At 46.8% G+C, this 144179-nt stretch overlaps 3 protein-coding genes across 3 annotated transcripts; all 3 read right to left on the reverse strand.

Annotated features, from left to right (window-relative positions):
- Positions 1-1259: 1259 nt before the first annotated feature.
- LOC128717828 (apolipoprotein D-like) lies at positions 1260-3964 on the reverse strand. The gene is made up of 4 exons (XM_053811500.1): positions 3895-3964; positions 1658-2116; positions 1480-1581; positions 1260-1408 (listed from the first exon to the last, which is right to left on the reverse strand). Exons 1-4 carry the CDS (start codon positions 3962-3964, stop codon positions 1260-1262), a joined length of 780 nt encoding a protein of 259 aa, XP_053667475.1.
- A 567-nt stretch (positions 3965-4531) lies between these two features.
- Positions 4532-5288, reverse strand: LOC128709105 (apolipoprotein D-like). Its single transcript, XM_053804089.1, has 3 exons — positions 4937-5288; positions 4639-4864; positions 4532-4577 (listed from the first exon to the last, which is right to left on the reverse strand). The coding sequence occupies exons 1-3, from the start codon at positions 5286-5288 to the stop codon at positions 4532-4534; spliced, it is 624 nt and encodes a 207-aa protein (XP_053660064.1).
- A 7509-nt stretch (positions 5289-12797) lies between these two features.
- Positions 12798-102270, reverse strand: LOC128707823 (uncharacterized transmembrane protein DDB_G0289901). Its single transcript, XM_053802781.1, has 4 exons — positions 102063-102270; positions 96182-96294; positions 22855-23038; positions 12798-14627 (listed from the first exon to the last, which is right to left on the reverse strand). Exons 1-4 carry the CDS (start codon positions 102267-102269, stop codon positions 12798-12800), a joined length of 2334 nt encoding a protein of 777 aa, XP_053658756.1. The 5' UTR covers position 102270.
- Between the last annotated feature and the right edge of the window lie 41909 nt (positions 102271-144179).

Genomic DNA, 144179 nt, shown 5'->3' on the forward strand with positions numbered 1-144179 from the left:
TCTCTATGAAGATTCTCTCCTCCGACAATCCAAAAGAAAGAAGGCTGAGCATGGTCGTAAATAGTAACAAACAGAGAGGCAATCAGTATTTAAATGTTTTTGTGTGTAATCAATACGATCACTTCATACACCGTATGTGCGAAAGCAGTCGATCGCTCTTATCGCACCCGCGTTCTTACGGCATGATAGCCACATTTAGCTGTATTTTGTATTGCATACGATTGTTGTGCCCAACGGTCAGTCTAATCGTACTTCCTAGCGCGTTGTTGTTTTAGTTAACTAAGCAAATGCTTTAATTGAGCAAATGAAACCATCATCGTCGCGTCTTAACCGCCTGATGCGGGTTAAAAGAACCGATCCTCTCAGTTTTGCAGGATTGCAACTCTGTTAGAGATAGAAAACTGGGAGATGTGCGCTACACACTGAACGAGGACGAATCGGTGGAGGTGTCCAACTCGGCCTACAACCTGTTCAATGGATCGTCGATAAACGCGCTCGGGCGGGCTGTGCTCTCCTTCCCCGATGAGGAGATCATTCAGGGCAAGCTGAACGTGTCGTTCTTCGGCGCTCGTAAGTAAACGGGGAACTCATTCGATGCCATGCGAGACATGTTAACCTGTGAAATTGTACTACCTTGTATCGTCACAGCTAACGATCTCTCGAACTACTGGGTACTGGACACGGATTACCAGACGTTCTCAGTCGTCTGGAACTGTCAGCCGCTTGGTGACGATCAGTCGGAGGAAAGCTTCTGGGTGCTGTCCCGCACACCGACCCTACCCGCCAACACGGACATAATGTTCCGCATCCAGTACATCATGCGGCGTTACATCGATCGGAGCCAGGTGCGGTTCACCCGGCAACAAGATGATCGGTAAGTAATGAAGAAGTAATGGGTAGGTGCGTACGCTTCACGATCACTAATCGGAAACGCTCTCTTTTTTTTTAGGTGTCCCGTGTTTTAGTATGATCAACGATCTGCCATTAGTGGACAGGAGCTAACGCAACTGAGCCACTGTACTGTAATTGATGTTGCTGTGTTCTATATTTACGTATCAGTATGTTACAATAAAAATAAAAATTAACGTTAACGCGTAATCCAAATGCGTTTAATCGGATGACCTGGAAGCTTATCGTCTCACCAAGGGCGTTATCTTATCGTTTCAATTTAGCGTTTATTACCAATTGCGAATAACTCTGCCTGGTTCAATGTTTACTGCATTTTCCATCATTTATGTGACGCTTCTGGCGTTGCGCATTTAGTAAGATCGTGGACAACGTTCGTCGGATTGGTTCGGTACCTCGAACTTGGACGCGTCGCCGTACTTCTTGACCAGCTCATCGACACGCTTCACCACAGCCTCATCGGTTGGGAAGGTAGGATTGCGCGAGAAAATCCAGAAGCCCACTGGTATTGAGGAGGAAGAGTTGCTACAATATCTCATCTCACTTCGCGTCATCCATTCCCGCGATACTTACGGACATTCTTGGAAGCGTCCTTGAAGAACGGTTCACAGGACCACACGACGGCGAAGGAGGTGTAGTCCGTGTCCAGCACCCAGTAGTTGCTTCGTTTCGGCTCTGTTTGGACAATGGAGGGAATCGGTTCGTTAATAGCCCTTCAGGAGACACTACCCCTCCCCAACCAAACACTCACTTGCTCCGAAGTAGGCCACACTAAGCTTAGCCGGATGAGTCACATCATCCGGATACGATACCACCCCCGTACCTTCGCTAACCACCCGCGTATTGTTGCTCAGACTGAATGCACCATTCTTCATGGAGATGCTATCGTCGCCCGTCTTCTGGTATTCGGCCACGACACAATCCAGATCCCGCTCGTAGAACTGCTCGTAACGCTTGATTTCGAACCAGCGGCCGGTGTAATCGTTCAGCGAGAAGTCTTTCATCGCCGTCACATCCGACGGACAGGCCTCATCGGTCAGCAGCCCGGCAACACAGGCCACAAACCCAACCATCACAATCGCGAACACACGGGCAAACATTGTGGCGGGCACGCTCGAACCGTGCTCGATGGAATCAACGGCAACACTAAGCAACGATCGTGTGCTGGCTGCGAAAGAAATTACCCTCAACGCATCGCTGATCGCGATGGCTATTTATCCCGGCACGGGATGAGGTGTGTATGTGTTGACCAGGGGGAGTCAATCAGCAAACAAAAACATTGGCCAGCAAAGACTCGGGAAAATGATCCGAGGCGAGGTGATAACCTCATCACACCTCACCTTGACTTTGGCCGGTAAGACAAAGGTGTTGGGCGAAGAGGATCGCTCTTGGCGGTTATTGCTGCTGCTTGAGGTTATCGCTAGAAACGACTAGAATGACTTGAAATTAATGAATCGGAATAATAGCCACATTTTAATGTGTTTTGTATTGCTTACGATTGTTGTGCCCAACGGTCAGTCTAATCGTACTTCCTAGCGCGTTGTTGTTTTAGTTAACTAAGCAAATGCTTTAACACGTTGTCTGCCACGGGGTTTTTCCGTTGTTGACGGGGTTTTTCCGATCGGGCCACGTCAGCCACATGGTGGCTGACACACTACACATTGTAAAAGACGAGTTACAAGAGATAAATTTGCACGTCTTTGATCGGTTCTTTCACAGTGCTTTTCTTTAAGGGTTATGATTTCTTAAAAAATGATTAAAATATCAAAATGAGTTTCTAATATGTTTTCATAAATCAATGAAAATGAGAATGAACAATAATTATAAGATCTCGGAGTTCATTTATTCATCCTTTACTTTTGATGCACAATCTTAAAACACTCATCACAAAGTTGAGGTTGATCGGGACAGCTTGGACACCTCGTAGGGAAGTACACAGTAGAACAATCGATTATAGGTAAAAAGGAGGAATTCATAGAAGTGATTTTGTCAGAATCTGATACATCCGATTCCCTTGCAAGCAGTAGTTGGAGTCGGAATGTCAGCAACTTTTGCGAGAGGCGAAGAAAGGGAAGGGAAGGGAGGGGAGGGGGGTTTCAAGAATGAAATTTCATGGAATTAGCCAAACAAACAACATTGTGGAGCGACTGAGACAACAAAGAGAATTTGTGAATTTGATTTAAAAGAGAAAAAATGCAAAAGCAAACGCAATCGTTTCAAAGAGTGATTCCGTGGCCTGACGGGGCAGTTTAGTGGGCATGTATGGTGGCAGACAACGTGTTAATTGAGCAAGTGAAACCATCATCGTCGCGTCTTAACCGCCTAATGCGGGTTAAAAGAACCGATCCTCTCAGTTATGCAGGATTGCAACTCTGTTAGAGATAGAAAACTGGGAGATGTACAACTTTATTATTATTATTACTATTATTAGTTATTGTTATAGATTGTTCTAAACTAAGCGCTACAATAAAATAAAGTTGCAATAAATAAATGAAATAAACGAAGAAAACTGCTGGAGCAAGCGAGTACAACCAAACCGGGAAAACATAAAGAAAAGGAAACAAATAGAAATGGAAATGAACAAATAACAAAACGGAGTAGATAGGGATAGAAGACACAAAAGAGAAAGAGAAAAGAATACAGGTAAACAGCTAGATAGTAACAGAGGATAACAGACGAGAGCGACGAATAGAGAGAACATTGAACTGCCGAAAACACACTAAAAGCGGGTTTAGAGCGTTAGAACCAAATAACGTGGAGGACGAGAACGAAGTAAGCCGGCAATAAAAACTCCTTGAGCATGGCAACGTCTAGATTCCAGCAAAGGAAGGTCTAGAAGCTCACACCGAGTTGGAGAGGATGGTAGATCGGCTTTGGAGCGCGTGAAGAGTTTGTGCACCCTTTCAACTCTAGCAGTAGCCAGAACTCCAGAGAGGGCTCCACACAACACTGGCGTACTCCAGTATCGGACGGACCAAGCCACAATACAATGATCGGAAACAATTTTGGCGACTAAGTTGGTAAAGTTCTTTGAATGCTCTAACTGGGTAGAAGACATCTGTCACAAAGAGACTTTATTAGACATTGTGCTAGTTATTTCATTTGAAGTTGTAGGTCTCGGATATAATTATTGCAATATATCCCAAATATTAACAAACGCTGGATAAATATATTGAATTCGTGCACAGCGATGATCGCCCTTTGGAAATTTTCCATCTATCTGTTCTTCTAGACCCTGTGCTTTACCCCATGCTTTATCCCTGCTGATGATCACCAGTGATTTGTAACAGAGGATCGTGTGAAATACTAGAGGATCTTCCATCAGTATAACGCTTTTTAAGTAATATGGTCTGACCTTGCTATGAGAATGATGCCACGCTACCGAATTTCTGAAGGTAGCAGCCTACTAAGACTGCAAAGTTAAGCTTGATCGACCAAGGAGAAGTTTATTTTCTGACAAAGAGGAATCTCTTCAACCTAAACCCTCTTGGTGCAGCACCCAATTTAAGAACAGTGCAATGTTCAATTAGAAATGTCTTTATTTTTCATTCTTATAACTAAGCCTTAGCGTATGTTGGGATTCTTATTCATGGAATAAACTACACCGGAACATGTGCCAGCACTACTAGCACGGTGGGTATGCGGTGTTTTCCGGATCAACCGAGCAGCAGCTGTACCGAAACACGGAGAATTAGATAAACGGAATCTGTGATGCAGCGCAGAAATACTTACAACGTGTCATCCTGTCTGGTGGTACGAAGATCGGCTTCGATCAGGAACTCATCGACGTACCGCTGTACTTCGGCCTCAGCCTGGGCGGACAGCTGGGGCGTACGGGACAGCACCCAGGCACTTTCGGCACGCAGTGTAGTGCCCACTCCGAAGCAACCCCAAACGACGGCATAGCTGTCATAGTCTGTGCCAAGAACCCAGTAGTTGGCCGAAACATCGACGGCAGCTGTAGGCCCAACAGTTGGTAGAGTGTTAGAAGATCTGTGCGAGTGCACCTTAGCCGACGGCCGTCACTTACCGGCATCGAACGTAACGTTCAGCTTAGCCTCCAGCGGGGACTCATCGGGGAAGGCAATCACGGCCCGGCCAGTGTCGGCCGATCGGACCTGCGCCGGTGGCACCACCATCGAGTTGAACACACGCACACTGCCATCGTCGTTCAGCGAGTACTCGGCCGTAACACATTCACCACCAAGCTGGAACACCTGCTCGTAGCGGCGGATCTCGTACCACAAGCCCAGGTACCGGGCCACGTCAAAGTTCACGTGCACCGGAAAGTCCTGGCATTGTCCGGGCGAGACAATCTGTCCGCTGGCCAGCTGCACAAGCCCAAGCACGAAGACTGCTGCGAGCAATTGAATGGAGTTCATTTTGCAAGGTTGTTTTGCGCTCTACCACTGTTGTTGTGAGTGTGAAGACACTAGTTAGTTTGATGGTGGACACTGCCCGGTCGAAGACTTTTATACGAACCTTCACCGCGTTATCTAACCGCGTATCATAAACATAACCGTACCAGCAAACTCGTTACTCGATCTTGATAAAAGGCGTATCTATCTGTAGTAAATCTGCACTCAACAATCGATAAGGAACTCGGACCGGAACAGCAGCAGCACCGACGGCAGTTCGGACTGGTGCAATCGGTTTCGGATTGCTTTCGGTAGCTGGCGGAGAGCATCCTTCTGGAAAGTTCCCGTGTCACGTAACCGTAATCTCACCCACCACTCACCTATCAGCTGTAAATCAGATTTTCCGGTATCAATGAGAAAAGTGGTCGTGCCGTCCTGTTATCGGGCACCGGTGTGTTTTATTGAACGTAAACATTGAAAGCTTCTAGAACGAATGGTTTGTAACGCTCGATCGTATCTGTCGTGATCGACGAAGGGTAGCTGCATTATCGGGCCATTTCATTGATTTGTGCAATTGATTTCAAAGCAGAGCACGTGGGTAGCCCAGTTTTTTGGGCGTGGGAATCTTCAAGCTTTGCTTGTTTTGTTTCGGGAAGTCCGAAAGGTGGTCTCTGGTCCCTGGTCAATTACCTGTGTTTAAGCGTCGGGACCGGGGGGTATTTTTATCGAGCAATTAGCTCCTATCGGCGTTCCGTTCGGAAGAAGTGTGTCAATGTTGTGAAATACTGGCCCCTTGCTAATTCTGCACTGTTACGCAATGGGTGTGATGCATTTTGTGAGGGAAACAATTTATGTTACACGTATTGAATATCTAAATAGCATCCAAAAGGGGGAAATTCAGACTAATTGGCTAATTGATATTATTAGCCATGGAAGCTGCGAATTTTAATAAAAGAAATAAATATATTTAAAAACAAACTCTCGAAAGTATTCCTTTGAAAAGCTTTATATGCTTGGGCATTCTTCTTTGACGGCACAAGAGCCTCCAGATGCCTAGTTCTGCACCATTTCTGTCTTTCTTTGACTTTAGTTTTAGCCGTAACTGAATAGTCTGTACTGCGTCCGGATGGGATTTTAGACCAGTCCTGCCATGTAAAGACCGGCGCCACTACCAATAAACCACAGGGCCGTCCTATGCATACACATTATCAAAAGCAAATTGACTTACTCTTTTCGTATTAAATAGTGAGCGTTTCATTTGGCCGGACTTCTTTTTATAGCAACGAATATACTTATCTAAGACGAATTCTTCCATTCCAATCCAATCAAACTTACGTTCGGCTGATCCGTTTTAAAAAGGTGCCTAAACTTTACCGAACGAAATAGGGACTGTATAAAACTTATATAGTTCCAGTACTCACACACTTCTCTGACACATGGCCTTTGTCTAAAACTGACGAAACTTTCTTAGCCGCGTTGGAGAGGAAGATGCTGACAAGGATTTTTGGCCCCGTATGTGTTGAAGGACAATGGAGGAGCCGCCCGACTGACGAGTTCTATCAACTGTAGGCGAACTCACTGTCTTACAGTGGATTAGACTCACCAGGCTTTGGTGAGCTGGTCACGTCATGAGAATGACACCGAACGATCCAACCCGTAAAGTCCTTTTAGGTCGTCCACATGAACAGAAGAGGCGTGACAGTCCAAATTAGGATGGAGTAATGGCGTTGATGCGTCCGCCAGAAAGGCCGGGATAAACGATTGGCAGACGACGGCTCGACCGTGAGCGGTTTAGAACACTCCTGCAGCAGACCAAGACCTTGGTTGTAGTTTCAGTTAGTAAGTAACTAAGTACATTACTGCTGTTCCACTTTGCCGGACTGTGCTAGTTGTCCTCTCACTTTTTCTCATCTAAATTAATAACTTTCGCCTGTTTATCGAGCAAAACGTGAAAGCTAAGAAGACATTGTTATGAATTAATTTAGTTGACAAAGTTTTGCCCATCGGTTCCCAGTATTTCTCGGCAACTTGTGAACCGATTGATTTTAAAACTTTCGACAGACATTCTTGTCGGATTTTACAGGCACGTGCTCTGCGCTTCTGATTTTAAGAAATTTTCCATTTGGATTATGTAACAAAGTAATGAAACATTTTCTGCTACAAATTGCCCACCCAAATTAGTGAGTTTTTTTTAAATATTTAATTTCAACTTCTGCATTCCGTATATTTTTAAATGGAAAACAATATTCTTTTAAAGGATTTATCAATCTCATATAAATGGCTTGTTCCCCGAGCTTCTAAACGCATGTCGTCTCTTTAACCAACCGATTGAAATTTTAAATTATCGTTAATTTTTCTTATGAAGTACAAAATCAATTTGCAATACTTCCATCCGTAATAAGTATATCAAATAACAGGAAACAGTTGATAATATGAAGTTAACTTATCCTTTAAAATGTAATATTATAGTTATATATCATCAAGGAATACATTTGGAAACGAACAAAACACTCCTGTTGTACCCACTAGTGTAAAATGGAAGAATGCACGAATGAGCCTAAAAGTATGCAAATCAATGTACATGCCTTTCAAAATTTCAACTCCACCGACATTTGGTAAATCGCCTTTACAACATTCTGATTTTCTATTCTCGGTGTACAACAAGCACATAACACAACCTCATGTAAAATGCAAATTTCAATCGTACAAGTTCAAATAGTTACCCAGCAAAAGTGGAAATATGATTAATTGCAATAAAAAAACATAAATCTTAACGAAAAATAGTCAGTGTACTGCGTACTCTACGTTTGCAACACATTCAGCAACAATGGTTCGGCGACATCAAAAGTAGCTTCCTTAATAATTACAACCCGATCCCCGATTTTCGTGTTCATGCACCGTACCCAGTTGATCAAACAAATGGCGGCTTATATTATTGAATTGATAATAATATTCTTAACGGTTCGATAAAGCGCCCACATCCCACGCTTTGGTGTCCTTTCTCGCGTTTAATTTCTCCCCGGCTTATTTGATTATTTTCCATTTGGCTCGTTACAACGAGCACCGACAGTGATGTTGGCGGCACCAAAATCCGGTTCGCTGATGAATCCCTGACGTTTTTTTGCATTCGTTTGTCGATGTTATTAATGAGGACCAAATGATGCTGCAAAGGAAAGGGCTCTCATTGTGCTTGATGCACCCGTTGATGCATGGTAACCGCCACCGACACACTGCTTCCGAAAAGTTAATGGGTACGAAAATCAATTAAATTATTTACTGTATTCATTCGATCATTTTTCCACTCTCTTCCCGTCGTGCTCTAACGCTTCTGTCAATGCTTTTCCGGCGATCGCATCGGCTTTACGCAGACCACAATAACAAATGGAGTGTAACGAGCGTGTCTTGTTTATTTCTGGAAATAAAAAATTATTTATTAATTTTGAGACAAAAAGGCTACAAATGGAAGCTTCTGTACGAAATTGCTGCATTATACCCGTAGCAAGTGATTTCACCAAGGGTTTCCTATGCGTATACTTGTGATATTCGTGTTTACGAGTGTAGCAATAAGCTGTACTTCACGGTATTAAAATAAAAACTGTTTAAAAGTGTGCAACCAATTGCATAATGATCGCAAAATCCTTCTCACACTGGCCGTAAATATTGTGCGCGTTCGATGTTGGCGGTTTTTGTGGGAATTGTTTTTCCCTTCCATGCAGAAGCGAATACGAAAAAAGAAAAACATGCACAGTGTGTGCTGATTAAACACACTGAAAGAATCGGAAAATCCTTCTTTTTTTTCAGCCAGTTTACATGACACACAATTTTAAATCCGATAATGAGAGTATAAAATTACCGCTGGAATTTCCGCCCGTTTTCTTTCCTTCTCCTTGCCGCACACGTTTGGCACCCATAACACAAGCATTTGTTTTTTTTTTCTTATTTGATTTGCATTTTATCAATTTTATTAATTCTTTTCCACTAGTTTTTCTCTACACGATAGGTTTTTGTTTTTTTTGTTTTGTTTTGTTGTTTCTTCTTTTACTTGCTTACACCCACTGCGGTGCGTCTCATATTTCCATTTCCTTCTCTTTTGCATGATTTTTCCATCTTTTTGCTTTCGATTGTATTTGTATTTTGGGGAGGGAAAAAAGGGTAGGTAGTAAGAAGGAAGTACGGGAAATTTTTTTTTGACTGGTTTGACGCGGTGCGCGGCAGTTTGGTTGATTACCTCCAGTAGTTTGTAGTTTGAAAATGCTGTTTTTCACTCTTTCTTTTATCTTTCTTGAAGTCTGGAGTCATTTGTCATTTTAGGTATGTACAAAATCGAATCGAATTTACACATTTTTTCGCCACATCTTGCAATATCTTGAAATAGTAAAGTAACCACCATTTTCACGTAAACGCTTTGCAGCAGCAAAGAGCTACGGGTTTTGCTAGTGTGTGATCCTCTATCAGTTCGCTCGACCCCCCATATCACTCGGTTTGGTTGATATAATTTTACGGCTTCACACACAAACCGCCGGCTTCTGCGGGTTTAGTGCTACACCCCTGTAGTATCCTTTCCCATTTTCATTTGGTTTAAAATTTGCTTTCGAACGATACAAAACACATTGTGCTGCGCGTTTTCGTGAGAATCGCCTTTCACTTCCCTTTGCAACTCGTTTCGTTCCTTACTTTCTCGTTTCAATATGCACTACAGTCTAAAATGATATGGTAATCTTGTTTGCTCTTTCTGTATTTCTTTGTGTTTTCGTTTTTCCTTTTGCTCATCGATTGAATTATTACTTTGCATTTCTTAGTTTTCGTTTATATATCCCTGTGTTTCGCTTCTATTGCTTGCCTATCTCTCTGCTGGTGAGTAGAAGATTTTCTTTAGTACTCCGAATGGGGTTCTTGTTGTACAGTTCTATTTTTTTCTTTCTTTGCTCTATCCTTGTTTTCGAAACACGACGCTACAACGGTTGATAATGCTACCAAACACAGAGAAAGGAATGAAGGGTTCTTAGTTGTTTTCGCTCACTTTGCTTTGTCTACTTTCATTCCAGCTTTCACTAGCGGTAAGGAAGTGACGAATACAGGTACAGAGAGTTGTTAGTGGAGAGTACATTAGAAACGTACTAGCAAAAGAGAAAGCAAAGTAGAAACACTATTTATTGCCTCCATGCAAACTGCTCATTGGAGAGAGCAGTCAATCATAAAAAAAAACAAGATAAGAAAACAGTTCAAAGATTACTGCAGTTTCAATGCGAACTGTAAGATAATCCGTGGAAGAAAACACAATCGAAACAGATATATCAAATCGAAAAGTAAAAGTGAACCTGTCAATGTGTACAAGAGTTTTGCTCTTTTCATCTTTTCTGCAGCTTCTTGTTTTACCTTGGCATCCAGTGACTTTTGTTGAATTTCGTAAAGTTCTATGTCTGTACAGAGTATTTACAGGGTTTTTAATCTATCATTTTTTTTAATGTCGGCGCCATTTTACAAATACACAATCGTTCGGTGGCATTTTCTCTACTCTCACTGCTTTACTGCTGCTGTTATAAACCATTTGAACAAAACTAAATGCATTTCTAGGTAGAATTTGTGGTACATTAACATTAAATTTACTAGCAGCATTCAAAACAGAGTACAAAATTGTTACCAGTTATTAGGCTTCACAAACACACTGTTTCAATCATCAAACAGTAGTATGTATTACAATTGAATAACACATATGAATACAAAGGATGTGTAGGAGTGAATGAGAATGTTATAGAAGAAAATCATGTTGACGAGATGAACATTATATCGACCATCCAGTATATAACGGTTTATATTTTAAAAAAATTGGAACTGAATTGATCGCATGTACAACAAAACAAGAGAAAAAATAATGTAAAACATCCTGCTGTTTGCCCAGGAAGCGGAAATGATTATCAGAAAATTTAAACAACACAAAAATAACCAGATTAAGATCTTATAACAAAAGCTAATCCAACTGTTAACAAAGTCAATAAAACAAGATTCATCATGAAGATTAGCAAGACATTAGGCGCTTCCATCATGATATGAAGCCTATGTTTATGCAATCCGCACAACAAAGTAAGCCTGTGTTCATCTCGTATACACGGCATACTAAAAGTGAATGGTGCAATTCTATCGTGATATCAGCATTAAAAGCTTTTTTAGCACCTTGTTTGTCAACAGTAACAAGACTTACATTGGCGAAATAAAAGTCTCTGCATCGTATAAAACAGTAAACCCAAACCTGTCCTGTTGAGAAGAAGTAAAACAGTCAGAGAGAGAGTAAACGCTTTCCGACCGATCGTGGAAGGATATCGCCTACGCGGCGTCACGCTGCCTTAGAAATTACGCACAAATTACAACCACAAGAGTAAACTCACCGAACAACCTTGCTTCCTGTTCACTATCTTACTAGAAGATGTCGGACAGGACCGGCTTAACGGGTCGTTATGTTGATCGTGCTTGATCAAAAACTGGTTCAAACAGAAGGGAAAACCGAAAACCTAAAGAGGATTTCAAGGATAGTTACTTTTTCCCTGTTTGACAAAGGGGAAGGAACGATGGGGCGGTGGCCGAGCAAAGGAAGCTCGAAGAGATCTATATACAAATGTCCCACCCTGTTCACTAATGTGCTCCTTATTAGAAACGGAACCCCCAAACCTCTCACCCATTAGGATACGTGGACTGTGCTCATGGTTTTGCGTAGTATGTTTGTGTGTGGTTTTGTTCTCTTCTATACGATACGATTATGTGTAAGGAAAGCTCTCGAACCGACTGCCTCTGTTAAGTACCTACCACAAACACACACACGCACACTCGGAAACACACTATCGACCATTCCCTTCTATACCTAACCCTACTACACTGTACACGGTGTGTGTGTTTTCCTACTACTACCGCTAATACTACTATGCGAAACTGCCATTGTGGAAACTGGACAGGCGGACACGCAGCCATATTTTACAACCGTTTTACTTCCTCTCTACACGCCAAGATGAGGCGCGAATGGTGAGTTCTAGACTTGGTTATTTAGAAATGATTGTTTCCTTACAGGGATACTACTATTATTTGCTTGGGGACAGTCTCTCTCTCTTTTATGGTGGTGCGCTATCCACCCATCCAGTTCCGGGGGGAGAGGGGGCATTGGTATCTTGGCAAAACAAACAACTGTACACTCAAATTAAGCTTTAAAGAAAAACGGACGACTGCTACTATCAACACACACCCGACGACCGTAGATGCCGGGGGCGGGGATACGATTGACACTAAAATTAAAATCACATTCTTGGTTTTCTTGTTTTTTTTCTTCTTCTTCTTTTCCTTTATCAGCTAACCCTCCTCTAGCTCATCTCGCAACGTTCCTTCCTATTACCTTCCTAATATCAGTGACCCTTCCTGATTTGCGTGGGACTCTTTTTGACGACCTGTTTGACAAGTTTGACTTGTGCGCCCAGATCACAGTAGAAGCTTGCCGTATACAATACTGGATATGAAGGGTCCGGCAGTTCTGGTGCAGACCGTTGCTTTCTCTCAAGAGTCCACCATCGTCGGTGGCACTGTTGAAGGCTGCTGTTCGGCTGTGTTGGCTGCTTTCGGGGGTACTGCTGCAACGCCACTAACACTATTGCAACCACCACCAGGACCATTACTGGACGTGGTAGATTGTCCGGTTGGTCGACGTTGACTCCAACCGGCCACGCTTCGGTTCGACGTTTGCGTATGCTGACTGTAACCCGAATCGGACCCGAAGCTCGAATCGCGCGAGTATATCGAATGGCCGGCAGGATGCGATGACGGTGGTACTCCTCCATTGCCGCCACCACCTACAATACCCGGTACGCTACCGTTCCGGAAGGTGGTGAACTGTGGCAGAATGTAGGGATGGTAGGCGACACCGCCCGTACTGCCCGTACCGGTACTACCGCTGCCACCGCTCCGATCGCTGTACGTGTGCGATAGGCACCCATCGTAGATGAGGCCCTCGTGGAAGACGGGCTCGTGGTAGATATACTGCGAGGGATCTTGCGGTGCCGATATTACGGCCAGCTGGTTACCCCCATTCCCATTCCGTCCACCGGTTCGCCGGTCGGACGCACGGGGGTTCGTTCGCGAGCGTCCACCACCGGGTGGCACACCGTACCCGGGCGCCACCGGTCCACGGTGCCCGTTGCGGAAGATGGTCGACACGGTACCGATGGGTCCGGAGGCCGAGGCGGACAGTTGCGCGTTGATGCGATTCCGCCGCTCCACCGGATCCAACAGCTCGCCCGCATCGTCGATCGTGCTGTAGTAGTTGGACCGACTGCCGGTGGTGGAATTATTATTAACGCTGTTCAGGTGATGACTATGGTGCCCATGGTGCGGATGGTGATGGTGATGACTCGTCGCGAGGGTGTGATTGTAGGCTGGCGGTGGTAACGTCATCATGCCCCGCTCGTCGTACATCGGCGGCAGTACGACCGGATCTCCACCCCCAAGCGGTCCACCGTCCAACGGGCTCGGGCACGTGTTCACTACGCCGGCAGCAAACGGATGTCCACCACCGGTCCTTCGACCGGATCCGCCCAACGTGGCAGGATGATGCTTGCGCGTACGGAACAATCCTAACGATGACGACACTACACCATTACCATTACAGCTAGCACCGTTCGCACCGTTGGCCACGCTGCCAGGGTGGTGGTGGTTGTTATTGTTGTTGTTCCCACAGTCCGTGCTGGAGTTGGAGTTGCGGTTGCTGTTGCTGGCACTGCTACTACCACTGCTATTACTACCATTATTGTTGTTACCCTGGCTATTGCCACCGCAGGCAGCACCTCCACCGCCGTTGTTGTTCGCACCGGAAGGTGTCGAAGTGCCATTACCGCCGGCCGCTGCGACCCGATGTCCGGTGTGGTGCAGGGGATGGTTATTGTCATTGCCGGACGAGGACGACGACGATAGGAGCGAGTTGCGTTCGGTGCGGTTTCGCTCGAGGTAGGGGGCAGCACCGGGCTGACCACCGGGAGTCACCATCAGCCCATCCGTGACCGGCACGGTAGAGCCGGATGCTGTCGTGGCCGCACTGTTGCTACTGCCGCCATTGCTGCGATCGTGGTAGATCGTGGCCACCGTAGTGCCACCATCCGATGGCGATTTGTGGAAGGAGCGGTCGCCCGGCAAGCTTAGCTCATCCTCGGCAAAGTCATCGTCCGACTGGATCGGTGGTTCCGAGTCCGTGTCCCGCCCCGGACCGTGCTCTAGCTCCTCGTACACGTTGTCATGCGATCGGTACGGATCCGGACCGGGCGACGAGCAGATAAACAATGGCGGCGACCGTGGCATCGGGTATCCGCTAGGATAATGGATCTGTTTCGCGTGCAGCTGTGGAGAGTGAAGAGTGAACGAAAAAATACGCACATTAGTTACTGGCCGGTGCATGACAACGGTGCTGAAAAGGTTCTCAAGAGCGGTTCTCTTCTACTAAAGCAGCACTTATTCACACTTCTCCGTACGAGCGATAAAATCACAGCAGAATCCTTACAACCTATTTCCCCGTGCCTGCGCGTCAATGACAATGGTTGGCCCTGAAGAGAACCCTCCGTGGCATTGAACGCATTCAACGCTTTACGCTACGAAACACGCAGGACGCATTTTCACACACGAACACCGAGGGAGTTGCACCGCATTCTTTACACAATGCCCCACCGCTCGCGGGAACCGTTGCTGCTATGTGCGAGGTTTGTGCCCGAAACTCAACGAAACATCTCGCCATTTCCCGTGCCATCCATTTTGAGGTGTGAATTGTTTTTTTTTATTACATGAATAAAACCATACAATGGCACTTCACGTTCCCCGCTGGTAGACATTGTTTTTTTGGTTCCGGCACTTGCGCGGTTCACCTGGGCGCTACCGAATCGGAATCTATTAAAGTACGAGTAGTGGTGAAGAAGTGTTTTTGCAAACCTACTCCATAAAGCTTTCCTTTTATAACTCTCTTTCTACTCGCTGTCCGACGCAGTAAGCAGTGCATTAGCAGGTGTTCTAGCGTCTAAGCTCCAAAGGAACTTCCCTGGAAAGAAAAACACAAACATCGCTTGACGAGTTCCCCGCGAAATGGGAAGAAATCGATCGAGAGTGTGAAATTCGAACCACTTGAGTAAGTTTTATGTTAACAGCTCCCAATCTCGCAGGGAAGTCATCGTAGAAGCGCTCGGTAAATACAGCAGCAATCCGTGATACGATACCGATGGTTGCATGTGACAACACGGTGGATGTCGCATTGTCGATCGGGTTGCAACCAAAAATGTACCCAGCTCCCCGCAAGGTAGACAACTGTACTGATGAAGACACACAGGACAGGACGAAGAAACGCAAAATGGGTGTGGGAAAGGGGGAGAGGGGTTGTTTGCATGATGTGTGTTGCCAGTTTCCAGCTTCATTGTGCTCCACACATTCAACGGCCAAGCACAAACGGATAGTAGTAGTTAAGGGAATTCTTGGCCAGTCGGAAAAAAAAAATCCCGGAAGCTCCCCGGCGCTGAGGGGGTTGTTGGGTTTGTAACTGAATTCCCCCTCCTTCCTCCACCCCCTCCTTCCTCCACCCCCTCCGCCCCCTCCGCCCTCTTTTTCAACTACTCGAGTGGCTTTCCAAACACACATACGCGAAAGCGCATTCTGCAGAGTTCAGCTTCCAGTCCCCATGCTCCCTCATAAGTGCCCCCCCCCCCCCCCCCCACACACACACTCACACACACAGCCCCAATGTGTGTGTGTGGTTGAGGAAGTAGCGCATTTTGTCTGTCGTCCTCGTATGGCTTTCCATTGTGTTCGTCGGAATGGCAAGTCCGCGAGTGTATCCTTTGGGTTCGGTTAATGCAGCGTTTCGACCCTTGCGCTGCTGTGTTACTACCCAACATCTTCTCCCCAAGGGGGAGGGGGTTTTGTGGCTGACGTTTGCAAGCGCCTTACAAACACACTTACCCATTTGAAGCGGCTATGGGAAAACTCGGTCGTGGTGTTTGATTTTTGGCCACACAACGCGGTACGCGGTACTAGCGTCGTGTGCACACACACAACGGTTTGCTAGCAGCCACTTGTGCGAAGGGAAAATAGCACTTGTTAGTTTCGAAAGGAAGGTAGACAACAATTGTAAACTTATCACCCGAGTTCCCGCATTGGCACGAGATGGTGGTGTGCTCCACTCGCTATCGGTGGCTGTTTGCTTATGCATGCACTTTTTTTTTTTTGCCTTCCCGTTCCCGGGTCGGGATGATCGGAAAACTATCTAAATCCTGGTTTGCATTTCCTTCTCTCCACAAAAAAAAAATCCTCCCGGTGATGTATGTATATCCATTTTTTATCCATGTCTCCACACTCACGACTTCATTTTATTATTTGAATTTCCCACAGTCCCAACAGAAAGTGCCTTTCAATCGCCAGCTATATTTTTTTTGTGCTACTACCCTTACACCCTTTACGGAGAGGTAACAGAGGGGCACAGATATGCATATAGTTTTATGCAGGTTCTACGTGCGACAATAGTTCTCGTTTTCCGTCGCGTCTTCGCAATCATGCAAAAATGGCATTCGTGTGCAGTTTTCCAATCTGTGCACCAACATAAGTGTATGTACATATTAAGATATGCAAGTTGAATTGAGCTGTGCGCGCGCGTGTGTGTGTGCGACTCTATGTTGGTTTGAGATGTCAGAAACGTGCCAGAGCTTATCGTACACCATTACAATAATGTAGTGGTAGGGGAAGGTGGGGGAGGGGGCAAGATCGGGACAAGTGTTCCAAGTAATATGCGCAAATAGTGTGTTTCCAGCATGGGAAAAAGGTGTTGAAAATCCACGATCAACGGGAAGCGTGAAGCGTGAAGTGTGTGTGTGTGTGTGCTGGTCATGACACACGTACCTTGCGATGAATGGGGGTCCCATGTTGATTGTTCGCACCATTTCCGGATATCATTATGCCGTAAACGAAAACAGGACAAGATAAGAGGTGCGAGTGCTGCCGCTGATTTTCCCTGATGCCACAAATACCTATTGTTGGGTGAGCACTTCACCCCTGCAAGGGCACTACACTTGACGGCCGAAATTGCTTACGGAAATGAGACCGAGTTTTTGGGCATCTGAATTTTAGCAGCATTCTGACAAGTGTGTGGTACCGTGCAATACACGCACGGGTCGGACACGAGAGTGGACACTTGAGAGTGGAGCACGAGAGCATGAGGAATAAAGCTGAACATGATTACAATAAAAAGGTGAGTTTGGATGGATGGAAAGCATGATACAGAGGAGGTAGCGCACACAGGAAACATGATCAGCTACGATCACTCAAAACATCGCGCAAAGATCCACGTGACGGTGGCAAAGGGCGGGCAGCACGACGGACACCCGTAAAGACATTGTTTGGATAACAAACAGCGTATCAGACATTACACCACTGTACAAACAATATGGCGAAGTTGTGTATTTAATGTTTTATATATCTTGTGTGTTTTGTGTTTGGCCACCTCCCCCCCTTCTTTCTCCACACGGGTAGGGGATTTGAGGGGTTTGATTTAGCATTGGATATGAGAGAGTTGTGTTTTCATTCCGTTTATCCCGTTTTTTCGCTAGCAGCTGGTTAAGGGAAGCAACCCCCCCTACCACCCCGAATGGCATTAGGTGGACGAGAGTGGTTAGGCAGTTGTACTACTACTAGATTACCACTCGACATCGCGATCTTCACGCGCGCACGCACGGGATCCACCATTTTCCAGTGTGGTGCTGATGGTTGATGATGAACAACTTCCACCCTCCCCCTCGTTCCGGGTCCGTGTGAGCGTCACCGTGTGTGGTCTCATCGGTTGCCCGGCTTGTTCTACTCGGCTCGTACTCGAAAGTGAAGAAGAAAGAGGCATGGGGCACACAACAACAACGTAAATACCACCCAAATAGCGAGAGAGCGCGCGCGCGCGATCGTTCGTCCCTTCGGACATGTGTGGCAGGACAGGGGCAGCGCACTGAGGTGAGGGGATATTCCGGCTGGATGCTGAAGAGTAGTCGTTCGTCATAAGAGACGCGCAACCTCACAGCAACAACAGCACGGGAGAAACGTGGCACAAACAGGCAACAATATCTTGCGGTGTTGTGTGATGGCGTTGCTGCGCTCTTTTGTTGATATAAATGTGCCTTTGAGGTGGAGTAGTTTGGTGGTTTAGCTCCCTGACAAGAATCTTTTCTGCTTTTTTCACAATGCGCGAAGCGCACCCCGGGTACATCTTGTCCACTTCGCTGGGTCTTTACGGTCTAACGCGCCCGAAAGGCGCACCGTCGATCAACTCCGTCGATCCTTTTTCTTGTTATTTCACCCCTCCCGGGCTGTCGTTCCCACTTTCTGCTGACCACAGCCAGCCGGGTGGGAGGATAGTGAACTCCCCCTCCCCAAGCCCTCTGGTTGAGGTTTCGGATGAAACTAAATATTATTTGTTTGGAGTCGTGTCTCAGCCATCGGGAGGAGAGATGTTGAAGGGGGTGATATGCTGCTTGGTTAGGCGTGTGAACGTGTGTACCAAAGTGACCACAGTCGGATGGAGCAGATAGGGGGAAGATTCGATGAAAATATGCAACCTGATGTGCGAAGACGTTGAAAGGTTTCACACCGGGCAGGAATGTATTGGGGGTTTATTTTTTTTTATTTGTTTTGAATTGCATACTTTAAGGCTTTAAGTTAAGTGGCATCCATGCATGGAAATATCATTGGAGCATAGCCCACATGATATGGGGGCAGCTTTAGCAAAACCCAGCCGATGAAATGATTTTAAATCTCATTTCTATAAATCCCAATTAGACATTCCTAGCGCGTTTCGCTATGGGTATCAATTTTAACTAATTTTTATCGCCTGTCCGCTCAAGGAACTCAGCTGCTCGAGAGCGCTGATCTATGTTATGTCCGCTTGTAGTTCCTTTGCTAACCTTTCCTGGTGGCTCAAGGTGCTCGCATCGCGCTTCGCTATCGAATAATTAGAAGTGATAAGCGTTTGAGACCGATCCTTAAAATGGATCCCCCCGCAGCTTCGGTCCGTTGCTCACCTTTATTCGTATAAATTCCAGCAAATGCCGGCATATTTCGAGGCGTATACAGTTGTTAATTAGCGGCAACGCCGCGGCATCTGCCGAAGACCTACGATTTCACACACACGCGGGCACACGGTGTACCGCGCAGCATGACAGCGAACATGGCAGACGGACGAGACATACGTACAAAGCGGCGGCCACAGCGCACGCTTTCGTGGTTGGGCACCGTAAAGACGTAAAGGGCAAGTCGGCCGAGATGGACGGTACCGAAACCGGGACACACCGGGAATAAACATGTTTGACAGCATTATTACACAGACACGAAATTTGATCATCACACGCCAATCATAATTCGCTTCGCACTCACCCCTAACACGATGCGACACGGGGCCCAAGGTTTTTTTTTTTTGGTGTTGCGCTTGCGATGCTTGAGCTTGACCTGACCGTGGCAGCGTGGGGTGTGGATCACCAAGGGGCAGGGAAAAAGAATCACTGCCCTCTCTCGCTCTGCTTGAAGCGAAGAGTTATTAGCGTTGGCATTTTCAGCCGGCAAATCCCTGCTCACCACATCAGCCGGTCCTGGGAAACACTGTTTGCAGCGCAGAAATAAAAAAAACGACCGTCGACAATATGGGTGTTGCGCGATGGAGGAAAAGGATTATATTATTGAAGGTTGCCTGCCCGGTTCCGTACAAAACGGTACACCTTCGCGCTCTCACGAACCTACGAAAGCTCTCGAATGGTCAAACATCTATTCACGCACGAAGCGACCTTCTCTGCACCGAAGATTGGCCATTTGCTGGCAAGCAACAAACCATTGCCCGTACGCGGTGCGGACACCCGGGTCAGCCTAATGAAATGTAAATGGAAACATATAAATTAACCTCGGCGAGTAGAGCGTCTCCCGTCGGGGTCCGGCCGAAACCAGAAAACAAAATTATTGGGAAACAAAACGTCCGCTGCTATGCGAAAGGGTGTTGTGTGTAGCCGGCGAATAGATATCTTACTCACCGCTAGCCCACCGTTTTGGGGGTAAGGGAATTATGTTCTGGGGACGCGTGACACACCTGTACACCACCATATCACCGGAGCAGTTCTGCTTTCAACGGTGCGGGATTTCGTGGAATACATAAAAAAGAAAAGTCCCAAAAAAACATTTCTCTATATGCTATTTCTTCGCCTACCAGCGACGTACACCCTTCCTTGGGTCTGATCAACAAGAAAGGAAGCATCTTGAACGTGGCATCGGTGGTAAGGAAATATGATATGATGTTTAAATTTTCACTCGAGACACTCGGCGACACAAAAGACACGTACTCGAGCGAGGCAGGGGTTTTTGACACGGGTTTGGTTTCCATCATTTTCCGGCTCGATTGTTATTGCGGTTGTTGTGTAATATGATTGAGCAATGGAAATAAATACCTTGCGTTCACAATCCAACAAACGGAGCGGACAGACTGTCATACGAATGTTTTATTATAATTCTGCCACGGAATCACTCTCAAGACGGACAGAAGAAAAGACGCGGAAGGAAAGAAACGAACCCTACCGCCGTTCGAGGGTTTCCAGATCTGTCCGAATTCGTTCACAAGCTTTATCATCTACCCCGTTTTTCTCATCATTTTTTGTTTGTTGTGTTCGGTTCTGTGCATTAATTTTGAAATCTTGCGCTCGGCAGAGGTGCAACCGAGAGCTGCACACAGCAGACACACCCGGCCGAGGCGGCCCTTCATCAAGTTTCAACCCGATATGTGTGTGGTTCGCGCACAAAAACCTGCTTACTGCTTGCTGGTTGTCGTTTGTCATTGATCCTTGGTCCACACAGCAAGGAAAAAAACCCACCGGAGGCCTCCTCTCCGGAATACAGGAGACCACAAAAAAAAAACCCAAAAAGGCTCTTGAGAACATCACGCAGTGGGGGGAAGGAGTGGCCTTTTCTGTCGACTGCAAAATTCCACTCGCGCAACAAGCCGGAATTAGAAGCAAACGAGCGACACTATTGTCGTTGTGGATGAAGTGCTTTGACATGGTTTGTCGTAATATTATGACAGTTTATCCCGACGTGAGATATCTATATGTGCACAGGATGCTGGGCGGAAGGCACAGGAACGAGACATCGACAGCGCGAGTGTACCATCAACCACCGCGCTTTTGTTCGGTTGTCTCGGCTGGTTTTTGGGGTAAGGGATGTACGTGCGCGCGTCTGATCCTTGCGACCGAGACGGACGTACCGTTCGAGGCAGTTCGTACCGGAGGATCGCGTGCTTATATGGGGATTTAGTTTTGTTTGATTGTGGCATCAAACTCAAGCGAGCAAAAAAAAAACGGGCTAAAAAATTATTGCCGTTTTGGAGATTTATTTCCCAGTCGTACATATCCGGTTTCTATTGTGACAGTTGTTGTGACAGCTGAAGAGTTCCTCCGCTCTGCATACAACATGGCAGAACTGCATTAGAATCTATTGGATGTAGCAGTAGGCACAACAGGATGTTACACTCAATGAAAAAAGTACGCTATCCATTCATGCTAGATTCATTCATTTTACCTTCATTCTTGTTCGTGATGAGTCTCAAGTAAAAAAAAACACACACACACATCTTCAGAGGTACTGCTGTTTCCATCGCCAGTTTCCTTCTTCCCTATTAGGCAGACACAAAACGGTACACCCTTCATTGTACCGTAAAGCGAACACGTTCTCGCTTAATTTTGCATCAACATTAAGACGTGCCGAGACTTCGCAACAAAACAATGATCGATAATAAACACACACACACGGTTGGACAATTTGATTTTCCAATTCATCAAAATTGGACATATTTTTTTCGCCAACACCCCTTAAAAGAACCAACATTCCCGTCGATCGGTAGTAGGCTGATGGGAGATGGCGATGTGACAGAAGCGCGCAGCATAACATTAATAATTAAAACTGAAAACCGAAAAAAGAATACATGACACGTTTGGACATTGTGTATCGGCAGCAAAAAAAAGCAAAAAAACAAAACCGTCCCCAAGTTCTGGAGATGAAGCAATCGTGGAGGAGAGAGAAAGCGAAAACCCACAGCCGTCCGTCTGTGGACAAGTGATTGTAAAAGGTAGAAATTAAAAATTGATTACTGTAACAAGTCTGAAGTCGCCGTTTAAAAAAAAACTCACCCTCCCCAAAAAAAGGGCCAAAAGTGACACGGGTGATGGCGTAAGAGTGTGTGTGTGTGACGAGAATTTTTAATTTTGACCGGTTTTTGGGGAGTGAAGGGCCTCCCCAGAAAAATATGTCACTCGGAATTATCCAATTTAAAATGATTTAATGTAATCTGACAGAGCAAATTAATTTTGACAACGTACCCCCGACGAGACTCTTCCATTCGGCCAGTCGGTGAGGCGCTGGAGGGGGTAAAAACAGGGGGTTGAGATTTGGTAGGCTTTCTGCAGCTTTGTTTCCTATCTTAGGGCTTCGCGTTTGAGAATGGGAGTTCTGTGTTTAGACGTGCTTATGCGAGAACCTCGAAGAATCCTTTTGCTTAACCGAAGGACCTCAATGTCACACTTACCTCCATATTGTGGTGATGATGGTGATGGTGATGATGCCGCATTACCAGCGGATGATGGCCTAAGTGTACGTCCGGATCCTCGTACGTCACGGAGTGTGCCGCGGATACACCTGTCGCGTCCAGATGCGGTGGCCCACGGGTAGGCGTCTTGCATGGCAGGAAGTTTTGAACTTTTCGTTTGTGTCTGGGTAAAAATGGTGGAAGAGAAAATTGAACACGAATCGAATTAATAACACTGCACGGTGCGATGTCAGCTCGGCGTAAAGTTTCGGGTAGTGCAGTATTTTTGTGCGCTACAGTTGATAGTTGGTGCCCGCTGTTGCGCCCGGGGTACCGAGAGGCCCCCAGGGGAGCCCACCGGAATATCTCTCCGACTCCGGGGCGACACAGTTAATTAATGTGCACGGGATGGTGCGTTCCCTTACCGAAGACGAGTGTCCCGTGGGACTGTGGGAAACCCAAGACCGGAGTGATGCAAACACACATACACACACATGACTGCGGTTGGCATCTTTACCGTTGCCGCATTAAAATGGATCACAAGAGTGTGTGCACACCCGACCACCGCATTGTTGCATTTAATTTCAAAAAAAAAAAACCTCTCAACCGTCCCCTTATAGCCTAGGCACTTCAACAACCACTCGATGGTTCCTTCTACATACAGCAAATGTCAACCGCACACTGCCACGTAAACACCACATTAATTTCCAAACGCATTGGTTGCTCCTAATGACACGCCTGAACGGAGCGGAGCAGCTCGTCCCGGGTCTTTTTTCCACGTCGCGCCTTATCTTGCCGCGTTTCAGCAGCACAACGCGAACCGCGATTGGAAGCAATTAGAGCTGTAAATTAATTCCACTCACAAATTCCACTCTCCGGTGGCTGTATTTCCCGCAGGGATCGGTTCGCTCCCGTGCGCTGCGCAGGGAGTGTGAACAAAGTTCGGTAAGGATCTTTCTGCCCGCTCGAAATCGAATTCCGTCGATGGTGAAGCGGTGCACGCGAGAGCTAGCTTTTCTTTACAATAATATTTTGTTCACTTTAGACAGGCTAATTAACATTCTAATTATCATAAGCATGCAGCAGCAGTACGCAAAAATGCGGTTCTTACCTCCTCGAACACAACCTCCTCGGGTGTGACAACACACACACACACAGTGGTGTAGAAATTTTAACGCTTTTCTGCCCCATTTGGCAATGAATTTGCTTCATAATGTGCATGTTGGTGTGGGCTGGTGTTGCACAAACCAACCACCCCCCGGTGGCGCGAGGTTATGTTTGCTTACTTCAAAGGCACTCTGGCGTGCATAAGGCTACACCCGGCCAGAAGTGTCTTCCAAATGTCGTTTTGCGCCTCGCTATCACCGAAACTTTGCACACCAATTTCGGCAACGACGCCTACGGGATATTCGACATCAGCAGTATGAATGACAACAACAAAAAATAATATCGATTTTGAGAGGTAACGCCGTCACCCACCGCCGTCACCCACCGTCGTCACCCACAGTGTCACCCGCACGGATATGCACGGATCGGGCAGGAAAACGTTAATCCTTCAAAATCCCCACATAAGCCAAATGGGCGGATTGCCTCTCCCCCTACACTGCAGCTGCAAAACCTCGCCACCGTGTGTTGACGTACGTTTCGGGGGCAGGGTTGACACAACCACCGACGGCACGCATCACTGTCGCTCAATCTCAACGCTCAAACTCAACGATCGAAGGTTCAAGTTAACGAACCAGCCTTCATCTTATTTAACGCTTCACAGAGCATCCTTTTCGGGTGTGCTCGATTACATGGGTGTGTGTGTGTTTGTGTCCGTTACCATATTTGCCTTGCGAGTGGGCATGAAAATAACCCAAGCAGCAAGCAAAAAAAAACACTCACACACATCAATGGAACTTAGGTTTGCTACATCATTTTCCAGAACCTGCCCTTGTGCCGACATGCCAAACACTGCTGTGCGTGGATGTCCTTTAGCTATGGAACATACTGCGAGCAGGAGGTGCGCCAAAGGACACATGCTGCTGCGAACAACAACAGAAAAAATGACAAGTCAGTAACAACGAAAAAACCTCACATCAAATCAAATTCATATCACTCGGGCTGTTATGAGGTCATGCGGAGGTTAGACAGACCGAGAGGGAAGCGATGGAGATAGTGTGGGATGGAACCAGCTACGGGCGATTTCGATTGAGGACAGATATGAGGACAGCACATCACAATATGGGGCTGGCATGGCTCTGCTGTAAGTGAACTGCAGAGCGAGAGATTGATGGATGATTGTGAGTAGCAGCAGGGAAATAAAGTCACCATCAATCCATTCACGTCGGATCGGGTCCGAGCAACGATACACTTGCGTACATCCGTGCTAGAAGGAGAAGGCCACAAGGCCAGTTCGCTTCAAAAACGGACAGTAAACCTATTGATTAGCACAGTACTCGAGCTCGATACTGCAATCTCATCGGAGGCACTCTTCGTATGGTGTGCCGTGCAGATATATCCATGCACGCGAGAAGCTGTCATTTACTTTTATTGCCATCACTGTACAAGTGTCTTCGTGTCGAGTGTCTAATGAAATGGTGTTACTTTTCAATGCGCTGCTCCGGCAGGCAGACCACCGGGAAAAAGATATTGAGTTCCTTGGTGTGCGTGTGTGAGGATGCGTGGGTAAATATTTGATTTATCCCATTACTTACACTTGACGCCCTCATTCCGGAAAAGCCAGTACAACCGTTCGGCAACTGGCTTGACGTCGTCCAGGGCAAGATGGATCGATCCAGTGTCAGATGTCAGCAGGTCAAGTAAAACAGTCGAGTGTGTTTGGTGAAGAGCGATTAGGATTGGGATTCGGCTAACATCCCCAACCATTTCCCGTACTCCCGAAGAATCGCTCCTTAAATGGTGACAAGGACACACCGGGGTAGTCCACCGTCTTTTGTTCGACCATTAGCACACCGTTGAGCGATTTTTTTTTTTGGCGGGGAAAGACCATTCCAAAGAAATGACACGAACATATCGCGCTCCAGCTAACGGCTGACGTGAAACAAACAGGGTGGAAGTGTTGAAGGCAGATAAAATCAAGCGTGATAGCTACGTTCTTGCTTCACAGACTCTATATCTCTCTCGCCCAGCAGTAATCTCTACCTAAGGTCACGAAAAAACGAACGAGAAACCTTGACAAGGGATATGTAGTTACCGGCCGTCAAGCTCGTTGATGTTGCACTGGATCCGTGTGAAGGATTTATAGTGCAATTTTCCTGCTGCCCGAGCTGCCCGGAAAATCGCCGGACCTCCAAGGGATGTCCTCTCTTATTGCTACACGGAGTCCCACCCCCTCCCCCTCCTCCCCTCTTCCCTTTCCGCTTTTGAGCTTTCTAGCCGGCCAGTTGACATCTTATCACATGGCTGAAAAACACTTTCCTCGGGCAGGGGTGCGCGACCCCCACATCCCCACCCCCCAAAAGTAGCCCACGCCAAGGCGTCACACACCGGGGCGTTGTCGTGGAGAAATTTAATAAAGTTAATTTATCTACCGTGCGACAGGCCAAGCTTGACGCCGGGAGATGCCTTTTTTCCACGACCTTTCCTCCCTTTTTGTAGTCCCAGGCTATGGCAAACCGGAAACGGAACGTTGAGATGAACCGGAGTAGACAATAAAGGCAACAGCAGCAAAAAAAAATATACAAATGGAAGAAGGTTAGTGCTGAAAGTTTTCCGCACACCGCACTTCCAGCGACCGTCTCACACGCGACAAAGGAGCACACGGCGTTCTAGAACTGCTCGAGAGAGCTTTTCCGTACCGTCTTCCGCAGCGCTGATGGTATCACGTTGGGTTTATGTGTGATGACCCAACGGTGTCTTGACTTTTATTAAACTCGGAACAAACTTTCCCAATTTTACCACCTTCCATTTTGTCGTTTCCACATTTTTTTGTGTGGAGTTTAAGACCCCATATTCCTTCCACACCTTTACAAGGGCTAAGGAGAAAGCAAAAGACCGTCCGTCCAATGGTCTTCCGGTTTTCTGCAGCTAGAGCACGGAGGGGAGAAGCCAGAATGCATCTCGAATCTTTCGCAAAGAAACTTAAAAACTTAGATATATCGTCCCTAACCCACGCAGCGACCCAGTGGCGTTCGTGTGTCCGCAGGTTATCCGTCGGGCAGAGCCCCGGTCGGCGAATCTGTGCTGTCTTCCCGGGGTTTTACACCCCCTCGTCAGGATCGTCTTTCAGCAGGGGTTAAAAGAGATGCAGCCAAAGTGTCGACAAAAAGCGTCCCCGCTCGCCGGTAAAAAGTTAAACTAAAGTCAATTTTCTCCTTTGGCTCAGTTACGTTCGGGGAATGTAAGTACACTAGCAAACCTGTGTGTATGAGTGTATAAGCAGGGTGTGTGTGGCCAGTGCTGTGGAAGCAGCAACCATCCGGTTCAATGTTTGCTGTAAGCATTAAACAGAACCTGGACGACATCCGGCCACCTGGGTGTGTGGGTGTGAACAACGTCCGGTGCAAATCCGGACCTTGGTCGACCATACTAAAAAGGGGTGGTTTGTTGTTGACCGGTCGAAAGGAGGGAGGGGCGGAGGATGGGGGATTGTGTGATGTGTATCATGGAACGGATTTTCTTTTCAAAACCAACAAAACCAAAAAAAAAGCCCGGAAACCCGAAATCAATGACAACTATTTGGGGGTGCAAAGTTTTCCTCTTTGAAAGGTGGGTGGTTAGAGAGACCAGAACGGATGCTTAACCGTACTTTTTTTTTCTTTTGGAAAATTCTTCAGAACAAGCCCGTCGACAGCACTGCTCCGAGAGACCCCCGAAGAATGCTTGCGACAAGGGCTTTCAGAATGTGTGCAACACTGGTTCGTGTTGTGTTTGTGTGATGGAATTTTCGGATAAAATTTTCATCAACCTTGATCCTTTAACTTGCCTCCCTATTTTACTATCCCTAAAACACCACACACACGTCCAGAAGCCGTAGCGGGGGTTGCGGAGAATGCTCACCCCCAGGGTGAAAAGAGAAAAAAAAAACACACACACAAACCCGGAATCGCTTTGCGGGAACCATCACAAAGCACCTCCCGTTTCCGGGAGACGTGCCCAAACCGATATTGGGGTACCATCGGAGAGGTTTTTTTTTTGCCCAGCGAGGTTGGACAAGAAAAATTGGATGAAATTGGTCGGTAAAAAGTAGGATGATCCATTTTATTTTACGTCAAAGCCGGACTTTTCCGGTGAGGGACGACGGCAATGTCGGAAAACCTCCGAAAAATCTCACCGCAAAAAAAAAGAAAAGAAACATGGCCAACTACCGAGAGAAGACAGGGGAGGGAGGGAGGGTTAGATATTCGCGTCAGTGAAACCAGACACCGAAAATAAATAGCCGGTGTTAGGCTCTTGCTAATCCTTTAAAGCCGAACGGATACAGCTTTAATTGCGGATGGGTTTTCGAAAAGTTGGAGCAGCAGAATTTTCCGGTTCTTTCGGTCGCATTAGGGCCAGGGTGGTACAGGGCAGGGTATACACTTCATCACCTTTCCCCGGCGGGGGGTTGCGTTTCTTTTCGTTTCGGTTTTCGGTGAACGAATCGAATCGTTGGGATGTCCGGTCAGTTTCCAGTTGTGCTTAGACTGGCGTGGATTAGTTATTGCTCGACAGGAACGGTGTGGAAAGTGGAAAACTGGACCGAACCGAGAAGAACTGCGAAAAACTCATTCATCCGCGAACGGAGCGGTGCTCAATTGCTGTATCCCTTTCACTTGCAGGTTCCGGGTTCTATTTTCCGGTTTAATTTCATCGCCGAACTCGCCGCCGAAAAATCCCGTCCCCGAAAGGCAAATGGCAAAACGAGAGAGAGAGATAAGGGTTGCGCCACGTTCCGTGCGCCCCAGTAACAGCTTGCACGACGATCACGTTCCAGTTGTCAACCTTTTCGTGCTTGCGCCTGGGTAGAAGGAAGGCGAAAATATGTATAAATTGAATGGGCGAAATTGGTCGAGAAAATGGGCCCACAGACCCTGGCAGTGAAACATTTCTACGCATCCGTGTGAAAAGCGATACGCACGAAGAATTATGGAAAGTTTTGCTGGGCATAGTGTTGCAACTGTGTGCTACCATTTGCTACTGCTTGTGCTACTCTTACTACGAAAAAGGGTTGTTGTTGTTTGTGCGTTCGGGCAACGGAGAAATATTATTCGGATTTTGTAATTATCTAAAGCGCCGCGCCAAGACACGAAACGAGTTTAATTTGCATATTTGCACAAGATGGCGCACGGGACAAAGTTTTAGTGCATTTCGTATTTCTTTTCCACGGCTTCTCCCTTTCGGGGTAATGAACACAAACACTAAACAAAGATTTACTTACAAGCACTCTGACAGAAGCTGTCATCTGCATTACAGCGTGTCGAAAGATCCGACCGAACGGGGGAATGATTTTCCATTACTTTGTCGCCGTGCCTTTTTGTGGCGAGGAAAAGCCTTGGTTAAGATGCAACCCGAATGGTGAGCCGTACCAAATCCGCATCCAAAATCCTTTTAACGCAGTCGATTGCAAAACCCAGAGCACAGCCCACCGCAACCACAGTTCCTTCCTTTCCTGTGTGCGATATAGGCAGGACGCACCTCCAGAGAGTAAGGCAAAAAGGGTGGTGGGGAGGGGTATACAAAACCACATCACACTTTTATCGTCTGCTTCTGTTTTTACGCTCCTTCCACGCCCCAGACGAAGGAATAACACGCACAAACAACACACACACGCGTAGCGAACGGGTTTATCTTCATTAAATGGATTTGAGCCAGTTGGTTTGGGTCGTATGCTTAAAGCCAGGGGAGTTTTCCCCCTTTTTCGGTCTTAATCAACGTTTCTATTTTCCACTCCCTTTGTGGGTGGAGAGGAACCGACTCATTCCACGCGACTTGGGCGCGTGCTTCGGAAACCAAAACATGAGGACGCTGGTAGCTTGACAATACATACCCAACCGTTCGACCTCTCCAGAAAATGTCCACTAATTTCGATGCAAATTTTCATCGAGACTCTCGTTTTGCAGACTCCCTCGCTCGGATGCGCATTGCACATACGATATATTTACCCCCTTTTAAAACCATCTGTTAGCGTGAATAGTAGTAAAGTGGTGATCCTGTTAACATGACAACCGCAATTGGGGCTTTAGCGAGAGTAAAATCACTAAAACCATTACGCTTTGCTATTGCATTGGATGGGAAAATTGGCTCTATAAAAGCGTTGGGTTTAAATCGTCTTTACTACGGGCGACACAGAAAAACATTGCTAGGCGGGAGGGATCATTTTCATGCAGCTGGGAAAAAGGACCTCCAAAGACACCGGGTACCCCACATACCATCCACTGGGCGAATCCAACCAAAAGAGGGATCAAAAACCAAGGTTTATTACATCGATAGATTCATAAATTAATCAAAACGCGCGAGAGATAAGCCGCGAGATATACCTTCGGCCCCATAAATTATGGGCCCTACTCGGTTCGAAAAGAGAGATGGGCCCATCACAAGAACGTGGCCCATCGAAAAGAATAAAAAAACTGGAGTTCCGTGGACGTTGCGTGCCGCAGAAGCGAACCACGAAGAAAACGCACTCACACAACGATCGGACGCGAGAGTGAATATATCATCGCCCGCAGCGCCCTTTTCGAATGGTTTCCCCGTGTGCGATCGGGTGTGCGCGCGGCGACGACGAGAATGGATGATCATTATTTGATGTTTTTCTTGCTTTTTTTTGAGGTTCCTTCTACCGCGCTTCGGAACACAACTCACGGACTCAGATTGGTAACGATGATTACACGCACGGACACGTACGACCTTCCGCGGGACGGTGGAGCGCCCGCCAAGACGAAGAAGGCTAAAAAGGGGGGTTGTTTTTTAAAAATTTATGGAAGAACGTCCGAAAACAACGTCCACAGAGAGCTCTCATTCCGTCTCGAGACCTCAGTTTAAGGAGCGATCGGTTGTCGATGATGGTTTGAAATTATGTAAATGTCTTTTGCGCTTATCGCAACCGCAATTCTTCCCCACTGGACGGCTGGCTGTGTTTTAGCAGCCAACAACTCACTCTTGAAAATCGAGCATTTTAGCGAGATTGTTATTAGCCAAACCGGCTGTGTACGCGTGTATATTTATGAAAATTATCCTGCCCAAAGAGGCCGCCACTTCCCACTGATAGCGATCATTCTAGACAGGAAGAAGTGTTGCAACACTCCCTCCCTTTTTTTTTGCACATTAGGAACTTGTTGCACATGGGAAAATTGGAGATTGGATGTGAGGAAATGCCACACGGGGTGAGAAAAGCTGTACACATTAAACGAAACAACGGGCCCCCGATAAAAGATTAAATCATCCCCATTTCATTGCGATTCTTTCCGGGCCTCAAGACATTGTGTGCTGGTAGATTGTCCATGTGAGTCCACGCATTAACAATGTAAACTTTTCCCCCAAAAAAAAAAATGACAAAACCAAAATGCTAAAATCGACGAACAAAACACCACAAAAACATATTGGTGGTAAAACATGCCAAAAACATGTCAGCGAAGTGGAGAAAAAATGGAAAAGAAAACGCATTGCCCGTTAAAATAAACTAAAAACTACGAAAGGGGCAAGCAGACGCAAAGGGGATGCAACACCCCACGAGTAGAACATGGGAAAAATGGTGCCGAAATCGCGAACTCCTCAAAAGTGCTACCGCCAAAAATGGCTATTATGTTTAATTGACCGAAAAGACGATGGAGAACTCACGAACATGCCAAAGACACACACACAAACACAGCAAGAAACAGCGGCAGCGACGCGCGCGCCAGCTCGTTTCACGTTGGCTCTGGTCCGTAATTTATCTTGTTATCTGCTGCCGGTGTGTGGAGCCTCCAAACATCGGGTAGAACCGCGCAAGGCAACAACAAAACAACCATTTCGTGAACAGCGCGTGAACAAATCACCGGGTCCCGGCGAATTCGTGCGCTTGAGAACAACAACCCGGTCCGGAAACTGGATGGAGAGATGGATAAATCTTCCTTCTGAAACGAACCCACACACAACCTCCGTCGTGGAAGGAATGAATGTCCGCGCATGGACGGTATTGCAGAATGTTGATGAGTTATACCCGGTGTGACGCGGACTTTGCGCCATGTACAGACGAGCGCACACCACATTAGGGGCGAGTGCTAGGAAGAATTTTCTCGCTGCATCCACCAGATACAGGTGTGGATGAAGAACTGCAACAATTTTCCATCACATTTAACTCCACCAATGAGCCGTGGTGGCGGTGCTATTGCACTCCAACAACACTGTGAGACAATGACAATCCAGCCAGCCGCATCTCCATCGCGGATTAATCCTCCCAGCAGCAGGCGCCACACACTGGCCGGGGCTGGCCGTATGCTCCAACAGCACAACGGCAACACCACCAGTCCACAAGTCTGGGGCGCGTCCAAGCGCAACCGTGTGTCATAAATTCTCCTTCCGCTTCATGTGTCACCCGAAACGAGCGACTCGTGACAGCAGGAATGCAGTCTGTTTGGGTGCATTAGGCCCTCCGCAGAGCCGTTTGCTGTTGGAAATAAAAGTGTCACTTTTGGCACACAATAACATTATCATTTAGGGGGCCTGGGGTGCAGCTGCTGCATACGATGCAATATAAACAGTAAAGCTCAACACAAAACATATGTCAGCAATTACGGCCAATGCTGGGTAGTGCACAAGACAAACTGTCACCAAACATGGCCGACAATTGCAGTAACATTGGTGCGGAGGTTTCTTTTGTTTTACTTAAATTGTATCTTTTTTCTACATTATTTGAATTAAATTTTAAGTTTATTGACCCACAAACGTTGAAGATGTTGCTCCTACGATTTTTGGACACGGGATCACCCGGTTACAGCTCTCAAAAAACAAAAAAAAGTCTCTCAAGTCGAACGCCAGAAGACATTCCAACAGTTCCACCGGATGTACGAACATCGACCGGAAGGTTGCTCGGATCGGTAAATAAAAGCACAGCATTAGTTCTCATGAAGCGGAGAGTTTGGGGAGTTTTTTTTCTCTCTCCTCCGCCCGGTGAAGTTTTTCCGAAACCATGAAAAACATTGGATTCAGTTTTAATTACTGATAGCCATTGTGGAAAACTACGGGAAAACCCGGAATGGTGACAACACAGCGAGTGCTTCCTTCGATATCGTTGTCTCCAATTCTTTCCACTCCATCAAACCATCCTTCCCCTTCCCCTCATTTCTGGGCAGGTCATACACCCTCTCACCTCCTGCGCCACCCATCAAACTAGCATGGTGTGCGACAGCCGCACCAAAACTTTCCCATGAGATTTGAACGGAAAAATGATTCTCCATCTCCAGCTTGTAACAGGGAGAAGGATCACAGGGTTAAAAGTGAACGAGTCACAAAGAAGGAAAAGCGAACGAGAGAGAGAAAGCGAGAGTGAGAGAGAAAGAGCTCTAACAGTGCAATTTTCCGCTTGATGTGGTGAAAGTAAAAATCACACAATGAGCAAAGAGTGGGCAAAGTTTTCTACAATGTGTCCCCGGGTTGCTTTCAGGATCATGCTCTGGAACCCGGTACCGGGCGTTTCCACCAACTTTCCCGACTGTCAATAGCCCGAAAGGAAAAAGATGATGAGACTGCGGAGGGGTCTGCTGCGGCGAGGCGGGCCCGCTAGCCGTGCGGTCGAAGCAAGTGCCATTCGCCGGAAATAACGCTGAAATCCTTACAGCATCATAAATTAGGCTACCACACACCACCCACCAGAAGGAAACCCAGAAACAGGACACGGTGGGAGAACGGGAAACTTTTGTTCCTGGCTGCCAAAAGCAAAGAAAAAAACGCCCAACTGCCATGAAGAACCGCTCCGGACCGACCGCATCGAGCAGGGAAAATCGAGGTCCATGAAAAGCAGGAAAATGGATACAAGGTTTGGTTGGTTCCATGTCGTCCGCTCTTTCGGCCTGGCCCGTTTGTCCAAAGCGGGTGGACAAAAACCTCCCCTTTCTTTACAACGCGTCGCCACCGGAATCGCCCACGTGGTTCTTTCCCTACGGCCGTGTGTCTTTGGGTGTGTATTTTGCTGACCATGTCTCCCTTCCTTTGCTATTGTAAATTTCACGTTTTGTGTGCCGAAACCGGCACACAGCGGTACAAGAATAGCGAAAAAAGGATGTAAGAATGGCTATTATTCGCGTATTTGCACTGTGGTACACTGTCTCCACCGGGGCAGTCTGGCAGGGTGTGTTTGGGGGGAGAGGTCGAAAGAAAGGCTAGAATTTAAAAGAATATCGAGTTTTTTTTCCCATTGCGGTTTACGAAGCGAGGCCAATGCTTTAGGGCGGAAGATAACAACGGACGAGGTAAAGTAAATGTTGCTACATCGTAAGGGTTTGATCGGTGGACATACCACCACACAAAGAGACGAGTAAAAAGGACAACATTGCGCTGTCATTTACGTTAAAACAGTGTGCGAGCAGTGGAGTAAAGTGCAGAATTGTCACGTTCTGGCACGATGTCAACTGTTGTTTGAAGGGTGGAACACAGGAACGAAACAAAAGCGAATGGCTGCCCAGTACCGCTGCTGGTACGATAGTACAAGTACCTTACAAGTTGTTCCTCAATTTTATGTCCAATATAGAAAGAATTAATTTTACCAGCATTGTCGTCTCAGGATATTGAATCTGGAGAGAAAGTTCCTAGATGAATGCCAAGACAACCCTTACAACAACGCAATAAAGCACCCGGGGGGAGTTTGCCCAGGATATGCTGCTTCTCGTCAGATGCCACGGTTTATTTGTTTACAATATGTGTCAACTGAGCGAAAAGAGATTACTTCACGAAGGATACTAAGCAATAAGGCAAGTACAACATGACAGTACACAAACAAGGTCACCACTTGTACACACACCGAACCGCGCACGTCAATAAAGTACATCGAAACAGTTTGTTTTTTGGTTTGTGTGTGAAGTAAAAGTTTCAGCAATTGCTTCACAATTGTTTCTTGATGGAATCACCCAATTCAATTTCGTCCGACATGCGTCTCAGACTGATCCGCACGAGCAACTTGTGACAGGCACTGCCGTGCGGTGGGGATTCCACCATAACTCGAGTGACAGTTCGTGTCTTATCTCCTATCGCAGCCCATCCCTTTGCCGCTTGCAAGTGGTATTAGTGTAGCAGCACTAGTGGCGGGAGTGTTCACTGTCTTACAACTCTCTACTCACAACCGACGGCAGCACCAGATGTCATAAAATGAGTGACTGCGGTCACCATGGGGGCCATGACGATGGCCGGATGGTGGATTCGTTATTAAATTGGGTGACAGTCGGTTGTGGAGAATATTAATAAAATTGGACCGGGAAGTATGGGCGAGTTGGTCCGTGGCCACCATTCCACCGTACCGCCCCCCATTCACCCAACACATCTTACGGTGTGTTTTATTTTCGGTTTTTGCTTTTCACTTTCACCATACAGCGCATCATTTCCGATACAACCCGGCGTAGGGATTCATCATCACACGCTTACACCGCACAAGGACGTGACAAAAATTTCCAACCCAACACATAAAGCAGGAAAACATCCACTCACACCAGAGCGAACCTTCGCAGACAACAAACGCGGTCGAAATTAATAAACAGAACGTGAGAGAGTTTTTCCCGGCATGATGATGAGGAACGATCCGTTTTCTGGGCATTGAGAACATGCACTTGAAAATTAGGATCGGCTCTTTTACGGGGTACCGGCCCGGGGATGGCTTCGAATGGGAAAGATGCCTTCACACAGCGCACATATGGTCGAAAGTCGAAACATCGCTTGAAGAGTCCTTCTTAAACTCGCTTTTGGTTCGCTGTCAGCGGATAGTTTTTCAGCACGCCATTGGGAGATTAATTGTCAACGGGTCCCTTTTTACGCTCGGGGGTAAAGCGCCCGAAGCAGGACGGCGGCGGCGGCGGGTGTGATACAGGATACGGGGTTTTCGAGCAGTGTGTTGATGGAAAGTAGGCGCAAACGAGTGTGGTGTTGTGGAAAACTGGAGTGACTTTCGTAGAAAATGATCTACCGAGCCCCGGACGGACGTGAGACCAATTATCGAGAGCGCACCATGATGACGGCAGCCGTTCAAGAAGCTTCTTCTTGAGGAAAATTCATAAATCACCCTCCCAACGACAATGAGCGGCACACTAACGGGGCTAAAAAGGGACGGTTATTGAAAGAGAGAGAGAGAGAGAGAGAGAGAGAGAGAGAAACTTTCCACCGTGTACTGCGTTGTTTATTTGTTTGCAAGTAAATCATCTGCCATTTTGCCGTTTTTCGGTTTGTCCAGACTTCCGGTGTTTGTTTGTGTCTGGACCGAAACGAAGCGGACGAAAGAAAACACAACACACGCCTCCTTGCTTAACGATCATTTGTTTTCCAGCCGAAGAAATCAGGCGCACGGAGGATCATCCAATCGTGTCTCCGGTCTGCCTGTATTGTGTCCTTCCGCAACAACTTTCCACCAAGCAACACCACTCGACAGTCACACATTGATTGATGGCCGTACACAGCACTCGAAATCGGCATGTGAAAGTGCATTCCGGGTGCGTATGAAAAATCAATTAGAAATAATATTTACGCTTTCACATCTTTCATCAACAAAACGAGATGCGGCACACATTTATAGGGCTGCGATCGCCGTTGCGGTGTTGTTGTTCGCGCTGAAATTGGGCATTCGCAGTCGTCTTGTTTGTCCATTTATGCTACCCACGTCAGCAGAATGCAACCAAAACAAGCAGCAGCAAACATTCGCGTGTTTACTTTAAAGCTAAATACGCTACAAAACCGCATGACTTGGCTGCTTTCAAATAAACATCAGTAGCGATTTCATTCACTTTTTTGGTCAAATTGCAATAGTAAGTGAGAAACAGATATATGGAAAACTTTTCGTACAGCTCAGACTCCCTATATTTGGAGTATTTTTGGTTGATCTTGAGCATCATAGTATGCCAAATTCCAAGGAACTGAACAACAAGTGATTTGACAGCTGTCAAAATGACAGTTAATATTTGATGCTTGATATGGGGTACTCCTGCTACTGAGGTCTATGATACCTTAAACGAGATAGCTTAAATTAGTGTTGTTCTTAATGAATCTTTAGGGAAGAGTCATTTATATGAATCATAAATGGGGAATCAGGAAACGACTCCTAAAAGATTTTGGAATTTTCCGAACAGTGGTGAAAGGTGAGGAGACATGACCGACAAGCTCCGTGGAGGTCATAAATCTTGGATGATTCATGAATATTTTTCAAATAGAGATTCAGATTCGTTCAGACAGTTTAAAGATTCATCCCAGCAATAGCTTACATCTTAAGACAGCAAAATATACTGGAAATTTTAATCATGTCGTTAAGATCAGATGTTAACAGGATGAGCCTTTAAAAACATCGCAATGTATTCAGAAAAAAAACTAGTGAAAGTTTTGATTGAATTTCTGACAGCTTATTGTGTACCCAATTTAATTGTAATTTAAGTATCGCTATTATCAGGATCTCAGGATCAGGAACTATTTTATCCGTCACCGACACCTTTCCAACTTTGCAGCATTCTTATCCAAAACCCCCAGATTCACATATGCTTGTCATTCAAACACCAAACAAAACACGAACCATCATCACGCCGTTATAACGTCTGCACAGCCGTCAAATAACTCGCAATGCATCGCTTCACCCCATTGGAATGCAACTGTGCAAGACAAAAGGTAACAGCGGAAAATGTGCACTTTGTTGTTATTATCTGCAACAAAGATTTATGCTTTTGTGGCACCCACACACACACACACGCTCCCTTGGGTAAACTATTGTTCGCGCAACTTTTCAGCTAAGCTGTCAGGGCGTGTAACACCGTCAGGATGGCTAAAAAAACATCAACCAAACTACAGGAAATAAACCACCACATGCCCACAGGAACCACCGGAAGTGGCCTGGAAACACTACCCCTTGCAATCATTCCTCCTCTCACCGCTCCTCTCACCTTTACAACTGTCCGGAAGTAGATCGTTTTCCTCTTTTCACCGCGAGAGAGCGTGCCAAAGTGATGAACGGTAAAAGGCGAACCCCGCTTGCGTTCGAATGGGTGGCAAGTGAACATCAACAACACTGCTGTAAGTAAGGGGGTACACACACACCCTCCCTCTACCCTCACGGGACCATTTTATTGCTCTGCATTATTCAGCGCCACAAAGGGAAAGGAGTAGAGAATGCGCTTTTCCAGTGCGCCAAAGGACTCCCTGGATGCCGTAGGGAGCAGCGACTACAGGAAAACAACTACTGTCAACTTCAATTGTCTCACCAGCGAGTACGGCGCGTTCCCGTATAGCAACCTTCTGGAGGCAAAGCGTCCGACGGGCGCGCGAATAACGACTGACAGCTGATGGAGTGGGCCCTCCATTCTTGATGAAAAGCTTCCCCCGGAGCGGAGGAGGGTGGGAGGGGAGGTGGCAAAATTAGGTTCCGCGATGCAGTGAACAGTTTTGCGAGCGGTGATTTAATGAGCAGTGGAATGAATTGATGTTTGCCCTTTTTGCCCGGAACTCCGTACGTACATGGTGCAGAATTGGTCTCAGGGGCGTTTGCACGGCACAAAAAAAAAATTCTTCACTCACTCACTCTTTTTCACGCTATGTGAAGATTGGTTTCTAGCGAGTGCTACTGCAACTGCCCGTCCAAAGTGCAGTATGTCCAATGGTTAGGGGGTGGTGCACACACACACAACACCGTCACACGTCATGAATATTCATAGCGATCTGTTCCCATGCTTCCTCTTCCCGAAAACGCCCATTCTCTGGCCAAGGGCGCGCGAGCACGGGTGTAACACACCACCGCGTGGGGTTCTTTTATCGTTTGGCTCGGAAGTTAGAGCAGTTCCACGGACCTCAGACCAATCTGGGGGCGCGATCTTGGGCAAGGGGGAAAAACCCCCACCATAGACTAAGAGGAAGCGGTTCTAATTGAAATATCTCAAATATCTTAATTCATTTAATAAACATGTAAAAAGATTTAATTAAACTCACCGTGCGCGAAAAACGGTCTTTACTTGTGTTTTCGCAACGCGTGTATTCCATTCCAGGAATTCGTGTAATAGCTCCCCGCGTTGGAGAAACGAAGGAAGGGAGAAGAGAAGGGATAATATGTTGCGATATGCTGCATGCCCACCCACTTCCTACTGTGCGGTGGGAGGGGGGGAGGGAGTTGCAACTGAATTCAATTGCAACGTCACACAGCCATGCACCCAAGCACCGTGCTCTAACCGGCTGTGTTCCGGGGTGCCGATCGACTTTAGTCACTTCGGGATAGGGTTGCACAACGAGAGAGTTGCATCCCCGGCACATATATGCACAACCCAGTGCATACAAAAAAAGGTGGGAAAGATTTATGAAATCGTAAAGTATTGGTTCATTTAAATAATTGAATATGCAAATAAGGTGCATGTGCGAAAAAGCGAAACGATCTGTGCGACGCGCACACCGTCGTTGTTTTGTGTGTGTGTGCTCAAGCATTTGCCAGCTTTATGTGTGTTTGTGTGTGCTTCCTTCGGCAAACTCCCGCTATCCTTCCCCATCCCCTAGAAAGGCACATTGAAAGCTGCAACCTAGATGAGCGGGATAAATGGTGAGTTTGTTTGAGGCACTGTTTGCGCACTGTTGTGTTTTTTCTTTATATTAATACATTGCGAAGGAACAGTTGGACAAATGTGCACTATCTGCCGGTATGCAGAAGAGGAAAACGATGCGTTTTTAGCATTGCATATCTTTACGCCTTTTTTCCGCTGCTTAAAGTTCGTTGCGCATCTCCCACTTCGCCACTCGCAGGTGTGCTGATCCGGCTCTCTTCCTTGTCGGGGAAGCGGATCGGAAGCTAAAGCGAGAACTTCAAGGGTTGGCACACAAGGGTTAGGAATAGTGTGGGGTGGTGTCCGGGTGTGGGCAACGCATTAAGGTTACGGTACAAAATCCCTGCGCCAGCATACATCCGAACGTGAAACACTTCGTCTCCGTCATGCACCCCAACCCAGCTCCCCCAAAGCAACCCACCCTCATCCCACCCTGGCAGTGCCAACTTCAAACGATTTGCTGTGCAAATAAATCTTCCGTACCGGCCAGCGAAGGAATGCTAAGAGCAAAGACCCGGGCGCGCGATAGGATACGGTAATTGAAAAGGTAAACATGTCGCGTCGACCGATTCCAGCACCGAATCCGGAACGCGTGTTGGGCGAGGAAGCAAGCCCCCCCCCCCCCCCCCCCCCAAACAACACATCACCGTAGAAGCAACACACAAATCAAACCGAAGGCACTGCCGCTCAAGGAAGTGATTGCATATTTCACAGCGTACGAACTTTTGCAATAAATAATTGCATGTTCTATGGGGGGGAGGGGGGGGGGGGGGGGGGGGGGAAGTGGTTGTGGGACCTTCCGCACTTAGTCGGCTTTCAAGTCGGCTTTGTGCTATAGTTTTGACATCGCATGTCAAACTCACCGTACGTGAACAATTAGGCACGCATGTAACTTTGATGTGGCTTTGCATTTTTGTACATAAATGCGTTGTCTGCGAGTGTCTTTCCACTTGGGCAAAGTGGAAACCCCTAACGGTAGGCTTCGAGAGGCCTTCCATACGGGACATCACTTGGTAGGTATAGCACTCCGCTTCCGTTCCACCATCGAGCAGCTATTAATCAAGTCCGGTTTCTTGTCTATCGTTGTACGAATATGTCCCAATCCAGATATTCAACATCGGCATCGGTAGTTGTTCCAGGGCAAATGCGGCAATTCTTTCACCCCTCCCACCGCAGTAGAGTGGGGAGGTGAATGGATTTTGAAAGTGCAGGAAATCCCCCGGCAACGGAATGGCTCCCGACACGGCGAGTGACTCGGGGAAAATGCTTGCAAACAAGCAACTAACGCTACCAGCATGTGGTCACCACCCCGCATGCGTGCATAAAAGCAGATTATTATTAAACCAACGTACTGTCGGGGAGACGGTCGGTGCCATGGTGGTCTTTCCCTATCGATCGATTAGACCTCAAGAACAGGACACACACACTACACACGGTACAAACTCAACATGATCATCATCATCTGGCATCGTTACGGTTGGAAGATATTAAACTTTATGCTCGTGACTTTGTCTATCGCAAACACAGACTGACGACTCCCACCCGAGTCAATCGATTCATCGCCGAGAGGGGTCGATTGCGGGGATGCGTTCGACCTTTACTCCGACCTTCCTCTGCCGGTGCAGAGTGCAATGTAAATAGACTCATCTAGGCAGCGTCATCTCCCTGCCACGTACGTACGGGCAGAAGGTCATCGCTCATCATCGTCTTTTCCCGGCAAGATGTTTGTTGTCCGGTTATTCTTTACAATTCCTCCTGAAGTCTGGATCCAAGCGACCAAAAAAAAAAACGGTTCTCCCGCAATGGTGTTATTGTTGTTGCGTTGTGTCGTCTGGTGCAGTTTTTGCGACGCGCAAAACAACGGACCATGATTTAAGATTTCTGCCAACGTTTCACTCCCTGGGTTGGCCCCGTGTTGGGATGATCTTCTTCAAGTATCCAGCCAGTGAGAACAAGCCCGTTGAAACAAAACCCACCATGCGGGGAACCATGCCTGTGGCGGAAGAGCACCACACAGCCCTCGGTGATGGCGTGGAAAGAAAGGTGTACCCAAAAGAGCACACACAGAGGATGGATGGATGATGTATCCCGAGATGTTCGCAAGATTCATCATCTTGCGCTCGAAACTACGGTCTCTGGTGTTCGGCAGTAGTCAGTGAGTTCTGACGATGCCCGGCCCCGGGTGTCTCACCCTCCAGGCAAGAAAAAGTGGGGGGAGAATAAGTGGAGAATAATCATGAAATATGAATCGAGCAAAATGCGTACTTCGCTTATTAATGCATATTTGATATTGATATATTGTGCCGTAATGACGTTACCTCCGGACGAAGAATCCTGGGCTACCGAAAAAGGGTACAGCCAGCAGCCCCCAGCAACAGTATGAGCGATGGTTGATTTTCATGCCGTCTACCGCAAAAGGCAATGCGGAACTGAAGAACGCAAACGTTAGGTACGCGTACGATGGCGAATACATCTTGCGGGACACTGCGCAGAGGAGGGGTGGGTAACATTTTCCCCTGTGAAGGGCCATTGTTTTTGTAATACCATTACCTTCAGGGATTTGGCGGTGTGGCACGAATCTTGTGGATGCAGAGCTGAGATTATAACGAATGGAAGGGCCGGAAAATCCATTATCACACCGGCGTCCCACCGGAAGTTGTTGCTCAATTCAATGGTGCAATTTACCCAGCAAAACCCATCTGAACACACTGGTGGTGGCTCGCTGTATGTTGCCTGCCACCATCTAACGCCTGGAGGACACACACACACACACACGCATATGCTCATTTCGGCTCGTCACGATGACTTTGCCCCGTTGTGTGTGATCCTTTTTTATTTCAACGAACAAAACAAAAAAAAAACGATTTCGCTAAAAAGGCGTAACACAGTTCCCCCCCTGCGCGGGCCGTCAGAAGTGGAGTCAGCATTTTATCAATCTCAGCACGCCATATCCCTGCCAAACCCTTCAGAAAAGGCTCGGTATCACAAAACAAAGGGGGGGGAGGGGAGGACCACCATGATGCAGTTAGTTTCTGTATAATAAAACGAAAAGATCCTTTCGGATACTAAACGCACAATCTCCGTAGTACCGTGTCGCTCTCTCCGCTCGTGTTTTCAAGCAAGCGGAAAGCAAAAATATTGTCGTATTATTTTCATTTTAATTCAATGGGAAAGCATAAAATGTCGAGGCAGAAAAAAAACCCTTTTTATTTCCCAACGCAGTGCGGAGCGTCCCGTCCATAGCGGGTGTCGCGTACCCTTAACGGGTTTGAAGGCGCACGAAAAACATGCACGGGATAGGCGCAGTTGCCATTGTTGGTAGGCGGTTGTGGTCCTTTTTTCGGTGGACTGGTGTGTGAGTGTTCGTGTAGTTCTTCCTTTGGCCACATGCTGCATGCTGCTCGCAAGAGGAGTATAAACATGTTTATGTGTTGAGCAGGATGAGAGCGGCCCTCGCGGTACAACGCTGAGCATCGGGGGTTCTTGACTTTCAAGCAGAGCGAAACAGAGGGCTGCTGCCATCGTCTAAAGCCTGGACGGATTTTATGCGCGGACTCGCTTGGCTAGGCATTGCCAAAGGGTGGGTTAAAACACACACGAACACACCCGTGGCTAAAACCCTTTAAGGCTTTTGCTTTATTTGTCCTCTACGGTCGTGTTTCGGGAATGGTTTCGAGGCGCAACCAACGTGTGTAGACACCGAGTGGAAACGGATTGCTGCAGAGCCCGGATGACTACAGGCACCGGACGATGAGGCGATGCTTTAACTAAGGTCCTTTTTTTTTAGATCAAGATTCCACCCGGGAGGCGATGATGCGTTCCATCTTCGCGGGACACTGTTGATTGTTTTTTTTGTTTTATTGTGAATCTTTTTTTATTATTTTTACACTTTCTCGGAACCCGTTTGTCCGGGGGACTAGGCTAGACATCTAGACCCAGCAGAAAAAAAAAATCTTATCTCCGCTCTGATGTGACATTTGATGGCGGACCTCTGTACCGGTTTTATTGTATTTCTGGGATGGTGGTGGTGCAATTTGACTACTTAACGCCATTGCCGTGATTTCGGACCGTACATTCCACCTCCGAATGGACACACACACACCCAAGGACGATGTGTTTATCCTTGGAACAAATTTACGATCCTGCGATGTGACACTTTGCCGCTTCCGTTCCTTCAACCTCATTTTAGGCCCGTTTCGTTTTTTTTTATGAAGCCCAAGGGAGTTCCTGTTTCCTTGGCAATGAGATGAAGGTATTCTATTTTGAAGGGACCAGCAATGCACCGAATAAAAATAAAGCCAGCAAAAAGGGCATTTTATTTTCCTTTCTTCCCCGTTCAAGAATGCTAAAGCTCATTTGTTTCCAGATTTTCCTAACCGGGGCGCTAACAAACATCAACCCCTGCGAGGTGATGAATCTCGGGGTGGCCGGTCTTCGCTCGGTACACATAATTTAAAATCTTGCCCCATTACAGTGCCCACCAAGCCAACAGGGCCAACAGAGAGTGTCGTTGTGTGCAAAAAAAAAAACACAGGGGTGTGAAATTGAAACCTCAGCACCAGGGTGGCAACAGCAAGAATGGAAGCACGAAACAATGGGAAGCGTGCATCCGATTTTACGTGGTTTTCTGATTAAAGAACAACAATCGCAACAAAGCGGAGAGAGATAGCTCATTCTGCTAGTTCCACGAGCGATGTTTCTGTAGTTTAAAGAAAAAAAACCCTTTTACATTCGCTGGTTTTTGCAGTCTACACTACGTGTCAATAATAGAATGCGTCAAAAGGTGCGGCTTTTCCGTGGGTTAGCGATATTTCCAGCGAACTAACTCCGCATTAGGGGTTGGTTTTTTGAGATAATAATAATGATGCTGCCGCACACAAAATAGGGAGCGGGGTTTTAAAAGGGTGGTTTTTGTGTTTATTAAAATGTAACCGGTTCGGAAAACGAAAGAAAGAAAAAAGTAAGTGGATAAACAACGAACCGGTGCCTTTCGAGGATCTGGTTACCGGTGTTTTCCATTGTGTAGATAAAACGCAAATGTCGGAAGGATATTCGAGCACGGTGGATAAATAATGAGCGAAATAGTAGCAGCCCATCAGCAGCGTCGAGTCAAAGTGGTTTGGTGGCGCTGAGTTGACAGAGCATTATGTCGTCACTGGAGATTCATCACTAGGGATGACCTTTTTTTTTTAAAGTTCAATATTAAAATTATTTATTGCAACAGGCATGGGCATCAAATTTCTGACAGCTTCCACAACTGCTTGTTTGTCTCAAACAGGGAATAACTTCCTCTACTATAAGTGAACGAAGTCATTTAAGCTATATCAAAGAAATCACCACGGTGGGGAGTTTTAGTAGAAAATAAATTAAGTCGCGGAAGAATTTGACATGCGGACTCGACCCCGGAACGGTTGACTGCTTGTTTTCTGAGAAACCGTTCCGCCGCTATAACAACAACCCTTGCCAAATCGCGTCTCATTTAAGGGAAGAATGCTCAAGCCTCGCGCGCAAGACTTACCCTTGTATTGCACCCATACTTTCATCCACTGAGTGTCGCGAAATGAGCGAAATTTTTACAGGGTTTTCGCTGTCGTTCTAGCAGCAGGAAAAAGAAAAGCTAAAAGCAAAACCTCGCACAATGACTCCGGGGCATGTGAAAAATGTGGCTTACCAACTGCCTTCTTGCGATTCTCTCCAAACCGACATAGCTCGGAATACCCACCCAACACCCCGCAGGACAGGACACGGAAGGAAGGAAGGAAGAACGGAAATTGCTTAGCATTACAATTTTGGCCCAAAAATGTACCGGCAATGGCAACCCCCACCGCCACAAGACGACAACAACCCGCTCCACCTGCTACTACACTTTGGGCGGGTGGCCATTACTTCCTTCTTCTCACAGTTCGTTCCGGTTTCGGTGTGGCACGAGGCCCCATGTATCTGCATCATTCATATTCCAAAAGTCGCACTGTCTCCTTCAGCTGCTCCAGTGGTCTCGGTTTGGGAATTTATAAGTACCTTTTCTTAATGACATTTGGCTTTTCCTTTGGCGGTAAGAAGTTTTTCTTCTTCTGTTCGCCCAAAGCAACGCGCATAAAGCAAATCATTTCCTTCCAAACAGGGAAGTGCTCTTTCCACCTACCAGGCATGAGACGGGAGGGAGGGGGAGGTGATCCTTGGTATGGGGACTCAATGTTTGAACGATAGAAATTGAGGAAAATGATTCTTAAAAATGGAATTTATGGTTTCCGAAGTGCAAAAACCCAGTCTAGGCGTGGAGTTCTCGAGTCGTCCGTGAAGTTCTGAAGCAAACGATGTGTCTGTGTGTGCGTGTGTCTATAGGCGAACGCTACTGGAACCCGTGCACAGAACGAGGAGCATTCCAATCAGATATAACCCTAGTCATCATCGTCCTCTTGGGTTCGTACAAAACGGGTAAAATGTCTTGTCACTAGGAACATTCAACTAGAAAAAAAATATATTCCTCTTCAATAAAGAAGGCGAACGAGAGATAATGACTTCAAATACTCCGATCGAACGGAAACGATGATGGTGCGTTTGTGTTGCTCCCGGTTTCGACGATAAGTACCTACCAATTTTCCAACGACAGCATTAATATTATCACAACGAGGATTATAGGCGAACATATTTCCTCCGATTCGCCTTTCATCATCCACTTTGGCCGGGTGGAGGGAGCGTCGTGATTTCCCAAGCCACGTGGTACACACTCTAATATTCCCTGTCAGTTTCTTTTATCGCATCGATCTCGTACACTCCGTGCGCGCGTGCAAGCAACAGGATGATAACCAGCGACATCGGAGCTAATCATCGAACCAGACATTCGAGCGCTGCTTGTTCAAATGTCACTGCAAGGGGACAGGATTTTTCAGCAAAATGGCAAGGAAAAATAATTTTCCCACCTTCTCGAATTTGATGACAGATCCCTGTTGTTCTTCGTTCTCTTTTTTTTTGTTGGTCCGACAAACCTGAAGGACATTCACCATGGCGAAAGCACGGCACGCGCACTGCAAATCCAAATTATCCGCCATCTCGACCCAGTCTTCGACAACAAGGTGGGCCAGACACACGAACGAAGACGGCCGAAACGGTCGTCCCGCGGGGCTTAGCGTGCAGGGCACTTATTAGCGGTAATGAAAACGGATTATTATCCTTTCGGCGATGAACCGCGGCACGACTCACTTCATCGGTTCCGTGCGCTGCGAACGTCGCCCGTGATTAAAAGGGGTGCACACAGTAATTCACTGTCCAACAAACAAACAAAAAAAAAAAGGGAGGAGGAGAGTTTTTGGCACAGGAGGTTGCCTCTAGATACGAGGATGGGTAAAAGAGTTCTGCCGGGAAAATCGCGTGGGATGGAAACGAACGTCGGTCCGATTGGTGGGCGATGCTTTTAATTAACGTTTCCTTCCCACTGTGCAGTAGCAACGACATTTTCACGATCGGTTGTTTTCGAAGAAGCAAAATCTGGGGAGTTACCGGGCGGAGTTGATGATTGTCTGTGACAGCTTTGCTTGTCGCTAAATTCTAGCTGGTGATTGAACCATCAGTAACGGTCGACAAAAAACGAACCTTTTTGATAGTTGTTTCCGCGAGTCAATTCTCTTTTTACTTGCGTCATTTTTTTTTTTTTTTTTTTTTGATAAGCAGCCAAGTCATTTGATAGGAAAAACACACGTTTGAAGAGCGTATCGGTTACTCGGTTATGTTTTCCATTCCGTAAAAATAAAACAACAAAGTAACTTCACATAAAATCAATCATTCTCAGTGTTTGCGTCAAAGGGTGGAAAAGCAAATTTCAACCCCTTTGCAAACGGGCACAAAAACACCCCAGAACAGATGTTTCACTTTTGAAATCAAACCACCAACCGGCCGGCCGGCGAACAATAGTGAAAGGCTTATGCGCAAAAAAAAAAAGAGGCATACCCAGGAAGGGATTCGGAAAATGCCTGTTGATGCAAATTAAACGTACTTCATCGTGCTGGAGAGCGAATCTTGATTAACGTGATTCTTATCGTACCGGGCGCGCACTGTTCACTTCGAAGATGATGGCCCCTCTCATCAACACACGTGGCTCGTAACATTCTGACCGGGAAATACCGGAGAGGAATTCGAGACGAGATTTAGTTGTCTACTGTATGCAACATACGAACATCGGGCGAGGGTAGATGCGATAAGTAAAACATTATGATGCACATTGCTGACTGCCAGGGCATGACGAACACGACGACGACCAAGTGTGGTGGTGTGACGGTCGCCTAGCTACACAACCTTCACCTCTCTGCTTGATGGACACGTGTTGTCCACTGTAGTTTTGCATTGTTTGCACACACTAGGCAACCGATTGCCACTGCTGATGGGGGAATGTTTAACCGGCTTACAGAGGGTAGCAAAGAAGCAGGGCCTGTTTTTAATTAAATACAAACGACCAACCATCTTTAGCACAGTTTAAACCACTGCGTGCTAAAGCTCACCTTGCCGCAGCCGATAAAGATTATGCTAAATTATGCCCGCCAAGTGGTGCTTCACTGTCATAATCAAGTTTCGCCCCTTACAATGCGAAAGATTTTCTTCCCATTTTCCGCTTTTTCTTACCGAGCATGTGATTTTTTACCCTCCGTTCCTACGGATGTAACACGTGGTGAGGGAAGCGAACAAGATAGATTCATATTTTTTGAAACGGCAATGATGACAGTTCGCTTATGTCTTCTTGCTGTGCGCGCACACCGTGTATAATCTCGCGCCCTTCCCAAGCCCCAGCCCCTCGTTACATTAATAGAATTACTGTAAGTACCATCCAAAAGCATTTCCTCCGTTTTCTCCATCCGATGCGCTGATGTTTCGCGTTGAATAAGCGTAATTAAAAGGCATCAACTGACTAACGCAATGACACACCACGGACTTCACCACCCATGGGGCGGCGTGGGGAGAGAAGGAGCGAGTGGGGGAGGCTATTCTTTGTTGCCGTACGCTCTTGTCAACGGAAAAAGCACTTACGACACGCTGTGCGCTCGATGCAAAAGCCAAAAGTATCTCCCCAAAAATAATCAGCCCCAAGCGTAGGGAAAATCTTCCCGGGTTTTCACCATTACAGGATCTAACAAAAACAAAAAAAACAAAAACCACACAAACCCGATTCGATAGAACGAGCCTTCCCGGTCGTACCCGGCGATATTGTGCCGACGCCAGTGTGCGTCGTAATCATTATGAATACGTCATTATGCAGGCACACCCCCGTCCCACCCCATCTCCTGGTGGACGGGAGGATCGAAAAAGCGTTACGCGGTAGGCAGCAGTGCCGCCTAATTCGCGTCCGCTTGTTTGGGTAAATCCGTGCACGGGAGCAGCGGAACCGGCCGCGCGAACGATCTGGCGCTGGGCGAAAAAGCTCGCTAAGTGTGAGAGCAGGATCATCTCGCGCCGGAATTGTGCCCCTTGGGGGTCACCGTATGTGGAATATCGGTACGACAACAGTGGCAGTACGCATTCTTCGCTGTACAAGCACACACACTGATGCACGGTTGATGGTGATGGCGACACAGTGGCAATGTTCGACGGTATGAGCAATGGGGCGCGCGTGGCGAGGAGTATATTAAAACTTTATTAAACACATTACGATAATGACTTTCATCTCGTGCGAGTGTGTGTGTGTGCTTTGGTGCCAGGGGAAGGCGAGATGCAAATTTTAGGCAAATGCCAACGGGGCCCCTCCCTCCCCCTCGCATGGGGCGCTTTTCGAAAACGAAAGGATAAATCACTAAAAGCATGCAGCCGCGCCGCCTTTAAGCGAGAGGGAGAAGTACGGGGGGGAGGCGTGCGAAACGGGAAAGGGTCCTGTGTTTTCGCGCAAAAGCATGCTGAAATTGGGGTTTTGCGGGAAATGGATAGAATATTTAATTCATTTAAGAGCATGTAAGTCGAGCGCCGCCGGATCGGGTTGCCGCCGATTGATGGTAAGGGCAAGCAATCTCTTTAATGAGGCATCATACTACCCAACGCTGCTAAAATCTGGCGCACACACTGTCGTAATGTTGCACCATTATTTGGCCCCAGTGGGAATGCTGGTGGTGGGTATAAAGCCTTCCAAATGCTGGGGAAGGGGGGGGGGGGGGGGGGGGGGGGGGGTTGGGATGTGAGTTCCATCCGTCCCAGAAATAATAACTTCCGCGGTTTATCCATTTTCATTGGCAAGTAATGGAAGCTGTGCTGGGCTAAGCAAAGATTATCTTCTCGGCGAATCACAAACATCACAAGACATCACCGAAAGTGCGGCAGGGTGGTACTCTATTTTATTTTATGGCCGTAAGAGATGAAAGATGAGATTTACAAGGATTGTAGCACCGGGACGTCATCCGCAGCACACTGAGCCACACATACAACACGAAAGGATTGCACTCGAAGGTGGTTCGTTGCGGTTGCAAGTGCAATTCTAATGTTTCGTGGCACAAACAAGGCACGTTATCTTGTGCAGCCACCCCAGCGACAGTGGGAGATAAAAGATTACACAGCAATTTTAATTAAATTGTGCCCAAAAAGGTGGCTAAGTAAGTTCGCTTGGTCAACATTGGTTGGTAGAAATTTGCGGGAGGACACCATTCCAATCTAATGTACAGATATTTCAAGGCAGGAAACTACGTTAGTGTGCATTATATCTTACCATAGAGCAATTTCAATTCTAATTGAAGTTGTCTCTACGCAAAAGAACTCGCAGCAGAACCCCCCGCAGCAGCAGATCGAGAATTTTTCATCGCACAACTATCCGTTTGATGGCGCCCATTTCATTAGCACTCACGCCGAATACTGCAGCCTGTTGCCCTTTTTTTTCTTCAGCATTCCGCTCGTCCTTAACAAGATGCTAGACATTTTCTTTCCATTTGCACTCCTAAGAAAAAAAAAATGTAAAAGAAAGCTCCACCAATCGCAAAAGGAGACGCCCGGTCGTTTGTGAGCGTCGGATTCAAATGCTGCTTAACGAACCGATGGACATTGCGACCCTAAAATGGCGTCAACAATAATAAAAATAATCACGAAAAAAAAAATTCTCCAGATCTTCCCCAGAACTCGGAACCCAGCACGTGCACAACCATATCCTGCAAATCGTCGCCTTCTCGGGGACCCGGCGCCGTATGCGCCCGTGCTTTCCCGTTCCATCAAAATGACGGTTAAAATTGAATTTAATTTCATGAGAAATGTTATCGGCATTTTTGTGCGCTTTCATGTTCCTTTATTCTTTTTTTTTTTGCGTTGGCTGGTCCTGGTGACGTGCCACCAAACTCTCCTTTCGCCGGCATGTCGTGGGGTCGCTTGATCGTTGACGCTATGCCGGGAACGGTGGAGCAAAAGCTACGCGACCCGGCAGGACGCCACATTATGAGCTGAGCTTTTTCCAGCATGCATCACCCCACACGCCTCCCGCGCGCGTCGACAGCTTTTTTTTATTGCTTTCATTTTATTTTACGTCTCAACCAGTCATACCACGCGGGAACTACACGCGCTTTCAGATATGGGATCGCTTTTTTGTACATATTTTCTGAATGATTCTTTGTTCGTTTATATTGCATTTTGTGTTGGGAGGGTGGGATGGCGATGTCCCGGGCAAAGGGATGATGCCTACCCGAGGACACACATCAAACGGATGCGCGCAGCAACTAAATATTGAATTATTATTACCTCTGTTTTTTTTTTTTTTTGTTAGGGGGAAATTTTGCTGAGGAAACCCATTTTCCCATGCACCATATCATTCGATTATAATGATTCCGTGACAGCTGCAAAGAGGAGAAAGTCATTTTTCGCTGACCTACATTGACTGCTGCAAGGACCTTTATTAGTGGGTTTGATAAGGATAATTGCACCCGCCAACTTGCACGGAAAGGCGTTAAAGCAGCAAAAGAAGAACAGGAAACAAACCCCCCCCCCCCCCCCCCCCCAGCGACGTGACCAGTGTTGGAAACTTAATTATAGTTGACAGAACCTTTGTCTTCGTGCCGTATCCTTTGAACTGCATTTGCACACTGTCACGAGAAGATGCAAATGCACTACACACCGAGGGCGAGAAGTTTCAACCCAACAGCGCCGAGACCAACCACACCGAGAAGGAAGACGATGCTTGGCGCTTTTATTAATAGTGCAGCGTTCCTCCACCTTCGCCTGCAAATAAGTTCATCTCCTTCGATCAATGACAGCGACAAAGTGCTCGAAATTCATTTTTATTTTCCCTCATCACCAGGCAGGTCATCAAGACTTGGGGACCCCCACCAGTGCGCTCCGGGCCAGAGCAACTGGATTGGACAACCAAGACACTGATAATGGCTTTCACATCACCACGGCTTGGGTGGTTTTTCCATAGTGCTCGTTGCTGTTGCGCACCATTTCGGTGGGTCGTGTGCACCATTTTGCAAACTGTCAGCACGTTTCGTTTTCAGAAGGCGCTAATTTAGGCTAGTGTGCAGCAGCAGTTTGATAATAACGTCCACCGGACCTCACCAACAGGACCCAACGACCTGCACGCGAAGCTGTTCGTTCGCTAATGGAGCGTGGTTTGTTGTGGATGGGATTCCTCAGCAAACGCTAAACTGGTCGGTTTAATGCAGGCAAGGCAAGTAGAAAATGCTTCCCCGTGGGACACCGCTAGGACCGGGGGCGGTAAGCAAACACAGAAGACTGTCGGAAGCACAGCCGAGAAGCGAACGTGTCACTGGCCGTGTAAAGTTGTGGCACCGACTTTCTCAGGCGCACGCAAGAAGCGATCACCGACCACGACACCGAATGTCCTCAAAAGCCCAAAGGTCCCCCCTCCCCATCACGGACCCCCTCACCTATCCCCCCACGAATGGCCGGAGAGAAAGAAAAGGACATTAAAAACATTTTCCTAATGGCCTCTAAAACCATTACCCATTATAAATCATTTTAGAAGCTGCAAGCTGTAAGCACCCGTGACTTGCGTGGCGCGCGTCTGGTGTCTTTTTCGAAAGGCGCCCGCCCCGGCCGCCGTGCGGAAGCGATAGCTCTCTTTACCGCCGACTGCATCAAAAAGCGACTGCGGGCCATGAGTTTCCTTTCCAGCATTTGGCGAACTTCAACTTCCGCCGGGTACAAACCCTCAAAGGTTTCGCTATCTGCGCGTTCCATCGTTGCCCTGCTGCCGACACGCTGCGAAAGTGGTTTGACCAACATGGGACGCATCGAAAAATATGGGAAGGGACACTCCGACACCGCATGCTCGGTTTCCTTCCCAAGAAAGCTGAAAGCATCCAATGAATATTTCCCGTGCGGTGCCATAGAGGGACGCTACGGACAATGTACAGAAGGCACACCAAACAGTAAGATAGCGCTCGTTGCCGTTTCTGCAGTGGTAGGAAAAAAAAGCGTACTGCTGACGATGCACGAACGCTGCTGCTGCTGCTACTGCTGTCGTCACTTCGGACGGGGGATGGAAAATATCACTCTCGCCACAAAATTGCACCCAGTACGATGCTTTTTCCACTGGGTCGGCAGCAAACAGGACTTACAGCAGCAGCAGCAGCAGTATGCATGTGACATAACCGGGAAGCGGAACAACTGAAGCGACCAGCGAGCCGAGGTGTGAAGTGTTCACGCTTTCCACGAGAAAAAAAGGATGACCCTTCCGCCAATATTGCTGTCATCTCGATTCGATTTGGGAAACGTTGGATGGAGCGATGGTTAAAAGAAGTGAGAGGTTGTGAAAGGATTTCAGTGTTTTTTGCTTATAATTCGTTAAAAATACGAACAATCATTTCACGCTGCTAACGGTGGAAGACGAATTGCCGATTAGGTGTATTGTAATAAACCCATAAAATGTAAGTAAATTACCCAACATCTACGCGGTGCGCCAGAAGCATAAAGAACCACAGAAAAGCTTTATCCTTTTCATCAATCGGTGTTTCCGCGGCAACAAAACAGCAGCATCGCGAATGAATTCTCGGAACAAAAATCACACCTGGCACGGGTTGCTGTCAGGAAAATATTCTAATTTTCTCAACCCGCTCCCTCCTTTTTCGAAATACAACCATTTCGAAAGGAGGATGTGATTCGTTGCAAGAAGCCTGCCTAATGCGAAACGAATTCGGAAATTGATCTTTCGTTCTGTTTTTTTTTCTAGACAAGCCTTTTGCCCAGCAAATAAAAAAATCGCTCTGCGCCCGCATAATGTTCACCTGACTGGAGCGCGCGTTCGAAGAAGATCCACCGGCGACGATGATAAGACTTCTCCCAATTTCGTGTGCCTATCACAGCTTCCATTTGATTGGATTTCGAGCGATTTGTCTCGGTTCGTGTGCGATGTCGTCTGCCTGTGCAGCGCGCTCGGTAGAGGAGGTTTCGACTCGGAGAGATTCATCTGTCTTAAAAGTGACAAAAGCCTTCCACACCCGGGGAGGTGTGTGGGCTACAAATTTGCCGGTGGGTGGTTGTGCGGTTTCAATTTTAGGGGTGGAAAATACTTTGCTTCCGTCGTCGGTGGGAAACGTAAGCTTTACAAAATATCCACTTTCTTCGTTGTGTCTAACGCGGAACAGGGGAAGCCATTTTTCCTTTCGGTGCCGAAAGAATCCGTAAATAAATGGATGGGCCCGGGCGCTGTACAATCTTTCTTCCTTTCGTCGATAATCCCACCGATGTGTCAAGCGAAACCCTCCTATGTGAGTGTGTTGGAGCCTTTGGAACTCGTGAGCGTGTGCGACTTTCGACTTCCTTTCTTGATTGATTGTACTCCTGGCCTCCTATCCCGGCTTGAGAAAGGGGATCCTTTTTTGAAGTATCTCCCATTGAATGCAGGGAAGGATCTGGAGCTCGATTAGGAATCTCGTAGGTGTCTTCTTCGCCCACCATTTGTGGTTCCAGTTCCAGCAAGGGTAGCAAACGAACTTTTGGTGGCGAGGAATGAAAAACTCTTTAGAAAGCTTTTCTGCCTCAGTAAGGTATACACACGTTCGTGGAAGTAATTTTCCAACATTCACACCCCCGCACATACATTTTTTTTCTTCTATACTGTAAGATGCCGGTTTTCCGTAGCAGCGTACACGGCAAAAATGCCAATGATAATGGATGTCTTTTCGTTCGTGGCTGCGTTTTCTATGGAAGACCGATGTCGCTAAGCTTCCTGCCAGGGCCGAGATATACCCCTATTGGTTGATGAAGCTTCCCACGATATCTCCTTCTGTCTTTTCTTCCCTTGCTCCAATGATTCCTATTTCGCATTCAGACTTCCACGAAAATGAAATGATACATCCCTTCAAGTGGCCAAAAGATAAGTTCCACCTTCCAGGGGTGTGCCTGTCTCCAGCGTGTAGGCATCGTTTAGTCGGAGAGAGCGTATGGCAAAACGGGTGGAGACGTTGTTGATTCTGGTGAATTTCTTTTGCCTCTGATTTTTCCTTTCTTCAAACACCTGGGCAAAAGTGAGGCCCCAGCCTTAAAACGTCTTCTTGCATGCGAAAAAATCGCACAAAAGAACTGGGAAAAAGGCGGAAAAAAGTAAACACTCCCTCTCCCCATAGCCTTGCGCTACAATCAAGGACACGGTTCTGAAATCACGTGCAAGGATGTGCTGTTTCTTTTCGCTTCATCCTCAAACGCCACTCTACCAGGAACGGACGGATCACGAAGAAGTGAACGAATCGCTACAAATCTAATTTAGTACCAGCGTTCCACACGATTTTTCCTTCGTGCGTCCCCCTTCGCAGGGCAGCATTTGCCGGATCGTCCGTTCAAGTATGCGCCACTCGAGCGTTAATTTGACAGACAAAAAGGTAAACAGTTGACTTTTGACTAGTTTGCTAGGCGCGTAACAGCCACTGGCTGGTAAGGCTTTCGCCATACTACCCCCCCTCCACTGTGGGGAGAGTGTGAAAAATAGCAAGCACAAAAACCATCGGCCACCCACTACTCTACCCACCCTCACACGCTGTTTTCATCCTCGATAAATGAGCAGCTTTAAACGAGCAGAGAAAAAGCGTTAAACGAAGCAAATCATTGGGCGCTCCGGTACAACAACGCAGCTAACAAAAGCCACCCAGAGCGGTAGGGGCGCGCCAGAGAGGGCAGGTGCGTGAAGAAAAGGTCCGCAAAATTGGATACCAATATTTGATTTTCCACCTCGCTGAAAACGTGGCGTCCCGGGCGCTATGGCCGTTCGATTCCCTATTCCGATGCTGAGCGCAGCAGCGTATCAAACACAAATAAAGCAAGATTACGAAAACACCAGTCTATGCGCGGTGAGCAGAACCCTTAGCAAAACGGAAAGAGACCCTTGTCAAGGGAAATGTGGGTCCCGCTTAGAAAAGGAGAGCCAAGGAATGGGGAAAGGCAAGATGTAGATGCCTAAGTCCGTACGATGGCAGAAATTACATCAATAATTCATGTAGTACAGGCTTTTTTTTAATGTTCGCCTTTCTTCATCGCTTCGTGACCGAAGTGTTCTCACACCTGTCTCACGATTTGTGCCTAAATGTCTATGTGACTCTGCATCGTAACGTATTCGCATTCAGCCGTACTGGAACTGTGCCGTGGGTAGGAAAGGTCAACGGAACAGAAACCCTCTTGCCTGATGGTTGGTGTAAGCGCGTTTCGCCATGGCCAGGAATAAGGAATCGTCGCATAATTTAGCGCACGATGGGTTTTGGACATCGCCGAATGCTAAAACGGTGACTATTTGTTTATTTAAATTGGCTCAGCAGCGGAAGGAAGAAGGCTCCCGGGTTTATCGAATCTTTCCCTCCCAATAAGCATGGTTTCTCCAAAACGGAACGCATTCAAAGGCAGCGACCCATGGTGCGATATGACGATTTGCATATAATAAGCGCCCCGTGCGTTTGGCTTTGTGTTCGCGAATATTATGCGTCGCTCGGTTATTACTGACCCGCCGTACAATTAACCATCTGACGGCTTCCCTTTCCACGCGCGGTACTGTCCAGCGTGTGGATTGTTTACAAGCGCGTGAAGAGCTTTCGGCTCACGACTTCACCACGGTCAGCATTGGCTCAAAATCCCATTTCATGCTCGACCAACGAATCCGCGGAATGGCCATTGGTGTAACTTTGCGTCGGAAAACATCGGACGCTCGGACCATTAAGGTTTGAAAATTGCCCCAAGTTCAAGTGTCCACAGGTACTAGCGCGTATGCATGTGCATACCGCAGAACTTGTACCCGGTTGTGTGCGCGCGACAAGAAACATTACATTATGATATCCCGAGCAAATGGATTTCCATTGAGCGGTGTGTGTGTGTGTGCGCTTGGAAAAACTTGGTAAAATTCATCCCGGCATTACGTGAGAACCTTTATCCAATGGTACCACAAAGTAGAGAAACCTGATATCCGGGGGAACAAATGATGGGAGGCCCAACGGGGGTGATGGTTCTCGGTAATAAATGAAATATGATTTATTTGTGCATTAATATGAATTAATGCAACCTGACCCCGGAGTGAAGCTGGGCAGCAGTGAGCCTCCGGTTGTGCTTTATCATCACAGCAACGGCAATGCCCCGAAAGTGCATTTAAATGAAGTACATTATCCGGGAAATATTTGGGCAATAAAGCGTCCGTGCCGTTTGTCCACAGTGAAGGGCAGCCTGGAAGAGGGGCGATCGGCTTTTATTTTAATACCGCTTGCCCCGATTCGCAAACAATTGAAACTGTTGCCCTTGTTCGGGGGGGATTTTTTTTTCGCATTGTCGATAAATAATAATTGATGGGTGCGCACGCGGGTGCATTTATTATATTTGCAATGCAATTTTTATCGATAGTACGCACGGCCAGCCAATGGGAGGTTAAGGAAAACATTGCGCTCGGGTGTGTTTGTGTACGTACGTTAAATTTAACTGGGTGAAAAGAAATCTACTGAGAGATGCTATTTAAATTCATGAAAATATTTGTTTTTGTTTACTTTCATCTATACAACTAACAAGCATAATATTATTTATAAAAATTCTAACGAATGACATCTTTACTTCCTTCGAGTAGCAAATTCCAAAATGAAGTAATAGCAACTGACATAAACAGTTGATTTCTGGTCAACTATGCTCTACACCCTTTGACACGCTAAGCCGCCATCAACTTCTGTTCGCTCTGCTGTGGTTAAACTATCTCCAGAGGCAAAATCTAGCCACCATGTACATTGTTTCGCTGCGTTACTGCACACTGTCATTTTGTGCTGTGCCGCCCACTGATGCAAAGCAAGCGCTATCAGCATTTTTTTTCCTCAGTGCACAAATCGTCGAATTTATGGTGCGATGAAACGGTACACACAACATCGTTTAATATGTATGTTTCCGTGCGCCCCCAGGCGGTGAGGGGCGAATCTGTTACGTTTTTGTTCCATTTTTGATTCGGCCAAACACTCTGTCTCCAAAAGGACATCCCCGGCAGCGCCACAACGTGAACGGAAGGAGAGATTTATACTTTATACTTTATGACATGACTCGACGCCGACAGTAAAGTACGGGCTACAGAGTTGACAGCTTTTATATGCTCCGTTTCGACTCGCATGAAGCTGGTGCTTGGATTTTTCTCCAAATTTTCTCCCGCTGTGTCATATGCATCCTTCGGCACCAACCGTAAGGCACTGGCCAGAAACTCCGGGTAAGGGTTTTATTGCTATGAGTTGCAGACAGGATAGAATCCATCTCCAGCCAGCTGCGGGATCGAAAATGAAAGTGGTAATCTGTTCCATATCGTCCATCTGGTTACATTTCAACGACACACGCGCTGCCAGTGTGTTCGCTAAGGATGCCTTCCGAAATGGTGACAACCCAAGAAGCGCGCTAAAATGAATCACAAAATAATATATTAAGATTGTTCTCGGTGTGGTACTCCATACCTGCGAGCACGAGTGCGACAGTTTGATGAAAAATATTTCTATCCTCCACAGTTCTACACTTTTGATCTCTGCCGTACACTGTTTGCCGTGTGTGCATCATCTATCCGACCAGAAAAGCCATGTTAACACGCCTGACGCACATTCCGTACATCGCAAACATAAAAGAGCGCTTTGCGCTGCTTCCTTTACCGTAACACAGAGCAGAAGGTACCCTCCAGCTGATGCTGCTGGTACGTAGTGTTTTCAGTTGTATAAAAACAAAAAGATGGAACTGGCGCTGAAAACAAGCTTCCAATCAATTTCGAAGCTAATCGGAATGAGCACACATGCTCCCGGATCCACACGGTGCGGCTCAAACCGAATCCGCTTCACGTTCGTGTGGCGTTCGTTGATTCCCTTTCCTCACATTCACTTGATTAGCATTTTATTGGAAAACGGTTCTCCAGTGGCTCCAGCATAACCGAAAGGACACACTTTTTTTTTGCCCAAGAGTCCTTTCTTCCTGCATGGGTGTGTGTGTGTGTATGTTTACTGCAGCAATTTTCACCATCATCAACAGCTCACACATACGACCGCCCATCCATTGGCCCGAGTGGATGGATCCAACCATGCCAAACTGCTGCTTTTCCGGCATCATCATTTGCATTCGATACATTTTTCACGCCCGTTATCTCCATTGCGCCATGCTGCCATTTGCGATTCCACCGTTCGGGAGGGTGGCCGGGGGAAGAAAAAATGTCTTCCGAATGATTTTTCATCGGTTCGTTTCGATTCGATTTGATTTCACCAAACTACTTCCGATTCCACTTTGCCAAAGGCTGGAACGGGTTGGGTCGGTGGTGATGGCGGGCTCTAACTTGTGGCTTCCGAGCTTTCCGCAGCCAACGGAGAGCAAAAATACATTTTCTTGTCTTGTCAGTGTGGTACAAGCATGATTTCACGCTCGAAATTCAACTAAACCGGAACTAGTAGTTTGGACTCCACACGCGTGAACGGATTTTCACATTAAAGGCGCGTCGTACCGTGTGAAGAGAAATGCTTGCACTATGAAACAGTGAGTTTCCCTGCGGCGCGTTGGTAAATAAACACTCCATATTCTGTGGATAGAAGTGGTCCGGTTGTAGCAAACGTGCGCCGGAAGGGGAAAAAGTGTCCCAGCTGACTCTCGTTGCTTTCAACCTGCAATCTCGGGAGGGCGGATGAAATCTTACTTTGTAGAAGAAGAAAAAACCCCCGGTTGCCCCGGGGTATAAACACACGCTCAAAGCTGATGTCGGTGGCATCGGATGGTGCGGGGAGAAAAATGTAGGTTGATTAACTACTGTTGACACTTACCTGAAACGAGAGTAAATAAAACAGAAGAAAAGAAAGCATTAGTAAAGAGGGGTTTTCATGGTAAACGACACGGAGTAGAAATGTTTTTGCACTGAGGTTTTCCCACATTTTCCCCTTTTTTACATACAATCATACACAGTGGTGGTTGAGCTCCTTATTTCTATGTTTGATTGTCGGGGAGGTAGTAAAAGGATTTATTATGCAACTGCTTCGGACAACTCTTCAAAGGACTTTGCCTTACATTTACAAACCGATGACCTTTGACACTTGCTTCCATTCAGACAAACTTCGTGTATTTACACTTCAGTAAATAGCAACCATCACACCACAAACAACCAAGGTCCATCATCCGCCTTTGTCGCCCTTGCATAAAATCCGTGCAGTACGGGGCATTCATCACCGGGCGTGGTCTTCCCGTCGCGAGTGTGTGCTTTCTGATGTACCACTTAGATTAGAGTATGGCCCCCGTGTAGTAGCAAGCACACTAGCGCTTACCCACTATTTGCATTACGGAAGTGGTGCTCAAACAGAGGGTTAAGAGCGTGCTTCGGTCCGAGTGGGAATGATGGATTCTGATTAGTTCACACCCCACCCACGGCACACGTTTCCTAATCGTGTTCGCTCACTGATGAATGAGCATCCCCGCCTCCCCACATTTGTCTGTCCAAACTAGGTCAATGATGCAACTTTTCCGGCCGCGATAATCGATGGAAAGCGGGATGAATGTGACAGCGATCGCTGCGTTTAGATTGCACAAGGCGATAAATATGCTGCACCTGGTGGTGTGGATAGAGGGATGTCTTTGTCGCAACAAATTTTGGAGAGGTTTGAGGTTTAAGAATGTAAGAATGTTCTAAGTTATTTCAAAGAAAGTTTCCAAACTTTAATATTGACTAAAGAAAGGTATGTTGAAAGTCCCAGCTATACATGACTTCACTAGCTACACACACCGTTTAGACAGCCACCCTATCAATTTAAACCATAAAATTGTGTCTCTAATTAAATGTAGCCCTTAATGCAAGTAATCGAAACCATTACAACACGGGACAAAACTTCTCGGCAGATACCACATCACAACCATGTACGACCTCTTCCGACGGCCTGTGATGTTTGACATTCTTCTGCTGCTTTCCGCCGGTTCAATCTCAAACCATGTGCGCTGTGCGCTCTATCTACTCCAGAGATTCCATGTCACCTGCGGAAAACTGGCCAACAACACACACACACACCGGCACCAGGTGAACCGTTGACGGTTTGCGAAACTCCGCAAGGGGTGAGATTTCTTCTCCGGCTGGGAAACTGCCTTGTGACGTGTGTCTCACCCTGCGCACCCCCCAAACCAAGACACGAGCGATAATGATGGTGATAATGGGTACCATTAAAGCTAAAAGCTGCATCCCCAAAAGGTGATTGAATGGAGGAATAACATCCAAGGGACGCCCGCGTGTACACCGGCAACGCCAACGACCAAACTTCCATACACAGGATGCATCGCTCGAAAGCAATTGCGCGACATCATCCCGCTGGCCCTTTTGGAAGGAACCACCGTGAGTGAACATGGTTGGGCTACTGTCCCATCATCCCCCCCCCCATGCGTTAACCGGGTGGTTTCTTCTTTTTCGAGGAAAAGCGATTGAGTCTCGATGCCCTGTGTGGATGTGTACATCGCGGTTACCACACAAGGAGCGCATCCACCAACCAAGGACGCAAGGGGATATTGAATATCATCCGGGCGGTTGCAATGCAGACAAGGAGATGTGCACCGTTGTTTGATGGTGTATCTTTGTTGCTCATTAATTTACCACCGACACTTGCTTGGCTCGCTAAAAACCCACCCCCCCCAAAACGGTCGCTCTACAAATTCTTTTCAACAAGCGTCCCATGAGTTGCATCCATTGCACGGCGGGCGCCGCGCGCAGGACAAACAAGCAGCATTAACATCAAGTGACTTTCCTCGCACTGTTGTGTCTTTGAGAGCCCTCTCTGTGTGTGTGTGCGCATCTGGCAACCGCCATCGCACATTGTATAGCCCACCCGCCCGATGGTTGTCCGGATAGCGCTTGGGACTGAAAGATTGGAAAACACCGGTTCTCGGTGTCGTCGGGGTGAACTCGGTTAGACGATGCTCTAAACATCCGGAAATTGCACCCGCAAGCCAGAGGTGCGCCACACCGAAATGGCTACGATACACAACAGCGAAACCAAGAGCGCTTACAGCATATCCCCCACTAGTATCAAGTGGATATATGTATATGGCAAGCTTAAATTAAGCTTACATTATGCGATCGTAATTAAGATTGTATAATTTTATTAGTTTAACGTGACAATCTGTTCGAGGGCTACGGTCGGTCTTTCGTGCGACTATCAACCGTATGAGAGGGACTGGGGGAGAGAAAGAACATGCAAGTGGTGGTGGTGATGATTATGTGTGGCTTTCTGGTTGGCTTTAGTTTTCTTACAGAACGTTTTGCGGTTGATTCCTCTTGTGTTCTCGTTTCGTGGCAGAAGAATCTGCAGGTGTCACAACGTACGCTATATCCGCAACGCAGAATGCGCAGTTTTTTTTTTACACACACATATCGGTACCAATTTCACTGGAATGCGGAAGAAAGATCTAATTGCGCGTGGGGAAACATACCGGTCCTCTCCAGCAAAGTGGAGCAAAAATGCTTCTTCAGGCGAAGGGCATCATTTAACCTTTCCCACACACACACACAGCCACACATCGATTAGTTTGTGGCACCCGGTTCAGCCTGTTACATCCCCCACAATAAGTCGTTCTGTAATGGTACGGCCGTTGGAAGGACAACAGTCCTGGCAGGATAATACACCCACCCATAGCCACCATCGGGGTTGTGTGGGTGACTCGTAGGGCAAAACTGTGTGGGCTATTACCGAAAATTAATATTTGAATTATTTATCACCACCATCTTCACCGCCCAGAAAACCATCGAACGGTGGCGATACGCCGCCCTTCACAGAACCTTCAGGAAGCGGAGCGGATTTTTTTTCCCCCGCTTTCAATAAACGGCCACACGCATTGCTTGGGCGCCGTTGGGAGGAAAGAAAATAATGGCCATTGTGGTTGATTGTGGAGGATTGGCAACCATTCTGCCGCTACCGTTCCGGGGTGGAGGGATGGAAAGCTACGGGCATCAGTTGCTCCATTAAACATTGATCGGTGTGGTTTTGCGGCAGCAGCGCTTCCTTCCGCAATACACGCGTTTGCAATGGTAGGGCGACTCTTTTAAATGATGATTTGATTCGCAGGTTTTTGTCTGGAGAGATTACAAGCAAATCTTGGAATTCTTTTGATAACATCGTAAGCGCAATGGAAGATGAATCCGATGTGCTTATCTAAGGGAGAGTAAAAAGTTGGTTTTTAATAAACGTGATTTTATGTGAAAGAGCAATAAAATGGCAGTTTAGAAACATCAGAACTTTGATTGAAAAGAGGAGCCCATCATATAAATAAACTTTGCTGGATATAATAAAAGAAAACATGATTTTAAAAGTGCCTCGCCAGTCACAGAACTTGAATGGAAAATTCGATGGACTTCCGAACGATTGTTGGAGGAAAAGTAAAAATAAATCGACATTCCTACACACACACATACAAACAGCAAAAAAAAACATTCAACCGTTTATCATTGCAAGAAGCTAATAAAATTGGCGACCTTTTCGGAAGGACCATTCAACCAGTTTCTGTGCGAATCGTTCTCGGACAACCGTAAAGGAAAACAAATAAATGTGCCAACCCAAAAATACAAAACCAAAGAAGGGAAAAAAGCTCCACAAAGCACAGTACCAACGTGTTTTTCTTTCCAAATTTCCTTCCAACGCAGTGAAGGGTGTGTGTGTGTGTTGGCCGGCCGAGCGGTTGTATAAAATAAACCATCCCTTGCAGGACAGCGAATGGGGAACACCATCCCCAGGGGGAGGTGGTTTTTCCGTTATTGGCCTATACTTTTTAAGCTAACCTGTGCGCCTTGGACGCGGGGTTTTTTGCAATCGGAAAGTCTCGCCCCGGCAAAGGAAGTCGGAAAAGGAACTTACTCTCACCCCCACCGGTGGCGACGACCGGATGAAAACTGTTGGTGCAGAATTTTAATTACTTCGTATCGCATTTTCGGCAAACCCCGTAGAAAAAGGTCACATTTGCGGAAGGAAAATAAAAGAAAAAAAAAGAAAAACATTCCCCATGCCGGTACGTTTCTCAAAGGCCAAAGTTTACAAAAAGAAAATTGGTGAAAAATTTCCATGCATTTGGGCGCGGGGATGGGTAGTCAACCCGGTTGTAACTGGAAAACTGAAGACAATATCTTTATCGTTAATTTTAAGCAGAAAAGAACGCTAATGAACCATTTATAGATATTGTGGGGGCGAAAGGGAATGTTAACAAAAAAGGTATCATTTACTAATAGGAACTGCGGGAGGGGAATGCGTTTTATTTTTCCACCAACCGGAAAAGCAAGGCAAAGTTCCACAAATAAGTCTGTTTCGTTTGCTAACCATTAGTTTGCCGCCTTTTCCGCGAAGATGACATAAAATGCTTCATTCATACAATTTTTTTTACCGCTTTACCAACACGCACACATACACACAGGCGTCATAATCTGTCTGTAGGTGGTAAAATTAGTGGCTAAGTAGTGTTTAAAAAAAACACACACACACAGGGAGATTAGCACACGTGCAACGATTACAAACGTAAACCAATACTCTAGATACGGCTCAAACAAATACAAAACCCATCGTTAACGGTTTGGGGTTTGTTGGGTTTCGTGCACCACAACTTCCTGCTTACCACCGCGTACATTGAAGGGCATCTCTTGTCACGACGTTCTAAGGATTCCTAATCCTTCCAAAATCGGCTCTACGAAGAATTAATTCTTCATAACGTTCAGTTTCGTGTTCTTGCGCTACAAGTTCATAGCTAAAAGCACAAGCAGAAAAAAACGGAGAAATTGTGACAAGTGATTACCCCAAACAAGCTTGGGGTTTTGGGAATAAGAGAAATAGAAAAAGAACCATAAATCATCGGTACTTAATTCTAATGCTCCGTCTGTCTGTGGTAGCTCATTCTGATGTGCGCCTCCGTGCATGTGCGTAGGTTTTAAATTCTTGGAAAACATGTTTAGTGATTAGAACACAGGCACTTCGCTTGAGGCGTTACGAACATTACGAAATCTTCCTAATCAACACACTCCAGGCGTTGACAGTGGACCCCGGGAAGAAATGTGTGAGGACAGCAGTTCAACAATCTCAACCCAGCGAGAGAGGACAAAACAAGAAACTGTCTCGAAACAACCTGTGCTTGTGACCTGCCTGCGCCGCGCTGTGGAACGAGAAGAAAAGAACTGATGATAAGCTGTAACATAAGCAGCATTACATAAACACCATCGTTGGCTATGCTTACTCGAAACGTAAGGGGATTAACAAATCACCGCCTGCGCGTACACGACACACGCAACACGGGCGGTAGGAAGCGCCTCGAACAAAAAATCGATTTAGAAACAATCGCCCACTAGGTGGTATTTGGAGGAAAACCGATCGATTTATGTTACAATTACAACGAAACAAAGCCGGAAAGGGCAGAAAGAAACGGAGCGGTACCCAGTTTTAATTGTTGTCCTTTTTTTTTTTGTTTACGCCTTTTGGAATCAAAAAGGTAGAAGGACATTCGAAAACAAAAGTGCAGCAACAGATTTAAACATCAAATGTAATCCTTTTTGCTTTGTGATAAACATAATAAACTCCAAGAGATCCACTCAAAACTCAAAGGGGCTGCAAGGAGTTTGAAGGCAATAGAGAGAACAAAAAGGGTGCGAAGCGCACAACAGCAAAAACTAAACGTTTAAAAACAATCATAATCATCACGATCAACGCCCGATCAGCAGGAAGGGTAACCGAAAAGAAGGAAAACACGGAACAGGATAATAAAAGTCGAACAAAGACATGAAACAAAACGAACGAAACAAACAAAAAAAAAAGGCAACCCGTTAAAAGAAGATACCCCGGGAGAGACGATTTCGATTTCGGGATGGATAAAGAAGGTACGTACGAAACTTGATTTATCAGCAATTTGAATCGAATACATTTGGATGAGTTTTCAATTCTTTCGCTCTCGCACCAAAATCCTTCCCCATGCCCGGACAAAGTCATCGCGCCGGATCAAGCCGCAAACACCGTGTGGAGAGTTTCTTCGGCACGGGGGCTTAGAGAAGTTGGTGCAGAGATTCCCTTCTTGCTCTTCAGAGGCAAAAGTCAACCCGACACACACACACACACACACACACACACACACACACACACACACACACACACACAGGATGGCGCGGTTGGTTCCTGGGAAAAATCACTGACTGTTCTCGCGCCAGTTCGGGCGTTCATCACTTTTACCCCGGACCCCGGGGGCTGTGTTATGTCGGTGGCCGGGAAGTGCCGAGATTTAGGATCAATTTGGGTTTTGTTTTGTTAGGATCAAAATCTTTTTACCGGAGTGCGCGCACAGCCACGACGAGAAGAGAGTTTTGTGAAAACAAAACGTCCGAAACCGATGGTACGAAATTGGCAGGTGGTGAAGGCACTTTTCCCATTCGAAAGTTACACACACACACACTTTTAACCGCATCGCACACACTCCGGGATCGGCCGGCGGATGGGTTAAACTGTGCCGGGCACTGTATTTTTGCAACCTGTTCCCGTTCCCAGGCGCGATCCGACTTTTACATTTTGCATTACTTATTTGACGCACCCAACCGCACAACGTCGATGCGTGATGAGTGCGAAGGGTAAGGGTGAGTCCCCGAACCGTCCCCGGTTACTTTTTCACCCGTATGTTATTGCTTTTTGATCGGATTTACCACAAAACAGTGTGGCGGGACGCGCAGAAAACATCAAACATGGGGACTCTTTCGCTTCCAGGAGTGAGCGCTTGACGCAATTTTAAGGAGGCTTATTCCGGCCACCTCACCGTTTGTCTAAACACAGCCCTTAAAAAAGCTCAAGAAAGATGGTCAAAAATCACACGAAACGAACGAAACACTTCTTACGAATATTTTGTAGCACAAGTTATCGTGAATAACAGATTACCCACAATGGATGGTTCAACCGAACGTCATTAATTTTCCTCGGCAATTCTGCACATCGCAGTGAAAATCTTCTCCATTGAGTTTCCAATTAATGTGAACCATTTTGTTTTTTCTCAGAAGGACTTCCGAAGGTACGTACGTAAACATTATCGGCGTTAATTATACATCCAACGAACAGCCATCCTTCTATTTGCGGACGTATGATACACCGTGCCCCTAAAGCTGCGACAGGACAGAAGACGCAGGTGCCATCTTATCGCTCCACTTGACGTGCGCTAACCCAGAACCCTTGTGCTTTATACACTTCCAATGGCACAGACGTAAACTCGTTACTGACAAGAAGGTGCGCTCATGCGTTTACGAAACACACACACACATGACAAACGGCCACGTTTATCAGACCAACTGCATTCCCCACTTCCACCCAGCTAGGACGAAAAAACACTTGCATTGCATTTCCGCCGGATTGGCACAAAAGTTGAAGTTTGTGTGTGTGTATAGTGCGCGATTACGGTATGCAACCTTACTCGCGCCACGATAAAACCGAATGGCGCGGGTGAGATGAGGTTTCGCTTTCACTGTTTTTAATTAAATTTAATTACAGTCACACACATGCACACACACAATCAAACGGTACCACCCCTACCAACGGCATCCCCCTGCGGTGTGCAAAAGCAACTTTTATGCTATCTAATTTAACAAGCACAACAAGATCTAGATGCTGCTATCACTATTACGTGTGAACTGCTGCTAAGGAGAAGCCTTTTGGAGTGGTTACTTGAGATGACAAACGGAGGACACAACACACACACATGCTCTCTTTGGATGTGTTTCGTTTCATCCACAGTGAAAAAAGCACACCCCGGCAGAGAGGAATGAAAATGGAGTGTGTTGAGTGTGATACAGTTTGATAGTAAACTAATTTTAAAAGCTTTTCTATTAAATTTATTTAAAAGATTGCACTTTTTCACATAAGGAACGTCCTCCAAGACGTACTACACCGGGTGACATCGAGATAAATTGCATTTTCCCATTTAATGAACGAAGCTCATTAGTTTATTGAACAAAATAGAGGATGAAAAGGGGGCAGGGAGGGCAGGGAGGGGGGGGGGGGGGGGGGGGGGTTGCATAAAAAAGTGGAGGGAAGAAAAGACAGTTAAGATCTGCATGTTGCAGCACCCAGGCTGCTTTTCGAGGGGTTACGAATGGTACTTAAATTATCACGATAGTGAACACTCTGCAACCCAATCTAACCGGCAGCGAACTTTGCCCAGCCAAAAGAGTGATGATGCCCACACCAAGATCCTTTTTTTTTGTTGCACCCTACGGGTATAGAAAGAATTCCCGGGATGCATTTTTTGCTTAACTCAGCAGGAAAGCAAACACAGCTTCCAAATCGCCAGTGACCATCTCACTCGCCAATGTTTGCCATTTCCCACATTCGGCGCGTGGTGGGTGAACGGGTGCAGAGCGCCACCGGGAAAGAAGTGCCAGGAATGCTGCTTAATTTCAAATTTATTGCAGTTTTACTAGTTAGTTTTACTTTTAATTATTTTAACGGGTGTGCGCTTTGTCGTGCGCTTCCTGCAAAAGCTCAGCTTTGCTCCCGGCTGTTGGCTTGATGGGTGGTAGTTGGTTGGGGAGATATCACGGTTATTGCTAAGTAGCCTTTTCCGTACGTGCACATGTTTGTGCTGCACCGTGGGGGTTTGGATGTTTTTGTTTTAATTTTCCATTTGCCATTTTTCCCATTTTCCGGGCTGCGTGTTGTTGCTGCATTTCTCTTTCTATACGGGTCTTTTTTTTGTTTTGTTTTGGAATTCCACTTCTGCCCACAACCCCTTTTTTTGGGGGGGAGAACCTAGCTCCCGGCGCTTGTCACAAAACACATTGAGGGTAAACAGTTTTTGTCTACCGGCCTCCTTCCTAGCTCGTTTCGTGTGATGAAACTTTGGCAGTCTCTTTTTTTTTTTGGCGCCAGGAGTGAGGACACACATACACATAAGTTCCCTGGTTCCTTCGGTGAAAATTTTAACCCACCGGAAATTCGTTCCCGAACCGCGCGTTTGTATGAGTTTGAAGGTATTTTTTTTTCTGTTTTGTTGCCAGAAGGTGCTTCCGTCTTGTGGAATTTTTATTTACGAGTAAGAAAAATCGGAGACGAACAAAAAAAAAACACACACACACACACACACACACTTTCGCTACCTTCGTTTCGCCGCTAGAAAAGCTTCCAAACAATTCCTTCAATACAGGAAAGAAAAATGCCCGGCACAGTAGCGCGCACCAGAGTTTGCCCGCGTTAGTGCTGTTGATTTTTCATTATACTTCGAAAGTACGCCCGTGTTTCTTCTGTGTGCTTCGGAAAATTGTTTTCCACTAACAAAAAAAAAGCCAGTTTGTGGTACACTGGCGAGGTGCCTCGCGCGGCGGTGGAGCAATTGACACAGAGCAGCGTGTGGAAGAGGATGATGGGCCAATTTTGTAGATATTTGAGCACTTTTACGCGCACACACACACACACACACACCGGTGTATGCAACCGCAAAGGAAGCTAATGTTAGCAATTTGGTGCATTGTGGCTGGGTTTTGGATTTTGTGTGCTTTTTTTTTGTCTTTGTTATGGCGCACACCGGCGTTTTGGTACGATTACATTTAACATTCTAAGATCCTGCACGCCAGCGAGGCAACTTCCCCAGTCGAAAAGCGAACGCCGTGGCGCACCGAATTGGCAAGCAAAAGTTTTTTCACGAATTACACAAAGTTTATCCACCACTCAGTTCTTACCGGAGGGGATGGGGGGAGGGGGGGGGGGGGGTGCCGTGGTTTCGGGCGCACAAATGTTTAATGAAATAGTTTTCACACCAAAAGAAATAAAACTGAAGCTAAATGAATGTTCGCCGCTAAAGTTTCCCACTCTACAGACATTGGGAGTTTCGCGAACAGAAGAAGCTGCGTGTAAGTTTATGCAAGAGTTGCAAAATCGTTCAATGCAACGGAGCGATTTAAAGACACCTTCCCCAAACCCCCTCCCCCCCATCAACATTATCGATCATTTCTAACGGAATCAATAGCATTGTTGTGACGGTGCAGGGTCGTGATAATAATTCACCATTGTCGATATAAATAACGTACATCTCATGAGCACCTTCATGATTTATAAGCCTTTATATCAAAAGCCGCATCTTCGACGTGTTCTTCACAACACAACACACACACACAAACATGCTTAATGTTGCGCACTTGGTGAACAGCATACACCGCTCAGGTCCAAGCATATTGCCCATCAGCGGTGCTGTGATGGCAATCAAGGGAGGTCCAACCAATCTTCATTCCGCGTGCAAAAACAGTCCCTTTTGGGAGCAAATTTTGTCTGGCCTTTAGATCTACCTCTAGCGTCGCAACTCCAAACGGTATCCCTCTCGCCAAAACCAACCCCCGTCCTCCCACCATTCCGTCTTCCTTGCTGGAGTCATGTTTTCGTGTTTTGTTTTCCACCTTTCGGCTATCCGGGACGGATCGTGATGAAGACATTTGCTCGTAACTCGCGTGACCTGATGCTAAATTACCGCGAGAGCTCTGGGACCGCACGGTGGACGCGGTGGGATAAATGCTTCAATGGCTGGTGGAGGAGACCGGCCGTATAATACGGTAGATTATGATTGAAGGCGAAGGAGTGTGCTGCAACGATCACGGGCGATTACAGTCTGCACACTCCCGGTGCTTGGACGATACCACGCTGTAGCCTGTTCGGAGGCCGAGGTGCTGCCAATGGATTGTAAAATAATCGATTTTTCATGAATTCTTCACCAGATACCTCCAGAAGTGCAGAAGATACCGACCTGTCTGCACTTGAGAGCAGTGTAATCCATAATACAGCAACACACCGCGAGAAATATTGGATTACAATAGGAACAACATTTGGGGGAGCATTGGGGGGGCCCTTTTGTCGGCAAATTCTGGAGGATACTCTCCCTAACCGTCCATCTCCGGACAGCTTGTGATCATGATCCTGACCTTAAGGTAATCTTTAATGGACGATCAGCTGCAACGAAAGGTTGATTCCAAAACGTTGAAGCTTCCCCACCCGAAAATGTTACAATATCTCACCGTTACGCGCGCTGAAAGCCGCAAAGAATGCAGAAAACACCAAACAAGTAACGATTTCGAAGCAAATACGTAAAGATTATATTTACGGGTACGGTTTGCAGTCCCTTCCTGATGTTTTTTTCCTGTGCTGGCTAACCACCAAACGGCCCGTTTGTTGGAACTTTGTCAGACCCACTCGTACACTGCCCCCGGTGGTGGTGGTAAATCGCCATTTCAGCACGGTTACGACGCCAATGTAAACAAACATTCGATCGGTCTCCGGTCGGCAATATCTGAACTGTCCTCCCCGGTGCATTTGCCTCACACCACTGCTTGCGTCTTATGCTTAACTTCCAATTTCTCCAACTTCAGCATCTTCGTCCAAGGGAACGAGGTAATAGTTGTTTACATCAAATGTGCGCATCTCGCATTGCCACCTCATAAGGGAAGCGTGTGACTGTGGATCGAGGGTTTTGTTTTAACTTGTTTCGGTAGAAATATCATTTCCACCAGTCATCTCAAACACTGGTACACCCCCGGCATGCGGTGACTCGCAGCGGTTATTTTTGGTAGCGACTGTTTATAACTCGCTTGGGACAAACACATGCCGCCCCATGGCGCATATCCATTCGTGAGCTGTGCACTCTCGTTCATCATCGTTGAAATGTTTCAAAGCTGACATAATAAAACTGAGTGAGGTCCTTCATTCCAAACTCAAGGACAACGGACGAAAGCAAGCATCGCGCCACGTTGCGAATTATCTCACACAGCGTCTGAGCATTGTCGCCGTCTTCTCTTCGCCGAGATTAGAATACCCTACAGGGTGAGGTAAATGACGCCAAGTCTGGCCCTGCCACCAGCCCATTGGCGTTGACCGTTCCGCTGTGATGATGATAAACGGGCTAGTGTGGTGGGGGGGGGGCCATTTAATTTTGCTTTATTTCTCCAACGACCAGGATGCTGTTCATCCTTTTTTGGAAAGGCCACGCCACCTCCCTGGGTAGTTGGCTCGCGCTCAGCTCGCTTATTATACTTTTTAAAGTCTTTTTAATTTCTCTTCACGCCACCGGCAAACGACGGCGAAAAATGAGCCAATTCCCCCCGGAAACGTCACACCCGAGGGGGCAGAAGGGAAGGACCTGTGTGAGTACCGAACTGCTGGGTTGGTGGTTCGCTCCCTTTTCGCACCGGATGCTACGCCGATGTGAAGATGGTGGAATAAAATTGCAATAAATTTTCGTGACTTTTTCCACCGTTCTGTTGCCGTTTCTTTCCTTACCAGACTTTGTGTGCAGCGTGTGATCCGATGGTCACTTCATTTGGCGAGGCTGGATATTATGGGCCACAAGATTGGGGTGAATGGGGTCAGTGTTCCGTCAGCTTGAAGTATTGTTTTATATTTTTAGTTCGCTGTCTAGATTTTGTCTGGAGATTTCTTTTAATTGTTGGAATTAAAAATGTAATTATTGAGCAGGGAACAATAGCAACAACTGACGTAACAAGAATAAAAAAGAAACAATATTAAAGCATGTTAAGAAACAAACTCAACGGACAAAACCTCCACACATCGCTTAGCGGAAGCAATATACAACACCACAAAGTTCTAGCAAAAACAAAAAAGTGTCACACCGTGAACATGCTACACGAACGGAAACGATGTACCAAAATGCTGTTCAACGAATGCCAAAACAAAACCCAAAAAAAAAAAACGTGTCAACCACAACCCGATTGGTGAGCAAATAGGCGATTGAGTGTACAAACATCTGCACGACGCATCGGGCATTTAAACATATAAAATAAATGTTGTGAATTTCGCATGCTATCGAGCGAAATAAACCCCCCAAAAAAAAAACCCACCCGAACTTGTGCTTCCACAAGGCTGAAGGAAACGTGTGATCATCGCATTCGCAGAACCCTAGACCAAGGCGAGAAACGGACGCACGCGCGACCATTCTCACAGAATAATAAGCATAATAATCTCATTATCATAAATATGCTAATGATGTTAGGGCTAGCGCACTGCTGGCTGGGTTGCCGGTGGGAAGCAATGGTGGAGGTGGTGCGATGGACAACATCATCACCGATCACACGGATGCTGTGGTGTGCGCGCATACGAACGACATTGGCCGCAATCCAACGTCAAAAACTGGATCGGAAACCTTATGTGTACCGCAGAGTGGGCCAGCATTTTGCACATCCTTAAGTGTTTGTTCTTGAGGCGGACGAGTGCCCGTCACTCAATGCCTTTAACGGGGGGAAGCTCGTTTAAAGCCGCAAAACGAAGCGCTTCCAACATCGATCATTTCATTGCCATTTGCATTGTGGCGTAATTTGTGGTGGTTTAAGCACAGTAAACAGAATCACCACACAACCCAACCCCACCATGTGTATATGATTGACAATATTATATTGCTGTGAAGTTTATCCCAAAACGATAATTGAACAGTAGCGGAACAGATACAGTTCAGCATTAATTTCATTATAATATTCAATACTGCCGTACTTGGGCCAGCAACATAAAAAAAAACAAACAAACACAGCACGAACACAAAGGCGAAGTTATGTATTTCATTTCCATATGACTCGGTACTGTATGAAACATAATTCAAATAATTGCTTGATCAACTTCGTCAAAAACGGCAGCAGCGTGATTGAAATATTGTCACGTACCGACGAAACGGTTCACGTTCCCGCCCTTCCACCCACATTACCCAATCTATCGATCAATGGGTAAGAAGAAGAGAGAAAGAGAGTAAAAAAGCTGCCATCCAAACGATCCGCAAAAATGTGGTCCGGAAATAGTCCGGCAACCAAGTCCAGTGACAAATAAACCATTTATTCCAAACGATTCGGCAAAAGCATGCGACAAACTAGACGGGGAAAAACCGGGCAAACGAGGAAACAATAAAAAATAAAGATGGAAATAATAATTTGAGCATCTTGGCAGCGACTGTGCGGGAAAATTGAATTCCCATCCCTCCCCCCCCCCAATGGCACTTCCCCCTGCACAAAAACACACAGATGTGACCCCGATTGCGGGAATGTGCTGAATTTGCATAAACAATTCGTGACCTAAACTATTTTGCACAGCACACAGCCGACGCGGTGAGAATCGGGCCCACCGACTGGGCAATAATAATTTGACCGCGCACACACGAGAATGGCCCCACTCAGATGCTGCTGCCGGACCGATGGTGGAAAGAATTATTCTCTTCATTACCGAACACAGTCATGTTCGCGACCAAACGTAATGGGGTTTGTTAGAGATAACATATTCAGCTCGGAAAAAATACATTCTATTTTTGGGTTTTTAATTTAACAGCAAGTTGACATATCAATTTAAAAGAAAATCATTTCGACGTAACAGTTGCCGGCAAAAAAGTGCAACTGTCAATATAAATATCCCTGGTGGGGGATAATCTTTCCCAGACGCGGGAAAACTTTTTTTTTATTTAGGAACTTCCTCTCGGGGCAGTCACTCACTCTTCCGCATTCGCCCACCAGCAGGAACAACACCAAAACCGGGCTCTTCAATTCAAGCATCTAACGAACCGCGACTGATCGGTGTGTATCCCACCTTCCGCACAGACTAATGGCCTTATGGGGGACGCCATCACGTCAACGTCACCCGGTTGTCATCTTGGCCACCCACACTACACTTGAGCCCGAAGCCGCACAGAACAACGACAGCAGGAAAAAACAGCGACTCTCCCACCCAGCTACTCGCAACCAAAGTCGGGGGCGCTTCAAGAGCGTTACGCACTGTCTATCTTAATTACTTAATTGAGGCAAAAGTTCGTTCCGTTCCAGCCCAAACCGGCAACGGGTGGCTGATGATGATGAAGTCTCCGCGAAGGACCATCCTACCCGGGTGGTGAATATTCTCTCCCCGTGTGCCACGATGGTTTGGGGAAGCTTATTAAAAAGCAATAAGCGAACAATGAATGACAAAAAAATTGCCCCACCGCCGTTGGCAATTTGTATTCTTTCCTGACGATACAGCTACAGTCGGGGCAGCTAGTGTCTTTAAAGATTTCCCCGTGCGCATTCCAGATCTTGAAATCGAGAGCTGCAATCAATGGTTAACATTGCTTTTTTTTTTGCTTCGGTTGGAACAACGAGACAAAAAAAAAACACCATCAAACCTAGCATTTGAACTAAATCATGCCTCGAACAGGGTTCTAATCGAGATCGAGCACACCTGGAGTGCTGTTTGCCGTCAGCTCATCAGGCCGTCTCGGAATCGAATTCTACACGTCCGCAGCCGGAGCCGGATCATGTGCCGATGGTGCAGTGATTGGAAGCTAACGGTTAGTCGATAGTGGTTTGCGATCGGTTTGTGTAGTTTGAAATTTAAAACATTGTTGTTGCTGTTTTTTTTCCCTCCCGCTTTGCTGTTGTGCTCCGTTCGGTCCACATTGTTCTTCGGCGGTTATTGAAAGGGAAGAGGCACTAAGACGGCTTTTTTACGCGTTACCGCGCGCATCGGCGGACTCCAACAGAGGTGGAAGAATTTTTCCTATGTTTTAATGAGCCTCATTTCGAACCTGATTGGGCTTTTTGGGGAATTTTTCGATTAACGCACCTTTTCCCGCTTATTTTTTTTTTCTACTGTGCTTATCTCTCTCTCTCTTTTATGAGAAAGTAAAGGCAACGTGGAGAAGGAGAGTAAAAAAAAAGTCCTCCCCAACAAGGTGCCGCCCGGAATGATCATCATCTTGTCCAGCGGTCGGGATTGGGTTTTGTTAGTTAACGTTCTTATTATTAGTATGGTTTTTTTTTATTATTTGGCAGAACCTGCCGAACAGCACTCCAGCTGGGCACGAAATGAACCAGAATCACGCTCTCCTTTCGCTATCGCGTACAACTCGGGCATGTACATGGTTCAGGTGGTACAGGCCCTAAGGATGAGGAACACAGTGCGATCATTTTGTTAATGATGCTAAGGAATGAGTATTAGCTTTGATGATCTAGAACGAGCAATTCCACATCTCCCTCCTTCCACCCTCAAAAAAAAAATGGTACACGGCGATGGCACGAGGAAAAAATACGATGACAGTTATCTCTGCGCGAGGAAATCATCTCACCGCCCCCGGGCTGCTCACGTCTCGTTGCATTTCCTGAGTCTCGCCAGTAAACGAACTTCAACCAAGACAAGAATGGTGACCAAGTCAAACCGTCATCAGGAGAAAGAGCAAGACACGACGAGAATGGGAAACACCTCAACCACAGCACATAAACAAAACCCGTGGAACGGAGGACCCGAAACAAGCTACAAGTAAAATAAGGAGAACTAATTCTAAGCGACGATCGCCCTTTCGCGGTTGTGTGCTGCGCTGTGGTGGTGGTGGTGCACGATCGCGCATGCGTTTGTGAGTGATAAATGTACACACATAAAAAAAACAACTCATCCACATATCACTGGGTAATTTAACGAGCCGCGAGACCCATGAGAAGCGAACGGGGACCGGGGAAAAGGCGATGCCCAGCATCACCAAACACAACCCCGGGGGGAAACTCCCGGATCCACGGTAGGGGATGGCAAGAAGAGCGCACACATGAATCTTCTCGCGGTCTATACCTCGCACTGGCGTTCGCATTGAAATTGGTGCTTTAACGCTTTGCGTTTCTTTTTCCACTTTTAGTTCCAGTTTTAATGACTTCATTTCCAGTGATCATCGTCCGGAGTGCGGTTTCTCTCAAGGCCTTTTTTTCCTTTCTTTGTTTATTGCCTCGACTAATCAGACCTCTCCTACTGAGAGGTTTTTCCCTTTTTTTCCTTCTTCTTGACTCGTCTAAGCAGGATATAAATATGTCCACCAGAGTGTCATTTTCTGGTGATTATTTATCGGTCAGCCCGGTGAGCTTTCTTTTTCCGTCCAGTTCACTTTTCCATTCGAATAGAATCAGATTTCTGAAGGGCAAATAGTATCATTAGGCGAGGATGAATGGATTATTTAAAATATTCCATCAGCCAGATTTTCATACAAATGGACGACGATTTATAAGTGCCGATTTAAGCTGGCAACACTGCAATCGCTACCGACTGTCGAGTTATTCATGGATACTTCTATAATACCATTACTCTTCAACAATTATCAAGAAATATTATTTATGTATAAACACTGCAACACTGAACTATACTATAAAGAATTTGTACAGTCCCAGAACTCACATACGACTCTAAGACATGGACTTTGTCCAAAGTTGACGAAACCCCTTTAGTCGTGTTCAAGAGGAAGATGCTCAGAAGTATCTTTGGCTCTGTATGTGTGGAATGAGCCCTTACAATGTTTCGAACTGTACGAAACTGTACTCAGTATGATGTAGTGAATTAGATCTCTTCAGGCCCCGAGAGGTTGGTCACGTCATGAGAATTACACCCGGCGATCCCGCCCGTAAAGTCCTTATAGGTCGTCCAGATGGACAGAGCAGACGTGATAGGAGAATTTGAGATGGAGTGATGACGTTGGTGCATCTCCGCCATTCAAAAAACTTCGAGTAGTCTATAGACAACTTGAGTGCTCACGAACAAAACCAACGAACGCGTATACGTTTAGCAGATGCCTAATATACCTGATATCCTATTGCCATAAAGCTGACAACTCAAGGTCAAGCTGATGTTTCACCACAAAACGGAAGTGAAAGAATGATTTAAAACAATTTCCAATCCTTGTGTAAACCACAAGAGTACCCCACAGTTTATAGGCGTTTGTAGGTTTTCCACACAAGGGGGTTTTTCCCTCCGACGAAATGGATTCGGTGTCGAAAAACTTTCACCCATACACTTTCAACTTTCATTACACGCTGGAACCGTACTGCGCAACATGCAGCACTGAAGGGTTCGAGTTTTTCACCGCAATTCCACGATCATGATACCCAAGAGGTCAGCCGTGCGAGGTGTTTTTCCAACCAAATGGAAACATCTGTTGCCACAAACGGTGTGCCCCCGCGTATGTGTGTGGGTGAGTGTTGGAATATACACGGCAAAGTTGTGCGTGCGTTAAATCTGGTTCAGTTCTTTCACAGTGTTTTTAATGTTTCTCCGTATTTCGCGAACAAACACGATTCCATATTCTAGGAACCGTTGGGCCCAGTTTAACATTCAACCATAAGCGCAAACATGATTATGCATCGCTTTTCGCAAATAAACCCAATAGCTTACGTTGGGAAACATTCGGAATTTGGTCGTCTGTTGCCCGACTTTAAGGTGAAACCCAAAGCATCGATTCAGAACATTCTTTCAATTTTCCCATAATCCCGTGAAGGATGCCTAGAGCGATGCAAAGCAAAAAAACAAAATACATTCCGAGGAACAAAAACCTGTCGTCATCTGTCGCCATCGTTAAACGGGTACGGGTCGTGGACACCAGCGGGTTGTCAAGCATGGTTGCGTCCGCGACCACTTATCAGATGGACAGCTGTCCCGCCGATCGCTGATTGCTGAACCGCCCTGCGAACAAGCGCTTTGTCGTCTCTGTGTGTTTACAGATTTCTCTACACGCGTCCTGCGATTTGATTGCGATCATCTGCCGCACAAGCGGGCTCCGGGGAACGCGCCGGGAGGTTTGGGACGGGTGGATCGAGCGACTTAAGCTTGGTGGCTACCCCGACAGGAAACCTCTCTTCAATATCCTCCATTTTATTTTAACTAAGCCGATTAACCTGGACTGGACGGCGGCTCATTCCGGACACCAGAGCAGGCAACAAATTACAAATGAATTGTTATTGTGCCGGCCGGAGGACGGAGGTTCCCTTCCAACCGCACAGAGACAGAGAGAGAGCGCTTCGTTAAACAACCGATCAAAAAGACGACATTCGCAAAATGTTTGAAAGCCGCTGCTAAAGCCCGGTAGCCTGTCCGGGGGCCTCATTAGAATCATCAAAATCCGATCGTCTCTCGATCGGGGCTCGATTGAAGCTACCGCGCGCGATCGGTACGCTCTCCCCGCAAAGGGTTATTAAATCATCTTTAAGCCATCGGCGGGATCGCGAGCCGAACGGTGGGACGAAAAAAAAAATATCAAAAGTTTATGAAGCGCTAGCTCGTCTGGGAGGAGGCTGAACTAGGTTGCCAAACCAGTGTTTTACTGCGATGCCGCATACACCCCGATGTGTGGTCGAAAAACCGCCAGACAAACAACGCTTAAAAGAAATCATAAAACATCTGTCCACCGTCGGGGGCAAGCAGATTTTACGGCGCGCATTGAAACGAAACACACCTCGCGCGTTTGAAGGCCGCTGCTTTGATGCTTGTGTAATTCCGCCTTACGGGTTTAATGTTTTCATGCCCCAAAAGTGTTCGTTTTGCGCTGATTTTTCACTCGTTTCTTTTGGGTTCATTTTTGCCAGGAGATTATCCCGTCGATGGGAGACCGACGGATGGTCCGACGGAGGAAAAAAAACTTAAGCAAAGAGAAGTTCAAATATGCCCAATTCCCGAATTTCCTAAGGTAGCCGCAGCATTACGATCAAAAGCCTGCGGTTTTTTTTATCGATTCCCTACATCATTTCGCTGTAAAAAAGAGCTACTGTTACTCTAAAAACAAAAAAAAAACAAAACGGTCAATGAAAAACAACCCGACAATGAGCATTATTATTGCAAATGCACGCGCGTGCTGCACTCCTTTCTGCTCGCTTTATGTGTGTTTTGCCGATTGCAATCTGCTCTGGGTCGGTGTGTATGTGCACCCGAATAATAAAAACAACCAAGAACGAAAAATTTGCTCTTTCTAAAAAAAACGATCCAATCGGTGGAAGTTTCCAGTCCGGAGCAAAACCATACAAGCACAGACTCGGGCACGGTCGTCCCGGTGCCGTGGAGCTGCAGCAGCGCGCGCGAGGTGGTTTTTCGGTGGAAAATTTATGGTTCTTTTCTGATAATAAATTTTACCCAACCCGGCCATTACACGCACCCGCCACCTCCACTGGGAGATCTGGGCCGGGTAGCAACACAGATTTTGCCACCAAAGGACATTATAAAGGGAGGGGGGTGGAGTAAAACATTGGAACCGATACGATGGAAGGATGCACACATTTCGATTTTTGGCCGAATTTTTCCCACTTCCTTCCTGTGCTAGTCGGTCGTTCGGTCGGTAGGTTTCTGGAGCAGTTAATGAGAAAAATGGGCTGCATTGTGCAGCGGATGCGGTTGCTGCGGCACACACACGAGCGCGCGCAAATGTTGGCGCTTACGACCCGCTCCATCTCACCCTCTCCCCCTGGAAATTGGGGTTGTTTGCAGTTTCTCGCGTGCCTCTTTTCGGCGCTGAAACGTTTCCTGAATGTGTCCGAGCTACCGCTTTGCCTCGGAAACCGTGCAAGAACACACGGTTTTTGCACCGCATTGCACAGGATGTGTGTACATGTGCAGGACGCACACATACCGACACACGATTTCCCCCGTTTTAGGCGTTAGCTCGTGGAGCCATTTGGAAGCCATTGTCCGTAGTTGCTTGTTTCCGAAATCGATAAAAAATAACAAATGGCATGTAAGCGATACTATTAGTTACGTTCCGGGCAGCTCTTCAGCCTAGTCTATGCAAGAATGTTTCCGTTTGTTCCGAGAAGCACCTCACAGTACGAGTTTAAAATTGAGCCCTAACAACCGAAGGCCAGGAGTGCGTAGTATTCAAACAATTAAATAACTCTCAATGAACGCTAAGAAACTAAGAAATTTCATTAAAAATGTTCCCTGCTCTAGTTGGTCTAGTACAATGCTTGAACGCATCCAACGCTGCAGAACATATCACAAGCATGGTCGTGTTCACACTCATCTCAAAACACCCATCCAACCTGCGGCTGCTATAATGTAATCATGCGCGAAACACGGTGTAATGTGCAGAAGGAGGCATTACAGGGTTTCCTTCAATCCTTCGCGACTCTGCGCAATTCCTGCGCGATCGTCAACGTCGTCGGCCATAGCTTGCCTGCACCAGGATTCGAAAATGTGATGACTCACTTAGCGCATCACCTTTTCCCATCGTTCAATCCATCATCATTATCCACTTGGATGGGAGTCGGCGAAAGAACGGCGACACTTAAAACAGTGCTGCCCGCGCGATGGAAGTTTGCACAAATTCCCATACTGTTTCTTATCGTGTGGAAGGGGAAAAAAAACAATCTGTACTTCTGTAGCAAATAGAATGCGTTAATCACATACTGGTGGAAGAAAATCAGGTATAATGAAGGTAAATCACAAACGGGACACAGAGTTCGGGAAGGTCCCAAAGAGCGGGGAAACAAGCGACCCACGGAATAAAGCCATACACATCGAGAGGGAGATGGAGTGAGAGAGACAGAGACGGGGGGGGAGAGAGAGATAGAAAGAGAGAGAGAGAGAGAGAAAGAGAGAGAGAAAGAAACCATAAAGACACAAAAAAAGAGCTCATGAGAGGCCGGGGGCAGCAACACAGTCAAGACAAACTGCAGCATAATTGCAATTATCGTAGCCCTTTTCAGGTGCAGCAACCGACACAGCATAAAATGCGACGGTTGTGGGTAGCGCTCTAGCTGAGCGTACAGCAAACATTAGCCTTTCTTTGCCACTGAACGAAGGTTGGAGGAGGGTTGGTTCGGTCGGTTCTGCATAACTAGCATGCTCGCTCCGTCACCGTGTAGGCCGGTCGCCGCACCGTGCAGACTGTGGACTCTCGGCAAAGATGGGGCATGGCGCGGGCTTATGATGCTACTGTCATAAATTCTTCTACCCAGCGAGCGTTAGGAGATCGCTTGCTTGCTCTCCTCTGCATCGTGCCCAACACGCTGTCCCACTCTCTCAAGCGGATCCCAGTCACGGCACCAAAAGGGCAGATGGGGACCCATCGACACGAATGAGCCCAACACCAAAAAAAAAGAACCTCAGCGAGCGACAGAATCGGAAAGATGGTATTTAAAAAACCGCAATTATTTTAATTGAAGTGCTCCACGTAACAACATCATCATTTTTCACAAGTTTGTCGCCCCAGCACCTTCAACAGCATCGTCTGGCAGCGCTGGGTCGAAGGAGGTGGAGTACTTCTTTCAGCGACATTTGGGAAGGGGAAGACCAGACCATCTTCTACGGCTTGTGTACGCTGGTGTTTGCTTTGCACGATTGTGTCTTGCCATCTACTCGGCTGCCATCCAAATCCCGGTTGCAAACGGTGTGTTTCGGTTTGCGAATTTTCCTTCCTCCGTTCATAACTTCCACAGATACCCATCACCGGTGCAATGGATCTTGCAGCCGAAAAAGCGAGGAGTGCAAATAATTGCGGCATATCTCAATAAATTTCTTTCGAACCACAACCATCATCATCATCATCCACCAGTGATCGTATTCTCGTTGTCGTCAGAGGAGTCTTCCCATGAGAACAACCGCATCGGCAGAAACGAGCTCGCATCGCTCGCGTGCAGAAACAACAGGAGGAAAAGGATTAAAAATAATTTCTCAATTAAGCAGCACCATCTTACACGGTACGGGAAGTTTGCCTCACTTCGGCGGTGCACTCAATTATCGGGTGGTCTTCCTTCTTACAAACAAGCAAAAGCAACAAAAAAAACGAGAGCGCGAACGAGCCGCCAAGATGCTGATTATGTTCGCGACGATGCTGCACTGTCTTTTACCAGCCGCACACACAATCCATTGCTGGTTTACTATAAATTTCCGTGCCAAAAAAAAAAAAAACAACGGAAACTCGCGCAACCATATGGTCTTTGGGTGGAAAAGGTTGGATTTACTCTCGCTTTTCTTATACGGTGTTTTCCAGCATACCATGTCTCCGCCAATCCGCGCAAACGTTTCGGCGGAAGTGCGCACGGAACTCGTGGTATCCCATTACTCAACCTGCCACATTGCGAACAAACTGCGCGCGATGCTACTTCGGTGGTAATTAGAAGTCTACCTCGCAGTCGTCTCGTACCGCCGCACCTCGGGAAACTTGAGGTGTGGTCACACAACGAGCTGTTCGCAACATCGCCCCGAGGGGGGGAAGGGCTTCCAAGCGAACGACGAAGTGCAAATAGACACGGCAATCGATCAGTCTTCAGAGGGTCCGTCGCTTACGGACGGGATTCGAATCAAAGGTTGTCACGTGTCTGTTGTGTACGGCCGCGGTCTGTCAGTTGAATAACCCGCGGCTTTTGCTGGGTCGATAGATCTCGGCCAGCTCGATGTTTCGGTGGAGCATGTTGCGATTTTGTAATTCTACACCCAACCCAGACGGGCGCACCACCCAGACAGATGGCCGTACGGTGTCGTCTTGCCTGTCTGGGACTTCCCTGCTCTGGTAGGAGGTCTGACATATGCAAAAGGACTCCTAAGATAAGATGGGCGATTTAGCTCACTCGAACCACTGTATGCCGCGATAGATAAATGGTTGCATGTTCATCATCAAGCAAAAGACGCTTCTTTCATGTCCTCTGAAGTTGCCAACGGTCACAGGTTTCAAAGCACTTCTGAAGCAATTTATCCTACAAGACTCTGCACGTGTCAGGCAGCATAGACTTTTGATTGATAAATTAGAATCTTTTCGAAATAATTTCATAACCTTAACTAGGGATGACGTGATGCCAGTACAAAACAGCTAGTGATTTTTTCGCTTATAAAAAGAAATAAATCGATCAACGTGACAGTGACTTACTGGATACACATACACAAAAAAACACACTCAACACACAATACCCAGCACAACCAGATCGTGCAAAATCAAATCTCAAAAGCAATCAAGAATGTGCAGTCGCAAATGCAAACCAGCGCCACTGCCTTCCCGTCGTACAATTTAAAATTCAATCCAAATCAATGCCATACCAAATTTAAACTTATTTCCCCCGTCTACCAGGGGACGGAGAAGGAAGAGTTTGCCAACTTCAATCTCGCCACGCTGCCAGCGATGCAAAATAATCTTAAACAACAATGCATTTCCCGACGGGCGACAAGCAATGTGTTCTGAGGCACATAACGCAATTCTTGGCTAAGGTCGTTGGGGTGTGTGTGTGTATCTTTTGATAAGAACCATAAGAAGACGCCCTTTCACGTGCAGAGAGATCGCAATCGAATGCTCAACTTGCACCCGGGGTTTGTGCATAAAGCAGCTGGAAAATCGTGTACGCTCTTTTTCCGTTATCGGATATGACCTGCTGGAAAAAACGGTAGCCAGAAATGGAGTGTGTGTGTGTGTTGGGGAGGGGGATGGGGATCGATAATGCCACCAAAGAAAACGATGCTTAAAAGCACTCTCACAAAAAAAAAACGGAGATGTCTTTGGTTGCTCGGCAATGAACCGGCAAACCTGGGGCACACCGTGAAGATGAATGCATCACAATGAACGAAAACAACCGATGAAAGTATGTGGAAAAACAATCCTTCCCTTAAAAGTTTTATCCCTTAAGGAAAAAAAATTGCACAAAGTAAAAGGCATTCACCGACAGAACCGAAGCGCCAAACGCGAGAATTCCACGGATGGGGGGGATAAGTAAAGAAAATGGCGGTCGGGGAGAACGGCGAGGTCAATGCAAGTACTTTCCACAAACTATTTCATTCCATCTACCATTAGCTATCTGCTAACACAATCCACTGCCACTAGCACTGGCGCGCGGGCACACACACACACATACAGCAATTGCAATCCTTCGTCTTGTTCGATCACGGAAAGGAAACTTTCACCGACCGTTCGGGTCGGTGGATGGAAATATGCCAGACACACGACCGAGCGCCACAGCAAAAAGGATAAATACCATCACATGCTGTGTGTGGCGGGTGTGCCTTTGGCTTCTTCGCACAACAATGTTCGTTATTTGAATAACGCTCAAACGCGTGGTGTTGCCCGCTTTTCAATCCTTAAAAAAGCAAACAAACAAAAAGGATGCATTTTCCGGACAATTTTTCTATTTGAAAGAAAGGGGAAAGCACGATGAAGCTTGGCTGGTTGAAGCACAGAAAACGGAGGGAAAATTTTTGCTGTTTCTCCCTTTCCCAGAGCTGTCAGACGCTCAACAAAAGCCAAACGGAGTAAATGCATTCCACAGTGTTCAATCTTCCCAAGATCCTTTCATTCGGATCGATAGACATAGCTGAGCGTCGAGCAGAAGGCGTGCATTTGCAAAGGTGAAGACGGATGGGTGGAATTGCTCAAATACTTTCACTTTCCGCGTGGAAAAGCGAACGAACTTGTAATCCCGCGTACAGCGTTTGCTTGCAGCCGGAGAGCTACTAAAAATCAACACTTCAAACCACCCATTCGTACCCTTAAAAAGCAGCAGCGGGCGACGTGTACCGATGCACTAAATTGCTAACCATCGTTCACGGAGGATTTGCCACCACTCTTCCAGCAACCGAAATTTCCCAACGATTGGAAAAGAAAGTTAAATCGATTGCTGAGCATTTATTAATTTTCTTTATCCACCGTTCAACCGTGGCTGGTCTTTACGCAAGAAGACTATCTTATACTATGCTGCGGCTGTGGGCAAGAGGAGCGATATCTTACAATTACACACCCCCTAGCATTCCAAGACGTTTGGCCAAAAAGGGACGGATCTTCTGCCCCATTCCACGTTGTATTGTGCGCGCGCTCTTTCCAGACCATTTATATTTTATTACTATTTAATCTCGATCTTGCCATTCGGTGGAGCAATTCACATACCGACCATCCACCCCCAAGGGACAGTGAACTCCATTATTACCTTTTCCCTGCTTCAGGGGGTGCAGCAGCACACTACCGGAACGAGATGGGGTTGTAATCCTTAAAACCGTTCACAATCGTTTAATATCCACTTATTGATAGTGAACCGTACGAATACGGGTTGGGTTTTGCAGTAGCAGCAGTAGGACACTCGACCAATTCCCGTGTAGTGTGTGTGTATTCTCGAGATTCCCCTCGTCGACTGCACACCGATGGGATAAGCAGGGGGGTTTAAGATGTATCCGCACGAGAGGCAGGTGGAAAGAATATTTGAAGCAGATTTCGAAGCAAGCTAATGGTGTAATCCTATGCGATTACCAACCATCACATTTGGCTGCAAGTGGACTAAAGAGCTTGGAACTCGAGAGAGCGCACACAGCAGTAGTACACCCACTCGGTGTACGGTCGGATGCGAAGGGATGGGAAAAGCTAAAGGGTGTAAGTATGAATTGTGGGACGGCGTATCGAACCCAGCAGCAGCAATCGAATGTGCCATGTCTGATTGTGTCATGTGGAGGGCGCCGTCGGGCACGTTGTGTGTCCTTTTGGTGATGCTCTCGGAAAACGTTCCCATCGACCATCACACACTTGCCCGAGAGAGCACGGACCAAAAGGAGTTTCGCCTGCTGCAGTTTATCCTATCCGACACAGAAGAAAACCTCCCCGCTCTACGAGATCTCAGTGGCGTGTGAAAATTCTACCGCCCAGATCCTCCTCGGGAACCACCACCGAAAGCCCGTCAACCGTAGACACGTTTTATTTCGAAACCATGCACTCTGGTTCGCTCAAGAATGGCAACAGCATTCTTGCGAACCGTTCAAACCAATCAAACCGAACAAAACGAAGTCCCCCAACTCCTCCCCTGGGGAAGGTTTGTGACCAATATGCACACCGTGCCAGAACACGATTATGTTCGGACTTTGTTATCCATTATCTTTGGTTGTTTTCAATCACGTTTTATTGCCAACCCGCTCATCTTGGATTGATATTAATGATCGAAATAGCAACGGGTTTTTGGCAAAGACATTCGTATTTATTCCTACCCTCCTCTTCGAAATGCTTTCAAGCGTATATTAAAAACACAGTTTAAACAACACTAAATGGAGCGATTAATGTACTTTTAAGTCATCCCGGTACAAGATTTACAGCCTCCGTTTGCCAAAACGCACGCAAGAGTGTTCACGGCGTTACTGAAAAGGAAAGCGCAGAAATGAAATAGAAATTTGAATCCAATTCCAGCTGGAAAGATACTGCCCCGAACTGACTCTAACGCATAAAGCAGGAACCACGGGAATGTTTCATTCGATACTTTAATGTCTGCCACACACACACGGACGCGGAGTAATGCTGGAGCATGGAATGGAAAGCATCAATGTTGTCCACTGACCCGACCAGAACAATACTCCGGCTTTTTTAGCTTTTGATTTGCGTTTATTTTAGAAATATATACGCTCCGTACAAATATGCTGCGCTAAAAATTCGTCCGCTTCGTTGGCCGGTCGGGATCAAAAAGGAAGCTCCTTATGGCTGGGCACACACGTACGTCCACTGGACGTCCAAAATCCACGAAGTCATACAAAAATTCAAAAAAATTGGGTCCTGCCGTGGACGCGTCCACAAGGCGTCCACAAAGCACGAAGTGAAAGAGGAATCGGAAATAACTATTAGAATGACGCGTACAGAGCATAGCGGGCTTGATCGTACGACAAATGCTGTCTCACTCGTGCGTACGGTAAAGGATAGGCGTTTATGTTCGGATTTGCACGAAGTTGATGTGGACGTGGGCAGGACGTGGACGTCCCGTGTGTGCTCAGCCTATCAGTGACACCTCCTGAACGTCATTCTTCGGGTCCTGGCCGAAAGCGTCCGAAGTAGCGCCATCTGCGGGGAGCTAGCGCAACTTAAACTCTAGCGTTCTAGCGTTCTTAAAACGATCGCGCGGTCACAAGGTGACAGTCCACCAGCGTTTTGACGTAGTTAAAAGGAATTGCTTGGCGCGACGTTTAATACTACAACTTTTACTACTGGCCTTTCTAGCGTTGTTCCTCGCGCTGTCTTCACTATGACTCGACGGACGGCTCCGTCCCTTGATGGTATGACTCGTTCTACCCTTCCTCTCGGCCAACAGTTTCGTGGGCAGTTCTCGTCTACGATTAGGACAACGTCTCCGGGTTCGATCGGTTTGCTTGGTTCAAACCATTTTGTCCTCCGTGTTAGCGTTGGAAGATACGTCTTGATCCATGTAGCTTTACCGGAACGTATCGTAACAGCGTGTGGTCCGTTCCCGTTCCATGATGGTTCACTTCGGCTTTCCGCTCCTCACCGGTAACGCGATGCAATTTACGGTGATGCTTTGCAACACATCCTTGCAATCCACATTCGTCGTGTACGTGGCAAGAGCCGTAGTGCTTGCCTAAACACCTTTTGCATAGTTTTAGACTACGTACCTTGTCCCACCTAGCTGAAACACTCAGTTTATTGAACGCCGTACACTCTCCAATCGTGTTACACGAGTCACTGTCGCAAATCATGCATGCACGAGGTTTACTGTTCTGGACCACGTGGCTCTCCACGTGTTGCGCGTGAACCTGTCGCGTGGACGCTTTCTTCTTCGGCTGAGGGGGAGTGACCGCCATTGCTCCATCAGTTGCCTTTTGAACCCAGGCGCTGAACTCTGTAAGCGTGATGCGCTTTAACTCCAAACTATGCATGCCCCAGCTCCAGCGAAGATAAGCCGGCATTCGGTCCACCAGCTCTTGCAACAACGACGCGTCGTAAAGCCGTTCAGCGTTCCCGCTTGACTTAACCGTCGCGCAGATTTCTGCTACCAACTCACCGAATTCAATAAAGCTATCAAGTTTCTCAGTTTTTATCGGTGGCGCCTCACGAATCTGTTCAAGTAAGGTGTTAACGAGCACGTCCGCTCGTCCATAAGCCTTTTCCAGCGCGTCAATTATTTCATCCAGGTGGTCCGTGTGGCGGAGACGGCTTTGCACCATGCGTAAAGCCTTTCCGCGCAGGGCCGATTGCAGCCGAAGGATGTTTTCGTCTTCGCTGAAGCCAAACGTTCGGGTAGACCTTCTGAAAGTAGATAAGAATAACGGCCATCCCTCGGGGTCTCCACTGAACGTAGGAAGTTCGGATTTTACAGCTTGGCGGGCTGCTATTTGGCTCTGGCTCAGTTCACAATCGTCGGTCACTGAAATCCGTTTCGCCGTTGAGCTTGGAAGCGGTTCCCCTAACGAAAACGAGGTTCGCTCACGGCCGTTACGAAGCCGAGCTAGTTCCGCATCCTTTTCCCGCAACAGTCTAACCGCACTTTCCGTAGTTGCTTTGAGAGTCTCCATGTCCTGCCTCAGGCGCGTCAATTCGTCCTCCGTCGCATCGTTAGCCACTTTGCACTTCGCGTCACAACCTGGACACCACCATGCCCTCGTTTCCGCCATTTTGTCCACATTCACGCACTTGTAGTGAAACCACTTATCGCAAAAGTCGCACTGTATTGCTGGTTCATCGTTAGACTTTGCGCACGTCGCGCAGGTAACATTTGAAACCGTTTCACTAACTTGTTCCATTACGCACTACGTTTCGGATACTTTGTGTAAGTGTATGCTTGTGTGTGTAGCTCTTACCAAGTTCAAGTCCTTTGTTCGTCACCACGTGGTTTCACGATGCGATGTCAGCACGAGATAATTAACGAGGAAAGTTTTAATAATCAGTTACGAATTTTTAGAATGTTGTCCACTGACCCGACCAGAACAATACTCCGGCTTTTTTAGCTTTTGATTTGCGTTTATTTTAGAAATATATACGCTCCGTACAAATATGCTGCGCTAAAAATTCGTCCGCTTCGTTGGCCGGTCGGGATCAAAAAGGAAGCTCCTTATCAGTGACACCTCCTGAACGTCATTCTTCGGGTCCTGGCCGAAAGCGTCCGAAGTAGCGCCATCTGCGGGGAGCTAGCGCAACTTAAACTCTAGCGTTCTAGCGTTCTTAAAACGATCGCGCGGTCACAAGGTGACAATCAACCTTCGACAACTTCCTCAGCAGGTAATCGATATAGGTGCGAACGTGAAAAACCACATTAACGAAACGCGATCGTTACGAATCGATCGATCGTATGGGTGGGAGTAAACGATACTTCCCCCGTACGGAACGTCAAACGTTCTTGTCTAATGCACAACCGTGACGCGCTCGTACAAATAAAAAAGGACAGTTTTGACTGCGGGCCGTGGCTCCGGGCATAAGATTTATTGACCACGCAGGGAACCGCAGCGTATCGAGTTCTTTACCATCATCGCCTTTCTTCATCCTCATCTCCCGTAACATGGGGTGGTTGACTAAATGGTTTCTTAACATTCCTTCCCTTTCTCCATTTGAAAGATGCTCTATTCCTCCCGTCAATCTTATATTGATTGTATCCAACGATCGACACAAGCGCCTCGAAAATCCATCTCCAGAATTATCTCGCAAAACAAAACAACAACAAAAAAAGGCTCCATAAAACGTAAATAATGCTTCTTTATTGAAAAGTTTATTTGATTTAAAGCGGGAAATAAACCCATTTAAAAAAAAACAGACACACGATTATCGCTAACCACGGTGTTAATGATGTTTCGCCGTCCACACACACCTACAGTAAGGCGTGCGCTACAGGAGAATCGAAATCGGTTTTTAGTGATGTTACCTCTTGTTATTGGGTGCTCTGTTTTTCTCATTTCTTCCCACCATTTTCCCACATATGTCCCGATGGGATCGATGAATGGTTTGAATTTTTGTTGCTGTTGCGAGCTGACGCGGGTGTATCATCATCAATCGCGTTGGAAAGCTACTCAGAAACGCGCGCGCCTTGTGTCTTTAAGCGAGCGCATTAGGACAAACACACCATTAATCTTTCATTTTGTCATTGAGCAGCAATGGTGATGATGGGGCTGTGCGTGCAACGAGCAGCAGCAGCAGCAGCAGCACAACATTCAATACTATTTCAAACGTTCGGCACCAAAGCAAGATACACACGGAATTTTCGAGGTTTTTTTTTTCGGTGGTTTCCTTCCACGGCGAGTACCGGATGGGATGTGGAATGTTTTAAAAGCGCCGTTGTGTGCGGTTGAAAATTCCGAACGGAAAACCACAGAAACCCTAACCTAACCCTGATCTGCTGCTGATGACGAGATGGCGGTCGCGGTGTGATGGTGAGCACATTAAACGCTCAAACCGCATTAGCCCGTCAGCGTCTTTTACCTTCGCTGTGTCGTTTCTCTAAGAAGGGGCGTGTTCCCGAAGCGCGTGAAAAAGCGAGCAAGCCGTAAGGGAAGGGTTGGCAAAATTGCGTCTCAAGACGAAAAAAAAAAAACAAACAGCAAAAACCACAACTAAGCAAGACGAGGAGTCGCGCGAAAAACTCCACCAGTTTTCACGCAACAACACGCCATCCCGCTTCAACAAGGTTCGTGTCTGGCGGCGAGGAGTTTTCCCACCGTCAACGATCGTTTCTCGTTCACGCAAACACGCGCGCACACGTCAAGGCTGAAAAACCACACGCCGCACGCCCATTGATTAACGATCTTCTCCGCACGGTGGTGTTTTTCCGGAGCAGTAAGCAGATCGCCCTTTCTTCGTGCCTGCGAACGGAAAATTTTAACCTTTTTAGCTTGAAATCATCTTGCGGTACTAGTCGGGTGTGTTTTCTTTAATTTAATGCCTTCTTCGATGTGCCCGCCCTAAGAACAACGTTTATTTTTATTCTGTTCCGTCACATTACACACACTCTGTCCCTCTGCCCCTCTGAGTTGAGGTGCAATGTCACCCGAGTGCTTGTACCGGCCCCCCCTAAACACCCCAAATATGCACCGTCGCATAGTTTTGCCGACAAGTAAGTACATCGTTTACGACCACGCCCAAACCGGGCGCTGTGTGTCTGCTGTCAAGGAAGGATTCGGTGCGGGAAAACGCATTTCCCGACCACGAATTTATCCGGTGGAGTCGGTTGTCCGATCAAATCCACCTCACTAGACTGCGCTGTAATGGTTGCACGTTGAACATTCTGAAGAATACCGACATATCCTTTGGGGAGTCGTTAACTCGACGCATTCAGCGACAAAACATCGAATGCTCTTACATTACTCGATGAGTTAAGACTTTCGCTATTTTTCGGGGGGGTTTAAATTGCTCTTGTTTTAAATTAAAACTCTGCTATAAATAACAGCTGTATTTGGTTTCCGTGTTTTAAGAGGCAAGAGATGTCTTCAATGATATTAGAACTTTTTTGGTGAAATTATTCCACTTTCCATAAAAAATTACTTCAATGTTCGAATGTGACATTGACGCAACTCTCAGTATTCTAAGACACGCAACTGTTTAAAATCCCTGTATCTTAACCAGAAACAGATGATACTATTCTAAAGAATTTAATCTAAAAGACTAAGGCAAGTAGCTTAGAGTATCTCAAGAAGACTAAATTACATCACTTCAATGTCTGTCATCAAGCGCAATATCAGTGCAAACCGATCAATATTTATTTACTAACTTTTTATAAGATTTCAAAGATGTTGATATGGGCGACAAAAACATCTTCAACATAAAATGTGCTATTCATTCCATTTCGATTTCGAGTAAATTGCAAGTAACGAAATCTAAAATCTCCCATATGTGGGCAAAACTTCAACTCTGGAGATATCTATCAAATTCACATTACTTATTTTAATTAAATTCTGTCCTTCAAAGAGTGCTGTGCTTAAAGTAAATAATTGTGCTCGAGTATGAAGACATCCACTTTGCAGCTGGTAGGCAAACTCATTCCTTTCACCTGCCTACAGCATCGTCAGCTCCGAGCACAGAGTCACCACCATTCGCTCTATCTATCTCCCAGCCCATCCCAACCGATGTGCACTTACTGTTCTTTCACCAAAAAGTTTCTCGGTTTTCTCGGTGCAAAATATCATTTTCCCTGCTTTTCCGTTCAGGTGCAACAATCGATGTACCAACCCCAACGTTGGCATGGAACTGTGGGTGCGTGTTTTTGAGCGGAAGGTGAACAAACACTAGAAGCTTTTTCTCAAGTCTCGAAAATTGGAACGGTACAACCAACCGGAGAGCTGGAACTGCCAAAACATGCTCAACACCCACACCTCCTCAAATGCCACCGGAACTTAGTTCATTCCACTCGGGTACCTGTCAACTGAAGCGCAGCATCATGTCTATGTGGGGACGACATGCAACACACACTCTCCCCTATATACTGTCCATTTCTCCTTTTGGGGTCCAATGCTGTATATGCCGGCTGTATCCGGCAAAACGGTTGGAAATTAGAACCGAGCAGCAGGAGATGACTGTGTACTGACAGCAAGAAGACAGTACCAGAATTTTGGAGAAAAGTTTCACTAGCCACACCTACACACCGCACGCGGAGCTTTTGTGCGATGAAGATGACACAAACGGTAGTAACTTGAACGGAGCTGTGGTGGATGCGACCAGGAAAAAAACACCAGATACTCTATACAAGAGACCGAGACATCGTAGCGCATCAGTGTTTCCAATATCTTACGAGGCATCCGAAAAATGCTGGGCGGAAAAACTAGACGAGTGGAAGCAGTAGCGCGCCGGGCATCTGAAGGTTTTATGTTTCTTGTGGCATTCTTTTGCCGGAACAGGAAGTTCCACTACTGCCGCACTTTGGGTACGGGCACACACCGGGGAAACAATCGTTTCTTTAATGTTCAGGTTGATTACACCGAACAAAACGAAAGCTTCCAAATGTCACCTTCCAACTACCACCCCTAGGGTAGCACTCGCCCGGCTCTGGTGGCGCACTTGTGTGTCATTTAAGTGTTTTTGCTCAGCACTTTTTGAATGCTTTGATGCGACAAAATAAAAGAATCGCAAACACTTTGTAAACTTTGGAATAGTTTCAGTCGAGCGGTATGTTAGTTTTTTTTTTGTTCTTCCTCTCCACTCTTTGACGTGCTATTGTGTGTGCTAAACGTTACACAGGAAGGAAGGAATTTCTGTTGCAAAAGCACCTTGAAAACCAAGCTAAGGGCAAGTGGATTTCAGGACCGTTACGACACGCGTAAGTTACTGTTTCCAAGAATGGGAAAATTGCTATTGAATCTTTAGCATTTGGCACAAAAAAAAAACAGGTAACTTTGAAGATAAGTAGAAAGGAATGTTTAGCAGAATGATGCTCAATAACACATTCTGCCAAGGGGATGGTGGAATATCACAATAGACAGCATTCTTTTGTTTGTCTAGAAATATTCGAGATGCTTCGTTGCTTGTAATAATTGTACTGGTACTTGATCACGTTCATTAAAGCGAGCACCAATTTGCGTCAGCGGGATGATATCTCGTCAGGAAAACATTCATCCAATATGCAGAATCCATCAAGATTAAACGATTAATTAGTGATTGCGTTGTTTACTACTAATTAATACCTGTAAGATATTCGTGGAATAATTTGGCACTTGTACGATGTAACTACCAGCAACAAGCCACTTTAAGTTATGGACACGCTTAGAAAACTCTGTCTTCAATTAGTGATACGATCTTCAACGTCTACAATTGATGATTAAATATTTGCGTGCCCCATAATCAACCAAGCCACCATAAGATCCGGACCAACAACTTGAAAGACGCTGGCCTGCCATGGAAAACTTTAATACCAGCAGGGCCGGCGTACAGGTTTTGGCCTGTAATGAACAGAACCGACCAGAGTTCACTGGAAACGATTACCCCAGTCACAATAGGGTATAAACAAGGCCAAGCGTTCAAGAACAAACAGTGCCAATACGGGACACGCCACCCATGGCCGCATCACGTAACTCCGCCATCAATCACTTTGCTCCGCACGGTTCCCTCTACAGGGCGAGAGAAAAGCGAAGAGAAGGGCGCGTGCTCACCTTATCTTCATCTTATGCTCGTCCGCAGAAACACCGGAAAGAAGGACGACTTTCAACACTTCCTCTTCAAACTAGGGTCGGTGGCGGAAATCTATCTCCGATCCCCTCCCTCACGCACACACAGAGACTATCCAAACAAAACAATCAACCTTTCACAACATAAATATCATAAAACAATCTAGTGTTCCGCAGTGCTTCCCGCTACGCCCAAGCAGCTTGTGGCTGATGTTCGAGGGCAGCTGTAACACGCAATTTATCTACATTTTGAGCTCGCTTTCGCATGGCGCAGAGTATCGTCGACCAAAGCATCCCCAGCAATGGGAAGGTGGGCGCAAACCTGCGGCCTGCGACTACAGCGATCGCTTCTCACGCTAAGCAGCAACGTCCTGTTGTGCTGCTGCTGTTGCTCGGGCAAAAGGATAATATCCAGCGGAAACTCTTGCACGCTCGCGTCCGCGCGCTCAACGGACTTTGATAATTTGTACTTTGTTTGCCAGCCACTATACCAGGGTCGGGTTTTCCTCTGACCGGACGGTGTGTTCTATTGTCGAGTAGCTTCCGGTTTGCTTCCTTGTTTTCGTTTTGTGTTTTAGGAGCATCGGACAACGCCAGCATCACACTTGGGCTGGAGAGTAATGGAACGATGGCGAGGGGCAAGGGCCAAACAGTCAGGGGAAACAGTCAGGAAGCTTTCTGCTCTTTTTTTCCCAGTGTACACCCAACCTCGCACTTCCTCATTCTTTGTGGAGCTAATTAAATTAATTGAAGCATATTTACAACAAACTTCTGCTCTTGCTGCTGTGCTTGCACGCTCCCTTCGGTAGTAGACCATCGGCAACCGGATGTCAAGATTCTGGACTTTCTTTGCAAAAGTTCCCAACAAAGACAAATGATAAAGCACTGGTGGCCGAAGCTAAATATTGTAGAAACAGAAGCACTCTTTGGTTGGGCTGGAAGATCCCAATAATGAAGTAAACGAACGACTTTTTCTGTATACAACTCCTTTTTTCCTTTTTTGAATGGAATGTCTTTCAAAAATAGAAATTCTGCAAAAATCTTGAGAACCAATTGTTGCAAAACCTAATGATTTTACTGCGTAATATTAATTCATATTTTGTGAAATAAAATCAGAACTGTATCGACCCTCACACCATCATCTCTTCGACTGTAGAGTCACATGAATTCTATTGGAGAACTCGGTCTGAACTGACCGAGAAGCTGTAGGGCAACAAACAAAAAAAAGCTAGACCCACAAGCAGCATCAACACTGCAGCAAGAAGAATGGGAATTAATAAACTACCGGACTGAACACAACCGGAAGTAACAGTCAAAGCATAGCGAATAAAGCAACGAACGGAAATAACTCTTAGCGCACGAGACGGACTGGATGATGTTGCGGGTTCTTTTTTTACCTATTCTTCTCAGTCACTCGTTTAATGTTAATTGCTTCAAAATGTGTTTGATGTCCCATTGAGCCATAAGACAAGTTGTTCTTCCCTCGTCCATATTGACTATTATATTTGTGTTATAGTTCTTCAAGAGGCGACTCGCCTCATTCATCGATATTGTTTGGTTGTTGTTCAAAATTGCATTCCACATTTCTTGCATGAAATCGATCGAAAAGCATACCTAGTATCCCTCGAATTGGAATTAAATCTCTGCCGGACAGAGCCATACACTACTGACACTTGTTCCCTTGGCCCATAGATAATCTGCTTAAATTGCACATATAGGAGATGGTGTACTTACTTCCACACTAGTAACGATGAAATAAAGATGACTAACAACAAAAGTCCCGAACACAGCACTATCATGGCGGAGGTTTGGAATGATGGGCCACTATGGTAGCTGGCGTCGATGATCTGTGGATGAAAAATTGAAGAAGAAAAGTATGCGTCAGTTTCTGTCATTCTCGGCGCGAGTACCACACGCTCGCTTGTTTATTGTTAATTGATGCACGGCTCGGTTGAGGAATGGGCATGAGGCTAATTAAAACTAAACCCTCAATTAATAACTCAATTAAGCGACCACTTCGAATGACCGCCCGGTCATAGGCACATACACACACGCCCCAGCAGCTACTGCTGGTACAGAGACCTCATCGAAGATTCTCACCCATGAAGACTCACCGATGAAAAATAGCGTTTGGAATCGTTTCATTGCCGGACCCATTTACCACTCATAAAGATTCAACTGAGCCTTTGCGCGATCGACTTGATGGGAAAAGTTCCGTCGGAAATATGTTTCGAAGAGCATGCAAACTAAGAAACCAAGAAGTACTCCAATTGAAGCAAACCGCCGATGGAGCTTTTCTTCATCGAACAAACTGATAACATCCGTACCACGGTTTCTTCCGATGCGCCATTTCGGTGCAATACACGTTCGCGAAACAAGACATTAAAAATAATTTCTACAACAATTTTTAATGACAAAACTTTTCACTGTTCCACCGTACAGTACAGGGCCGTGTGCCCTGTCCGCGTTGCTTCTGCTTCATCGATTACAGAAGAAATGTGTTTTCCTTTCACAGAGCAACTTTTACAAGAAGCCACTACCAGTTTTCCACTCGACTGTAAATGGTCCCCTGGCAGGCATTGGCGATACCTAGAAGGCTGTGTACTTCAAATGTGAAATTTGTGTAAGGCATACCGTCTCCTCTCGAACCATCGGGCAATGGTGGGGTACCTCCGAATCGATGGATTTATTTTATATTTCCCATTCCTGGTGCAATATGACCCTGTGCCCAGTCACGCGCTTCTTCCACCAGTTTTGGGTTTTTTGTTTTTTTTTAGCGGAACATTTTTCAATGAGCCATTTTGACTAACTTCCTCGGACAAGGAGCTTTCCGCTGAACAAGGAAGATGTTTCGCAACAGGGCGAAAAAATAGAAGGAAAACAATCTCAGAATGCACTTAAAAAGGAGGGAAAAAGTTATACTACTCATTTGAATGGAGAGGTTGGCGAAATTTATAGCCATAAGTGAAAACTTTCGAGATAAAAATCCCACCCGGCTTGCCACTTTTCCACTCTTATTCTGCTTTCTAGGCCTGGTTAGGAATTATGCTAGAAAAAAAAAGAAGAAAACACACGCGGACACGTGCTACCCCACGATAACGAGTCGTGAAAAATGGCACAAAGATGATGATCTCAGCCGAACGAATGGATGGAGCAGTGCGGGAGAGACGGATGGGAAAATTGCATGTCGTAGTTATGTTTGAACACAACATCGGATACGAAAAAGCTTCCGGATGTGCCGGAAAACACAGCAACACAACACTAAAAACAAACGAAAGGCAACGCGATCCATCCTTTTTGAAAAGTTTCACAATAAAACTTTCCACTTCAATGGAGGACATTTTACTCCTGTGCTGGCACTGGAGCAGCTCATAATACCCGCCGCCTCCGTCGGTCCAGTCGATGGGACTGTTTAGTGCGAGCGGGCGCACAGAACGAATCACTCCCGGTAACAAATGGGTATTCGAAACAGCAAACACGGGGCAGAAGGGAAAACTCCATTTTGTGGCAAGGAAATGGCTAAAAATTTATAATTAAAAGCCATAAAAATGGTTCACGATACAAAAACAGCTAGGCGTGGGGCAGGAGGGAGCGGGCGAGGCGAAGGTGTTCGATGGGAAAATGGAAAATTGTTACCAGGGAAAGAAAAAGGACGCTCACCGAGCCATAACAGTACCAACATAAATTTGTTCGTCCATGTGGCACAGCACAGAAGCCCGGACCGGCAGCACATTCAATCAATTGTCTTCACTGAACCGCGCAAATGGAAATCATTTTTGTTTGTGTACGGGGTGTAACTTTACAACAGAGTAAGCACGGCTAAAAGACATTTGTTTCCACCAATTTTCACAATTAGACATATTGAGTTGAAAAGCGCTGTAAAGCAAGCGCATCAATCGCACAAAATGCCAATTTGTCAAGGAAAACTCGCCTGTAAAAGGCAAAACAAAATTAATAAATCGTTAATTATGCATCAATGTCTGTGTTGATGATTTGGGAAACAAATGCAGTGGAGCGGAGAAAGAACCACCAAACTGCCCCTTATTATTAAATTATCGTCAGGACAACGGATCGTATCATTATCCCGGATTTGATTTTTTTTTTTTGGTTTTTTTATGACGGAAGTTATCAGTTCATTTTTTGCAGAAAAAGATTAATGATTATAAATTCTGAATTCATTAAAGCTGCGATTGATTTCATCAACAATTGCATAATTAATTCATACCTTAACAAACCAAAAATGCAAACAGTTTTAAAGGATCAATTTTAATTTTTCTTCTTTTACTTGATTACGCTAAAAAACAGCAACCATAGCTAGATAAAAGCTTTTCAGGTCTGGTGCCATATTTGTAACCCGGAATTCATTAGGAAAATCCGTTTATAGACCTTTACCTACCACTGGAGCATTCATCGTGCACGGCAAAAAGACCGAACACATCCCTCTAATCCAATGCCGGACCAAGATTCCATAAAACTTAATTCAGCCGGACATTTATAGTGCCGTTAATGGATTTTCCAACACACACACACACATACACATGTATGCAGTGTGTTCTATACGCCGTAAAAAAAAATCCTCTGAATCTAGAAGTTAAAAGCTGTTTGAAAAGGAATAACACATACCCCACCCACGTGCTTCCGGGTTTGGTCCTTCCCGTACAAAAAGGGGCTAGCGTGTGTGCGCTAAAATGACCCACAATCAACCCGAAAGGCTGGTAGGAAAAAAAAAACATATCGGAAAGAATTTCACCCAACGACAACCTCCTGCCATTAGGGCACCCAAAAGGCACACGCGCGCGTACAGCGAGTGCGCGAAGGAAGTAACGATGGTTGTTAACAAAATCTACCAGACGATAACTTTGCATTACAACCGTACACAACAGTGGAAAATCGGCACGAGCGTACGTTCTCGTTCACGTTAAACACTTGCTCTCGGCTCGGAAGCAGCAACGAGGATTCGCTTTTATTGTATGGGTATATCCTTGCATGTGAGGAAGGAAACCCGACAGTGCAAACTCTGGACACATATTAGGCGTCGGAAACACACAAATGTGAATGGGTAAAACGAAAATTGATCGCGATAGGGTTTTGGGGAAAATCTTCTACTTCCGGTGGGGATGTAGAGATCCTCCCCCTCTACGAAGCCGTGAACAGAAAGCTAATAGCTTGTTAGAAGCGGTGAGCAAGATTTCCCATTTTCGAAAAGAAAGGGATAATCAAATAAAAATGGAACAAAGATTCGATTTGCACAAGGATTAATCACATAAAAGCTTTTATACAAAATTTTATTCTGTTTTTTTGTACTAAGCAATACGCTCTTTATTCCAACAGAAGCAGAAAAACTTCAAAGTTTTTTGAAGCTTGTTTGGAGTTTTAATTAACAATATCGCTCGCTGAAAAGCTTTGGATAATTTCAAGGCAAACATTTTTTTTACAAAACCTTCCTAATGCTCTTCTCCAATCAACGCCACCACAATCGTAGAGCTTTTGCACACTGCACCAACAGACCTCTGATGGGCACTGAACAACAGAGATCGTTACAGATCTATCTAACGCTGATATCATACTTCGTTCTCAATGAGCTGCAGTAGGCGCACACACCAAACAATGGAGAAAACCCGACGTGATTTCTCTGCGCCCTTTCGTATCACACGATCACCATCTTTCGTACGTCGCATTTCTTTCCGGCTTTAGCGCAACCAGGTTGGCGCGATTCGCACACAATGGTCAACTCGTCGATTTGACCACATTCATCTCACCCCTTTTCCTCACAGACACCCACTCCTCCACACCATACGGTACGTCATCACACCACGTACACAAAATGGGAAATCGCAAACGCAACCGATAAGGAAAGGACACGGACACAGTGAGCAAACCTAAACGGCGAATGTGAGAGTTTTCCCGATGAACGGTGAGAGACCGGTGGACGGGGGGTGGAGGAGGGGTCAGGGCCCTTATGATTGTTTGACCATCATCAAATCATAGCCAAAGGAAAAGGTCGCTACATACAATAGTCAGGCCAACCCCTCTCCCTCCTCGCCCTCCCACATCGCCCCTTGGAACGGGTTGGATCATTGGGAAGGATTGATTTATTATGATAAGGAGAACAAAGGCTGTGTGGGGAATGAAAATAGTTTCCAGCAAGATGGTGTGTGGAGCTTTTCCCCTGCAATGTTGCTTCTTGTGTCCAGCCTCCAATTGGTGCGATTCTTTCATCGCCACACGAGCAGGAACAAAAAAATAAATACCCACCTTCGCGAAAATACCAACCCAAACACCACTCATAACTCATGGCCCTTCAGCAGGTAGGAAGCAGCACAACGAGTAGAAGAATAGAAGAGCTTAGGAGGAGTCCCTTTTTTCGCATTGCTCCAACACCAACCTCCCCAGTTAACAGGTCAGATTAAAGCCGTCTCAGCCGGGTTTTGTTGGTTTATTGTCTGTTAGCCCCAAACAATAAGGATCCAGGATAGGACAGAACGAGCGGGATCCGTGGTACGCCCATAAAACGTCCACCATGGACACTCGATGGAGGATCATCGTCACCAAAACCCTTCGCAGGAGATGCGCACAGAAAGATAACCGACGACAATGTGATGAAAACGGACCCGGTTGGGCCGTGTAGGTGTAAAATAATCGAACATTGATTCGCATACAATACGAAGGTTTTGCAAGAGGGTGTGAAGGGTTGAAGTGTGATAAGACACTGTAAGAAAAGGTTTCGGTTTCATCGCAAGATAACAATAAACGAAGGAACAGCATATATGCGATCGTAACTTTATTTCGGGCACGTCGTACAGCCGTTCATTGTGCCGCATTGGCCGAAGAAGGTGGGGGAGAAAAACCAATTTTCCAATTGGATATTCTTTTTTCATCCCTCTATTGGTGGAAAATTTTCAATTATGAAAAACTCTAGCCGACCTCTACTCTGGAAGAGGTGTGTAAAAAGTCAAGCATCCCCAGTAATATCGGTCCTGGACGACTGCGCTCTTGGTAAAAGGTCCTGCATAGATCCCGATGCACCCGATGATGCATAACGGGGGATGATGGGGATGATAAGGGTGGACAGTAGGGAGCACAGAAACAGGCTTTCAATTACACTTAATCCGATCCGACGAGTGGAATTGAAAGAGCTTCCACCTGTACATGAGAGATAGCCAGCATTGCCCCGAAGAGGATGGAAGGCTGTGTATGTTGGACGATGTACGCCTGACGATCGAGGCATTTGATGAATTCGGAAAGAAACGTTTCAGACGGATTACGGCACTCGGGATACAACACAGCAGCTGCTGAGGTTTTACCTTTTTGGACTCACTGGCTAGTATGAGGGTGTGTGTGTGGTCTACCGTATATACGAAGGATTACTATCTACGGCACTCCCTCCCAACCTTGATGAGGAGCTTAAGCTGTTCAATAAACCAACCATGGCACGTCCCTGGGTCGGCAACTTTTCACCAATCATGTACGAAATTTGCCCGCATTACCGATGCTTTCGTTCGGCTGCAGCAGTAGTAACAACCCATGCATTGCCCGACGATCCGAAACGAATGTGCAATTAATCGATATTTTACGATTTATGTCTACTAAAAGGTTCATCGCTCGCTTCACTTACCGGGAACGCCTCGCACATGTCGACGTCGGCGAAGGAACCGGTGGCGCCACCACCGAACGGTGTCTGCTGCAGCTGCTCCTCGTTGCAGTTGACCAGCTCCGCCAGGAACGGTGGCCGGGGTGGCGGTGGCACGAGAAACTCCGGGGGAGGCCCCGGCCCCCCACACTCATTGCCACACTCTAGGTCGGGATCCAACATTTCCCACATGTAACGCCACTACTGCCGGTGGTACCGCCCCGCCCCTACGAGCGCTGTGTGGCCGGACGTGGTGGCGGTGGATGCCTACACACCCTCCTCTCGCACACTTGCTTCTTCTCCTTCCCCTCCTTCTTCTCCTACAGCTTCTTCCCTTCCCAATTCACACCCTTCCACATCCACCCCCTTTTTCACACAAACACCTTCACACACACACACGAATAAAACGGAAAAAACACACCGATCACCTTTCTACCACCGCACGTGGGACATTGAAACACTCACACACGCACCGGGAAGACCCGGAGGAATTAAAGCGCCACTCACTCACGCTTTTCACCATTTACACAACACACGGTTGCCCCATGGAAAATCTGGCACGCATTGCATTTGCCTTGCAAACTTACAACACCTGGGCGATCACACATACGCAACACTTTACCCGCCGGAGTAACACTAGCGGAGCGGCGAGATGACCTGGGCGAGGACGAGTTGGGCGTCTGTATTGTATTTGCGATCATAAATCTGTAACGAGAAGAGAGTGGAAGAGAAATTTAATAACAAAAAAAGACAGAACAACATTCAGCTTACTGCTAATATACTCGTCAAAATCAAGGAATCGAGAAAAACCTCATTAAAACTTGCGTTGCCTAGACTATTGGGAGGCCCCCACTCGGAAGCAAAACCCGTCCGCTGCCAACCAGCACCGTAGTATTTTAATTAATTATTAAAACTTTTTAATTTGTTCACAATTAGTCAGCAGAAGCGCAGGCGAAGAAAAACGACACCGAACAAACAAGACCGAACGCGTTCCAGTTCTGCGGGACCAACAAGTGTAAAAGCGCCGTGGTGACGCCGAGCTTCGAGAGTTTCAAGGTTTTCTATTGGGGATCTGATCCTGCTGCTCAAAAGGTGTGGTTTAATTTTTTTTTTCCTGTCGTGAAAGGTTCGAAAAGCTCAACCACTTGATGGCGCGCTTCTCATAAACGTCACATGGCGTGCGATCTTCAAGGGCGGAAATTAAAACCATCGTTCGGTCCACGACTGTCGCAGGACTTTGCCTGGACATTTGCCTTTGCTTTGCCACCTGGCTCTGTGCATCGCTTGGTTTTGGTTTCCGGTTCTATCGTCCGGTCGATCGGTCACACCGTCGTCTAGGGTCGATTTGTGCAGAGAACCATGAAAACCTTGCCACAACGCACCAAATAGCCACAGCAATTACACCTTTCCCCAAAATGGCGCATTCACTAACACAAGGGGGCGGACTGGCTGCTGTATGTGCGTGCGGGAGAGTAAGGCGAAGGACAGCGGTACGGTGGTTGCGTAACGTTGCCAAGACATCGGAGGAGAAACCCGACGAGGAGTCCCGGTGGGTTTTGTCTAAGGCTTCAACGAAAAACCGCCACAAGCGATTAATTACTTCATCGTGATAATTGGAAATTTTATGGCTTAATTAAGCTTTGTACTTTGCTGATCGATGAATCCGGCAAGCGAGGGTTGTGATGCCCACCACTCTACCGACCAAAGCAGATGGGATGATGATGATTTGGCTTGGTTTCATAATTCTCGCATCACTGGGAACGTTGCGCTCAGCGCCAAAAACCGCTGATCATTGAAGCTGGGTGCGAGGCGCATATAAAACCCTCTATCGGGGCTTCCCATTTTGATTACTCGATCAAGATAACTTTAAACGTTTTATAAACAACGATACAAAAACAGGGAAGCCCTCTCCTGGAAGCAGCATAATTTGAAGCATCTTTTGGACACAGCAGAGTAAACAGCGTTCGTCTATGTTGTACGACATTCGAATAAAGCTTTTTTCCCCCAAATGTCAAGAAATAGCAAACTTCTTGCCAAACAAATAGAACAACAATCATCGTTTTCTCTTCTCTCGAAGTAAATTACGAACCAAAACCACGACACGCACAGAAAGAAAAGATCTCAAAACTTTCGATCATCACGCAGAACAAAAATCCTTCTATAAAACCGTAATCAGGGCGTGATAAAAATAAATCATATGATAATCCCTTAAAATTGATGATTTAGCAGATTGCAGGGCTGGAGAGTCGGGCCGCCCTGCTTGATGGCGCTCGTTTGTTCGTTTATTTATTTATTTCAAATTTTTTTGTTGCCCCCGGGCTTCATCTCGACTCATCTCATCTAGATATTCTCGACCTTCCAATTCGCAGCCAAGTCCACGCACAGATGGATATTCCGGTGAATCATTTTTTATTTTCCTTCCAATTCGCCGGGAAAAAAGAGCGAAGCGTTTATCATTTGTTTTCCACTTTTGCTCGCTCCACCGACGGTCGTCGCAAAGGCCGACGACACGGAATGGTTTGTTTGCGCGTTTACTTTGCGCGCGTTCCGCTGCTGGTTCCACTCGCGCTAAATTCTTATCGCGCCCCGAACAGGACACAAAAACCGCGGGATAAGGTCCTTCCTTTTTTCCCTAGCGGGGGGTGTCGGTGGTGAAGATTTTCGCGTGACCCACTTCTTGCCCGGAGCCCGGCGTGCGTGTGTGTCTTGGTGTTCTATTTTTTCCGCTTTCCGAGGGCGCACAAAAACAAATCATCGCGCGCGGGTGTGCTTTGATTGTGTGGCTTTTTGCGCCCACTCGGATGATGATGATAGTGGTTCTGCTGAATCAGTGGCAACACACAAACGAACGATGACGATAGTCCCGTGCAACGACGATAAGCGCTTAAATCAACCCAAGCTCTAAGCGCCGCGACCATCACTGACCCTCTGTCACCGTTAACTTTTGATCCGGGCACTTCCGCGGGAAGAGAGCACACCCGCGCGAAGACCGGAAATCCAAACAAAATTAATTTTTCAATTAAACATGACGAGTGGAGGGGATTTTGCTGTATTTTTTTTCTCCCCCACTGCGCTACCCCCGATGGCTGCAAAACGCAAAGTTGGACAAGAAGCGTTCACAGTGAGAGATATTAAAACTGTATTCTGCAGAATCAGGAACTCCCGGATGATGATGCTCGTTGTCCAGGGCAATACGAAACGACGGGTTAATAACCACAATCGCAGCAGTTGATGAGTGGTGGTTGGGAGAAGAATATACCGGAGAGATTGTTGTATCCTTTAGCGACTAAATAAAAACAATATACATGAAACTACAAATGGCTCTTGCATGATGAGTTGGTGACGTATGAATTTGCTGTTGTAGTTCCACACTCTTGACTTTATCGTGGTGACAAAATTCTCAAAACATCGAGATTTTTTTTTGTTGGACCAATATCACATCACACGGCAAATAAACTGTGGTCCAAACGATGGGAGTAACTTTACGCCGAGTTCTGGAGCAACTGAACGAAGGTTGCTCGGGAAACTCAACCAACAACAAAAAAAAAAAAATGGTCCATAAACAGAAACTGTCTGTACCGACACGGTTTGCGTTTGTGGTATGGTGGTCCCTTCGGGGCAAATTCCAAGGGCCCAAAAGTAGCGATAATCTGGCTATGTGCAGACGCCCTACCCGACACTCTTCTGCTATCCTTCCTACCTTACACCGAACTCCAGTCTACATTTGAAAGACTGTGCTGTGCTGTGCGAACGAAAACCCAGGGAAATGGTTCTGCAGGAGTTTTCGTTTATCCGCACGTTGGCATGCAACTCACGTTTCACATACCGGGGAGGGGTTCTCTCCCGTACCCATCTCGCTTTCTTCTGCATATCACCCAAAAACGGATGGTTTTCAGTTTGCGCTGTTAGGTCCTGTCCTGTCCCGTCCTCTCGCAAAACACCCAGCTGCACGGTACAGCGATAGAATCAAACGGAGGTGAAAAAAATAAGTTAACCGGTCTCTTAACTCACGCCAACCAGCTCCCCCCGTCCTTACCCACCCGAGAACACACACCCAACACCGCGCCAAGGATCAGCTCACACACATGATGAGTAGACTCTGATGGGCGATAAAAGCCAGCGAGAGCGAAATAAATATTCACTGATATGTTGTTGTGTTCCGGGTTTTATGTTGTGCGGCGGTTCCGCCATTCACCCACATATACGGGTGGAAAAAGCAACTTATGAAGCGGATCGATACTTCCATTTCCACCTTCTGTTGCGAATCGATATTTTTAGGACCCTGCGGGATGTGTATATGTGTGTGTGTTTGGAACTCCAAGAGTTGCTCTGTCGGTGCGCATCCATAAAGTGCCAAAAGTTAAGAACGTGTCGATTGGAGTGGATTATTCGATTATGATCGATAAGCGAGAATGGTATCTCGTGTAGGTGGAGGGTTCCGCCAGGGCTTTGCTCTTTCTGTTCTGTCTGCTTTTCACCGTTATCACATTGCTTACTTGCAATAAAAAGTGAACTTCATCAGGTGATTCATGTGTACCGGAAGGGATAATAAATAAAGGTACAGCTGATAAAATGGTCTACCGTCTGAAAGTTGCGCTTTAAAGAAGTGCTTACCCCAAGCAAAAAAGGTCTTCCGATTCACATCTTTAATTTTCCTATTCTAGCTTTACGAAACACCACCCAATTTTTTACCTAATTTACGTCCAACAATGTAACACAAAACACATCTCGCTTTGCCAATCCACGCGGCTGGATATCTGTTTTTCCCAGCGATATAAACGGTCGCCACACTAACGATAACTTCATCAGCATCAACTGTCACGTTTTCGCAGAGACAACAACATACATGTGCGAATTTGAGCCCGCGTGCAACATAAATCAGCAATTGGAAACAATCCCTCGAATGGCGTGGGCGCGCGTGATTGGTAAACATCGCCCATCATTTGCCACTTCGAAATCAACTCCACATACTCGCGGAGTGTAGAGTACCAAAAAAAAAAAAAAAAACAACCAGAAACGGGGTCGTTGTACCAATCCCACCAACATCATCATCATCATCAACGCGAATGCGTTTTCCGAACCGTTTGATGGCACGCAATTGGAAACCTATCGCGATGAAAAACCGCACTGAATATCTGGATATCCTTGACACCCCTCCCCCCCTCCCCCTCCAGGTACAGGCAAAACAAAAGCAGAAAATGAACAACCGAGCTAGAATTGGATTTCCGGGCATCAGATTCCAGGCAAATTTCAGCTGTCAATCGTGCCCTGATGACGACGGTGACGACAATGGGCTTTCCCACCCGGAGTTGGAATTTCCCGATGAGCGTGTTGGTTTTCGATGAGAAAACGTGCCACGTAGACAAGCCGGTGGACTCGCACGAAACAAGCCAAACCGCGCTGCTGTTAGACACCACGGCAAAGCTAACCCAGAGCCGGGACAATAAAGCCACCGTACCGTGGGCAGAATTTGGGGAGGCTAGATGGAAATTTATGCTGCGGCAGCGTATTTCGGAAAGATGGTTCCGTTTTTCCTCCTGTTATCGGACGGTGCCACAACAACACGCGCACCTGTATTATTCCGTACGGTTGCTCGCCGTAGTACAGGCGCACGGGTGTGTTACGCATAGCGCAGTTTCTAGATTCGTCCCCATTCCAACGGAGCGAAGGTATGCGACTGACGCATAGTAAGCACTTCGTTTAGCAGAGAGTCTGCCGGTACACCAATAGAGAGGGATGGCACAAGAGCCGTAACGACTGCGGTTATGGCAACGCAACATATCAGCACGCTATTTTTCTGCTGCGGAAGAGAAAATCGAATACAGTAACTTTTCACGGCAAGCCAATCTAGGGCTTTACCCAAATGAGGAAAATCTTCATGAAGAAATATGGCAGTGAAAAAGTACAAAAAAAAACACACACACACAAACACATACACTCCAGAGCGGTCAAGGATGCAAATGGTAGTGTGGGAAAGCGAATGATCTGCTCTGGAGACTCATCTCCCCCCTTTTCCCCAAATAGGTTGCGCTTTCTAGGCAGGAGTAAACTGGGAGCCTATTATCCCACCTGTTTATAACAACCAGCACACATACACATCAGCTTCTGGCAGGAATTTTCCGACCATCAGCAATAGACCTTTTGCACACACAAAAATACGCAACGGCCGAATTGTTGTCTCAAGCTACGGAACACGATCGTGTGCGGACGGGCCGTTTATCGGACGCATTTCATCGAACTCGTTCAATACCATCGTGGCGGTACGCAAGCAGCCCCATTTTGGAGGAATTTTCCAACCATACAACCAAGCTAATATGGCCGAAAAGCCAAAACTCCCTGTTGTTTAGAAGGGAAATGTACACTTTGACCTATATGCAAGTAGCATAGCATGTGTTCTTCCGAACAAAACATGTTTCACATGCGTCGTACACTAACTAACCAATGGATGCCTGTTGTACAATGTCGCATTTTTTGGGGCATTCTTCTACTATTTTGATTTTAGTCCTTCTTACCACCTCGACACCGGTAGATGGGGAACAATTTTATTAGGTCACACACACACGAGCGTTTAAAAGTAAAGCGAAGAGAATGAAAGAAGTAACCAGTAACGCAGGATCAAGGTGCCTCCGTAACACGTCACCCAAACATGGGTCTGCGTCACCCAAATATAGATGATGCTACTGGGGACTATTGTCAATCAAAATTGTTGCAACTATCGGTCCACTTAAGTGTGTCGTGATTTTGATTAACTCAAAAAGTTGTTATAAATTTAAATTTATACTTAAATATATAAATTTAAAAAAATTATTATTATTATTTATTATTATATAATTTTACCCCTTCAAAATAAGCAAAATTATGAACAGCTAGAATTTCCGTCTCGGTAAAATACGACGGAGAAAAAGCTCCACACGAAAGGAGCAAGGAAAATTAATGAATACAATGCGTACTAGTGGCAGGTGACTTGGGGGGCAAAGCCCGCATAAAAATGGATAAATAAAATCGTTACAGCCAGAATTAAAAGACACTGTGCGCGAGGGTGTTTCACCACTAGTGACGAGGCCTTTTCCCATCCAACAACTGGTGTGCTTTATACTTTTGATGAAAATTAATGGACGTTTCTTGAAGCATTTTCACTTAATAATTTTCCGGGGGAGGAGAACTTTTCCCGATGGAGGCGCGTACGCAGGGCTGTCGGAGCAGAAGAATAATGAATCTGCCACGCGTGCTGGTACAACGCAGCACACAAAGGCGCTATTAAATACATAAATAGGAATGGGAAAAATTATTACTTAAAAGGTGAAAAATTGAGCTGTCTTTATATGTAGTTGGAAAGAAGCATTCTAACCTAATGGCGGGCGTCTAGCAGTGTGGAAACTTCACCGGTGACCCCTCTGTTTGTTTGTGTGTGTGTGTGTGTGTGTGTCGAACATTTAGAGGTATGTAAATTGTGTTTCCCGGGGATTCTGTACCACCTTCAAAGTCCAGCCCTGCACTGTCCCTTCCCTTCTTATCCACACAATCACATCCGCTGATAATGCGAACTTGTAAGAGCAGCATGTTAATAGCAGCTGTAAACACGCCCGTCTGTGTCCATATACGCACACAATGGGCCTCCCCCCGACCGATACAAAAACAGTGCCGAAAAATCCCACATTCACACATTGTCGGCTTTTCTCCTCTCTTTTTTTGTTGTAATGCTATTTATGCTGTCCTACGACCCCCACTCGCAACGTTTTGTCGAATCAACAGCCACGAGGGGGGGTTCAGACAGAGTACAGAGAGAAGGGAAGTATTTAACTGAACACGAAAAATGCATTTAAATCGAGTGTACAATCCGTGTGTGTGTGTGTGAGTACGCGCTGGAAAAGTTCACCGTGTTGTCGCGTAATTGCTCCACACAGTGTCACCACAACAGGTTCGGCGACCCGGTAGGATGGAGATTTGCAGGTGACAAGTGTCTTGGAGGGGGCGGGTGAGGGCGCGAAAAGAGGGTACATCTGGTGGACAAAACATTTACAAATGACGATGGGTTTTATGCCGAACCGTTCGCATGCGATCGGTTGTGGAGGGTGGCGGTAGGATGAAGGACACTTAACAGGATTCAAGCGTGGCAACATCACCCTGCGGAGGAGGGGGTTGCGATCCCAAAAATACCTGTTGGAAACTGGGCTCACCATGTTCGGTTCGCGCGTTGGTATGCGCTACGGGCATGCTCGGGTATATTAGGGGTAGTTCCCGTTGCTCCCTCTTTTGCATTACAACACACACACACTCTCTATCTCACACCCCTGCGAGGCTTTTCTCCATCCATCCTGGGGACATCATATGGTGCGGATGCGTACAACAAGCCTCCCCCAACAAAGGATAAAAGCTAAGGTGAAGGGGAGGTTAGTAGGATGCATGGTGTGGGGAAGGTGGAGGTGGAACGAGTACACTTGATTGCAGCGGACAAAGCTTTCTAGTTCGAGCGTGAACAACCATGGTTACATGACGGGTTACTCTCTTTTCCAATGAAACCCCAATTAATCGATCTGTGTGTGTACATGCTTTTGTGCAAGTGACCAGCGGCACAGCAAGGCAATAGGCGACAACTTCGTTGCACTGTGCACTCGTGTTCCCTGCACACAAAACGTACTGCGTGTGGACCTGTTTAAAAATAACGAGCAAACAATATACTAAACATAGATTTTTAGCCTACCCTAATCGTCTGTTAAGCCCTCTTGCGGGTGGGCGGTTTTACAAAATTCCCCTCGGGTTGTAAAATGGACGCACGAACATGATAAATGAATGTTTGTCTAGGCACTCCTGTCGGCACAATGGGGATCTCCTCCTACCCCCTCACACATGCACACATCGCGCATTTACCATCGAACAACTTCATTTCCAATCAATGCTACGTTTATGCAATCGTTTCGATTGTTCTAGCTCGGGTTATATTAAATTGCACCGGTTTGCCTGCAGCAGCCGCACGGAAAACGCAGGACTTCCCATTCGAAATGTTAATGGTCACGAAGTGGAACGAAACCCCAAGTTGTCCTTGGTTCACCACAAGTAACATCTCTGTTATTTCTGGTGTACCAAAGTAATTTTAACCCCAAACAAAACTGTCGGAGCAAAAACCAACCCTTAACAAACCCAGCTATAGGATGTTCCCCATACTGGGTCATTCTGCTAACATCTGGAAAAAAGGAAACATCAAACTTTCCCAATCGATTAAAAACAGCCAAACCGAACCATACAGCTGCAATAATTGATGCTTTACGATAGTTGGGAATGTAAAGAGAGGAAAAAACACCCCCACATGTCCACCACCTACAGGGAAGTGAGGAGAAACTTTCCCGCAATGAATTCATTTCCAGTGCATGGAAGGAAAAGTCTCCCAGGCGCCACAATGTAAGGTGTGTGTTCAACTACCCGTGCATACACACACGTACGGAGAGGAGATGAAAGTTTTCAAATTACTGCTGAATTATTAGTATCGGAATTGTTTCGTTGGCCCAATGCAAACAAGGCCCCCCTCCCTTATGGTAGAGAAAGGATGACTTGCCCTGCCGCAGGGGGGTTGTTTTTGGAGGGATGTGGAAAGTAAACCTTAAATTGAGTTTCCAAAGTTTTTTTTTCCGGTTCCGATTCTGGCACAATTTTAGCCAGTTGAATTGATTTAGTTGCAGGTTGTATTTATTAAAATAAAACTCTACGATGCGAATTTAGTGCAATTGGAATGTTATTGTTTTTTTTTTTTACGTTCTTTAATGTTCGGCTAACGTACACTCGATTTGAGTTGCTTGGAGTACGGATGCAGAAAAATCAAACTTTATCCTGCCAGCTTTTAATCCTCGCTCATCGTTTAATGCGACTAAGCGTTGGCTTACTTGCTAAGTGAATTGTGTTCAGTTCCGTTCGGAAAATAAAGCATGGCTGTGGGAGATGCGTGGTGGCAAAAAGGTGACATTCCACGTAACAGCCACCACACCTAACCGACTCACATCTATCGAACGCTCTATGTGTCATCGTCATTGTCGACTTAAATTGGATTTGAAGCTCACCGAGATCAAGCAAAGTCCTCGGTGGTCAAGCTGGAATATGCTGAAATCCACAATACTCCCTCATTCGTACCCCACCCCTCCATCTTTCCCTTCCCTCCACCCCGTAGGGCGAATTCTGCGGAGGTAACCGAGCAATAAAGGCAATGGGCAAAGGATTAATAAGGTTGGCTTACGGTTCCGCTCGGATTTGGTTTCGCTCGATAAGTCCTGAACAAACCTTTCGGTTGGCTTCGTTGACACACACACACACACATGCACACAACTCGATACCCGAAAGGACTCATCGTTGGTGATGGCATTCGAAACCGCAGGATTTCTGGAAAATCAATTAAATCCTGCAACCGGTCCACATCCGGTCAACGATGAGAAGCCATGGTCTTCGGGTTAGGATAACACACCGTGTATGTGTGTGCCGAAACACCGGTGTGGTAGCATACATTCTCCTCTTGACCGACTCCCTCTTCTCAACGGGAAAGGAATCAGAATGAGCCACATGGCAAAAGGTTTGCACGAAAACCCACAAGAACCTGAGGCGCAAGGAGACGTACGGATGTCGGCACGGTGGCCTGGAGACAGTGAACCGATGCAAAACGGCGCACTGAAGGCGATAGTCCCATCGGGATATCCCTCTCCTGTGTGTCGTATCGTTCTCATCGAGGTGAGTGTTTGTGCTTGATGCTGCACACACCCAAAGATGGGCCGCAGCCGGGAAACATGGTCCGAGACATTCGACGCTAATGGCCAGCGCCATTACTGTGGACCATCGTGTACGCCACAGTGCGACAGCGCAAACACAAACCACAAACATACGGTGGAAATATCTTGGCACATAAAAACGTAAAGAGATTTCTTCAACTATTTGGCTTAAGCAAACATACACACACACACCATTTACCATTCGTTTTGTGGTGGCGGGAAAGACGACCGGCTCGCTGACGCCGGTGTTTTCCGTTTTCATTAGCATCGCAGGGAGTAGCCAGACCCAAGGCGGGGTGGACTTTTGGTGAAAGAGGTGAGAGGGAGGAAAACGAATCGCTCAAAAATCAACAATTTTCTGGACGAATTGTTCCGGCTGAGGCGCCCTCCAAAAAAAAGGGAACAAAACTATGTGTCAGAAGAAACAGGGAACCCACATTGACACATCGAGTTCGAGTAACGTGGGGAGCTGTTGCACCACGGTGAAGAGAGAAACCCGGGCGCTAATGGTCTTGGTGGGTTTTAGGTTTGGAAACAACCAAAAAGCGCAAGATGCATTCAAACGGCCACTTGATTGGGGAGGGGCTTGGGGGAGGGGATGGGGGCTTTTCACGTACCGGAATTCATGCTGTGCACCGTCCGTAAAGTAAATACAATTAATGCTTCGCTCGACGCTCCATGCAGCGCTAATAATGGACGAGATGCTGGGGTTAATGGCAGTGTGTCTCTTTGCTTGTTTGTTCACCGTGCTCTTCGGGTGGAGAGCAAATCAGTTTTCTTTTTGTTTTCTCCGCGTTGCACAGTACAAACACAGAGAAGCATCGGAAAATACATCGGTAAGGAGCCAAAGTTCAAAAGTAAATAAGAACTTACCAGCCGTAACTACACCGTCAGCTACTAAAACCTGTTTCAGCAAGTTGTAGCAAAAGCCGTGCTGTTAATTTAAGACATTAGAAAGACTGTGTGATTATCGTTGAAAATTAATTTGTGATTAGTTAGGGAAAAAGCTTCCCTTTTATCCGTAGTTCACAGTTGCATCTTCAAGGTGGAACGAGAGCCAACGGGCCGGAGAACCTCCTCAGACATCACGTCAACCAAAAAAAATAAAAAAGAGTACTATGTGCTCACTCCAAATCGGGAAGGATAGACATCTTGGTGAGGTAAGTTCGCGCCGTCATGCTAATTATGGTTGGCTGTTTCTACACGCCCGTACCAAAACGCCCAAGATACCAGAGAGCTTCGGTTTTCCCTTTTCGGACAATGCGGAACTTAAGCGGCCCTTTCTTAGGGCTATCCAGCTGCCCAAGTTATGGAAAAGATAGCAAAAAAATGCACAGACACACAGACATACACACACAGACGCAATGTTCCAAACGAGGAACTGTAAGTATTTCCAGTATTGGACACGGGATGGTGCCTACTTTACTCCGGTTTGGGGCAGGGACTGATTTAAATGCGAGCAGCTTATTGCCGCGTCCGTTTGCTACGTCCATAGGAGTTTGCATACTCCAAGAGTCCAGCCGAGGGAAGAGGCGCATTATACGTATTACTCTCCAGAAGACTTATAAATATTGCAAGACACAGTCACCAAGCGGCTACGACAAGCCCCGCCGCTTAGGGCAAGAGCTGTACAAAAAACCCACTAGGATTGGTCCCAATTCCTCCCGCTTCTGCTTAGCTGAATTTTTCATAATAATCCGTACATATTTTATGATAAACTAGACGCGCTCGGTAACAACTCTTGTGCACTTGGTCCAAAACGGGAAGCCAAAAATGGTCTTTCCGGACGAAAGAATCCAGAGGGATGAACCATTTAGGTGTTTTCTAGCCCCGGATACGCCATTGGTACAAGGGATAGCGCACGGCTAGGTCTCTAAGTTTCCGGGATGCGCGCTTCGGCAGAAGCGAAGGAGAAGAAAATTGGTACTGCATAAAAACGAGCAAAATATGATATGCTTCTTCCATCCTCCATTTATGGCACACCAGAGGGCAGCAGTCAGACGGATTTATACAGCGGATATATACCCATCCGCTCCGTGCAACTCGGACATTGGACGTTGGTTAGTATCGTTAGGAGTGTGAGCCCGATTTGTTCTCCCTTCGCCGGCGTCGGTAAGGAATAATGGAAGTATCTAACAAAAAAAAACAACATCAGACACACACACACACATGCAACGAGTGGCAGAGAGGGGCAGACACCACTGACCAGCACCAGTGTATGTTCCAACAGGACCCGTGGGCGATAACTTCGGATGGTGGATTTGCTATGGAAATGGCGATAGGAGAAAAAAAAACTCAAGGGCCAGAGTATGTGGTATAAAAATTGCACAACCAGAGGAAAGAAAAACAAAAGAATGAGCAATAAAGGTGAAATTTATATTTGCTCTTGTGTAATGCGCCTTCCGCCACATATTTGCGGAATATGGAATCAGGAAGTGTACGGGAAAGAGGCCTTTGGTTTATCGGACAACGAACCCAAAACCACACTGCTGATGATGCTCACCTTGGTGGGACGAGGCAAACATGGCAATTTCCTTGCGCTAGATATGTGTGTAAGTGTGTTTTATATTTGTAAGTTCCCCTTTTTCTGTTTCTAGTGTAAAGATCCGCCAGTGCCAAGGAAGCATAAGATTCAAGGTATCAAAAAGAGAAATTTCTTCTGTCGGCATTGCGGCATATCCGGGGCTAGCATTCCCCCCCTGCAAGTGGAGCGTCCGAGGATGCGCTTTAGGGCCCTATTGTATAAACCCTTCCTGGACCGAGAGATAGTCCGGTGGTCCGAAGGTATCAAAATGCGCGAAGAAAGACAGGAAAATTATTTCCTTCTTACCCGTGCTGAATTATTTACTATCAAACTCTATCTCGCCACGCTAACGATGGGGTTTTGCAGAGTAATAGGGCACATCCCCCGGCACTGCAATAACCCCCTATACCCACTCGCCCAAACCCAGTATCGGGTAAGGTCGTACCCCTATTCAATGGGCAACAAAAAAAAACATGGCTCTATTCTGAATGCTCAATTCGGAACTGACCGGCCAGTCGGGAATGGATATGGCAAACGATATGCTTGCCGGAATGGACCACCCATTCTGCGGGATAGCCGACAACGTTACTGCCACACGGGCGTACATCGCGCGCAGACCACTAGCAACTAGAGCCAACCAGTTAACACTATGCGCGCGGACGTACGACCAGGAACTTCTTGCTAACCTCCCGAAACTGGAACCATCCGACACGTCCAAAAGAACAAAGCGCTCATACTTCTTATGGGCTGGACGTTACAATGAAGCGCTAGACTTAGCAGGGCCCGGAATGTCTCGTTGGTGTCCCTCGGGACACGTGAAGCACCTAGAATGGAAACGCAATCGAAAAAAAATAAGCGCTCGCTGCTGACACTCAACTTAACACCCAGTTGTGCCCGGGGTGGTTGAGGGCACAACGAGACAACCCGAACCAGCCTGCCTGTCACCGGTTACGGAGAGCAAGATATCACCATTTTTGGATCTTGCTTGCACAACACCTCTCTGTCTCACCCGGGATTGCATTGATTAATGCCGAATCGTTGCTGCCGGTGTATGTAGTACAGCCCGTCGACCGTACCACCGTGTGTCCCTAACCAATGGGGACCAATCGGGTGTGATAATATTCACAGATAGTGCACTGCTTCCGTGCACCGGTGAGAACATGGTAAAACTCTGTCAGATTTGGGACTGTGTGGTGCCCCACAAGCAGAAATGAGCGTGCTTAGAGTACGTCACCGACACGAGGGCTACCTTCTCCCGTTGGGAACAAGAGACTCCGGGAGACTGGTTCTTGCTCTCCCGGCGCACATGCTGTCGCATCCAAATCGCGCATCACCCGGGCCCGTCCCACCAAGCATGGCGAACAAACCGTTCGGTCCGAAAGGTGCGATAATGACACCTGGAATAATGGCGTAATTTTTCTCTCTTTCCGCTGTTGCTTTTTAATGAGCGCTTAAGATTGGCCAGACCCCGGTCACCATGCTAACTCCACCACATCTGCACACACACACCCGGCCTCCTGCATATCCCGCCGTCAGGGAGGTGCGCTTTGACAGGAAGTGGTTACCTTGCTAGGTACAAAACCCACTCCGCCGTAGGCCACTATTGCGCTTATCCCAACAGTGGCCGCGAACGTCGTACTCCGCATCCCCGGCAACCACCTTCGGGGGGGAGGGAAGCATTTTTCTTTTTGCTCTGCCACCATCACCGCAATTATGACTTTGTTTATGCATCGTCTCGCACGTCCGTCCGTCCAGCCGTCCCACTGGCGCGCAGCACTGCTTCCCGAGGTGCGATTCGGTGTGAAGGATTGCTACTCCATTTTTGTTCTCGAAAGTCGCGCGATGGCTCAGACACTATGCTCCATCCCCCGGGGGGGTCCGTCTTTAGCGCTGGATTGCCAAGCGCTGGACCCAGCAGGACGGTGCGCATTAGCCCGTGTACTCGGCAGCCGAGGCAATCCATCGTGCGGATGACCACCTCCGGTGCGACAAGATGCTGCCGGTTTGCTACTTCTTCCCTGCAGTGCTATGGCGTTAACAACTTGCACCACCCGAACGGTGTTGTGTTTTGCAAAAAAAGGTACGCTACCGGCGCGCACAATGTTTCGCAACAGAAGTTTTGCTCGGTAGTGCATTTACATTGCGGCGCGTGAAGCTGAAGTTGCAATTTGTTAAGGGAAATGTTTTGTCCTATCCACCTTCCAAGACGCACACCAATGCACACCTTCAATTTGAAAAGACATTGCGGCTGTGAAGCAACATTGAAACATAGTGGATGAGTGTCAAATATATTTTTTATCTAAACAAATGCGCCGTTGCCGTATGTTTCTCATCTCAAACGCCGCTTAGTCGGGGGTTTGTTGCATGCTGCCCACGAGCATGCTGTGGAGCAACCGGCATCAAAGTTCTTCGGCATCTGTGTTCTTATCCAGCGGATAACTTCATCCGGCCCAACAGTGACTCATTGTGACCATGATGAGTCAATCGTTCCACGCGCACCGACACGGCAGCCGATATTGGGCCCATTAAGCTAAAAATATCCAAACATAAAACAACCGCAACTCCCACCACACGCCAACTCTTACTATCTACTTGATTGCTTTTTTCCTTGCGATGAAATGGCCAACCAATTTATCGTGGACGCGCAACCCTCGCCCGGGTTGAAGTGGTTCGAAAAAAACCACCCCAAACCATCCAACGATAACGCTTCACTACGACACTTCAACTTCACAAACTCAAGAAGCCACGATATCAAAACCAACTCCCAGCAAATGCATTTCGGCAAGTCAAAAAGCTGACGAAAACGATCGCTCAACCCGTGCACCGGAGAAGCGTCTTAAGAGCCAACCGATACTACACCCCATTCGTTAAATCCAATTTTAACTGCATCACTTATGAGGTTGTTCGGGATGATTACGTGGCGGAAAGCTGGATGCTACCGGGCGTGATACCTTCGCATTGCTGGTTCGGTGTACGTAATGGTGATGAAGGAACAATGGTTGCTGCTGCTGGTGAAGATATCGCCGTCACCAGATATATTGCGGTACGGCGCGCACCGAAAAAGAAAAATTAAGTGAATTCCAAAAAAAAACCCTTGAAGTCTTATCACCAAAGCGGCTCTAAAAGAGAAGAGAGCCCATGTGGATATCGCATGGAAAATACCGGCGACGGCAAACATTTTAATCCCGCACCCATTGGAAGGATAGCCGGGGAGTGCCTACCGAATTCTTTCCCCCTCCGTAGTTGCCCGAGTCCGAGCGAATGTGGTCCGGGGGTAGGAGTCCGGAGGTTAGATTTTAACGCGCCCGTTGTTAGATAAAGCGATTACACATACTCCAACAGCTCATCCGTCCAATTAGGAGTCAATCTTTTTCACGTAGGAATTAGTTCTGAGAAGCTGTTTCCCGAAGTTCCCCCAAAAGCCGGGAATGATTAAGACGCACGAGAATAATGAGCGTCATATAGGAAACCGGACTGAGACTGATAAGAGGAAAAAAAAACGAACCAAAAAAAAAACAAATCTCACCAAAAACAAAATTAAGAACACAAGATTAAGACAGCAGCACCATCTCGAAAAAAAATGCCCATAAAACAACACACCTAAAATCCAACAAAAGCAGGTAGACGGAAAAGACAGTAGAACCAAACAAAAAAAAAAAACAGATCCCAACAGTACACCCATTAGAAACTGACCGCGACCAAAAAGGCCACGAGCATCGAGGGAATGAAGTAATCTAAGAATACGAGGCAAAAACTACACCCGAAAAACCCAACATGATCGGGAACCGGGATGGTTTAAGATCCAGTTCTGCGCTGCTTTGGGGTTTGTCTTAAATGTCTTAATTGGAAGGGACCCGATCTCTTTCCGCGGTAATGATCAGTTTGGGCGCTGCCCTTGGTGTTGTATTATGCTGTGTGTTATTCTTTTGATTCGCTCCAATCTGAAGGCTGAAGGATTGGAATTCTCCGATTTGTGGAGATACCTTCGTTATCTTTCAGCACACGCACGCACGCGTGCGCGCACAGACGTCTGGACGAGGAACGGCTTTTTTCACGTTGTTTGTAAAAACTCAACTAGCTGCGAATCAGATTCAAACAACTTCTGGTGATTCGAAAGGCACCGGAATGGAGAAGGGGCTCCAAGCTATATGATAATAGTGTTCCCATCAAACGGTTCATCACGATTTATTGAAAGGCTACCCTCTCCAGTGCTCCCGGATTGCAAAAGAAAGGCACGGACAAAAGAGAGGAACCGTACAAATGTCTGTATGAAAACCACAACTACGTGATCTTGAGCGTTTTTTTTTGCTGCGATTTACCACACCGCATTTATCTCCGAAGCCGAAAGACTATTGGCGGGCATCTAACCTAACCAAGGATTGCTTTTCATCCAGTGCGTCCAGTGGATTCGTGCACAAGAATTGCCCATTGTCCAGAGCCACCCCATCCCCAATCAATAACGGGAAGAAAGCAAAATGCATGCTTTGAAGGAGATTATTTTTCGAACAAACAACATAATCCACCTTATCCGCAAGCTTCTGCACCAAACAACCGAAAGTTGGACGGTTGTGCGGAATGGTTCGATTATTTGCCTTCTGCATTTGGAAGTTTAGCTGACTTTTCGCACCGCCGCAGCGGGCTTCAGACACCAAACACCGTACGGCTCGCGGGCTGCAGCATGCTAAAGATCCTGATCGGAAAGAAACGGAACCGGCGAGAGAATAACCTTGGCGGTGCCGGTTATTCTGAGCTTGCTTCCGGGTCGCTGAACACACATAGCTCCTCGCGCGCCCGAAGAAGAACGATCACGGGTTTGCCCGCGTTGCCGAAAAAGTTTTGAACCTCACAACAAAAGTCGAACACGCTATGCTTGAGAGGAATTTTAAAACATTCAACGCCGCGTTCGATTTACGTTTCCTGGAAGCGCCGGTGCGGGAGAGGCCGCGCGCGTGCCCAACGAGGTGGAAAACGCAGCTCGGAACTTTCAAAACGCCTTTCCCGACGAGTTCGAGTTTTATGCCCGTGCGCTGCTTCAATCGAACTGTCTCTTTAAATTTACCTTCCCGACCGTGTGCCGTCGTCTTTGGCAGCGTTGTCGGGGGTAAGCGGAACGGGGTGGACGGTGACGATGGTGAGAATTTTCCGCGCGAATAGCGAATCTGTATTTTTCCGCGCGGCAAAACAGTGACGGTTGGAAAATGCTTTCCGATCGGCGGGAAGACGAATTGCTTTTCCTTCCAGCCGATTTCTTCCCATTTGGGTGGCTTGGGATGAAAGTTTTGCCACAGGGTGGCGGTATGAATCGGGAAAATGCAAAGGAAACCCCACGCCTGGTAGTGATGGTGCGGAGAAGGTGGGTTTAGTTTAGCAGAGAGAAAAGAACGTGTTTGCATTATTGATTGGTTGTTTCGCGTTTCCGTTTGCGTTTAGCCGAAGGCTGCAAAGGTTGGAACCAGCGGGGGTGGGTGTATGAATGCCCCGCGCTTTCCACAGGACCCTAATGCAATCGCTCGCTTCGTCTATATTTCCCACGCCGCAAAAAAGAAGCACGCAAGTGGTTCGTCATGTCAGGAAAAAGGCAAGGTTTGCATTCATCCCAACACACGAAATGGTACACGAGAGTCGGAAAATACACTTATCTACCCGTAATCAAAACGATGCTTATGATGATAATGATTATGATGATGATCGGCATTGCGCCAATGGTACCCGAACACACACGTTGGTGGGAAGCTCTTCATCATTATTCCGATTATTGTTATGATGATCAATGCTATCACATTGCGGCACAGAGTGCGATTCGTGCAAATGTTTTCCACTTTTCACACATTGGATAAAATTTTCCGGTGCTTCTCTACACGTGGGGGATTTGGTGGGTGTGCAATCTGAATGAAATTTCTGATAGGGACCATCGAGAGGGGGTGGAACGAAGCGGAATGCAGATTTACCTGCTTCAAGGACTATTGATGATTGAATTACGAAAAAATACAGCGAGCAATTGCTGTTTGTTTTGCCCAAACAAAGCAGAAATAAAACAGCAGGCATCATAGGCGAATTTCCACGAAACTCCGCGCCGTTCGAGTGTGTGAACAAGTGGAGTGAAACATGTTTTCTTTTCAGGGAAACAATCCGAACGGCGTGTACACCGCGCATCACACGGGGGTTTATTTTTAACCGAAAGCAAAATGCATGAAGCACCATTTTTATTACGCGGGATTTCTTCAATTTCAATCCTTTTTGGTCTATTTTGGCAAATGTTGAGAATGGAGCTTCCAATTTTTGAGGGCAAATTGAAGGAGTGCTACACCATACCAAGGTAGACCAAAGCATGTGCCCCCCTGAAAATCTGCCCCATAACCTTACGCACACGAGTTTACATTCTTGGAAATCGACGTCAAACACGACTTTATCTGAAGAACGAGAAAAAACAGACCACATGCCACTCGCGTTCAAGAGATGTTTGATACAAACGAGGCCCCCACACGACTACGGCTACTCTCCACAATCACCGTAGAAACGCACTCCAATAGCTAGACGTGCAGAAACAGATGTACGAATAAACACACCCATACACAATGAGCTAAAAAAAAACACACACACAAAAAATTCGCATTAAAATCCATTTTAGCCGACGATTTTCCAAGAAGGTATGCGCCCCTGTTTGTCTGACCCAACGAGCGCATTGTGTGTTTACGGTTTAATGGAGGCATCTTTCCACTGACAGTGGAGAGGAGTTTAGGAATATATTCACAATTTATAATAAAAATACGGAGAAGAATTGAATTCTTCGAAGCATCTCCGGAACATCGGAGGATAGGCGGTCCGGATGTCGGATGAGGACCCTTCTGCTCAAGGGCGAACAAAAAAAATGTACGACGTGTACCAAAATTATCTTGCTCTTACAGATGACTAAGCGTGCAAAATATAGCCGGTCCACTTGAAATTCACTACGAGTGTTTGATTTTACATGCAACATTCTGGAATATATATGAAATTCCTCAGATGGTTTAAAAATGTTTCCCAGCGTCTTTTTGTACAACGAGGACGCAAACGCTTTTTTTAAAAAAAGAGTGTGTAAATAAGTTTCTAAAGCACTGTAAAATGTTACCATGGAATAATTAGCTGCACATTACAACATATCTTCATTCTGCAGCAACAAGCGTGAAGAACAAGTGAGATAGTTTACTTCATTTCGTTGGAAGTTCTTCTGGTGACCGGCAGCACCATAAATCAGCGCCGGAAGGAATTAATGGAGACCTTTCTCCTTGACATTACGATGACTTTTGTAATGTGCCGACGCGGACCCTGGCTGTCTCAAAAGCTGGTCCTCCCTGCCATGGTGCCCTTCCTTCCTCCAAACACGCGGGATCGTTATTAAACTTCCAACCCGAACACCTTTGCTCTGCAGCTTTTCATCAATTACTCGGAACGAACCCAAACGACAACAAACCAGGCCCGGGGCCGATATGCCGCAGTAGTCTGCTCCATTTAACTCTGGTCAACCTAGCGCGCGCGCTACTATCTCTGCAGAACCGTACAAAGGATGCATCTTTTCCCTAAAGGATATTCGATTCGAACACAATCGAGAAGGTGCTCTCTCCTGATTTCAAGGGGCTACCTTTCGCCTAAACTCCGTGCACTCTGAAGCCTTATATTTTCAAAAGGGCACAAAAGCAGCAGGCAAGACCAAATGGGAAAAAATAAGCACGACGACCAACTAAAATGGACATGGAAGGGATGTACCAGAATAAAAAAAAAACCTTCTCCAGGGCGCGTTCGTGTACTTTCCTTTCTACTCGATTTGTTCCATTTCATCCCGAATCGGGTTCGATTTCTTCGGGTTACAAAACGAAATTTCGGACAAAGTACAACATAAAAAACAACCACCACACCTTCCCGCTAAACCATTTCCAATTCTAATAAGTCATTTCTTCGTCGCCTTGGTAACGCGGGCCGCGTTTTCAATATTTCCTCTCCTGTTTCAGGCCACAGGACTTCTGCACCTCCCGTAAGCCCTGCGCACCTCTCTTCCCCCGCACATTGTTGTCGCCTGCTGGGTTTTTTGGAAATTGGCCCGAAAATTGGCATTAATTAAATTGCCGAAAAGCCCTTTTAGCAACGCACCCTTGCAGGACGACCTTTTCTGTTCCCCGAAGAGAAATCCTATGGAAATATGCCGCATACCTTAAAAAGGACAGAAGGTCCAGGCGCAAACGAGTACCGGTAGTTGGACACTTAACTAACAAAAAAAAAATTCACACTCACACACACAGCGCTCTTATGAACTGTCAACCTCCGGGGGTTGGAGACTAAAGCGAGCGAGATAAAATGAATATTCATGATCGATTTACTTGGTCTCCCACCCGGTGTGCGTTTCAAGCGTTCAAAAGTGGTCGCTGTAAGCGGAGAGTTGTCCGAGTAGTTTGTAGTTACTCTGACTCGACCTGAATGTACCTGGTACTAAGTTTGTTTTTTTTTTTTGGCTGTTTCATTTTTTTTAACCACTCAACGAGCATTCTAACACACTTACCGATTGATCGGTGCTCAGAGTCTTGGAGGACACTCGGTCCTTTAACGGTAAGGCTCTGTCCAGAAAGAAAAAAACAACGCAAAACACGGCCAAAGAGAGAAAGATTTTTGATGAACTTGACCTGTTAAGTTGTCAACCTGCGGTACAACACACACTCGTTGTCAGCGGAAACTCCCGCTGGGCTGGGTCTTTTGCGAGCGAGGTTCGCCGGTGGCAGCCGCAAACACAGCGTTGGGGAAGTGGTTGGTCTCGGAAGGAAGAAAAAAAAAACACAATCTCCCCAGATTCATTCGTTACCGTCGAAATGAAGCAATTGCAGGCATGGGTTCCGTCACATCACAAGGGACGATATACACACTCTTCACAACAAAACTGTCGAACAAGTAATTTATACAATTATATCCAACCCGGTAGACAACCGGTTATCGGACACCGGATTGTCAGATGGTCGTCGACGTGTGGAAGGCAGGTTTAAAAGGCAAGTAATGAACGCTCTCCTTAAAATGATCGATCGATCGGCAGACGAACGTGAAGGCATTCCAGAATTTAGTAAATTAATGTTCCGGGCCGTGCTTGGTTCCTGGTGGCAGCCTTAAATTTGGAGGTATATATGTGTTCTGCAATGCAGCGTATTGCTTGAAAACGTAACCTATCTAACGAGATATCTAGAAATAGGGTCTTTTCCCTACGTTTCCAGCCAGTTAACGGCTTGTAAAATGTTAAACTTAGCGAAAAGGCCAGCGAAGAAAAATTAGTAATTGTTCAAGTTTTTCTCTTCTCGGTCGGAAGCTCCGAAAATTTCTTCTGCCGAATGTTTTTGTCCCAAAACCCCACACAACAATGAACAAGCACAATAGACGATGCAAATGAACATCTTATTGTTTGATTAATCAAGCCCGAAACCTCTTCCAAAGGCCTCATTTCGGGTCCATCGCCTAATTTACTACCGAAGAAGCAAATGCAATCAGCACAAACAAATGCTTCCACATGGTAGGCCCCGGCGGGCGCAAGTACCGTACGAAGTGTCTGGTTGCCCACCCTTATCCCCACCTACCACCAGAAACGGCCACAAAGTTGCCGATCACCAAGCAAATGACCACCTACTCCGTTCTCTCCAGCGACCGGCCAGCACCACTCGCATACACTCACGTTGGTCCGTGATCGGTTAGAGGATGCTGTGCGGAGGCGGCACAAGAAGATGATATCGGTATATTGGTACCCATAATTAGCCCCTTTGCTCGCACTACTCACTTGCTGCTCGTTCACTGCGCCTCACACCCATCGTCCGGGTACTGCTGGTTCGTCGTGTCGATGTCGAATCCGGACCGTTTTCATGCTACTACCGTGGCTGATGCGGCTCCTGTGCAGGAAGGAAAGTAAGAAAAATACGGAAAAATAATTAGACGAAAAAGTGTTTGCCACCCATTAGAAATCTTGTTGCTCACTCGAATTGATGAGGATCCGTTTCCTCGTTTATGCTAATGCAAACTGCTCAGCCTGGCATAACATACATACACACAAGTACCGGTTCGAGATGATCCCAAAAGTACGGCGTGGGGCAAAAAAAAAAGGTGTCGACAGGGTAACCTCTCTTCCCCTTCCCCAGAGCGTCATTCCCCCTTCAACAATAACAACAGCGAGAAAGAAAAAAAAACCCTCCATGCCGTGCTCTACACTCATCACACATACACGGAAATTGTGATCGGAAAATTTAAGGCGCTCCAAGGTGCTATTTTAGAAGAGCCGAGAACAGAACACACCAGAACCCTCCAACGATACTACTTTGCTCATAAATGGACTGTGCGCGCTACTGCTGTACTTTCGGTGCCGAAGAGGATCGTCCAGGGCAGAAAAAAATAGGAACGGACCGCATGCGCGTATTATTGGCTAATCATACGCCTGGGAGAACTTTTTAGCGGCCCCTTTGGGCTCCTTTCCAAGGAGTCCCGCGGGGGGAGTGCGGTGGACAGGGGGAGCGCACATCTTTGCTTTCAGGTCGTCAATTTTGAAATCCATTAGCATTATGCAGAGAAAAGCATCCCTCTACCCCCAGAAAACCGTTTCGACCTCCGCCGAAAAGGTATGGAAGGAGAGTAAAGGGCAATTAATTTACACCTAAATACGAACACGGAGAGCGGAGGAGATCTTTCCTTCACGCGGAGAGGCGCAAGTGTGTGGTTGTTAGGAAGTTAAATAGCAATAAATAAATAGTGGAAACAACCCCCAAAAAAAACAGCGAAACCGGGTGCTCACCTTCGAAAAAAAAACCTCAAACTAAGTTGAAGAGTGTCTTTTGGCCAGTGCCGGTGGTGGCGAAGTTGTAAAGACGCAGAGTTAAAAATCCAACATGTTGATTCTTTTAACCACGCGCGCGTGGCTTTTCCTCTTCTTTCATGGTGGAGGGGGTGACGATAATAATTTCTATATACTTTTTTATTATTTTCCTTACACCCACTGCCTAACGCAAGCGAGCCCCGTTTGTCCAAATAAAATTAGACCGGCACGTCAGAACGAATTTCCAAAGCGATCCAACGGAAAAATCGCGAGACAGCGAAACGAAATTCTCTCGGTTGGAAAATAATCGGCTATAAATAAAAAAAATAATAAATTCCATTGCGCCACACGTCCGGGGCGGCAGTAGACTCTGTGAAAGTCCATTCAACAACTGCTGGGTCGGGTGGTTTTTTGAAGAAAATGCTAACCTCGAAGAAAAAAGAAACACACAATGGGGGCCCGCAGTTAAGATTTTGCTGCCCCACGGAACCAACAGCACCAAGAACCGAGCTCTCGTCCGTCTGCGTGATATTTATGCGCGTCGCCTAATTATCACACTTATTTATTTGTTTTCCGATTCGACCGCATCTGGAGCTCTCCCAACTTTGTTGGCCTAACCACCCGATCCCTCCTACTGTTGGTGTGTGTAGGGGGGGACACCCGGTCTCCCCCCCCTTTTTCTCTATTGTGCTTTAAACATTTTTATAGCTGCATGTGTCATTCCGCTAGCAGCCAGCACCCCGAGCCAGGGTGGTTGCATTCTTGCAATGCAACTCGCGATTCAAGAAGCCGAACGAATAAAAATCAGCTGCACAAGAGAGCATCAACCCCATGAAGGGTTTTATAGTACTTGTTGATGAGCTGGGGCTGGGGAAACGGTTGGATAAAGGGGTGGGATAATTCTTCTTTAAGTGGCACACATACACACGCTTTGGAGCAGGTAAATTATGGCGCATTGTAAGCTGAGACTATCTCGAAACCTCTCAACTTCTTGTGGGTCACACACTGTAGACGAGCGTATGGATGTATGCTTCCCATCGCCCCCCATGAGGGAGGGTGATCTCGTTATGCTCGATGCGTTTTCTCACCACCAATTTAATAGCCCGTTTGGCTTGGAAGTGATCACAGCACACACACACACACATGTGGACGATAACAAACAAACAACACCATTGGAGGCACATACCGAATTATTCGCAGCGATAGCGCACACCATAAAACGCACACACGCTGGCAATGGTCAACGTCTTTAGCACAAAAAGCGGAGTCCCCAATACAGGGGAGGGAGGTGATGCGGGGTGGGGGGGAGGTGGGGGGGTGAATCATGGGCAAAACTTTACCTTTCCCAAAAGTCCATCGCTCACCAAGAGTACCCACCCACCCACAAAAGCCAAGATTTGGGAGAGGAAGGGTGGATGTCTAAAAGGGGTGGAAAGTGTACAAAGGGATGCAATCTGCAAGGCCGTAATTGCTAACCTTCATGCTTTCGCCCGATGTGCGCGCACACCTTTATCTTGACCCATCCACACCACACACACACACACACAACCGACCCGGGGAGAGGAAAAGGCACAGATAATTTATGGAAATTCTGCACACTCCAGTTAGCGCGCGTTTAAAAAGCTTCAAGATGCCCCCCTCCGGCAGACGGGGGGTGGGGGGGGGGATGGTAGACTAGATGGGTTTTAAGGCAGCCCATGAGCCTTCCTCCTTTCGGTTTCATTTTTGCGCGCCCAAGCTGGTGCTGGTAATAAATTTCTCTTTCTTGAATGTCGGCAGTGAAAAGGGATTGTGTGCGGCTTTTCGTGGCCGCTACTTTATTGCGGGTCTTACAACCCCTTAACTAAATGTGGGCCTAACCTAACCTTAACGTTTCATAGAAAGCGATACCAATTCCGGGTACATCACCGATGGTTTGGAACAGTGCGAACGATTATAGAGTACGCGCGCGCTCGTAGGAGAAGAGAATCGATTTTTGGATGCTGATGCCCGTTCATCAGCGAATCAGCGAATGCCGAAAGAGTGCACGAATTATACGTGAAACAACAGCAAACAAAAAAAAACTCCATACAGAAAGGAGGAAAAAATGAAACATTCCTGAATCTCGATCCGCAACACTTTTCACCGAAATGTATGCCGATTTTTCCATTTCAATTTCAGTTTCCTTGAAATGAATTTTGGGAAAAATTGATTGAAACCGACGGTCGGCTGTATTAAGATCGCCCGGGAGGAGGGAAAACACATTAAGGTACAACTCTCATCTCTGAAGTTAGAGTCTTTCTTTATGCCCTCACCACAGGAATGATGATGAACCCTGCTGTGTCCTTCATACAATCTGACTTTACCGACACCAGAATGCTTCCGGGCGAGGAGGCGGGTGTGTGGGGATTGATGAAAGAGAAGCGATAAAAAGAAATGAGAGTTGTCAATCGAAATCTGCCTCTCGCATCGGGCATAATCGAAGCGCCTACACCGTCCCGTGCCGCCGTTACGTTATGAATAATTTAAAACTAATTAACATTTATGCTTTTCCTTTTTGCCGGTCCTGGCCGGGCGAACACCGCTGATGACTTTCTTTTCTAGCAAATGCGCACACATAAGCACACTCGCGATTGCGTTATATTTTCCTCCTTACTTCCACAAGATGACCTCAACCTCGAAAAGCAATACCTTCTGCCGGCGAGACACTGCTGTAAAGGCCGCCATGCAATAAAACTTCTCCCATTCGAAAGTAAATGGCTTCCGTCAACTAGAGAAGCTGGTCAAAAGTGCGATAATAAACCATAAATCGGCCCCGAATGTTGTTTGCCGTGGGCTCCGGAGACACACTCAAACACGCCCGAACCTTCCCCGGTTGCGATTACCAGCGGGCGGGACCCGTTCGCATTCATTTTATCCGGTGACTATCAATAAACAAATATATGACCACGGACCGTCGCAACTGCATCGACCCGAAAATGCGTGAGAAACCATTTCTTATCGTGGGACTCTCCTTCCGCCACAAGCAGCTTATTTGCCGACATATGGCGATTACACGCTCAAGAATGATACCTTCGGTAAAGTAGCCTACAAATTGGAAGCATTCCTTTTCGAACTGTGCCACGTCACATACGCGTCCAATCATTTTCACCCGATAACATCACGTACCAGCAGCCGGAGCCAAACCTCGACACCCAATATATATATCTCTCTACCGCTACATATGCGGCGCAACCATCTTCCATTTTTCCATTTTTTTCTTTTTCTGTGCCCTCTAGAACTTCCAAACCTGCAAAAGGAGATATATCCTTGGAAAGCTATGGATACGTTCGGAAAACGTAACCCAGCAAAAAAAAGGACAACCACGAGGTCGATTTTTGTTGGTCACACAGCATGAGCGGGATGATGATGATGATGTTTGAAATTGATCACTCAATAACTTCTGCCAGGAACAAGCCATACACAGATTACAATTTTTCAAACAAACTCCGCACGGCTTCCTTCGTATTGCGTTTCCTCCGTTCCCATTCTTTGCCTTCGCCCATTTAGAATTCCAACGAATCCTGGAAGCGAAACGTGCGCACGATCTAACAAACCCCCGGTTGTAACCATCCCATCCTTGCGGAGGGATTCATTCCGGGCACGGCACCAGAAATGCCCACAAGAAATGGAACGTTAATAAGACACGAAGAAAGAAGCAGGCAGTAATAAAAAGAATCTCCCAACAAAAAAGGATTCCCGCTTTACCAAGGATTCCACTCGCCGCTGTGAGGTGAAAGAAGGAAAAAATTATCCTCTTGCTCAGCGGGAGATTTCTATTTCCCCTGCCCCAGCAATAGTGGCCGCGTAAAGGCCTTGTGAGAAGAGTTGGAAAAAAAGATCGGCCCGAAGAGGTTCACCGTCACGTTCGCCGCGCGTACGTGTTTCCCATCGCAGCCATCAGCTACAAAACCCCGGCAATATGGTACCCCGGAGCACATTCTGCTTGTTTCTCTCCCGAACGATCCCGGGGAAGCAAAGCAAAAAAAAAACATATGTCGTCCTTTTTGATGGACTCACATTCGAATTGTTGAAAGAATTAGCAGCCGGCCAGGGGACAAATGTTTTGCACGCACATGGCCAGCACCGAATCGGCCAGCAACTCCGGAGAGTTTGACAAAAGGCACACACACACACGGGATAAGTAAAAACCATTTTCCACCTCTAATACCTTAATGAAATGTACTTTGGGTTTTGTGTGCCACTCGGAATGGATATGTGGCCGACGGTCCTAAAAAGGGACCTCGGTGCGAGAGTCGTGGCGGTGCATGAAATGAGGTATGGGTACGTGGTGCGACACAATGGCCAGGGCGACTTCTCCGCCTCACTCTGCCCACGTCCACATTTCGTCGACGATCGTTGAGCAATTAATCTTCCATTTGGGCCTCGAAAAAGGAAACCGAAGAGCAACAAGAAAAAAAAAATCACACACAACCGATAAACCTATTTGAGGAAGCTAATTTCCTACAGGCGGATTACAAGCACGACTACTTCCACACGCCGGGCATAAACACAACTCGGGGGAACAAAATTCGGTGGTAAATGGCAATTCCGGGGCTTTGCTTTTGTGCGTTCCAGGGGAGGGGGGGGGGGGGGGGGGGAGTCAGGGGAAGCGTGTGGGAAGGGATTTTGGGACCACGCGCGGAAGAATTCTGCGTGCACAATCACTCCCCGATCGGTATTATGAGGGATGAAAAGCCGCATGTGCGAGAGGGCGGAGATTAGCAATAAAAGCAACCACCACCGGCCTCAAGAGCACGCACGCACGCCCGTACACGATACCTAGCCGAGGCAATCGCAATTCGCACTCGGGTCGGTAAGTGTGTGCGTTCTTAGACCAAACGGAAAGAGGATTTATTTGTCCCTGCTGTAGACGCCGGGGAGCACAGATTGATGTAATGATACCAAAGTGTCTTAATTCAAACGCACAACACCCCCTCTCCCGGGAGTGTTGGCTATTGGATTGGCGTGGGGTGGGAGATGGAGGAGATGGGGGGGGGGGCAATGTCTTACTTTGCGTCGAAATCCTGTTCCCGTGTGTGAGACCTCTAGACGCGATCAAGAAGCAGTTAGCAGACGAACGGAGAACCACGGAATCACAACGCGAAGAAATCATGGAAATCATGACTAAGCCAGTATGTGGCCTGGTCTAATAACGCGCGCCCCGGCTCCATTCGACGATCTCAATCAAGTTAAAAGCGAAATATAAATTACACCGGCCCACCTACCTCTCAACAGGCACACGGGTGCTGCTGTACGGAGCGCGCCAAATGTGCTGCCATGCTCCACATGGAGCCACACACTACAACTAGCGCCCCGGTGGACGGCGCGGTGCGACGTTGGGATCTTGCGGATTGCCGGGCGGTGGTCTCTCTCCGATGTATTACAAATCGCCCATTTGATCCAACCGAATCTACCGAAACCATTCGAACCAGCAAGAAGAGAAGAAACAGACCCGAAGGCGTCATGTACACACCAGTGAGACACGCGCGAACATCGGCGGGGAAACGGTTCCGATTCCGGACAACTTGCGCGCCCCCCCCTCTCGTGCCTTTCCCGTAGGCTAATAACGACGATTACAATTGATTCTCGCATTGCGAAAGGAAATGTATCGCCGGCCCTTTTTGCAGTTAGTTTGGAGCAGACACACGTAACTGCCTAGATCGTTTTCGACTACAGCGAGAGAGACAACCAGGGGAAGATCATCACACTGTCGGGGGCGGCGGAGAGATGAAGGGCTGCATCTTTATGGTGCACTCGAGCGAATGAAATGACCTCCAAAACGGATGACGACGTGCGCGCGGCTAGGGCCCATTTCCGTCCACCGTACCCAAATGATCGACGTGATGATGATGATGCTTCCTCGGTAGGACCGACGACTTCGTAACTACTGCGGTGCCCGGAGGCTATTTTGTGTATCTCGCATACATTGGCCTGGGGGACGGGGGTGCCCGATTGGGGTGGATTTTAAGGGCGTGGAGCGGAAGTCACGCTAATGGAAGATGCGAACATTATATTCGCCACTCCACCCTCCGGCGTCCCGAGTCTCGGCGGAAAAAGCTTTCGAGTGCATAATATTCTTCTGATGGTATTGTGCTACGATTATTGGAGATGTTGTGGTACAACTGTAGGTTAGTCGAGGAAGATCTTCGGGATTTGCTGGAAGCTGGAAGTTCGATATGTTCGGTGTTCGAACAGTATTATTAACGCTTAAACCCACTCGTTCCTACTGCATTCACCGGAAGGTGGAAGGTGAGTTGTTGAGCTCGGAATAGCTTTTCTACGCCTTTAATCTATGAAATCGCATCATATCATCAGTATTAGACAACTAAAAAATACATCATTCGTTAAAATAATACTCTTAATTCTTAAAGTATGTTGCAGAGTTGTGAGCAAACACTCTCTTGAAATATATTTCTAGCTTGATTCTAACGAAATTGAGCATTACCCAGCAAATCGTTTGCCAACCACTGGAATACACCAAAGCTGCAAAGATTACACATCTCCAAAAGGCATGCAAAAAGACTGAAACAGAACACGAAACATAATTGTCGACAAATTATACCACCTTCGCCGATCCCTTCCTGTGCTCTGCTCTGTTAAAATCCTTATGTTTTTGCCGTTCCCTCCACAACATACAGCATGAGCAATGGTTTTTTTTTCCTTCCTTGTTTTAGCAAAAGCACTCACGGAACTAGTTACACTTGATCGACAAAAAAAAACAACAACGAAGGACGAGGCACTGTAGCCTACTACTTGCTGCGTTTTTTTCGCAGCTTGTTTGCGTGCTGAGCTGGGGATTGTGTTGTTGAGTGATCAATTTGATCGCATGCTATTAAGCGAAATGATGCCCGTCAAAATAATGGACGCTTGCATGCGAGAGATCCATATTTAATATTGACAAATCGTGATCTCGCGGTGTTATTTTTTACAAAAAAAAATTAAATAAAATTGATACACCGCGAGTTGTTCTATTAGGGGATGAACATTCGTGCGCCGAGTATGGGGCAGAAAAACTGACCGCCGCGGTTCAAGTGAAGTGTAAGAAAATTATATCGTTAACCATGGCCACAAAAACAAAGCAACCTTTCAGTGCAAACATAATATGGGGAGGCAAAAAAAAAAACCTCTACATCTAATAAGACAGAACGAACATGGGATCAGGAGTTCCAGGAAAGTTTGATGTGCATGAATGAAGCGAACGAAACAAGATAACGAACAAGACTGAAGCAAAAAAAAAAACACAAGGCTACACTATATAACAACCACATCTGATAGATCAGCGCGTCCGATTAGTCTGCCCGATACTCACACGGGACACATCATCATGACGAGCGCGAGGCACCACCGGCGCCCCACAGCCCAGCCCAAAAACGAACCCCGAAGATGAAGAAATTAAATTCCCGATTCTCCCGTCATCGGCGGCAAGGCAAGCAAACCGCGATCATTCCTTCATTGTCCACTCGCTTTTCCCATGGTCACGAGTGTTCCGCCGGCTGAAAGTGCCGCGCGTGTTTGTCGAGGGAAGCAGAGAAGCCAATACACACGCAGAGACACATACAAACACACGCATTCAGGAAGAAAAAAAGCCTCCCTTCAGGGAAAAAAGCAATTTTTCAGCTCACACCAACTGATTGGCGTTTGGTGACTTGAGTATTTTTTCATCTGGTCAACGATTTTTCCCACCCCTGTCCTTCGTGTCTTGCCGGTTCGTACGCGGACAGTGATCAGCAATCGGTCAGAAACTGCCATACCCACGTCGTCTCGCAGCAAATTCCGGCGAAAGAAAAGTCAATCAGAGCGCACGCACCCCACAACCGGGAACACAGAGAGGGCACTCTGTGGGGAGAGTAGCAACCCGGTCGGCGGCTGAGTGGTGCATGGTGGCTTTTTTTCGGAACTGTTTCACCCATTCGCGGCATTGAGAGTGTGAGGTTTTTAAAGCCGGCCTGGCCTATATTTCCAGCCGAAAACAATCAATTAATGGGCAGTTTTCCCACCTGTAACTCATCTCGGCAGAGCGCCTAGACGGGGTGGTAGTAAAACGAACTTTGGCGGGTCCTTTCCCCCCACCCAGAAGTGTCAGCGAAGTAGTTGCTGGAATTTTTAATTACTCCATCGGTGTCACCCAAACGTCGGACCTCGCGGGGTGGAACGAAATGGGGCAGTGCGGTTTTAATTATGTGACACCGTAAAAGGGTGGAGAGTTACGACCGCGCTCAACAAGTTAAAGTCCACAAGTCGAAAGGGAGTTAAAAGCTAAACGAAGGAAAAACCGAACAAAAAACGCGAAGCAATACAAACAGATTTCAAATTAAATTCCAAACCCCTTTGGAAACGGATAGCACGGTGTAGTCCGATCGGGAACGGAATAGCGATGCCGTATGCCCTAACGGCTATGATCAAATGTCAGTGGAATTACTTTCCACCGGGAAAAGGCACTCAAAACATCAAACAGCTCTGTTCGCTTGCTCGGTCTATTCGAGGCCTATAACAAGCCGATAATGGAGCCCAAATCGTGCCCAAGAATAAATATTTGCATGCCCTACACAGGGCCATTCCCCGCGGCGCACCCCGTGTGTGCCGCAGGTGTATCTTCCACGAGCTTTCTCCGTAAGGGTGTGGAAACTTCTATACGAACACGAAATCATCTTCAAACCAGGCCGCCCTTATGTCTTATGATCGGACGAGAAGGTGTGTTCTTCTCCCGGATGCGATGGTCCGTACCTCGTATATGTTTGGTCTAAACAAACAGGGTCCCGGAACAAAGCAACCCCTTCACCCGTATCGTGCGACAGAGGCACTGTCAATCGGCACTTTTGTTCCTTGGCTGTGGCTCATCTCGCACCTCGGCATGATGCGGCACTAGGTCAAGAGTGCTGCGAGTCGCTACACCTCAAGAACTGCGTTCCGGAGGATGCCGTCGGTTGATGAATCAACAACATCGGGATGGAAAAAGGTCCAAGTGTCCAAGGTACGATGTGTCCACGAGCCAGGTAAATCTCGATACAATGCGGTCCGCCTCATACAAGGCGCACAGTGCGACCGAGCTTTCCACGCTGTTTGTACAACGCGGTATTGGAAAACAACAAACGAATTCATTGAGCACAGCTCATCAACCCGCTTTTACGGCTCTAACGCTACACAAAAACAACACCGAGTGATGGCTCGTTAAAACATAATGCTTGGTTGGTGCTTATTTCGGTACCACCTCTCACCTTCCCCTTATGACCGTCTATCAAGTACGGATTTCTGCATATGGAGTGAGGAATGTTACACTACTACGCCCTCAACCATCCTGTCGTCGTCACTTTTCCACCACGAGGGGTTGAACGACCTGCGCAACAAACATGTGACCAGAAGCGTCCTGCATTTGCTGGGGAGGCCAGGACCCTTGTGTTACGCAGTGAAGTAGCAAACCACTAAAAAGTACTCAACGTGTAGTAAACCATCAGGGGGCGAAATATTGGCACTCAATTAAAATTATCGTCCATTCAGCGGAACGAGCAATGAAACAAACTTCATCACCGTGTGCACTTCCTTCCTTCCTTGCGCTTGAACATTATTATCGGCATCATCACCATCATCGGGTGCAAGCAACAACAACGCGCCAGGTCATGTTTGTGTTTGCCTAACCAACGCGAACTAATCAATCAACGCAAATCACCAGAGGATTCCATCATTTATAACCTTAACTACACCCCACCGGCGGGCAGAAATGGTGCCACTATCGCTAGCAAGTAGCATCGGTTCTAGCATAAAAACCACTGCTACTATTACTCCGCATCGGTGTGGACGTACGGACACCGTGGATGGTAAGAGTCGCAAATGTTTCATTCTGTCACACCACACAACAAACAAGCTTATCCGTCATTTTTTCCCTGACGTGCCCTGCAGTGTGTCCGTGGAGTTCCGCCAATGGCAATTGATCCTGGAGTGAAACAACGGCAATAAAAATCCCCAGCAATATATGTAAGTCCTCGCACATCAAAGTGACGATACGTACCAACGGTTTTCTAGTTACGATCAATATTCATATACCAGACACGTTACCCACTGGACCCCCACTGCAACAACAAACACGAGCGTGGCCTCGCCACCATTAAATGGACATTTTCTCCCTAGACACCCCCTCATCCATGCGCCCATAGCGTTTGCATCCACCGAGGAGTTTTGTTGTTGGAGCGCGAAAAACTTTTCCAACGCTTTTCTCACACCCACCTCACCCAACCGGGAGGATAATAGCCGTTGCTGTGGATCGATGGTTCCCCCGAGGATCTGCCTGCTAGACAGGTTCGCACTTCATCGTAGCGTTCCTAACAAGCGGTGGAAGATGTTGTTGGTGTGGTGAGCTAATAGTATTACCCTATTCAAAAACAAAACAGACACTTTGAAACAACCTCACAGCGAGTAAACACCATTAAATGTATGTCTGTTTAGACGAGACACATAGTTGCCGTAGGATAGTTAATGTACTTTTGAGTTAAATAAAAGTCTTCTAAGCCATTTGCACAATCTCACTACAAATTTTTCAATTGTATTTAAGACTTAAAGAACTATCGAAGTACCACCGCCAAATACGACAACATAAACTGTTCCACTACTGATTGATTCCCCAAGTAGCGGACCACACTGTTGCCTCTGCAGATGCCCCCCGCTTGTTGCGCTTTGATGTACGGACAGGCCCCAAACAACACAAACGACCGAACGCACATCGCCTTTGATTTGGTACCAACCGATTCGATTCGATTCGTCTCGATTGCGATGAATAAAATTGCTCAACAGCCCACAATCGGAACCGTGCAAGTGTTCGTGCTCGTGGGTGCTTTCGCGGACGGTAGCTTCAAACTTACCGCTTGGCTGAACTTCGAGTTGCTTCGCACTCCAAAACACAGATATCCCAACCAAAAAAACTCCCACAAATGGAAGATGGTCAGTGGTAACGATCAACGTACAAGGAAAAAATGAACGAAACCCCAGGAAAATCAATCGAAAATGTACAGCAACAAGTCCTGTGATCCTTTTTTCCGGATACTTTCTCGCTCGCTTTCTGGTGGACAATGCCTCGGAAAGGCAGCAACACAGTATGTCTCCCACCACTTACAAATATCTGACAGATGTTTTTATCGGATCCGGTTCGAGCGCGGGTTTGTTGTCGGCTTCCGTTACATGTAGGTACACCACGCACACGATGTTGGGAGGGATGTGGTCAGCCATCAACCGTTTGAGAATCAACTGGTCTGTTTGGAACACGAACAACAGCAGCATTTAAAAAAAACCCCACTAAAAAGCCCGCTGAAAACAACCACCACCAAAAATACGCTTAACTTTTCCCAGGATGCGGAACATTCCGGTATCAAGGTGAGTGTTGTCGGTGGTGGAAAACCGGAAGCTTTTCTTACCTTTGAAACATCACCACCATCTGTGCGAGTGCCAACAACGTGGTTACACGGTCTAGGAGATTCACAAACGAACGAGCAAATAACTGGTTCTAACCAGTCCCACAACATTTCACTCTCCTCAGCAAAAAAAAAAAAACCACCCAATGTCCGGAGAAAGTTCCCAAGAAAGTTTCCCATCTCTTCCTACCCCTTTCGCTGCGACGAGGACGAGATGGGGAGGGTAAGATATGGTGCAAAAGCTGCTCTATAACCTTCAACCCCGGGCGAGAGACGGGCTCGCCCAGGGTACAAAACATTTTTCCGTTTGAATGGAAAACAAATTGAAAACGTCAAAGTTTTGTACGGTGAAAGATCTCTCTGGTGGCTGCGGGATATTACCTTCCTCGCCAGTGCCAGTGCCTCTTGCCGTTGCCGTCCGTTTGTGTTTCTTCACTACTTGCACGGCGCAGCATGAAACAGCACGTGTACCGAAAGGATTTGCCAAACAAGTTTAACATCCAATGCTTCAAACCCGCCCTCTACAACGAATCCTTGACATTTTTCCTTGCCTCGGTGGAGGAAAACTCCATCAGATATGATGCGTATTTAAAGCGAACAATCTGGGGTTGGAATGCAATCAGTGAAAAGCGAGCGTGATTGTAGTGGTGGTGGCTGCGGTAAGCGACAATAGAGTCATCCGGAGACCGGCCTGGTGGGAATTAGTGAAAGCCTTTGCCCACGTCCGAAAAGACCGAGAGCGTGTCTGGGCGGGTTGCGAAAAGGTGGCTCTCCTTGTGGAAATGGAGGATGCCTTGTATCATTTCGTGAAGCAAAAATCAATACTTTTAAAGCCCATTTCGTTCTCCACTCATCCAGTAGTAACGCATGCAGGGAGGACAATCGCACTGTCCCCCGTGTCGAAAGGGCAATCGTTCTGCCTTCCAAAGGCTACCCAATATCCCCCAACGCGCACAGTCGGCAAGAAAAAAAAGGTTACTGAATGGCTGAATGCGATGAAGCAGATGATGATCTTGACGGCTTGCAACATGGTTCGTGGGATTTGATCGGGGCGTGGTACACCACCTTCAAACACACGCAAAACGATCAACTCTCTCTACCGCGTACACGCTTACACGCGCTGCTTTTCCGGCTAACGGATAAGAGGGAAAAGCCGCTGAGGGTTTTTCCGCGTTCCAAGTGTACTGATGTTGCAAACACACAAAAGCTTTCCAATTGCGGAGAGGAGAAAAAATACAAACGCTTACCAGCTAAACACACACACCCACGCCAACCACACGTCACTCCTTTCTCGCGCATGGAAAAACTCATGCTGTAGACCCCGTTTTTTTTTTTCATTCTTGTTCTTTTCCACGTGAATCTGATGCTGCGGTTTAGCCTGTGTGGTAACACAAAACAAAAAATGGGAAAAGCGTCGCTTTTATTTTCATCCTCCTTTGGCTAATGCTGCGCTTTTTCCCACACCCACTTTTCCGTTTTCCATGCACAGAACGGATAAGGATGTGGTCGGTTGTCGTGGTTTGACGCTTGGTGAGAGATGGTTGCGTGGGTTTTTTTCCCTGCACATTTTCACCAGAGGAGGCAAAACATACCCGACAAAAAAAAACCCCGGAACGTTAAAACGAGTGATGATGGGTTCGGTTCACCCTGTTTATAAAACGCTTCGTTCGGCACTAAGCTCGTCTACTGGCGCACCCACACCAGAAGGCTATTTGCTGTTTGAGCTGCCATTTAATAACCGTCAGATTGTGCAAGAATTGGTTAGCAAAAATGCTGCCATTTTATAACCGTCATATTGTAAAAGAATTGGTTTGAAAATTGCTCCAGAGCTAACTATGACATGTGTTCTAACTAGTGTTGTGTTTAATGAATCTTTTGAGAAGAGTTATTCATATTAATCTACAGTGAAGAGTCATGCAAATCAGGAATCTGCTCCCTAAAGATTCGCGAATACTCAAAGCAGTAGCGGATCAAGCTCTTGAGGCCTTAGGCGAATTGGCATGACGGAAAACCTCCATGGAGGTCATCAATCTTTGAGGATTCATGTATCGTTGAAATAAATACACAAACTGCTGCAAAAAATCTGAATCAGGTGCATCAAACACTAACTCATTTATTGTGCATGTAGTCGAGTACTAAGCATCAGATTTATGTTAAACTTCCAAGTCAATGAAACGAATAAGTAGTTTCTACCCTAATATTAAGTTACCGGAAACACAGAGCCACATGAATTTGACTTGCACACACCAATTCTATGTTCAATCCTGTGATGAGAAGATCTGCTGATGCACGGAAGTGCTTTCGTCAATATTGGGCAGCATCAATATTTCATCTCAACCACAACTATAGCAGCAAACGCCAGATGGGACAACTTCTAACGCCACAAGTTAGTGAAGTGTGCACACATTCAGATATCCGAATTGCTCATCCTGTGTTATGCATCCCTTTCCTATCGCAAGACCCCCTCCCCCACCCCTCTCCCCCCAGCAATCGGGAAACGGTGGTGTGGAGTTGAACTACAAATCGTTCGAATCTGACCGATTTTCCCAACAGAAGCAACAAGCAAACGCCTTTGTGTTCCCCCCGGCATCGATACAGCATGCATAAAACATACGACCAGAGGACACTCCATAAAACTTTCATTGCGAACCAACGTCTCTCCGCAGAGAAAGAAAAACCGCAAGCTTCCGAAACCGCATGCTGGGGTTCGGTCACTGGACACGGAGGGATTTCCCTGGCAAGTAGGTCGCTGGATAGAAAAAAGGGAAGATTTCTCTCTCTCTCTCATTGGAAGACAGGTGCAGTCTTTTAACAGTTTACCTGCAAACATGCCAATCGTTCATAATGCATCGTAACGCGTGGAATTCCTTCAGTAGAACCCAACCCCAAGTAACTGCCCGTGAACCAGAGCCCCGATCCGAGACACGCTTTTTGGGCTGTGGTGTTCTCCATTTTTCGGATGCTCCACAACGGGGCTAATGCTTTAAAACTCGTCAAATGAAAGTGATGACGGAGCACAAAGTCAAAGTTCTCGCTTTAAATTATCCTACACCGTTGGTGAAAAGGGCGCACGCGGGTACGAATTTTCATACTCATCCACCCCGGCGTCACACAAGCAAGTGTTCGCAACAGTGCACTGAATATGCTTTATCACAACCATGTGGGGAACGTGGCGGGGTTGACTCGTCTCGTTTTTTATCAATTTTCTACCGCGCTGCGCTCCTCGGTCTCTGCCACCGGGACGACCCGTTCTCTCCTTTACTCCCGGTCGCCACTCTAATTAGTGCGGTTTTTAACTCATCCTCCTCAAATGGACCACCACCTTCTCCTTCTCCAGCTCGTGTGCGCCATGATTTCACGAGCAAATGTGTATGTGTGTGTGTGTATGTGTACCTCGGTACGGTATCAAATGGCAACGTGGACCAAAATTCTGGGCCCGTAACAGGACACAATTCAACCCCCGTCCTCCCATTTTTCCCTCGGAGGAAAAGCAGCAAAAGGCACCGACCGAAGGTAATTTTGCAACCATTTAGAGAGAGGCCGAGAGGCTAATGACAATGATGATGATGATAGTAGTTGAAAACGAAAAGAAAGGATGGATGTGTGCCGAGAGTCCTGACCTGAAACTGGACCGGATGATAGACCACCAGCATCACCCACACAGTTCGCCCCGACCAAACACCAGCAGGATGGACCACCGAATGCTTGGATCATACACTCGTCCGACACCCACCAGGGAAGGGGAGGGAGGGGAAGTGAGCTAGGGGAAGAGATACAGCGGACCGAGTTCATTAGCTTATTTGCATTTGCGACTGACGATGACGATGATGAGACAACCGTCAACCAGCACCGCACACGCATTAGTCATCGAGTGCCGGGTGTGTACGCTTTCCACGGTAGTGTGTAAATGTCCCTGGCCAGTACCATCAGACCCCGGTGCACAGCGAAACAATGCACTGCCCCGTGACGGGCGCCTAGACACACACACACAAAGGCACATCACCTTTTTCTATCTTCTCTCGTTAGGTTCGCGCATTCAACGTGGCCCAGAGATGGGATTAAATTAAACTCCAGCATTAACCACAGATTCATTATAATCGCCCGGAATAGCTCGTACTTTGCCACGGGTTTCATTTACAAAGCAATGCAGAGCATTGCGTGCATCACAACTGTGCCCATCCGTGCACACTTCTCACTGCCACAAGAGGACGGAAGTGTTGGATTTTGGGGTTTTGGAGTTATTAATCCTCTCCTGCAAGGCTATAAACCTGCAGCAATTTTTCCTACCACTGCATAATAAATAGTGCACGGCTGTTCTCACACGTTTGTTTCGCACCCAAATTAATTTGCACCTGTTGTGTTATTGTTGCCCGGATCGTTCCACCAAGAACAGTACTGTTTACTGTTCAATTCGATAAATTACACGTGGTTGCGTAACCGAGGTACGATTGTTTGATTTTTTTTTAACCGCTTTCAACCACAATCAGCGCTCGGTATGATGCAATATAAATATTGACTGCATTGCGAAGGCTGGATAATGCAACAATGGTCTGTTTAATAATGCTGACCGAAAGGTGCTTCAATTAGTAAGGGCCTTTATTCACAAACAAATTACATTAATAGTTAAATCAAATATCAATAAGCGATAAACTTGTTTGCACACATGTTGTTTGCTCCTCCGATCTCCAAACGTAAGGACGAAACATTGTTGAAAGAGTGCAGCTTATGGGAAAATTGCTTCAAAAATATTCACTTATTTCACTTAAAAAGACGCCAAATTGAAGGTCGATATTGCAATATTCTACCATCCGCTGGTAATGGTACCAAAGTGAGACAGACTATCTACTGATTTCCACGAATGTTTTTTAGGCAATTTGGCCAACGCCATGATGGATGAAAGCAACAAGACGGTTGGACATCATTTCACGCCACGCATCCAAACAAACAGTTAGATGAAAAACAAATCAACAGACGGGAAACATAAAAAAAGCTCGTTTTAGGGGGGTTGGTCGGATTAGCTCGCATTTGCACCAACACCGGGGCAATTATTTCGCTTCATAAATCCCCAACCTCACGCCCGCCTCTTCCATTGCGTTGTCTTTCCTTTTCGCAGAAAAATAGGCACGCAGTGGCTTTGCTACGCGGGTCCTTTCTATTCCAGAGGTTGAAACAGCCCAAGCACCAAGGATAACAACGACCGCCGTCGGTAAAAGTGAAGCACATAAATTTACGGATTGGAACGCGGAAAAGAAAGCGACCCAATTTTACCGCCCTCCCCCCCGATAGCATTTCCACGTAGCATTTTTTCTCTTCTAACACCAGAGCACTTGAAAAAACAAGAATCCAATGCGACACAAAACAACATCAACAAAAAAAAAAAAACAGCCGAGAATGGTTGCGTTATCAAGATGCAATGAATCTTTTCTCGTCCGAGGGCTTCGAGAACTGATGCGCGCAACAATTTCGCATTTTCACCCAAGCGCGATGACATTGCTTGATAGGCAAAAGCGTTTAAAAGCTTCTTCGTCCAGGCGACACGCGACCATCATCATAGCGGAGTCGAAGGGAACAACGCGCAAAAGAAGCAAAAACCGGATGCAACTCCCGCAGCGAGCAGACCGTGGGGAAGCTTATCGGATGACACTTGTGTTTCCTCTCAATTTCGGGGGCACCGTCGCGTTTTCGCTATTATCGTTTCAACTACGTTCCCCCGTGCGATCCAAAGAACTCATATTGTTCTTTACTTGCGAGTTCGAAAGATTAGGACATCCAAATTCGGCGGGACCCCCCGCGAATTCGGGCGCACAATTTCAACTTCCTGTATTCAACGTCAAAAAAAAAAAAAGAAAAAAACGTCCCCACGTCCACGGTCACGGCGAGAAAACGGAAAGAAATCTCCATCAAAAACTAAAAGAGAAACCACAGCTTGTGCGCCACAGAAGGAAAGCAAAATGGTTGAAGTTGTGGCTCGGTGGCAGCAAAATAAAAATGCCTGAAAAATGTCATAAATAATACAAACGCATAAACGTGTCGCGGGCGCGAGTTTCGTCGACTTTACCCCTTAAGAGTGGAAGACGATCTTCTTGGGTGGGTTTTTTTTTTCATGGTTTCGGGGCGAGCAAACAATTCCAGTGCCGCGACGACAAAACACCGGCCGGTGGTGGAAGGGGGGTCGCGCTGTATTACGAGATATATACAGGGTAAACTTTGTTTTTATGGTCCCTGCTGTAACGGAAAGATCGGGCACCTACGCGTCTCGACTGCTTCATTGCGAATAAAATGATCCTTCCTTTCCCTGGTTCTCCATCATGCCAGGGGTCACACTGCAGGGGCACGTGGCATTCATCTTTGATGAGCTGTGGCACAACAACACAGGCTAAAAGCGGACCATTTTTGCCCTCACACTGCTCACTCGACCCAGTCCAAGCATGAAGCACAAAAAGTTGGCAGATTTTACGAGCAGCATTACGGGTAATCAGCTGGGGAGTAGTACGGTTTCGAGCGTCTTTGTTTTGGGGAGCGGGACGAGATTATAAGCATAGTACGATGGTTGCATTTTCGCAGTTTGAGGAAGCACCAAACCTTGTGCAGCTGCGTTTATCGCGGCCACAA

This window comes from Anopheles marshallii, chromosome 2, assembly GCF_943734725.1.
Source record: "Anopheles marshallii chromosome 2, idAnoMarsDA_429_01, whole genome shotgun sequence".
NCBI lineage: Eukaryota > Metazoa > Arthropoda > Insecta > Diptera > Culicidae > Anopheles > Anopheles marshallii.

Coding starts and splice junctions, on each gene's coding strand:
- LOC128717828 (XM_053811500.1), bottom strand. CDS start 3,964: ATGTCTTCTACCCAGTTAGAGCATTCAAAGAACTTTACCAACTTAGTC. Junction 2,117..3,894: donor CAAAATTGTTTCCGATCATT/GTATTGTGGCTT, acceptor CGGGATAAATAG/CCATCGCGATCAGCGATGCG. Junction 1,409..1,479: donor GGACGCTTCCAAGAATGTCC/GTAAGTATCGCG, acceptor CCTCAATACCAG/TGGGCTTCTGGATTTTCTCG.
- LOC128709105 (XM_053804089.1), bottom strand. CDS start 5,288: ATGAACTCCATTCAATTGCTCGCAGCAGTCTTCGTGCTTGGGCTTGTG. Junction 4,865..4,936: donor GAACGTTACGTTCGATGCCG/GTAAGTGACGGC, acceptor TTGGGCCTACAG/CTGCCGTCGATGTTTCGGCC. Junction 4,578..4,638: donor ACCAGACAGGATGACACGTT/GTAAGTATTTCT, acceptor GTTTCGGTACAG/CTGCTGCTCGGTTGATCCGG.
- LOC128707823 (XM_053802781.1), bottom strand. CDS start 102,269: ATGTGGGAAATGTTGGATCCCGACCTAGAGTGTGGCAATGAGTGTGGG. Junction 23,039..96,181: donor TCATCGTTACTAGTGTGGAA/GTAAGTACACCA, acceptor ATTTTTACCCAG/ACACAAACGAAAAGTTCAAA. Junction 14,628..22,854: donor ATCATCACCACAATATGGAG/GTAAGTGTGACA, acceptor CACTCTCCACAG/CTGCACGCGAAACAGATCCA.